Source organism: Talpa europaea, assembly GCF_964194135.1.
Source record: "Talpa europaea genome assembly, chromosome: 10".
Classification (NCBI taxonomy): domain Eukaryota; kingdom Metazoa; phylum Chordata; class Mammalia; order Eulipotyphla; family Talpidae; genus Talpa; species Talpa europaea.
In genome coordinates, this window is record NC_140077.1 from 72,663,309 (window position 1) to 72,804,480 (window position 141,172).

General features: G+C 50.6%; 4 protein-coding genes across 6 annotated transcripts in view; 2 read left to right on the forward strand and 2 right to left on the reverse strand.

Moving 5' to 3' along the window:
* Window positions 1-24,492: 24,492 nt before the first annotated feature.
* Window positions 24,493-29,318, forward strand: SLC45A3 (solute carrier family 45 member 3; the record flags this gene model as incomplete). Its single annotated transcript, XM_084245693.1, has 4 exons — window positions 24,493-24,667; window positions 25,465-26,250; window positions 26,850-27,115; window positions 28,881-29,318. Exons 1-4 carry the CDS (start codon window positions 24,496-24,498, stop codon window positions 29,316-29,318), a joined length of 1,662 nt encoding a protein of 553 aa, XP_084101819.1. The 5' UTR covers window positions 24,493-24,495.
* A 27,030-nt stretch (window positions 29,319-56,348) lies between these two features.
* Window positions 56,349-62,418, forward strand: ELK4 (ETS transcription factor ELK4; the record flags this gene model as incomplete). Of its 2 annotated transcripts, XM_084245296.1 has the most annotated exons (4): window positions 56,349-56,564; window positions 58,109-58,978; window positions 59,987-60,103; window positions 62,323-62,418. In XM_084245296.1, the coding sequence occupies 4 exons, from the start codon at window positions 56,358-56,360 to the stop codon at window positions 62,416-62,418; spliced, it is 1,290 nt and encodes a 429-aa protein (XP_084101422.1). The 2 variants fall into 2 exon arrangements, with proteins under 2 accessions (XP_084101422.1, XP_084101423.1); XM_084245297.1 differs by lacking the exon at window positions 58,109-58,978 and having other exon boundaries at window positions 56,358-56,564.
* Window positions 62,419-76,174: 13,756 nt separating this feature from the next.
* Window positions 76,175-104,369, reverse strand: MFSD4A (major facilitator superfamily domain containing 4A; the record flags this gene model as incomplete). The annotated part of the gene is made up of 10 exons (XM_084245946.1): window positions 76,175-76,230; window positions 77,504-77,624; window positions 78,827-78,897; window positions 81,890-82,037; window positions 87,645-87,818; window positions 88,785-88,900; window positions 89,265-89,433; window positions 92,221-92,481; window positions 93,155-93,353; window positions 104,140-104,369. 10 exons carry the CDS (start codon window positions 104,367-104,369, stop codon window positions 76,175-76,177), a joined length of 1,545 nt encoding a protein of 514 aa, XP_084102072.1.
* A 34,161-nt stretch (window positions 104,370-138,530) lies between these two features.
* The window catches only part of CDK18 (cyclin dependent kinase 18), a gene marked incomplete at both ends in the record, with an annotated part of 7,412 nt that continues 4,770 nt past the window's right edge, over window positions 138,531-141,172 (reverse strand). For both annotated transcript variants that reach the window (XM_084244468.1, XM_084244467.1), the window contains 6 exons: window positions 138,531-138,565; window positions 139,220-139,297; window positions 139,587-139,677; window positions 140,642-140,684; window positions 140,795-140,900; window positions 141,099-141,172. The exon at window positions 141,099-141,172 is cut by the window's right edge and continues 24 nt beyond it. In XM_084244468.1, the coding sequence (XP_084100594.1) occupies window positions 138,531-138,565; window positions 139,220-139,297; window positions 139,587-139,677; window positions 140,642-140,684; window positions 140,795-140,900; window positions 141,099-141,172 (427 nt within the window). The remainder of the gene's footprint in view (window positions 138,566-139,219; window positions 139,298-139,586; window positions 139,678-140,641; window positions 140,685-140,794; window positions 140,901-141,098) is intronic.

Here is a 141,172-nt window from a genome sequence, read left to right on the forward strand (position 1 = left end):
AAGGGATAGTAAAGGGGGAAGGATATTGGAGCAGGGCTAATCTGGGCCTCAGCAGTTTCATTCAAAGGAAGTTCAAATAGAGTGTGGGATCACGAGGGGCAACTGAGCAAAGGCAGGGAGGCTGGACAAGCCATGACCCGGATGAGACCCACTCTGCAGCACCAGCAATGCACCAGAGCACAGCGGGAAGGGGCCCCTAGGGCTTGGCCCCAAGGGGTCTTCGGTTCCACTTCCACTCGGCTGCATCCGCCATGCTGTATTTTCTAACTTCACGTTGAGCTGCCCCTTGCTTTATTTATTTTTATTATTATTATTTTAGATTTATTTATTTATGCATAGAAGAGCTGGGGTGGGGGGGTGAGAGGATTCACCAGAGACAAGTGGGGAGCGGAACAGGTGGATCCACTGAAATACACAGCTGAAGGGAGCAGTGGTTGAGACAGGAGAGGTCTGCTGCGCCATGTGGGTCAGCTCCCTGGCCAGGGATTGAACTCAGACCCAGGCAGTAGGGGTGATAGTGCTGAGACTTAACCCCTAAGCCACCAGGGAGGCCCTGCTCCTTGCTTTATTAAAGGCCTGAGTCTTCAGAATGGCTCCTAGGGTATGACAGATGCTTCCCCAAAGTGCATGCAAACTGTCCACCAATCCACACCTCCCTTTAAACCACAAACAGCCCATGTCCTCGGTGTAGCCAATGCCTTCCAGAAACTGCCTGGTTCTGCACAGCCCTCCTCCCCGTCGTGACTTTGATCTGATCAAGATGTTTAATCTTCTGATTCCATCACGGAACTGTGCTTAGCCCTCGGTCACGGGGAGGAGAGCCCTCCTTTCCTTGTTCCCTCTCTTGCCTCTTTTGAACAAGGCTTAGTTTCCTTTTGGGTCTCTCTTCTGGATGACATCCTGGAACATCTCCTCATCCTGCCTCTGGCACCTCCAAGTGCAGACTTCCTCCAGGGCCAGGTTGGGGCCAGACCCTTGGCTGGGAAGAGCCTTGCTCTCTGCAGCCGCGGCAGAGGGGGAGGAGGACAACAGGGCGCTGCCCTGCCAAAGCCTGGGCCTCCTCACTCTGTCAGTTCTCACTCCCATGCCCTTTGGCCTCTCAGAGGGCTGAGTCCTCAAGTGTGGGGGTACAGATAGAGAGGTCAGAAGGCATGACCACAGAGTTCCCCTTGAGTCAGAGGGAGCCCCCCACCATGGCCTCAGGTTCCTCTATGCCACCCCAGCAGTGACAGCAGATGTCCTGTTCTGTTCTACACTTCTTTATGCCCATCATCACGTTTTCACTGGATTTATTGATACCTTTCCCCACCTTCTCAAAGTGATTCAAAAAACATAAATTAGATCATGACACTCTTCTGCTTCTTTCCTTGTAATTTCTTCCTAGTGCACGAGGATGAAATTCACACATTCTGCTTTCTGCTTGTTGATCAGACCCCTATCTTCTATTTGGGGTTTTAACCCGGTCCAGCCTCAGGGCCTTTGCACTTGCTGTTCCAATTTTCCTAGTGCTTTCCTCTCCGATCCTCTTGGGGTGGGATTCTCCTTAACTTGCAGGATCTAGTTCAAACACCACCTCTTCAGGGAGCCCATTCTTCCTTGACCTCCCTCCTGAACCCCTCCCCACAGGCCCTTTCATTCATTACAGCCATTGAAATGACTTAGTCAGGAGCCTGCAGTTGCCTGCTGGAGGAGGGACCTTGGCTGTCCTGCTTTCTAGTGTGTCCCTGGCATCAGGAAGGGCTGCACCGACATTTTGTTGGATTATAAATGAATCCTCCTGGGGTTGAGTAAGGCTGAGAAAGGCCCATGATGTGGCAGGGTGCCAGCCTCGGAGACTCTAGTCTTCAAGAATACGTTTGCATCTCAGTTTCACCATATATTAACTATGCAGCCCCAGACAAGTCACTTTGCCACTTTGCATTTAATTTTTCTCATATGCAAAATAGATGTGCTGCACTTGGCTTCACAGTACGTGCTGAGGAGGAGAGAATGACATGAGAACACACAGCAGACATGGAACAAGCACTGCTTTAAGACAGCCACACGGTTATTCAACCAGAACGAAACAGCCCAGGGCTGCACCTGCCACTCTCCCTCCACACCTCCTATCCATTCCACAGACGCAGGTGCCCCAGCAGAGCAGAGCACCAGAAAACCAGCACTGGCAGGCCAAGCCCAGGCCAGTGGGTCTTGTATTGCCCACAGATGATGAATGGTGCTCACATGGGATGGAAAAAAAAATTTTTTTAATGGAAACTCTTTGTGATGGAAGCATTGAATGTTCAAGTTCAAATATTCAAATTTCAGGGCCTCCCTAATGGCGCAAGGAGTTAAGTCTCAGCACTATGAAGCTATCCTCAGCCACTGCAGCACAAGTTCCATCCCCGGCCAGGAAGCTGACCCACATGGCACAGCAGACCTCTCCTGTCTCGCCCGCTGCTCCCCTCAGCAGTGTGTTTCAGTAGATCTGCCTGTTCTGTTCCCCACTCTGTCTCTAGTGAATCCTCTCACACACCCCCAACCTCACCTCTGGCCTATACCCCAGCCCTTGTATGCATAAATAAAATAAACCTTTAAAAAAAATTTTCAATGTCCAAAAATAGTTATTAAATACAGCCACCGCCATTCCTTTATGGGACGTCTGTGCTTTTGTGAAACAAAAGGACAGAGTGGAACACTGGTCCCTAAAACATTGACTGTTTCGCCTTTCACTGTGAAAGTGTGCAGACTCCTGGCTGATCCTGAAAAGTAACAAGACTTGTCTGCGGGGCTGCTTGGCCCAGTAGAAGGCCAGCACGGGCCCTGGGAACCGTCCTTCCTGCAGGGCCCTCCGCTGCAGGTTCTGAGAGGGCCTGCTCCAACCTGGCCTTGGAGGCTGTGCCAGGCTCCTGGAGTCAAAGGGAGATGCTCATCTGCTGAGGCTTTTGGGTGAGAGACCCGCAGAGTGATAACTTCTCAGGAGCCCCTTTTTCCCTTTTCTCTGGACTTAGCTTTTTCTAGAAGGTGGGTAGGTGGGGTCGTTAAAGTAGCTTAAATTCTGGACTATCACCTCTCAAAGATAAAGGTGACTGACCCAAGGTGGAGCTCCAGCTCCCTCTGTCTTCCCAGAGACTGTTCCATGCTGGACCCACATAAGAGGGCGGCCCGCTAAGCCGGCTACATTCTTCTTAGAAAAAGCCCAGAGAGCTGGCTGCTTCAAGGAGGCAGAATGTCTGCTCCTAATGACAGGCCTGTCTCCCTGGGGAGCTTGTAATCACTTTGGGAGGCTCCATTTGCGTGGCATAGACACCTGCCAGCTACGGAGCCCATGAGTTTACTGGAGGCTGCTGCGTGGCCTTGGGGGTGGGGTGGCCGGGCGTGTGTGCTCACTGGCAGGGTAAGGTGGGAAGCAAAAAGAATGGAAATGCAATGCTAAGGCTCTGCTCTTGCAAAACTAGGTGCTGCGATGAGCAGGAAGCGAGAGCATGAGTGGCCAGTGCTTGACCTCCTCAGTGCAGGCAAGGGCACAGGTGGAAGTGGCCATTCCTGTGTCTCATCCTCCTTGAGTCCTTCTCACCATTTCTGGAAGTCTGGAGGGCCAGGCCGAGACCCCACCGCCCTTGCTCACTTCCTTAACGAAGAAAAGGCTTACCAGAGACCTCACAGGGAGCAGAGGTGGAACGCCGTCCTGTCTCCCTGTCCCCAGGCCTAGACACCTAGTGGCCTCTGCCCCCTAAGGAAGGGCCACTTTGTGGCTTCGGGGCTCTGGCAAGTCACTCACTCCTCTCAGTTCACCTTTCCCTCCTTCCACAACACCTATCTCCCAGAGTCATTATGAGGACTAAGTGACCCGCCTCATGTGAGAACCACGAGGCCCAGGCCTTATGTTCATGAGAAGAAACACCCATCTTTGCACCCACCTCTGCCCAAAGGACAGAGTGAGCCTGTCCATTTTATGAGCAGAGAAACAGGCCCAAAGCAGCTGGACAACTTTGAAGGAACCACAGGTTGGCGTGTCCCAAGCAGAGTTCCCGGGACTGAGGCCTCTGTCACGGAGATGTTCTCCACAGTGATGGAGGGAGAGGGAGAGAGGGAGAAGTCCTGACCTTGAAGGGGAGGCCTAGGAGATGCTATCAAGGCTCACATCCAGGGCTGACTGCTCATGGTCTGATCTCGGCGTCTCTGCTAGGAGGGGCCTGTGCTGGGCCAGCAGTTAGACTGAGATAGGGTTCTGCTTCCGGTCCTGTTTACGGCACCCTCTTCCTGGGCCTCAGCTCGCCCCTGTTCCTCCGCTCAGGACAAGGCAGTGGAGGATAGGGCTTGAATGCCTGGGTTTCAGCTGGTACTAGCCTCTCCCCTGTTTTATCCTTAGGAGGACTTTGAAAAAAAAAAACAACAAGAGGGATCTCTCCGGTGGCGCAGAGGTTAAAGACATAGTGCTATCAGGCTATCTCTGGCCACTGCAGTACAAGTTTGATCCTTTGTCAGGGAGTTGACCTGCACGGCACAGCAGACCTCTCCTGTCTCTCCCCTTGCTCCCCTCAGCAGTGTATTTCAGTAGATCCTCCTGTTCTGCTCCCCACTCTGTCTCTGATGAGTCCTCACCCCCCACACCTCTGGCCTATACCTCAGTTCTTGTGTGCATGATTATTTATTTATTTTTGCATAGAAGAACTGGGTGTAGGCCAGAGGTATGGGGGGGGGGAGAGTGAGAGGATTCACCAGAGACAGAGTGGGGAGCAGATCAGGAGGATCTACTGAAATACACTGCTGAGGGGAGCAGCGGGTAAGATAGGAGAGGTCTGCTGCGCCATGCGGGTCAGCTCCTTGGCCGGGATCCAATTCAGGCCATACCATAGCGCTGAAGACTCAACCCCTAGGCCACCAGGGAGGCCCTATTCTTAGGAGGTATTGGTGAAGCTCCAGAAACCGCTATGAAGCTCAATACAAAGGGCAGGAGGCCTCAGGTTCTAGTCCTGCTCAGCCACCCTGCAGCTGCATAACCCTTCCTAAGTCACCTTCCCTGCAGTGCTGAAGCCTCACCCTATAAGAACTGATGCCTCTCCTGGCACCACTCACAGGGTGAGGACCCAATAGGAAGTGTCTGTGCAAGTGCCCTTTGCACCCCAGGGGCTGCTGCTTGTGTGGAGTTGGGGGCAGACTGGCCGCTGGGGGTGAGGGTAAGAAATGAGGTAGGCGGTTATTTCGTACTCTGTATGAGCACTGAACCAAGTGGTCTCTGAACCTGGACAGCGAGGAGGAGGGTTTATGATCCCACTTTTCAGAGGGCAATCAGGTTCAGCAAAGTTAAGTCATCTGCCCTAAGTTTATCACTAGGGAGGGCAGAGCTGGCTAGCAAGCTCGGTCTGACTCCAGAGGCCATTTCTGTGCACCCCAAGTGTCTAGAGAGCCTAGTCTGGGCTTAAGAGTAAAAAGCAGGCAGAGGGAATAGCAGAGTGGAAGAAGGGAGAGGCAGGGGCCTCCCCGGTGGCTCAGCGGTTGAGCGCTGGGTTGCGAAGCTGCCCGCAGCCTCTGCAGCGCCGGTTCCATCCCCGGCTGCTCCCCGGCCACCAGCGAGGGTCCCACATGGCGCACAGACCTCTCCTGCCGCCCGCTGCTCCCCTCAGCAGTGTACTTCGGTCCTTCTGCCTGTTCTGCTCCCCACTCTGGCTCTGGTGAATTCTCTCACCCTCCCGCGCTTCTGACTGTACCCAGTGCTTGTATAAATAAATAAATCTTAAAAAAAAAAAAAAAAAAAAGGAAGAAGGGAGAGGCAGGAGCGCCCGCAGGCCCTGCCCGGCAGCCCATCCAAGGCCAACTAGGAAAAGTGAGTAATTCAGAATTAGACTGTGAGCCTTCCTAACTGTGCTCGCCAGGGGAAGGACAAGTCCAAGTGCGCATGGCATTAATCAACAAAAAGAAAAACAGGCATAATCTAGGAAACAATGGAGTTGAACAAAAGAGGAACTGAGGATGGGGAAGAAGAAGAAAAACTGTGGACACAGACATGTCAGTGGGAGACGTGCCGAAGCCGGCAAGGGTGCAGGGAGAACTTGCCTTCTCTACCTCCAGACCGGGAAGCTTCCGAGTCCTCTGGTCTCAGTGCCTTCCGGCCACCCTCCAGCCCACCTTCCAGCCCACCCTCTGGTCCACCCTCAAAGTGCACCTGCTGTTTCACCCTCTGGACCTTCAGGCAGGGCTGGGTGCTCGAGACTCTAGCTCTTTCCCTAACATAAGGCATCCTTTGGCCAATGTGCTGGATGGTTCTGGGTCACTACTGGTGGCCATTCCCTCCTTTCCTTGAAGCCCAGCAGGGGGGCCCTCCCACCTATTCCTTCTGTTCTCCAGAGTTCCAAAGTCTAGAGGTGGATGGCCAGGCCCTGACACCAGGAACTGGGCCTCCCCTTCCTGCAGGCCGGGATTGTGCAAAAGTGGTACCATACCCTGAGGCAGAAGGTTAGTTCACGTTCTAATTATTAATTACTCACTTGCTTATTATCTCAAGCATTGCATCAGGACCGTGAGAATGACTTTATAGCCACTTAAATCGGTATCAGATCCCCTCACTCCCCAAATACACACGGATCCTGGTACAGCAATAAATCCTGCCAAAAGTCAATGCCAGCCTAGCCAGAAAACTCCTGGCACACTGGGGCCATCCCTTCCACAATGGGGAAAGCATTCCAGCCAGCAGACTCGCCAACATCATCAGATTCCCAAAATGGGGCCTGTCATGGGTCATCTCACCCATCCTGTATGTTTGCTGGCAATGCAGTGACTTAGTTGGGGTGGGGGGTACACTTAGGGAAGGACTTACCCCTTGCCTCAATGCCAGGGAAGTCCCTGTTGCTGTTGGACTCCCATCCCACTTGCTGCAGCTTGCATATTTCCCCTTTGGTATGTAGCTCTCCTTGCCTTTGATTCTGTGAGAAGAGAACACTTAATGGTGGGGAGAGCAGACTCCCCCTCCTTCCACTCCTGCCTTATGGGTAAAAAATCAACACTTCAGGAAGTATAGGAGCCAGACTTGGGGTCTTTCCCTGGCACCCTCCTGCCCCTAGCTTGACCCCTTTACTTTCCCCATTTTGAGACTATGGAGTCACAGTCTAAACTAAATCCCCTTGAGCTCCAGCTTCTGATCTGGGCTCTGTCTGGGCCTGCTGCTGCCGAAGCAGGACACCACCGAGGTGCGGATGATTTAGTGAGACTGAGCAGCTGAGAGGCGCATGCTCAGGTGAGGGGGCCTCAGTTTCTCCCTTACTTCTGCCACCTTGGGCAGGTTACCGGATCTCAGCTTTCCCATCTGTAAGAGGGGGTGGCCCCTCCGAGTAACTTCTATATCACTCACCATCACCGGCACGCAGCTGCAAACCCTAGTTAAGAACTTCCTGCTCTGCCCGCTCCCTGAATTGGATCCTACTCACCTAGATTTGTGCACTTGCTGACATGTTGTCTAATCAAGCTTTTGTACCATTTTCTGTTTCCCAGAGAAGACAGTAACCTCCAGAAGAGCAGATTGTATCTTGAATGTTCTTCTCCATCTTCATATAGCATCACATTTAGGATTTTGCTCCTAAGACACAATGAATAAACTCGCTTCAAGATTCTCCTGCAAGTCCATTATTTATGCAGTAGCCTGAATTCTTCCCATTTTTCTGCATGAAAAAATGGACAACTGGTGAATCCTGTCACCAGTAGTCGCCTCCCCCTCCCCACATACCTCTGGCCTGCACTCCAGTTCTTCTATATATAAATAAATATATAAATTTTAAGAAATAGGACTACATGAGATTAAATGACTCCCTCACGGGCATAAAGTCACTACACCCTAGCACCCAGCTGGATTCATAATTGTTATTTAATAAATGTTTGTTGAATGAGGAATGAATGACTGGGTGCCTAATGGTGGCACTGGTCTGATTCCTGGGCATAGCCCCCACTTTTCCACTCTAACACTTAACCTCTCCGTGACTATTTAGTAAAGGATCGCAGTGGGTGGATCTCAGTGGGGGTGTGGAGTTGGCCTTGGCAGAGTTCTGTAGTCTCTGGCTGTCCTACCCCATTCTTGAACCCCACCCTGGTAGTTCGCCCCTCAGGCAGTCTGAGCACGAGTTGAATGGCTGGTATTCACAGGGAAGGAAGCGCCTCCTTGCTCCAGGCATTTCATAAGAGGGCCCAGTGGAGTGTCTTTCCCTTTCAGGGACTTACAGGGAGGTTGTCTGGTTCGCTCCTGAAACCCCCAAGGGGAAGGAGATTGCATTACCTTTTTGTCTGTGCCTCGCCCTGAATGAGTTGCATCAAGCATCTAATCCCAACTCCATTGCATCCTGTGACTTCTGTTTCTCAAAAGGAGCCCTCTACTGATGCCCTAAAATCAGGGAGGCCGAGGGACTCAGTTCTGGCCCTGGTGAGGAGAATGGGATGGAGCTCATCGGTCCTCCGCACTGGATAGGACTGCAGTGTTCACAGGCTCACCCTACCTGGTGCCCGGAACCCAGCAACATCTCACCTTGCTTAACCTGCTGAAAGCTGCTTGGCCCCGCCCCCAGTGAACTCACTGAGATGGGGCGCCCGCCTTCTAGCAGTGACAGGCAGGGCAGAGCACAAGCAACCCCAGGAACTAGAGGCCACAGTCATTCCCAGGCTCGAGGGGTGACAGGGAAAATGCTGCTCTCTGTTTTAATGGTGTCAACGTCCTTTTGTGTATGCAGAGTGTTTGGTTATGGTGGAAATAGGCCCAGTTGTGTGGGCATAACCCCTCCAGGTTGTCTCTTTACTCTTCTCAAACTTTGCCATCTTATTTCTTCACCTAAGCCTTTCTAAAGCGCTCAGGTAAGGGGGCCACACGGGTTGGTTCTGCTCAGGTTCCACCCTATTGCCCCCTCACCTGGTAGCCCGTCCCTTGAACAGAAACTGGGGCGGGCCAGGGTGATTTCTCATGTGTTTCTGTCTGCTTCCTTCCTGTTATTCTATCATTTCCCCTTTTAAAATGTGATGGTTTTTTTTTTTAAATATTTATTTATTTATGCATACAAGAGCTGGGGTACAGGCCAGAGGTGTGGGGGGTGAGAGGATTTACCAGAGACAGAGTGGGGAACAGAACAGGCAGATTAACCAAAGTACACTGCTGAGGGGAGCAGTGGGTGAGGCAGGAGAGGTCTGCTGCACTGTGTGGGTAGCTCCCTGGCCAGGAATCGAACTTGTGCTGCAGTGGCTGCGGATTGCTTCATAGGTTGCTTCTTAACCCCTTGCACCACCAGGGAGGCCCTAAAATGTGATTCTTTTCATTCCATTTACAAAAAACAATTTCTGATCCATACAGAAAATGTGGAGATGGGCCTCCTTGGTGGCGCAAGGGGTTAAGTCTCAGCACTATGAAGCTATTGCCAGCCACTGCAGCACGAGTTCGATCCCCGGCCAGGGAACTGACCCACATGGCACAGCAGACCTCTTCTGTCTCGCAGTGTATTTCAGACTATCCACCTGTTCTGCTCCCCACTGTCTCTGGTGAATCCTCTCACATGCCCCAACCCCTGCACCTCTGGCCTATACCCCAGCTCTTGTATGCATAAATAAATAAATCTTTAAAAAAAACAAACTGAGAAATCAGTCCCCATGGAGCACTATTTACAAACTGCAGACTTGATTTGTGTTCCACCAATGTTATTTTTCTGTTCCAGGATCCAATTCAGCATGCCATGTTGCAATAGCATAATACCTAATTTTAAAAACATGTATTGATATATCCCAGTGTGCATGCCATTTTGTAGTTGGCTGTTCTCACTGGTACTATATAATAAACATTTCCCCAACCAAAGCTCTTATAATTTTTAATGGCAGCATAATGTTCCATTGTATGGATTTACCATAATTTGCTTAGCCAACAGCTTATTATTCCACATTTAAACTGTTTTTAATTTTTCACGAGTATAAAGAGTGGTGACATGAACATTGTGTACCTGCTTCTGGTTTATGTGTCTCTGATTATTCGACCACAGGAGAAACCCCAGATGTGGGTTATTGTGTCCGGGAGACCCATCCCTACCGTTTCCAATTCCACAGCTAGTCCTGTTGGTGGCCTTTCTATTTAAGGAGACCGCTCAGCCCTCATCCTGAGGCAAGCAGGATGAGACTTCAAAGGGGACCATGGTCTTCAGATGGTAGAGAAGGCAAGAGAGTGGGGACATCGAGGGAACTCCCGTCCTTCGTGGCTTCTCAGGCTTCTCAGGTTTCTCCAGGCTAACCAGCTGCACCTGGAAATCTTAACGCTCTAGAAAGAGGATGGTGCTTGTACTGAGCCCCTGATAATGGGAAGGGGCTGTGGGTGGGGGGGTGGAGCAGAGGCTGCTAATGCATTTTTGCCACCATCTTTGGTTTCTCCAATATTGAGGCAGACTATTAGCAGTTCCCCAAGGATGCCCTTGCTCCTAACGTCATCCCCCATTTCCTATAAATGGGAAGTAGCCAGGGAGAAGGGTGTGTGTGCATCTGGTGGGGGAGGGAAAGGGAGGAAGAGCAAGGGATATGGTGGTTTTTCTCTAGCTCACTTAGTGGGGGACTGAGATCCAGAGAAGCCATTACTTGCCAGGAACAGCCCAACATGGGGGCAGTAGTATGGGTGTAAAGACTTTCTCTAAGGCTCTAAAGTCACTGCCAGTCTGGATGATGATTGCTGCCTCTGCGTGTGTCTGGAACGTGGAGATGAGTGGGAGGGGGAGGGCAGGGAAGGGGTTGTGACTGGACTGAGGAACTGCCTCAGTTTCTCCATCTGAAAATGATACCATGAAGTTGTCAGAAAGGCTGAGTTAATACAGGAAATCACTTAGACTAGTGCCTGAATCAGCCTGTAACAGTTACCTAGTAGTATTGTTATTGTTATTGATACAGGAGGCTATATCACCAGAAAAAGGGGGGTGGGCATTTTGACAGCAAAGCAGCAGCCTGTTAAAAATGACCACCTGCATGGTGGGGGGGATGTGACTTGGCAGGCACATACTCTGGTGGCCACGATGCTGGGTGGAGTCCAGAATCTCACATCACGCTGTCTGCTCACTCCCCCCTTCCCTCCCATGCACTTCCCATGTCACAAGGCATAAGGTATGAAGGCCCTGGCAAAAAATCAGGAGGAGAGGGGACTCCCCCTCTTCTAAGGTGGGACAACTCCCTCTGGCTCTGTGCTCTTTCCCCAAGCCTGGAAAATACCATGGGCCATTCTCCCCCGGCTCTGTAAATTTCCAGCTGACCTGGAATTCCCTTTGACTCCTGCCCTCTTCTCTGGGGTCCAGGGGACACAGGCTCAGGAACCCAGGAGTCTCTGCTAACCACAAATGTGTATGCAGAGGGCTCGGGCAAGTTGTCAGGCTCCTGGGGGGTGACCTGCTCCTGAGACAATGCTGAGACAGTTTTCAAGTGAAACCTGTTTACTCAGAAGTCAGATTCTTGATTTTCCTCTTCTCTGCACCCACCCTCTTCCCCAGGACCTCCAGGCGCCCTCCTCCTTCTCTGTTTTCATTACTTCTTTGCCTCCCAGCTTGGCAATTATCTGGGGAGCCCCTATTTTTACAGAGGCCCAGAACATGGAAGGGGCTCGCCCCTCAGCACCCTGGCTGGTGGCAGTGCGTCCACACTAATCTTCCTTTCCAAAGGCTTCTTCCTGGGTCTTCCTGGCATTCAAGCTCACAATCCCATGGTGGGGTTTCCCTGCACCCAAACACAACTCCCAGGAGGAAAACAGACACAAGGGCCCCAGCCCAAGGCCAGCCATGCCTCCCACCTGCATGATCCACTCTTCTCAAGGGCTTTTTGGAAATCTTGTTGGGACCTTGCTCAAGGGCTCACAAAGGGCACATTTTATTGCCAAGGTATCATCCCTTCTTCCCCATACACACCTAATAGAGAAAAAAAAATTGGAATTTGCTTTTAACTTCAGGAGGAGGGACTGAGTTAGCTATCAGGGAGATGTTTCTGCCTCGGGAAAGAGTAACTCGGGAGAACGCGCCGTCGCCTCTCAAGGGCCAGCCCTGGCAGGGTGGGGTGCAGCTCCGCCTGGGACAGGGGGTGGCCAGAACAGCACGCGGGCAATGGTCGCCCGCAGGCTCCGGGGCGGGGAGGTGCCCGCGGGCCCGGGGAGGTTTTACCTAAATGTTTTGGCGGCGCGGAGGGGGCGGTGCACGGCCTAGGTAATGACAGGGCCGTCCGGGGGCCACGCGGGGGCTGCCCGCCGCGGCCAGCCACAAAGCCAGCTCCGAGCCCTCCGGCTTCCCTCCCTCGGGTACCAGCCCCACCCCGGCAGACCCCCTCCCGGCACCCCCCACCTCCGTCCCGCTCGCCCCGCCCCCTCCTGGCCGCCCCAGCGCGCATGCTCTCTCCCCCCGGCGAGCAACCTGGAGATTTAAAAGCCGCCGGCTGGCGCGCGTGGGGTGCGGGGGGACGAGCCCGCACGCGCCGGCCCGGAGTGACAGCCGCTCGCCTCGGCCAGGTGGGCTCGCGCCCTTTCTTCTCCCGGGGAAGAGGGTCGGGCGCGGGGAAGGGAGGGGCGCTGCGCGGTGGGACTCCGCGGGGTCGCGGGTTGGCGCCCCGCGGGAGGGGGCCGCGCCGTGGCGGCCGGAGCCCCGGGGGGAGCTGGGCGGGCGCCCCGGGGCGCCCTCTCCCCAGAGCTCCGCGGCGGTCCGGCTGCGGAGTGTCGGGCGCCGCTAGGGTCCCCGCCGAGCTGTGCTTTCTTCCGCGGAGGGCGGGCTGGGCTCGAGGCGCCCGGGTCCAGGCGTCCCAGGCCGGGCGGCGGGGTGGGCGGGAGCGGCCCCTGCGCTGAGCCCCGGGCCGGGCCGGCGGCGGCCCAGCAGCCGCTCGCTCCTGTTGCAACCTCCCGCGGCAGAGTTTTCTTTGGAAAGTTGCATTTATTTTCTTCCCTTGTCTGGGCTTCACCGGAAAAGAGCTGGATGAGTCACCGCGGCGCGCACTTGGGAGCCGGGAAAGGGGCTGGCGGCCGAGACGCCCAGGGGTCCTCGGGCTTGGGCCGCATTGCTCAGGAAGGGGGGCTGGGGTGCTGCTCTAGGAGGGAAAGATGACTGACCCCTTTGGGACTTTACTCTTGGGGCGAGGCTCTGAGTGTTACGCCCAGCGTGCGAAGGCTGGAGTGCGAATGTGCGTGCGCGTGCCTGCGCTCCACTGCCCCCTTCTCAGCCTGTAACCCCTCAGAGCGGGAGGAAGAAGAGAGGCCGAGTTTGCGCCTGGTTTCCCAGGGCTCAGGTAGGTCTAGTGATATTTGTTGAGAGGAGCAAACAGGTGTGATGAGGTGGTACCTGGGCGCCCGGTACAGCTTGCCGGGGACCTGCTGGAGAAGCTCCAGGGACCTGCAGGGTCAGTGCTCCCCTGACCCCTCAGGCTCTGCAGCCCTGTGAGTCGCTCTTGCCCTTGACCTCTGAATCAGCTTCCATCTTCCTGGCAGACACTGCTGACCTGCTCAGTTTTTCCCCCTCCGGAGAGCCACCCCCATTGTTGCTTCCTCTTTCACCAGGAACCAGAGCTGGGAGTAGGGAAGGGTTTGGCTCCGTGGGCCCCTGGTGAGGATTTGCCGTTGCCTATTACACAGACCAAGCTCAATGGACAGGGGACTAGGAATAGGCCAACCGCTGTGTTGCTGCCCTGGAGTCCCGGGCAGGGCATGTCCAGTGGACCAGGGCCCAAGTGACCCTAGTTTAGTTCCTGAAAGTGTGGCTTGGGGTGAGGCCCTGGGGCCTTGGGCTGCCATCCTGATGCAGGCTGGAGCAGGTCTCCTTCAGCGCGGGGCAGCCTGCTGTGGACTCACCTGCCCAAGACCCAGGAAACATGTTGGCATGTAGGGGTGGGGAGAAGAGGGCCCAGAGCTGCAGGTTGGATGGCAGCCCCAGGAAACCGGTAGAGGTTCTCCCAGGGAGTGAGTGGGATGTGATTTGAGGTCACAGCCCCTTTTGTTGGATGGCTCCCACCCCCTCATTCCTCCCTTATCTCCTCCCCCTGGCCTGTCCTAGAGCCAGGACAATGTTCTAAAAGTGCTCAGAAAATGAAGCTTGAGTCAGCAGGGTGAGTCTGGAGACAAAAATACAGCTGTGGACTTAGAGGCCCCAATTTGGTGGGGTGGAGTGTGTGGGGGGAAGTTTTCCCATGTGCTCATGTGGTGTCTAGTGAATGCCCCCATGTTTCTTCCCCCCCAACCCCCAGTTGTCCCCGAGGCAGAGGAAGAGGAGCAGGGGCTAAACAGGAGTCCTGGCTGCTCACAAAGGTCTTTCCAGGCTGCTGGGTGGCAGAGGCATGGGCCAGGCCCTGGAGGGAAAAGGCAGAGGCTGCCGTGACCTGAGGACTCAGACAGTGAAGTTGAAGCACTATCCTCTGTTCCTTATCTCCTAGTAACACAACACTGTGGATGAAAACCCAGTCTGTCAGAACGGCAGGGTTTCTATCTTGGCTGCTCCACTAGCTGTTTTTTAGCCTCAGTTTCACTGGTTGCAAATGGGGGTGATGGTGATAATGGTAATACCTACTCCCTAGCTTTGTTATTTATTAAGTCATAAATATAACAGCTATAAATATTTATGGCTATATAATTATATATAACATAAAGTAAAAATTAGCTTTATTAAATCATGTATACAGCACCAGACTGTGCCCAAAACATAGTAAGCGCTCAATAAATATTAGCTGGCATTGACTGTATCTACTGGACCTGTGACCTGTGGCCCAGGGACAGGAGCACCCAGTCCAGGATTCTCTTCCACTCTGAAAAAGAAAAGCCTTTGCTATAGACCTTGTTTCTCTGGAAGCAAGGTTTCCTGCTGCTGGGGAGTCAGTAGAAGGGCTGGGCTAGTAGCATCCCGTTGCTGGGATTGAGTGCCATTTCCTCTTGGCAGAAATCACCCCACTTCTCGGTGCTTTGACTTCCCTGTAAAATGAGGACACCGTACCACCTCGAAGCACTGTGAGGATTAAACGCGCCGCTGTAGGTGAAGCGCAGCACAGCAGCTGTATGTAAAGAGAGCTTGATAAGTGTCAGCTGCTGTGATTGGTGACAATGGAGACAGTCACTGTAGTTCACATCAGAAACCAGAGTTTCTTTGCCAGGGGATTCAACCACATATAACTATGTAAACCATGAACGACACATTAGCAGTGGAACTCGTGGTCCAGTGAGAAGAACTGGATCTCTCCCCTATCAATACTGTGATGACTGCTTTTAATCAGTCCAGAAACCCCGCTTGCCTTCCTCCGCTGGTGGTACCTTGAGGGAACAGAGGTGAAGGTACACCCTGAAAGGTTACGTGTAAGTGCCTCCTATTAAGAAAGGCTGTTGTTACTTTTAGGGAAACCACATGAAAGAGTGCTCTGAATTTGGGGTTCTGCCCTGTGCTCCCTCTTCAGTCCTTGGGATCCCTCACGCTGCTTTCTGGCCTCCACAAGAAAACCCCATCTTGCCTTTCACTGGACAGTCAGCGGCCCTGTGTGCACACAGCGAGGGTAGAAGCTGGACCAGTTGGTACCAGGCCCAGTGCCTCGACGCTGATGCCACTTGACTCCCAGCAATAGAGCCGAGTGTAGAGCTTTTGTCCAGTGTATTAAGTGTCCCTGCTTGGGGGCGGGGCTGGTGACAGAGTCGTCACGGGATGGTCTTGATATCTGGCCAGAGCATCCTACTGAGTCCTCTTTTCTACTACGTGGTCTGTGTTTCTGTCTCCTGGGGAGAAGCCCACAGTTTGCTACTGACCTTAGATGATGTGTGGGGCTTCTTTGCTTCTGATGTTAGAGACAGGCCTGCCTTACCTGTTGGCCTTGGTGTCCGTGTCTGTAAAATGGAGATAATGTTCACCTTGCAAGGTGACAAGAGGGTTAAATGAGCAGGTATGTTAACAAAGTGCCTGCACTTGCTGCACAGAGAGCAGCACCAGCTGCTCAGTGTGTTTATGTCCTTCCCCTCCTGGTGAATCCTGCGCTCACTCTCCTTGGGGCCCTGGGGGACTCACCGCCCGTCGTCTCCCAGGGACCAGATGCAGGCCAGACTGAATGGTGCCCATCTGAATGGTGCCCAGCCAGATGAGTGCCCTAAGGAGCAGCCAACCCAACAGCAGGCCCTTTCCGGGGTGCTCCCCACACACCTTCGCCCCGCTTATCTTCAGTGTACTTTGGGCTAGGGATGTGGAAATCTAATGTTCCACTCCTGGCTCCCACCACCAGAGAGCTGAGCACCCAGATACCCTGAGGAGGCCCTACCTGAGTCCCAGGCATGCTGGTCAAATGACGGAGCACACACCGAATCCTGACTCGCACTCAGTGAGGCCTTCTGTTGTGCACCCACTTTTCAGCCTCTGCTTTCCAGGAGCTGAAGGGCAAGTGGTGTGGTATGGGGCTAGGGAAGGACTGTCAGCTAGAGGCCAGGGGGATCAGGGCCATCACCAACTTTGAAGGCTGTCAGGTGAGCACCAGGAGCACACTAGGATCCCAGGTAGCCCTGAAGGACAGTTGGGCTTGGGAGGGGAAGGGAGAGCTGTTAGGGGTGTGGGTACCCAGAGCACGAACTGCTTTAGGAGCAAAAACAATCCTGGTGCTGATGAATTCCCCATCTTGGGCCCAGATATTCCATCAGAACCAATGCCACCATTTTGAGTCTTCTTTCCACCACACTTCACTGCGGGGTAGCGGTGAGGGGTGGGGGTGGCACTGAAGAAGTGGATGTGTGTGGCTGTGTCTTGCAGACATTTATCTTTCTTTGCATAGTGCCTACCTGCTCATCTTTCCCTGCTCAGCAACATGGCCACCTCTTCCAGAAGCCCCAAAAGAACTGGACGTGCTTCACCCCTTGGGCCCCCACTCTAGAGGTGTGTGTCTCACCTGTACCACCTTATGGCCTTTGATTGCACTTTTTCCCTTTTGCTGAAGGCACTGCAGTCACTAGTTTCTGCTCCCCAGCACCTTCACTGTGGATGCATATAATTGGGGCTCAGTGAGAGCTGGCTGGCTGGCTGGCTGGGTGGGTTTTAGTGCACTTTAACATTCCCTTGGGGGAGGTTAGGTTGCACGCACTGAGGCATGCTTCCTCCGAGGAGGCCAGCAGGCTGGGGATCTTGAATAAAGAGTCTCTTTTGGAGCCCTCCTGCACCTTGCTCACATTTCTACTGGATGGAGTTGGACCCAGAGCCCTCTCCTGATAGATGGGGCTGGTTACAGGCCCAGGGACTGAAAGTGTCTTGGAGACCACAGAATTTGAGGTCCTAGAGGCAGGACCTGGTTGAGTTGGGCCAGCACTCTGGCTGACTCCCAGTGCAGGGCTCTGTTCCTTGTCTCTGCCCAGGTCACTCTGACCTTTTTCCTGCCTACTTCACCTCCTGAGAGGCCTGGCTGCAGGGAAGGGACAAGGGTTGGCTGGACATGGATGGGGAGAGCTCACTCGCAAAGTTCAAGTTCACCAGCTGGGAGGAGGTCAGATTTCACTTTGCAGGGACTATAGCAAGGCAGGGGAGGAGGGGAGGGGAATTTCCCTGTGGCCTGGATATATTGTCTCCTCCAGGGGTCCTCTCCCCCTGTTCTGGACCAAGGTCTTTCTTGGTACTGCTCCCTTACCTTGAAGGGAAGCGTCTGTTGTGCCCAAGTAGAGAAAGAATTTAGTTACTAATTTCTTCCAGGAGGACTCTGACTCTGGGAGGGAGTAGGGAAGAAGACAGTTCTGCCCCCAGATGTCTTGGCCACTTGGCTCAGTTTCAGGTGGCAGCTTGGACAGTATTTGGGCAGGTGAAGGCTGGGGCCAGGCAGCTGGGAGCCCCTCTCCAGCTGGTTGCCTGGGCTCATTGGTGGAGGCTGTGAAAACCCCCACACCCACCCTCAACCCATCCATAGGACCTGTTAGTGAGCCCCCTGTGGGCACCTGTCCCTGGTGTGTGCCCTACCTGGGGCAACTGGGAGGGCGTGAGATCACACAACACAGGTTGTAAAGACATCGCTGAGATAACCTCTCATCCCCTCCCCTCCCCCCAGTAGAAACCAAGCTCCAGAGAGGTGGGTGCCGTGTCCAGGCTGCAGAGTGACAAGTCGCCTGAACTGAATCCACAATTTTCTGGCATTTAGTTCAGAGTACTTTCTAGAATTTTTGAATGGTTTGAATTTTCCATTCAGCCCTTTTTACCTGTGCTACTTGGGCATGTTAATGAATTTCTCAAAGACTTGATTTTCTTCCTTGTGAGATCATGGTATTAATTACCTCCTTTGTGGGATCGTGCCAGTGGCATGACTTAGAGAGGTCTGCCAGGCACTCAGCAAATGCCAGACACCTGCGGACAGTCGGTAGGTGTCAGCCAGTATGAGGGGGTCTCTGTGGATGGGACCGCCCGCCTCCTGACTGCAGGATGTTTATCCCACCCTCCTTGTCCCTTTGCATCTTTGCATCGCAGACGCTGATGCTGACGCTGGCAGGTCTGTTGTGGTGACCTCTCCTCACCTGTTGGGGCCAGCACCTGGGGCTCAGGCGGCATTTGCATTCTTGGCATTCCTCTGGCTTTGGGGGCTGACCCAGGGCTGGTGCCAGTGTGGGAGGCTTGTGGGTGAGAGGGGAATGGAAGCAGAGGAGAAAGGCAGAAAGGCCTGGTCATCTGTGGTCTCTGCTGCTCCTGGGTCCTGGAATGGGTTCTGATCTCCCCTTCCCTCTGGTGGAGTGACAGGGCCGCTGGGGCTGGCCTGACCCTCACCTTGGCCAGGGCAGCCTAAGCTGAGGTGCCCTTCCCCAGGTTTCTCTGCTGAGGAGGCCCAGATAACAGAGGAAGGGACCATGGGGATTCCTATACACTTCCTCTCAAACATACAACCTGCCTGTGAAGGTGGCATTACTAATCTGTTTCCTTGCCTAACAAGCAGGTGGAGATGAAAATGCTTGGAAGGGTGCCTGGCGTGCAGTGACCCACAGTGTTAGCTGCTGTTATTAATAGCATATGAGGAAACTGAGGCTGGGGAGGTCAGTAACAGTAACACAGTAACAGCAAGGGGTGCAGTTGGCATGCACATCCAGCTGCCAAACCCAGGTCACCCTGCAGAATCTGGGGCTTAGGGATGTCCAAGGGCTCAGGGACTTGGAGGCTGTGGCCCCTGGGGTGGCGGGTGGGGGTTGTCTGAAGAGTACTCATTGTCTTGGTTTGGAGGGCACTTGGTCGAGATGACCCAGTGAGTTCTTGGGTCACTGCTGTTCTCTGAGAGGAGGTCCTGTTGGAAGGTCCAGGTACCTAGCGTCAGATGTGCGTCTGTGATGACTGTCCCTATGGGATTGCCAGGGACCCTGAGGAGGGTGTCTCAGCTTAGGCTGGCCAAGGTGAGGGTCAGGCCAGCCTTGAGCCGCTGTCGCTGGATTGGAGAGGGGAGGGAAGAGCTCAGCCCCTTCCAGGGATTGTCGCTGGCCCCCTCCCCCAACTGCCTCGCATTTGTTTCCATTCAGAAGCTGGGCTGGGGCTCTCAGACAGGGCAACAAAAGCCACTCTCCTCCAGGCCACTGCCACCTGTTGGGTTTTCACACATTGGGGGCCAGTTGCAGGGGGAGCTGTTGCCCTTTTCCCTGTGTCTGTGGTGTGCCCCCTCTGCCCCCCCAGGGCCTGGGATTCTCTTTGCTGCCCGATGTGACAGGACTCAGGAGCTGGGAGGGGGTGGGGGGCGTAGCAGCTGGAAGGGGAATTGAGTGGGAAGGGGCCAGTGCTGGCAGCAGGAGAGAGTTTGATGGATTACTCTGCAGGCCGAGAGGTTTCTCCCTAATCCCCCTTTGTGTCCCGGCCTGCAGCCCCCTCACTCTCTCTGACAAGCTGCTAAGCAGAAGGCTTCCAGTCCAAGGGAAGAAAAGGCGGCCCAGCAGGGCGAACTCTAAATCCCTGGCCTCTGGGCCCTAAGAGGCGGGAGCTGGGAGCATGCCTGGGGCTGGGTGGGGTCCTTGTTCTTGGGATTTCCAGGAGGTGCAGAGGCTGCCTTCTGAGCATGTTCTCAGGTATCTATGGGCGCTGGTGAGGTCTGGGCCTCGACCCTTTGTGCCAAGCACTGTTGTCTCTATAGGGTGGGAGCAGGCAAAACAGACCCTTGGGAGTATGTGAGCCCAGAACATCAAAGCCGGATGTCTTTGGAAGGCCCAGTAGGCTGGTCCCAGGTTCCCTTCCTGGCAGCCCCTGTGGGCTTCACTGCTCCCGAGGGCCTCAGTCCTGAGGAGCACTCCCTGCCTCACAGAAGTGCTCCCTGGCAGGTCTCTGGCTGACCAGGGCAGCCTCTTCCTGGGGAGTCCAGTCCTGTGGAATTCCATGAAGCCAGAACTCACGTGGGGTTTTACTAGGTAAGGCCAAGGACATGGGTCCTGGGACTGAGGCATGGCAGTGAGTGGCTGGGATGCTAAGCTGGTGAACCCCAGACCTTTTCTCTGCCTAGAGGACCTGGAAGAGTTCAACTTGGAATGAGATTCTGGGGTACATTCTTATAGGCAGTCCCTGTGGGTTGCTCCCCACCCGTAGCCCTGGCCTCTGTGGGGTGTATTTTGGGGAGATTGGCCTGGAGTGACCCCACCCCCTTTCTGCAGCTGAGTCATTATTCCTCGTGGTGAGCTGCCCTGTCCCCAGTTTCCTTCTCCTTGCGGGCGGGAGGGGGAGGGCAGGTGGGAGGGGCTGCCGTGGCAGTGAAGAGCGGAGGAGTGTGCTGGGCTCCCGAGGAGAGGAGCGTGTGAGAAAGCAGCCGCCTTTGTGAGTGTGGAGGGGGGACAGCGGGGTCGCTCTGCCGGCTGGGTCAGAATGGGGGCTGCGCCGTTTGATGTGCCTGGGCGGGGTGTGGGGACGCTGGCCCGCATAAAGAGGCCATAGAATTGCTGCCTGACACTGGCCGGCGGGGCTGCCCCCAGCCCGGCTCCCTCTGGCCTCTGTCTGTCAGCAGAGGGAGTCTGCTCCCCCCCCCCCCCAGCTCCACCTCAGCCATGCGGGGTGGCAGGAGCCCCTTTGAAAGCCCTCAAAGGCCTCTTTATCCGTCTAGCTGACCCTCCCTTCCCGGAGGGAGCTACCGGGAGTGGGCCCGTGGCCTTTCCTCGCCTCCGCCACTCTGTCTTTTGAATTTTGGAGAAAGTTCAGGCCAAGTTTGTTTCTGTTACTGTTTCATTTCCCTGCACCCGCTGCCTGCTTGGGACCTAACCTGGAATGGGGCAAGGTAGCCAGCGGTGGGCACTCCAGCCCAGAGGGTTTGTGGGGTCCACTCACCTCACGTGGTCTGCTGGATTTTCTCGGTGGGCACACTTGGGTCTTTCCTGTGTCTTATACCCATCACCCCCACTCTGCTTTGGATAAACACCTCCTAGGTCCCCTTTCAAGCTAGAGCAGCATGCTCCGGGAGTGCCGTGTGTGGCCCTGGTGTCGGGAGCTGGGCAGGCAGAGGGCAGGGTCTCAGACTTGCCCAGGCCCTTGTCCTCTCCGGGCCTGGGTTCTGCTCCCCTAGGCAGGAGAGGGGCTTAGACTGAGCTGCAGGAGGCCTTGGAGGGCTTGGGTTTCCTCCAGCTTTGTGTGGTCCCTCAGAGGCCCAGAGAGGAGGGGAGATAATTGGAACGTGAGAGGGACCTGTCCTTCTAGAAGGCAGCCCTTCCTTGCCCTTTTCTGTACCCCTAATTCCCTCCTCCTCCTCCTGCCATCTCCCCAACAGGTGAGGCTGCCTCTGGTTGATTTTCTGTTTTCCAGACAGGGAGCAGTGGGGCAGGGGCATTTGGGTCAGAAGTACTCAGGGACTGGAGGGGATAGGAGAGAATTAGACCCCGTTTTCTTGCATCCCTATGGAGCACAGGGGAGCTGCCCAAACTGGCAGCTGGCAAGCAGGCTCTGACAAGCTGTGTGGCCTGGGGTTCAGATGGGAGCAGCAGCTGAACCCCTTCTTGCTCCCCCACCTCTCTGAGCCTGAGGACCACAGGGCCTGGGTGTCTCTGGGTGAGAAGGCCCTGGGGCTGGGGGTGGCTGGGGTGCATGCTGTGGAGTCCACAGTTGTCTCCTTCACTCTTGGTACCTGGGGTAGGGATAGGGAGGGGGAGAGGGGAAGGTGTAAGGAGACACTCTTCCTGCGAACTTGTATTGCCTTAGCAATTTTGGGCTGGAAGAATATGTCTGGGGTGGCAAGAGTGCCCTGCACCCCTGGTGCAGGAGAAGTCTGAAGAGGGCGGATGGGCTCAGCAACCTAAGAACAGAGGGAGTGCAGAGCTGGGCTGGAGGCTGCCTACTTCATACCCTGCTCTTTCCAGTGAATTCTTCCCCTTCCCGGCCCTGACTACTTGGTGAAGGAGGATGGGAGGAATTCTTCTTTGCTCCCTTTTTTGTCTTTCTCCCTTGTGGACTGAGGAGGGTCGTACTCATCCTGGGAGCGAGGAGCTAGAGTAAGGGAGGCAGGTGGGGTGGTTTAGTGGTTGCTGGAAAACTGCAATTCTTTTAAACTGGGTGGACCAGAGCTGGGGCGTGGGGCAGATGTGGGTGAGGCTGAGGCAGATAAAGTCTCTGTTTGCTCAGGGAGGACCTGGTCCCTTACAGAGCAGGTGAGTGGCCAAGGCCTCCCAGGCTGAGGAGCGAAATAAATCGGAAGCTTCTTGACTGAGAACCACCACCCCACCCCACCCATCTCCAGGCTGCATAGCACAATCCCTTGGTCCATGCGACCCCTGACCCCTGCTTTCCTTCCATAGCCACTGGGGAGGAGTCGGCTCAAAGTGAACCCACAGCTGCCCAGCTAAGCAGTGTGGGCTCTTGTTTTATACTCTCCCCTTTAAGCCCCGATAGGAGTCTGTGCCCCTTTGCAAAATGGATTGTTTGAATCTGAGCAGAAATTTGGGGAGGAGGCTGTTGGTTGCCCAGTTTTTCTGCAGTCCTTTCCTGGGGTACCATGTGAAGCCCTAGAAGTCATTTTATGTGGACAGCTCCTACCCAGGATTGGTGGCTGTCCGGCTTCTCCATGGCGCAGCTCAGAGCACCTGCACGTGCTTGGTAACACACCGGCCCTGGGGATAAATGAGGCTGAAGTACCAGATTGAGGTGCTGAGCTTGGAATTGTGAATGAGCGAGGCTGGGTGTGCCAGGAACGCTTTTGGGTAGGGAAGAGACCGGAGCCAGGCCCCAGGCCCAGGGGTGCCTGCTCTTCCCCAACATTGTGGGGTAAAATAAAGTGGGGTGAGGGAGGCACACCAGCCACGAGAAGGTCTGTCCCTTGCCTGCTTCTTTGGCGTCGATGGCAGGTGAGGAAACCTCTCCTTTTCTCCCCAAGGCACACCTGTTTTACCTCCTCTTCCTCGTTACTTGCCTTTCCCGCTTTTGCGGTCACTTCTAAACAGCAGAGTGCGGTGGGTGCAGTTGTCAGGAAGCCTGCGGAGCCACCTGCCTGGGGGTGGGGCTCAGGGCCGAGCTCCCTCAGTGTGGTCTCTGCGCACAGGACAAGCAGGAAAGGCTGTGGGGACATCTCTGCTGGGAACGGAGCCCTCTGAGGGGCTGAGGGGGGCTGCCTGGAAAGGCTGCCTGAGAAGTGAAGTGGAGAGGGGGGCTTCCTGCCAGCTCCAGGGGTCACTGTCAGAATCACCAAGCTGCCAGGTGGTGTGGTTTGGTGCCTGTGAGGCTGGGACCTGGGGAGACCTGCTGTGCCGGGAAGGTGTGTCAGCCCCAGGTGGGCCCGGGGTGGGGATGTTTCTCCCCGTGAGTTTGAGCGTTGACACAGGGAGAAGCTCAAGGGAGAGGTTTTCGGGCACAGGTTCTTTGGGACCTCTCCGTTCAAGTGGTTTCAGTGACAGGTTAAAACCCAACCCAACAAGCCACAGCCGCTCCCTTCCCCTTGTCCTCATCCTGGGGGTGGGAGTTGCGGTGCAGGTGGCGCCTGGCCAGGCCTGCAGAATAGGAAGTGTTACTCTTAACAAAGGGGAATTGAACTGCTGGGCTTGGAAGGGGAGAGAAGAAAGGCAAACAAACCAGGCTGGAAAAGGCTCCAGGGGGCACCTTGATAACAGGACCTGGGGAACTGAGGACTCAGTTGGCTTGATTTTTTTTTTTTCTTCTCCCCACAAGAACAATTAGAGATATTTTAAAACAGAATAACCAACATCAGTTAGGTTCTGGAGTGTGCTGAGGCTTAAAACTCATATTTACCTTATTAATTATGTCAGCCTTAGGCTAATATTAACATGCATTTCCTGATTGGGCAGTAGCCGTGGCACCTTGGAGGCTGCGCCGCACCGACAGCCTGGGAGTGAACAGGATTCAGAGAATTCAGAGCAAATCCTGGAGCCCTTCCCAGGACTTAACACTGTTTGATTGTCCCCACCCTTTCAGGAGCCGAGTGATATGTCCCCGCCGAGGCGCCCCGTGGCAGCCGTGTGTAGCATGGGCTGAGCAGCCGCACCTGCAGGCCGGGCTGGCGGAAATGGGCTCCTGGCTGCGTCCCAGGCAGACAGTGGCAGCGAGAAGAGGCCCGGGCGTCGGGACCAGGGCTGGGACGAAACGATTCTGGAGTTCCTGAACGGGCCGAGCCCTGCCCTCCTGGCCCGCCATGGTCCAGAGGCTGTGGGGGAGCCACCTGCTGCGGCATCGGAAAGCTCAGCTCCTGCTGGTCAACCTGCTGACCTTCGGCCTGGAGGTGTGCCTGGCTGCAGGCATCACCTATGTGCCGCCCCTGCTGCTGGAAGTGGGGGTGGAGGAGAAGTTCATGACCATGGTACTGGGTGAGTCACCACATCCTCCTTCCCTCCTGCTCCAAATATATGCCGCCCGGGAAGTGGAGTGACCCGCCTTGCCCAAGAGCAGTGGGAGGGAGAGGTGCTCTCTGCTGCTCCTGAGCCTGGCAGGTCCGCACTGCTTGGGACGGGGCGACCCTGGCTGAGGGGCCCGGGAGCCAAGGAAGAACACCGGGACAGACCCTCATCACCCCTGTACCCCCAGCACCCACACAGTGCCCGGTGCATAGTAAGCGCTGGAGAAATCGCTCTTCACCTTTGCCCAGCCCTTAGTAACTTCTGCCCGTCATCTCAGGTCATCTTGCAACAGTCTTCCTTTACAGGGAAGAAAACAGAGGCTTGAAGTTAGGGGACTTAGCCAAAGCTATACAGCTGCTGAGAAGTAGAAGTGGGACCCCCCAGCAGGGCTCTTTCTGACCCCCGGTGGGGGCTGGGCTCCTGACCGCAGGTGTGCCTGCAAAAGCCACAGAAGGCAAGTGGTCACCATCATGTGCCTCCTGGGAGAGGGGGCCCTGTCGGGGGGCTCGGGTCAGAGTCTCATAAAACCCTCCTATGCACAAATGTCACCAGTTGCTCCATGCCTCAGTTTCCCCATCTTAATTGGGTATTAGTGGGCCTGCTCTGAGGAGTGCATGCGAGCCCCGTGGAGCACTCAGCTGATGTCTGGTACAGAGCTGCCCTTCGCGTGATCTCACAGTCATTGCCATCCTCCTCACGGAGAAGGCGCTTGCCCTCCGCTCCGTGGGCCCCAGCCTCTGGCTCATGCCGCTCGCCTTTTTTTGCAGGCATCGGTCCAGTGCTGGGCCTGGTCTCGGTTCCACTCCTGGGCTCAGCCAGTGACCACTGGCGTGGGCGCTATGGTCGCCGGAGGCCCTTCATCTGGGCCCTGTCTCTGGGCGTCCTGCTGAGCCTCTTCCTCATTCCCAGAGCCGGCTGGCTAGCGGGGCTGCTGTGTTCAGACACCAGGCCCCTGGAGCTGGCACTGCTGATCCTGGGCGTGGGGCTGCTGGACTTCTGCGGCCAAGTGTGCTTCACGCCGCTGGAAGCCCTGCTCTCCGACCTCTTCCGGGACCCAGATCACTGCCGCCAGGCCTTCTCTGTCTACGCCTTCATGATCAGCCTTGGGGGCTGCCTGGGCTACCTCCTGCCTGCCATTGACTGGGATGCCAGTGCCCTAGCCCCCTACCTGGGCACCCAGGAGGAGTGCCTCTTCGGCCTGCTCACACTCATCTTCCTTGTGTGCATGGCAGCCACGCTGTTTGTCACTGAGGAGGCAGCGCTGGGCCCGGCCGAGCCGGTGGAAGGGCTGTCGGGCCCCTCCTCGCTGTCCCACTGCTGCCCGTGCCGGGCCCGCCTGGCTTTCCGGAACCTGGGTGCCCTGTTACCCCGGCTGCACCAGCTCTGCTGCCGCGTACCTCGGACCCTGCGCAGACTCTTTGTGGCCGAGCTATGCAGCTGGATGGCCTTCATGACCTTCACACTGTTCTACACGGACTTCGTGGGCGAGGGGCTGTACAAGGGTGTGCCCAGAGCTGAGCCTGGCACTGAGGCCCGGAGACACTATGATGAAGGTAAGGCCTCAGCAGCCTGGGCAGGCCTGGTGGGGAGGGGCTGTTGAGTCCAGGCAGAGGGAGAGGCCCACAGCACGTGCCTGGGCTGGTATCTGGGCATCATTTCTCCAGCAAGAGGAGGGGCCCACTTTGCCCCTGCACATGCTGCTCCTCAGGGGTGCAGCTCTATGGTCTCAATTGCGAGAGTTGGATCAGTGTTGCTGGCAGAAGAGGCTGACAGCTTGTTTAAGGTTGAGGGGACGGACGGAGTGGAGGCTCGCCTCAAGGCTGCCTGGTCCCAGCCTCAGTCTCTCTGCTCTGCTGACTTTCCAAGCCTCCTGGAGGCAGTGGCTGAACAATCTGTGTTCCCTCCTACCCTCCTGGCCCCAGAGCTGAGGTTCCCAGGCAGCCCCTAGAACATCCTCCCCTGCCCTAAACCTGCAGCTTTGGACACAGGCCCAGTGTCAGTGGAAGAGCCTCAGCTCCTCTTGCCCCAGGCAGGGTGGCAAGTGTCCCAGGATGGTCTGGCCTGCAGCATGTCCTGGCAGCAGGTGCCTGGTCCTGACTATGCTGCCAGATGCTGTTGCCCTCCAGCCTGACACCCTGCCCTCCCTTTCCAGGCGTCCGGATGGGCAGCCTGGGGCTGTTCCTGCAATGCACCATCTCCCTGCTCTTCTCCCTGGTCATGGACCGGCTGGTGCAGCGATTCGGCACTCGGGCAGTCTATCTGGCCAGCGTGGTGGCCTTCCCTGTGGCTGCTGGCGCCACATGCCTGTCCCGCAGCGTGGCCGTGGTGACAGCCTCTGCCGCCCTCACTGGCTTCACGTTCTCAGCCCTGCAGATCCTGCCCTACACACTGGCCTCCCTCTACCACCGTGAGAAACAGGTACTCCGCTGGCCACTGGGTGGAGCACGGGTGGGCTGGCTCAGCCTTGATGGGGAGGAAGCCTGTGCTGTCGCCCCAGGGCTGCGGGAGAAGGGTGTAGGTTAGGCTCTGGGGATGGCTTCCTGGTGTCCAGACTGTCTGGAGCTCGAGTGGATGGTGCCGGAAGTGCTTGCCCCTCTCTGGGGGTCCTGAAGCACCTGCTCCTGAGGCCCTCGGTCTGGACAGGGCCCCTGGCCGCAGCAGAGGGTGAGGTCGCGGTCTGTCCTTAGCTGCAACCAGCAGAGAGGCTTGGGGACGCCACCCCCTTCCTCTGGCCTCGGACATGGGGAGGCTCCTCTGACCCCCTCCCTTTCTGGGTGATCTTCCTTTTCTGTCTAATTCTCTCTTTTCCTGCCTCCTCACACCTCCACCTCCCCTGCCCCATGGCGGATCCCTGAGCCCCCCTGCACCTGACACCGCTCACCTGGGCACTGTGAGAGTCGGGGGGCCACCTCCTTTCTCGGGACATTCGCCAGCCCCTCAACGGGGCCCCTTCTGTGGGAAGCCTTTCACCCAGGCTGTGTGGGCTGCCTTGGTCTTGTCCACTGGCCTCACCCAGCTGCAGCCCTAGGGCACAGTTTTGGCCAGAGGGCAAGGAGTTGGGGTGTCAAGAAAGGAGGTGCTGGCCTACCTTCAGAGCTTCCAGACTGTGGGGAGGTGTGTCTGCCTCTGGGTGGGCATGAGTGGGGTAGTGGAGGAAATTTGGGCTGGGAAGCTGGTTAGCTGCAGAGGTGGCTACGGGAATGGGCAGGGTGTGAAGGGAGAGGCCAGGGTTTGGGTCCCCGAGATGCTGTCCATGCCCTGATGGCCTCGCCAGCTTCCACTCTGCTGCCCTGCGGAGTCCTGGGGTGCTATCCCCAGGCCTGGCTTGGGCGCATGCAGTTGTGCCCAGGGAGCATGCCCAGCTAGCCCTCTTCCTTGCCCAGATAAGGAGCGGAGGCGTCTGGCCCTGCCCGTGTCTGCTTTGCCCACTTCCTGTGCCCACGGTGAGCCGGTGCTTCCGCGTTGTCGGGTTCGTGCCTCGTATGGCTGTTCTGTCACACAGTAGTGGGAGGAGGGACGACCGCGAAGTCCTTGTCCTTAAAGAGGGGTGGTATCACCAGCAAGGCAGGGCCAGGTCACTGGATCTCAGGCACACGGGGAGGACGAAGCCAGGACTTCGGCATTAGCACAGCTGGCAGGGGCAGCTGGCAGCTGTGATGCTGCTGCGGCTCCGCCTCTGGCTGTTCGCTGAACCCTCTGCCTCAAAGCAGCAGCTCTGCCTGGGCCTCGATGGGAGCAGAGCAGGGCTCTGCAGAGAGTGAGGGTTTCCCAGCATGAAGTGCTGGCAAGAGGGGCAGGGTGTTGTTTGGGCCTCCGGGACCCCCTTTGCATTTGGTCTTTGCTCACGTTTCTCTTCTTGCCTGTTTTAGTTCTTCCTGTGTCTTCACCTTGGGGTTCTGCTCTCTGCCCAGCCTACAGTACTGAGTTTGTCTGTCTCCTGCTGTTCTAGGACAGAATAGAGCAGACCCCGACTTCTGTGCTCCCATGCCCCCTCTGACCCTCCTGTTCCTGAGAAGTGTCCCCACTACCCCATACCAGCCAGGTCTGCTGTTGCTCACCTGCCGCCTGACTCTGTTTCTTCCAGCCCCTGGGATGAAGGCCAGGGCCCGTTCTCAGCCGGGGGCCCATGCTTGGTTGGGTACACTCCTATCCTCACCCCACTTCCCTCCTCCTTCCCCCCCAGGTGTTCCTGCCCAAATACCGAGGAGACAGTGGCAGTGGCTCCATTGAGGACAGCCCGATGACCAGCTTCTCCCCTGGCCCCAAGGCCGGGTCCTCCTTTCCCAATGGACACATGAGTGCCGGAGGCGGCGGCCTGCTCCCCGCTCCCCCTGCGCTCTGCGGGGCCTCTGCCTGTGACGTCTCCATGCGTGTGGTGATGGGCGAGCCGCTTGAGGCCAGGGTTGTTCCAGGCCGGGGCATCTGCCTGGACCTCGCCATCCTGGACAGTGCCTTCCTGCTGTCCCAGGTGGCTCCGTCCCTGTTCATGGGCTCCATTGTTCAGCTTAGCCAGTCGGTCACTGCTTACATGGTGTCGGCTGCAGGCCTGGGGCTGGTTGCCATTTACTTTGCTACGCAGGTAGTATTTGACAAAAGTGACTTGACCAAATACTCAGTGTAGAGCGCTTCCTGCTGCCTGAGGGAGGGCCTGCCTCATGGGGTCCCAGCCCCCCTCCCCAGGTCCCTGGCCTTCCAGTTTCTTTTGCTGCCAAAGTGTTGTGTCTCTCTGCTGCCACCCTGTGGTGGTGGGGTGTACAGCTGCGTGGATGGGGAACTGGGGTTGCCCTCTTCCCTGTGCCCAGCCTTAAAGGCTGGCTGGCCAGTGGCTCTCCAGGTGAGCTTCAGCGTGGACTTCCCTCCAGTGGGGTCAGAAGGCATGGCAATGGCGAGCTCCACGCCCTGGAGTGCAGGACTCAATTGGAGCTTTACCCATGCTCAGGGTTACAGCGAGTGTGCTGGTCAGGGCAGACCCAGAAGGGAATTGGGTAGCTGAGTAAACTTGGCCATCTGGTCTCCCACCTCTAAACATTCCCCCAATGTTGCTCTTGTGTGGGAGTTTCCAGTGTGAAATTTCTCTAAGGGATTTGAAAGTGTGAAAGTTATTTGGGGGTGTTGCCCTAAGGGAAGAGGGGCAGCTGCCTTGCCCCCCCCAGCACTGCCTCTCTGCTGATCCCCCCGCCTTTTTGTTCAATCAGGACTTGGCTTGTTGGCTACTGTGTTGCCATCAGAGGGACACAAGCCTTTAAATATTTAACTTATTTATTTAAGTAGAGGGAAATCAATTCCCAGCTTTGCTGTGCTGGTGCCAAGGAGTAGGGTAGGGCCCCCACAGCTGGGCCCTGAGATAGGCAGTTACTGTACTGGGCACTGCCAGAGCTGCAGTAATGGTCTGGCTGTCTAACCCAGGAGGCGCTCACCCGACAGACATCCCGCGTCCTGTGGCAGACTGGGGACGGATGGAAGGTGGGGCACCCAGTCTCAGCAGCTTCCCTGGCTCCCCTCCCCTCGGCCCAGCCCAACCTCCCTCTGCTCCCTTCAGCACCCACCCCGACCTTTCCCGCTGGTTTCACAGCCCTCTCCTGGGGCTGTCACAGGGCAGAAGCAGAGTGTGACTCTCCAAGCCTGTGTCTCAGCCCCCAGGGCTTCTCTGTGCTTGGGGAATCTCACAGAAAACTCAGGAGCACCCCCTGCCTGGGCTAAGGAGGTCTTATCTCTGGGGGGGTTTAAGTGCCGTTTGCAATAATGTTATGTCTTATTTATTTAGCGGAGTAAATATTTTATACTGTATGTGAGCAATCAGAGTATAATGTTTATGGTGATGAAATTAAAGGCTACTTATATGTTTAATTGGCCTGTGTTTGGTTTTCTGGAGGATAGGACCAGCTCAGCTTCGGTTTCCAGCACCACCCACAGAGGGCGCCACAGACCACAGACTGCCTGTTGGGTGCTGGGGTACGGCTGTGCCTCCCTGAATTGGGACGTGCTTTTAGTTGAGAAGAGTCCAGCACGCTGGTCTTCACAAAGGGCCGCAATGCAGACCAGGTGGAGCAAGCACCTGTGATCAACCACAGCCATGCGAGGGCACCTGGCAAGCGCCTGACCTACCAGGCTCATGCCAAATTCAGACCCTTCCTGCTTTGCCTTTTCCCTGACCCCTCCAACCCTGACTGTACTTTCCCTTAAGTCCCAGAGTGGTCAGAACCATTAACACCCTGTGTAAGGACAAGCTTTATTTTTAATGTTCTGTATTTTGCTTAACTTTTTTTGTGGTTTATTAATTTTAGTTCTTATTTTTAATGATGTATTAATTGGAATCCCCCACCAGGTATTGTTTCCATAGTGCACCCTCCATCAAATCACCCTGGTCTACCACCAGTGTTTAACTTTTTATTATGAAAAATTTCAAACATAACGAGTGATAATCCTGGTGTAATGACTCTGATGTTAACAATTATTGACATTCTACCATTTTTATATCATCTACTATCACTTGTCTACCTTTTTTTTTCCCCCTGAAGCTTTTTTTTAAAGATTTATAAGAGCATATAAGAGCTGGGGTACAGGTCAGTGGTACAGGGGGTGAGAGGATTCACCAGAGACAGAGTGGGGAACAGAACAGGCAGATATACTGAAACACACTGCTGAGGGGAGCAGCGGGCGAGACAGGAGAAGTCTGCTGCACCATGTGGGTAGCTCGCTGGCTGGCCGGGTGGGTTTGCTTCATAGTGCAGTGCTTAACCCCTTGCGCCACCAGGGAGGCCCCCTCCCCTGAGACATTATAAAAGCATATGGCAGACAATTCTGTTTCACTTGTATGTATTTCAGAGTGTGTCTCTGCGGCACAGGACTTTGTAACAAGGTCAAACCTTGATCATATCCAAGATTCTTTACTGCCGATTTCCCGGCCCATACGCAGCTTTTCCCAATCGTCTCAAAAGTGCCTTTTTATACTTTGCCTGTTCAAATCAAGATCAAACTAAGATACATTGCATGTGCTGAGTCTGTCTCTTAGGTTTCTCTCAATCCCTAACATTTCCCCTCTTTTTTTTTTTAAGATTTTATTTTTTAAGATTTTTTTTTTTTTTTATTGATACAAACACTGGGTACAGTCAGAAGTGCGGGAGGGTGAGAGAATTTACCAGACCCAGAGCGGGGAGCAGAGCAGGCAGACTGAAGTACACTGCTGAGTGGAGCAGCGGGTGGCAGGAGAGGTCCGCGCGCCATGCATGACCCTCCTCCGGTGGCTGGGGAGCAGCTGGGGATCGAACTGGTGCTGCAGAGGCTGTGAGCAGCATTGCAACCCAGCGCTCAACTGCTGTGCTACCGGGGAGGCCCAACCCCTCTTTTTCTTTTAATGCCATTCATTTGTGAAGAAATAGTCATTTTTTTCCTGCTGAATCACCATTCTTATTGGCTGACCGTATCCTCAGTGACTTTTAAGACATTCCTTCTTAACCCCTTCCCTCCTTCACAAGCTTGGTTTGATTTAGGTTTCATTGCACCATCATAGGGATACAGGCCTTTAAATGTATAACTTATTTAGTAATACCCTGGTATGTGACTCCTACATAATTTTAAAGCAAATGTCAAGCATATTTTATTCCTAATATATTTTTTTTACCCTTTTTTTTTAATATAGAGGCATGTTTTTATTTGTTTGTTTGTTTGTTTGTTTATACATGCACTGGGTACAGTCAGAAGCACGGGAGGGTGAGAGAATTCACCAGAGCCAGAGCAGGGAGCAGAGCAGGCAGAAGGACCGAAGTACACTGCTGAGGGGAGCAGCGGGCGGCAGGAGAGGTCTGCACGCCATGTGGGACCCTCCTCTGATGGCTGGGGAACAGCCGGGAATCGAACCGATGCTGCAGAGGCCGTGGGCAGCTTCGCAACCCAGTGCTCAACCGCTGCGCCACTGGGGAGGCCCCCTAATATATTTCTAAAAGATAAAGGACTTACTGAAATATAAAGCCACATACCCAGTTTACTATTATAGACCAAAAAAGAATTATTTAATACAAGCAAAATCCATCCAGTATTGACATTTCTCTGTCTCAGATTTTTTTTTTTATTTATTTATTTGTTTATTTATTTATTTATTTTTACAAGCACTGGGCACAGTCAGAAGCACGGGAGGGTGAGAGAATTCACCAGAGCCAGAGTGGGGTGCAGAGCAGGCAGAAGGACCGAAGTACACTGCTGAGGGGAGCAGCGGGCGGCAGGAGAGGTCTGCGCGCCATGTGGGACCCTCCTCCGGTGGCCGGGGAGCAGCCGGGGAATTGAACCGGCGCCACAGAGGCTGCGGGCAGCTTCGCAACCCAGCGCTCAACCGCTGCGCCACCGGGGAGGCCCCTGTCTCAGATTTTTTGTGTAGTTTTTTTTTTGTTCAAATCAGAGTCTAATAAGTTGCATACATAGCAATTGATTGTGTCTTCTCAATCTCTTGTAACCCAAAGATACTTCCGCAAATTTTCCCCTTGTAATTCGTTTATTAAAGAAACCGGTGACTTGTCTTAGAGAGCACCTGGGTTTTGCTGATGGCATTTCCATGGTGATGGTCACATGCTTTTATTGCTCCCGTATTTTCTGTAAATTGGTCAAGTCAGAGACCAGGTCATATTTAGCTTTGCTTTTGCACGAATATTTAGTAGATGTGTGTGCTTCCATGGAAGAGACTGTCAATTGTCTGGTTGTCTTTCTTTTTGGATATTAGTAGTCCATGACAGCTTTACCTACATTCATGTTTTTCATTGATCTTGGAAAATGCCATTTTATTTCTTCAAGTGCCTAGCTCCTTCCTTGTATTTACCAGTTTTTAAAACAATGACTTGACTCCCGGCATTACTAGTGAGGACAGGGGTTTTCCCCTCTTGTTACTTGTTCATGGATGTGTTTCAGTGCTTTGAAGTTACTATTCAGTCCAAAGGTTCTCATCTGTGGCCCCTGGGAGCCTCATCAAGTTGATTTCTGGGTCCTTTTGAGACAAGTCTAAGTGGTCTTTGGAAGCTGTTTTGCTGCTGCATGACTGGGTGTCCAGCTGTGTCTTCTGCTTCCTGACACACACCTGGGTCTCTGATTGCATCTTGTGAGAAAAGGTACTTACAGGCCATAATACCAGCATCAGGAGTGTGTATTACTGGGTTGACTTGAGGTCTTTTGGGGGAACAAAGCTAGGGAAATGCCATTTGCAGAAACATGGATGGAGCTGGAAGGGATTATGCTCAGTGAAATAAACCAGAAAGAGAAGGAAAACTACTGGATGGTTTCACTTCTAGGTGGAATATAGGGAAACCGAACAAAGGGTCAGGAGAAAGACAACACTTGCAGTGGATCATAGATCTGAGATGCACAGCAGGGGAGGGAGAGGGGGTCAGAGTGGGAGGGAAGAGCACAAGGGTCTGTGGTGATGGGTCACGGGTGCTGTGGTCATGGGAGAACTACGGGGACTTCACTTTAAATATTGTACAAAAATGAACAATGATATAAGAAAATAAATTAGAAAAAATAAGAAAAAAAGCAAAGCTGGGGGAAATATCGCTATGCAAATACATTATGAGTTTATATTGATACGTAACCATCCTGAATTGGAAGTATGTGCATTTTTTTTTAAAGATGTTATTTATTCATGCATACAAGAACCGGGGTACAGGCCAGATGTGAAAGGATTCACCAGAGACAGAGCGGGGAACAGAATAGGCAGACTGACTGAGATACACTGCTGAGGGGAGCAGCGGACGAGACGAGAGGTCTGCTGCGCCATGTGGGAGTCTTGCTGGCCGGCCAGGATTGAACCCATGCTGCAGAGGCTGAGGACAGCTTCACAGTGCGGCGCTCAACCACCTGCACCACCAGGGAGGCCCAGTATGTGCATTTTACTTCCTTAATTTCCCTCACTGAAACCACTGAAGGTCTGGCCCAGAGACTTAATCACATGTGCATGACAGGTGAGAGAAGCAAAGAGGACCACCTGTCAGCCATCACTGCCCACCTGCCTGTGCCCCCAGAACAGAGAGCCTGGCCCACAGGTGTGTTCTGGAACATCACCCCCTCCCGCTTGCTGGCTCAGAGTGCACAGGCTTGGGGGGCAGGAAGCTCGGGCTCAGAGGCACTTTCTAGCACAAGTTTTCAATATTTGGGATCAAATTGTCCCCATCTCACAAGCAGTGGGAAACTTGTGCTGGTTGTTCCTCGGGTTTTTAACTACATTCCCCATAGAAATATCAGCTTGCTGAGAAGGGCAGAGGGTAGAGAAAAGCAGGAGGAAAGGGGACCTTGGCAAGGAGGTAGGAGGCTGTAAAAGGCGTCAAAGACATCACGGCTGGCGTGGGGTCCCAGACAAGTGCGCTCTGCCCGCGCCCCAGGACCGATTTGTTCAGGTGAAAATGAAGCAAACACAGAGAGGAGTCAGGCAGTATGGAGGTGGAAAACGCAGAGTGTAAACCAGGTACTGATAGACTTTAGAGAAGGGAAAAGTGTTTTAGTGTGGTGGGGGAAGGGGTTAGGCAATTCCACTGCTCTCCCCCCACCTTCATGCTGGATCCTGCCCATGTCTGGGGGTGCGTGGGTCCTGGGTCCTGAGGAGCAAGGGGGTTGGGGTGGAACAGGATGGGTGGGGTCCCCTCCTTCGTACATCCCCAGCTCTTTCTTTCAGGCCTGGGGTGCTCCTCCCTTCAGGATCAGTTACAGAGAGATGTGGGAGCAGGAAGAGCAGGGGTGGGGAGTCTGGTGGGACAGTTTGGTTCTCAGATGACATCTTGTATGCTGGGGAAGAACCCTCGGTTTCCAGGGTCAGATTTGATGACAGCAGCTGGCCGCTTGTCACCGTTGGCTGGAGGCATGTTCAGAGCTGGAACTTTCTGACACCCAGCACTGTCACTAGATCTCTCCACACATTAGGAGATAGCCCTGGTGCTGGGGTCACTGGACAACCCCCCCCAGTCTGCCCTTGACTAGCATTCGACCTTTGAGGAGCCATCTGCCGGGTGTGCAGCGACAGGGTTAGTTAGATCATCTCTACACATCCAGTCCGTGACTCCACGACTTCAGGGTTCTGTGTGCCGCTGTTTAGCATTGTCCAGTCCCCACTTTTTATTTATTACATCGTTGTTCATTTTTGTGCAATATTGGATCTTTCCCCTCAGGTGTAGTCCCCATAGTCCCCACCACCACAGCACCTGCGATCCATCAGCACAGCCCCTTGTGCTCTCCCTCCCATTATGACCCCTCTCCCTCCTCCTCCCCTGCTGTGTGCCTGAGATCAATGGTCAGCTTGCAGGTTTTGTCTTTTTCCCTGACCCTTTGTTTTTCCTATATTCCAAGTATAGGTGAGACCATCATTTTTCTTCTGACTTATTTTGCTTAGCATAATCCCTTCTAGTTCCATCCATCTTGCCACAAATGGCACAATTTCATCATTTTTGATTGCTGAGTAGTATTCCAATGTATACACCACATCTTCTTAATCCTCTCATCTGTTTGGGACATTTAGGTTGTCTCCATATCTTGGCTATTGTAAACAGTGCTACAATAAACATAAGTGTGCAGGTTTCCTTTTGAATTGTGTTTCTGTGTCCTGTGTGTAGATTCTTAGGAGTGGGGTTGCTGGGTCATATGGCAGATCCATTTTTAGTGTTTTTGTTTTGTTTTTTTTTAAGATTTATTTATTTATTTATACAAGCACTGGATATAGTCAGAAGCACGGGAGGGTGAGAGAATTCACCAGAGCCAGAGCAGGGAACAGAACAGGTAGACTGACGAAATATACTGTTGAGGGGAGCAGCGGGCGGCAGGAGAGGTCTGCGCGCCATGTGGAACCCTCGCTGGTGGCCGGGGATCGAACTGGTGCTGCAAGGCTGCAGGCAGCTCTGCAGCCCAGGGCTCAACTGCTGTGCTACCAGGGGAGGCCCCATTTTTAGTGTTTTGAGGAACCTCCACACAGCTTCCATGGTGGCCCAACCAGTGGTTGCATCTCACCAGCAGTGTAAGAGGCTCCTTTTTTTCTCTAAATCTTTACCAGCATTTGTTGTTTCCAATTTTTAAAAAAAGATTTATTTATGCATACAAGAACTGGGGTACAGGCCAGAGGTGCAGGGGGGTGAGAGGATTCACCAGAGACAGAGTGGGGAACAGAACAGTGGATGGACAGAAATACACTGCTGAGGGGAGCAGCAGGCTTGACTGAATCTATCTGGAGCCACTGCAGCCTGAGTTCAATCCCCAGCCAACCAGGGAGCTGACCCACATGGCACAGCAAACCTCTCCTGTCTTGCCCACTGCTCCCCTCAACAGTGTATTTCAGTAGATTTGCCTGTTCTGCTCCACACTCTGTCTCTGGTGAATCCTCTCACCACCACTCTGCACCTCTGGCCTGCACCCAGGCTCTTGTATGCATAAATAAATGAATCTTAAAAAAAAAAAGGGGGGGGGCTTTTGACTTGTCTCATCACCTGATACGCTGCTGTGCATGGACCAGTCAGCCATCACATTTGCCAAATGCATCACAGGGATTAGGCAGGTGGGACAGACCCTGTGGGGTGTGAAGAGGTCTAAGACCAGTCCTTACTGAGTTCTCAGACTTTCCCTTGAGAAAAGAAGATTATTCAAGTGAGAAGTACAAGGCATTTTGACAAGTGACAATAATATGTAGGAGTACAAAAGAGTGGGGGAGAAACCACTACCAGGAGAATGTTTTTAAATAGGGAACAAGGTTATTTCCTTCCATGAAACAAATTCAGAGTGTTTTTGACTTAATGAACACTTTCGAAATACATAAGTGCTTCAATCGATCATACATTCATTTTCTCAGTCTCCAAACACTACTCATAAAGGAAACCACCATGTCTTACTGATTCTGCATCCTAAATACCCGTCACGTTGATTGCCCCATGGCCATCCTCACTGCCTCTCGTGTTCTCTCTCCCTTGGCTAATACATTCACTGTGCCCCCCTTTTCTCTGGACTCCACTCACCACCTGGACTGCATCCTGAGTTACCCTGCAGTGCCCTGAGCCCACCACCCTAGGCTTCTGCCCACTCACCTGTGCTCCTTCAAGTGTGGCTCTACCTATCTTTATTCCCTTCACCTGACACCCCCTGGTCCCTAGCCCCCAAACTCAGCCACAGGGAGCTTCTTCCTACTCTTTTACCATAGTTTGTTCCTTTGCGCCTCAGTGCCTTTGCACTTGCTGCACTCGCCTTACATAGAGCCCTCTGCCTCTTCTTTGTCCACTGAAATTGTATTTATTTTGCAGCCCTCAGCTTAAACATGTTCTGTATTTCTCTGGTTAATTACTTCCTCCTCAGCCCTCCTCAGCCAACTTTCATAGTAAACCTAAGCTACTAAGGTACTCTTGTATATAGGGCAAAACCTTTTTCACAAGCAGACCTCCCCTATTTTTCCCCCTGCAAAAGAAATTACAGGGTACTTCAATAAATCTGCCTTTTCTGTTCTCCACTGCCTCTGGTGAATTCTTTCACCCCCCTGTACCTCCAGCTTCACCCCAGTATTCAACCCACTATATTTTGGTGACCCATATGAGGTAAAATCAGGTACAAGGACCCCTAGTTTTTTCTCTCCATTTCTTGTTCTCCAGTGGACTGCAAGGAAACCTCGGAACACTGACAGTATCATGTTGGGGTATACCCCGATATTTACTGAAAAGTTCCAGGTATCCTCAAAGACCACTGAGGCCCCATTGGGTTTCCTTCAAAACCCTGTGAGGCTGTTTGGCTCATGGACAATAACTGAAGGGATCCAACTTGGGCACCCCCAAGTGTCCTCAAAAGGTCTCCATGAGGACCACCCTGGTGGCGCAGGCAATTGAGCGCAACGCTGTGGAGCTGTCCGCAGCCTCTGTAGTACCGTTAGACCCTGGTCGGCCTGCAAGAAACCCACATGGTGCCGCAGACCTCTCCTGCCTCCCCCGCTGCTCACCTCAGCAGTGTACTTTGGTCAATCTGCCTGTTCTGTTCACCCTCTCGCACATCTGGCCTATACCCCGGTTCTTGTATGCATGAATAAATAAATCTTCAAAAAAAAAAACCAAACAAACGTATACCCAAAAAAAAAAAAATTCCCCATGAGCTCAGCAGTCCGTCATAGCTGGGAAGGTGGGTGGTTTCACTTTCCTCCTCTCTCTTTCCCTCTGTGCTCATGTCTGTCTGCCAGTTCTGCGCGGCAACCCCAGTTCCTGACCCTCTGCTCAGCAATAGCTGATGGATTCAGGGTGGCATCTAAAGCAACGTGGGCGAGTTTCGTGGTTGTACTGGGTCTCTCCTATGTATACAGAAAGTATATGTGACCCTCAAACTACAGCTTCTGGTCATGGAGTATCGGCACCATGGAGTACCATCACAGAGACTGGGAGGCAGAAATGGCTGCAGGAAATATGAACCTGGATGCTTGGGCAGCCGTTTTTAACAACCGGCACCACCTGTGCCCCTCAGAACAACACATAGCAGCTAAAATTGACGCTGTCTGAAAGACCAAAGTGCAGCTCCTTCCCGTCCACACCCCACTCCCCACTGTCCCCAGACGGCAATAACCTAGGGCCAGTGCTACGCCCCAAAATTCAGCTTAACGTGGCTACAGAGGCCAAATCTCTGGCCCATCCCCAAAGACTTGTCATTGTCTTCTCAGGAAAGGGGGAAATGTCAGGGTATCATTACTAAGTTTAAAACTGAGCCCCTACTCCTTGCCCTGTAGGAAGTTTGGGGAGCTTGAATAGATAAAGGGAGTGAAAGGGTTTCACTGGAAACCGGCCATAAGACCATCACCTTGACCATGAATTCAGCAGCAGGACACATTCTTGTCAAATGTCAATGCCCAACACCAGACACCCCGGCAGATGCGAGAGTAACCAAGAGAGCCTTAAGCCTTACTTGGTGCACAGACCTCCCCCTTCTCACCCCTGCTCTCTTTCAGGGTATTCTAATCTATCTTTTTTGTTCTCAAAAAAACATACAAACAAAATATTTTTCACGTATTCATCTACTCATTCTTCCCACAAACATTTATTACCGCATGCCAGGGCTGTGACAGGGTGAAAATTCAGGAGCGGCCCCTCGTCCCTCGAGGTCCCTGGCCAGTGACAGGTCCGGCCACCTGCAGAAGCCGGTATAGAACGTGCGGCCTGAGGAGAGCACAGGCTGGGAGAGTTCGCAGAGGCCCAGCCCCAGTGGAAGGGGACCCAGAGTGGGTCCCTCGGGCATGAGTGGCTGGAGCTGGGCAGGCCTGCAGGCATTTTCTGAAAATACAAACTACTAAGAGTAATGTTTACATCTTTTTAAAAATAACTTTTTTAGCGCATGCTGTCTGCCTTCCCGATATGTCTGGATGTACTGCAGGTAGAGTGGTTGGCCCAGTGTTTGGAGCAGTGAGGAAACCAGCTTTCTATTTTCAAACCTCACATGTAACTTTATAACCTTTTACTTGTATGAAACTTATGACTGGGTTTTCTATTTGGGTCAGAAGCTTGAAAGAGAAAGCCAATCTGGCAGTTAATTGTTCTTCATATTTAGAGCACGGACAATGGCCGGATGGTGAAGATGCTTTGAATCCCATCGTGTGAGGAAGGGGTGAAGGCAGCGGCGATATATTTAGTTTGGCAGAGACTTCTCAGGAGATGAGAGAACAGTCTTCAGCTTTCAAAGGGCTGTTCTGTGGAGGGAAGGGGTGGAGCAGTTCTGTGTTCTCTGGAGGGGGACTAAAGGGAGCTTGTAGAAATACAGATTTTGAGAGTCACAGGGTAAATGGGCTGCTTCTGGAGGTGGGGGGTTCTTTGCATTGAAGGTATTGAGTATGTGCCAACCAGTGTGCAGTGCAGGGTCACGAAGGAGATTCAAGCATTAGGATGGTTTATGCTTTTTTTACAAAAAAAAATTTATTTATTTATTTTGCATAGAACAACTGGGGTGTAGGCCAGAGGTGCAGGAGATGAGCGAATTCACCAGAGACAGAGTGGGGAACAGAACAGGCAGATCTACTAAAATACACTGCTGAGGGGAGCAGCAGGGCGAGGTAAGAGAGGTTTCTCACTCCCCTCCCCCTTGTAGTGATAGCACTGAGACTCAACCCCTAGGCCACCAGGGAGGCCCAAGGTCTACGCTTTTTTAAAGCATCTCCTAACCTTAAGATTCTCTGACGTAGGCTGTGCACAGTGGTTAGTTGCCCAGGAGAGTGGGCCTGAAGAGGCTGAAGTATGAATATTTAGCCAACCCAGCATGTCATCTGTTTTGCATAAAGCTCTCTATTCAGCTAGAGAAACCAAGGTCCTGTCCCAAGTACACGAGTGACTGTAAAGCCCAAGGTTAAGGGGCTGTGAAGAAGTGTACATGTCCTCCTCTCCTGTTAGATTCAGGCTAGGGTGAAGTGAGGCGGCAGAGTTTGGCTAAAACGTTGGACATTGTTTTAAGACAACTGAGGCGACTGTCAGCAGAAGGGATATGGTCAGTAAGAAACCTGAGGGGGACCAGACGAAGTAGCTGGAGTGTCTGGCCCGTGTTCCACAGAAAGGGGCTCTCGGCCCTGTTGTACAGCAGGAACATCTCGTTATCATGTGTCTTAATGTCTGTGTCCCCCCATCCCCCAAGTCTTATGTTGAAACCCTAAACCCCAAAGATAATGGTATCAGGAGCCAGGACCTTTGGTAAGTACTTGGGTCATGAGGTGAGGCCCTGGTGAATGACTCCTCCTGAAAAAGGAGACCCCCAGAGCTCGCTCCCCTCCCACATGTGAGCACAGCCTGAGCTTGGTCAAGGCTGCTGCCTCCCAGACGTGGGCTTGCTGGCACCATGGTCTTCGGCTTCCTAGCCTTGAGAACTGTGAGAATTAAATCTTTGTTATTTATAAACTTCCCAGTCTGTGGTGTTTTGTTATAGCAGCCTGAACAGACTAAGACATCATGGAACATTTGACTCACCCAGGCCACTCCCTCTGCCCAGACACCATGCTCACCAGTTAGCACAGTAGCCATGGTTTCCCTTTCCACGTTCATTTTTCTGCAGGAAAGTGTAGACACCAAGGACCCCATCGTGGCCCTTAACTTGGTGTCACAACTGTCTGCGCATGAGTTTATTACCCTAGGCTCTTAGCACAGCTCCTGGTACTCAGCAGGAACTCATGAATTATCAGCTGGGTGAGTAGAGCTGGAAGGAACACCACTTCCAAATTGAATTGGGGTGGAAGTGAACGGTGGTCAAGAGAAGCAGAGAAGGAGTTTGTGTGAGAGCGGGGCCTTCCTTGAAGCGGGAATTCTTGACTCAGTATTCTCTGAACCCTATTACAGGCCAGGCCTGGCTAGACAAAAAGGTAACTGACAAAATATTTGCTTTCAAGAAATTCCATGGGATGGAGGTGACTTTCCAGGCTAAGGGAGCTACAGAAACAAAAGGCTGGACCCCTGGGAGTGCTTGATGTGTTTGAGGGGCTATAGTTTGCGAGGCTGGAGATTTAGCCAAAAGGGTTAGACTCTATAGGGTCAAAACAGGGAACACAAGGGCAGTGAGCTTTAAGCTTCGCTTTTCACAGCTCTGTCAGGCTAGAGTTTGAACTTTTCCTGGAAGCAGCAGAGAAATCAATCATTGGACACTCTGAAACAGATGCGTAATGTAATCAAATGTGTGTTCCAGGAAATTTCCTTGGGGTAATGTGGAAGAAGGGCTGGAACGCAACAGAGGAGTTAGACCTACTGTCATTGTCCTGACAACAGTGGTGAGTGTTGGGGACAGCAAGAGGCAGATGTGAGATCTCCCAGAGATGACATACAACTGGCCACGGCGACCAGTTGTCTGTGAAGGCGGAGAAAGGACTCGGTAGAGAGGACCGAGAGGTCTGGGCAATATTTTCCACTGAAATCGGGGGCATTTGGATTGGGTGGCAGCACGGACAGTGAGTTCAGGCTGTGAGATGGGCAGCTCACGAGAACATCCAAGCAGGAATATGTCGGAACCTGCAGGAACATGTAGACACAGGTCCTGTGCTGGGGTAGAAGAAATGATCAGAGATAAAGATTAGGCGCCATTAGCATTTGGATGTTGAACAAAGCTTTGGAGAGTGAGGTCCCTCCTCAATGGGAGTATTAAGGAGCCAGGATAGCACCCTTAATAGACAGAACTCATTCTTCAGACCTCATGGAACAGAAGCCCAAAAAGGGACCCCCTCCTTGACGCCAGGTTAAGTTTGTGCTTTGAGCTTGGCTGTGCCGTGCCCTTCACTTCCACAATCTAGCCATTCCAGAAACTTGCACGGGGCAGTCTTGGGGTGGGGACTGCACTGGACCCAGGGCTTCAGAGATGAACAAAGCTAGGTTTTGGTCCCAAGGATAGAGCCCAGAAAGTTGAAGAGACAAATACATATCAGTGTGGAAAGAGCTACAAATAGGTCAGAACTGGACATGATGGGGACACGGGAGGTTTGGGGGCAGGAGGACTTTCTGAGCAGGTAACATCCAAGCTGAGACCTCAAGGAGGAGACAGCCAGGGCTGGCAGGGGAGGGGGAAGCATTCTAGGCAAATCTCCTCTCCAGCTTTCTCTAAATCCTGGCTACCTGGAGAGCCCAGTGTGTTCTCCGGGGAGAACATGAGGTCCCCGTGGACATGCCCTGTCCTGGCACATAGTTTCCAACACTCCTCCCTGTATTGGGGGTGTTTTACACACTGGTCCATAAGAAAAGAGACTGACCTTAGCCATTTGCAGTGCTCAGGACATGGTTACTGCTTCAAAAACACTTTTTTGGATATGAAATGTTCTCTGGCATAAGGCCCACTCTTATGGCTAATACATGTTCATCTGGCAGGGTTCAAATATAGAGGCAGAAGGGAAAAGAAAAAGCAGGCATGAGATGACGAAGCTGAAAGAGAATGCTGGGGTGGGGCGATGGAGAGGAAGCAAGAACGTGGAAAAACTGCACACACTGTGGGAAGGGTTACTGTTCCAAAAGAGATCCAGCCAGACGCCTCCCGCTCCATGAATCCTTGTCTCTGGATCTTTTCCATCCTAGAGAGAACCCCCAGTTCTGCCTCTACTTTAGGGCCCTCTGATTGGAATATAATTTTCAATATTCCATAGCTACATGCATCACAGCCGCATTTTTCTGAGAAGCAGGGAGAAGCTGAGAGAAAGGGAGGGAGGAAAAGCCTTATAGAGCCCTAAATCTTTACCCACTTTGCAGGGTGAGCCTTAACAGAATTCAGATTTCCTTCCTTGGAGAGTGTGAAGGAGGGGCTCGGGGTGGGGGGGGGCGGCGGCTGTCACATTTCTGAATGAAGCATACAACTCCCAAACTAAGTTCTCCAGCATAACAAAATGAACCATGTTCTGCAGCTGGATAAATAAAGGAATAAAAAGCTGGCATTACACATTTTTGAATGAGCACCAAGTCTTGCAAACTCCACCTCTTTCAGGAAATGTTCCTTCGTGCAGTGGTGGGAGGTGGTCATGCCCTCTCCCAGTCCCTCTCACCAAAACACAAAACCCAGCTTATAGCTGCCCTCCTCCCATCACCCCTTAGCCTGACTTCTCCTTCCCGCCATCTCTGGATCCTCAGCTGAATTCTGAATGGGTGTCAACTAGAACTTAAGAGGAGTCCAGGATCTTAAACACGGAAGCTGTGGGCAGTAACTCTTGCTGCGGGTGTGTCACTGCTCCAAGTCAGAATTCCTAGGACAGAGAACAGAGCCTCTGAGTTTCTTCTATTGCAGACAGCTTGGTATCATACATTGGGGGCTCCTGAATTCATTTTAATTGAAAAACAAATGTTTTCTAGTTATAAAATACACCAGAGGAAACAACTTTTTCTGGCTTAAAATTCACAGCAATATGTATCCTACAAGGACTTGGCCAAGCCATCCTGTTATACAGTTACAACATGGTGGATTTTATGAGGTTGTATCAACTAAGTTACCTTTTCTCGAAGAGCAATTAGAGGGATCAGTTCACATATTAATTTTTTTTCATCAGCACAAAGCCAGTTTATTAAGGAAAGGAAAAAAAGGGAAAAGACACCTGCATAGACACAGACGGGCAAGATCTGCCTCCCACATAATTTTTATAAGGCCCCCTGAAGTACATTTATCAACAGAATGATTTTTGAGTAAAAATATTAATGGAGGAGGAAAGTAGTAGGCTGGGTGTACATTCCAAAGATGAGGATTACAAGATGTTATTCCTGAGGGGGTGTGTGTGTGTGTGTGTGTGTGTGTGTGTGAGAGAGAGAGAGAGAGAGAGAGAGAGAGAGAGAGAGAAAGAGAGAGAGACAGGTGATTAAGTGGATCAGATCCTTGCTGTGCCCCAGGCTCATAACTGCAGTAACTCAAGTCTTGTCATGTCCTCCCCGGGGAAGGCTGTGTTGTGTGAAGATTATAGCAAGGGCTCAAAGCCTTAAGCTTTCCTTAGAGTCTGGAAGCAACAAGAACCTTTTCATGTGCTTTTCTCTGAACCTTGAATACCCTCTGATTATATTATTGAGGAGGAAATTCCTTAGTTCAGAATAATAGTCTGGGTGTAAAGATAGTTTTTACTATCATTTCACTGCTTATATTTGGTGAATTTTAGAAGCTTGATGGGTGGTGGGGTTTGCAAAAGCTGCCAAATCAATATACAATTTACCCAGGGCTCAAAGTAGTTTGACCATCTTTTCCTTTTACTGTATCTAGCAGTGAAAAGTATGGGTCTTCAACATATTTTCAAAGATGCTGAAAGTGAGGCGCAGAGAGGTTGTTTTAAGTTAGATTTTCTCAGGAGGATCAAGCTTAGAGTTTAGGAAGATCCAAACAATAGATTCCAGAAATCCTCAATTTGTACTCTTTCATCTCAGTCCTACTGCAATTTTCTTCATTCCTGTCCCTCCTGGGCTTGTGTTCCCTTTGATGTAAGGGCTACTTTATTTCAGTGCTGCAAGGCATTGCCTGAAAGACAAGGAAATGGCTCCAGGCTTGTCAGAGTCCAAGAATGAAAGAGTTCTTTAGGAAAAGGGGGTACTAGTATGGGGGGAATGGTGAGGCAGTGAAACAGAAGAGAGGGAAGGGGGAGTTGCCTTGAGAAGCAATGATAACTAGGTGTTATTGGGATAGGAGATGTAATTAAATTAGGGGTGTAGGAGTGGCAGGGCTGGAATAACTGTAAGGTGTTTTTTTTTTTTAAAGATTTTATTTATTTATTTATTTATTTATACAAGCACTGGGTACAGTGAGAAGCGCAGGAGGGTGAGAGAATTCACCAGAGCCAGAGCGGGGAGCAGAACAGGCAGAAGGACCAAAGTACACTGCTGAGGGGAGCAGCGGGCGGCAGGAGAGGTCTGCGTGCCATGTGGGACCCTCCTCCGGTGGCCGGGGAGCAGCCGGGGAATTGAACCGGCGCCACAGAGGCCGTGGGCAGCTTCGCAACCCAGCGCTCAACCGCTGCGCCACCGGGGAGGCCCTGGAATAACTGTAATGGTTTAAAAAAAAAAAAATCTAATTTCAGGAGGGCAAGCACGTCCCAGTGTTTTTGTTGTTGTTTAGGCTCTGATTCACCTCTCCTCTGGTCCTGATTACTGCACTCACAGATCTAGATGATGACTTGGACATGAATAAATGCAGCTTTGTATTTAAAAATAAAAACCAAAACACACAACCTGGGGAAGGTCAAGCAGAAAACATTTAAACACAAAACCTGCAGATTTTGAGATCATCCTCACTAGCTCTGGGGATCCACCTATCTGATGGGAAAATGGCCAAAGAAGATAACAAAGCAGCAGTCTTTGTGGTGACCAACATAACTACCATGGAGTTTGCAAAAACAGAACCATCTGTTATGTGAGGACCCAAGGAGATATTCTGTATTTATAGAATCCTGAGTGGGAAAATCAGGCACATTAATACCACCCTCCCCCCAGATCACTAATCTGAAATCCACTTTGCTAGTTTCTCTGCTGTCAACATGTACTGTTCCAAAAAAAAAAAAAAAAAAAGTCAATTTAAAAGGAGACAGACTTGCTATGACTAATTTAAGAACTCCCAAGGTAGGCTCTTCCAAAAATACCCTGCCATTGACAACGCTGTCAGCTCAATGTAAAGGGGAGATGATACAGCTACAAATCCTGAAGCTGAGTCAGAAGTTGACCCCTAGGTTGGGCAGAGCAGGGTGGGTCCTTACCTGTTCTTATTTTGGGGCTTTAAAATAAAGTCTTTCTACAAAGAAATGTGTCCAAGGGGTATATTAACATCCTACCTTATTTTTTTTTTCCCTTTTGGTTTCTAAAATGGAAATTGTTGCAGGGAAAACCACTTATAGTGCATGTTCCCCTTAAAACATGTTTTAGTGAAAATGTTTATATTCTTTATTTTAGAAAAGCTACCACCTCTGTGTATTAGAATTACTCTATATTATGGTGGAGGAGGTTGAAAATCAAAGGAAGTGATGATTCTTTCCCCAAAGCCTACAAAAAAATGCTAGGGTCATATTTCACTCAACGAGTTTAATTAAATTTACCATGAATTCAACAGGGGGGGTGAGAGGCACGCCAAAATAAATTATATCATCCATTTACTGGGTCTCTGAACATATTATTGGCTTTATCTCATGCAATGCTGCCCATTATTTTTCATCTTTACATGAGGAAACTGAGGTTCGGAGAGGTTAAGCAGCTCCCTGCGGACACAGCTAGTAAGTGATCAGCAACAACCAGGCACCCCGACACTCACTCCTCTTTGGTTTCCTGTTAGACCGAATCTATTTCTCGGAGGTTTTGTCCAGCAGACACCGTTTCTTAGAGACCTTCTTTTCTGCTGCTAAATTGTTCTATTAGCCTCTTGTACCAAGTGTGACTTGTTTCCTGAAGAATTTTACTCAACAATAAGCGATGGGCTAGACACTCAGCCGTGATTTCTGCCCCTCATCTCCTTTTGTTGTCACAACCCTACGAGACCAGGTCTTTCACTTCATTTTACAGATGAAAATGTCTGGGGAGGTGTAGGGTAAATGATTTTCAGGCTTTTCTGTCCTCCTGCCATTAGGATTGCCCTGCCTGAGGGGGCACCTGCATTTCGTTACTTTGTTATTAAGTTATGTCCTTTACTTCCGTGGGCCACGGCAGCAGATAGTCACCACGAGAAGCAGACGCAGAGGTGGGAACTGGAGAGAAGAGTTCGAGAAAGAAGCCAGAGAAACCCAGAGTGAAGACTTGCTGGGGGCCTGGAGGCCTGCCAGCTTCCTGGCCGCCCCCGCCCCCCTCCCCTCCATGCCGTGTGCGTGTACCTGGTTACTGCACTACATGTGAAAGCTCAACAAAAGCCTGAGACAGCCACCCAGGGCTCCAGGGCTCTCCTTTACCCGGTATGCCCAATCATAGACAACCTGCTCTGTGCCCTTCCTGGCACTACAGGAGGTCAGGAAAATTGCCTAAGATTGCTGAGGTAGTGAGAGGCAGAGCGAGGGCTAGACGCCCGGCGTGACCCCGAAGCCGGCGTTCCCCCGCGACACGGGTGCGTCCGCGGGCGCACACCTAAAACTCGGCTCGCGGCGTCGCCTCTCCCTCCACTCGGCCGGGGGAGGCGGGACGGGGGCCCAGGAGGAGCCGACACAGTCGGTGTGGCCACCCCAAAGGGTCCCTCGGACACGGGCAGAGGGGGGCCCCGGGCGGCCCGAGGTCCCAACGCAGGTGGCAGCTTTGGGGCGGCGGCTTCCGGCCGGGCGCCGCCGCCAAGGCCAAGCAGCGGGCCCGAGGACGGCCACGCGGGGTCCCGGGGCGGCCGCGCCCCGACCCTCTGCACCCAGCTCCAGCGCTCGGGCTACGCTCCCCGCGGGCGGCGCCCCTCCCTTCCCGCCACCGGAAGTGACGCGAGGCGGCTGCGGCGTCTGGGAGGGGCCCCGCCGCCGCCGGGGGGGCTCGAGAGTGGCGGCGGCCGCGCGGCGAGTGGCAGCCGGCCGGCGAGGCACGCCCCGAGCGCGCGCCCGGCGGGTAGCGGCCCGACGACCCGACGACCCGCGCCGTCGTCGCCGCCCCGTGCAGGGGCGGGAAGGCGGGACGCGAGGAGTCGCGGCGGGAGATGCGGGCGGCGGCGGGCGCCCCGCGGGCTCGGCTCGGCCGCCGCCGCCTTCTCCGGCTCCACCGCGGGGGTCGCAGCGGCCGGCGCGCCGCCCTCGAGTGCCCGGCGTGAGGAGGCGGCGGGCGGAGAGGAGCACCGCGTTCGAGGCGGACACTCACCGGGAGCCCCGGCGCGGCCTCGGTGAGCGGCCACCCCCCGCGCCCCGTCGGGGTCCCTCGGGCGGGGGCGGGGGGCCGGCGGCCCGACAGGAAGTGCGCGCGCGGCCGCGGGGGCGGCGGGCGCGCGCCTCCCCGGGGACCCGCCCCCGGCGCGCCCGCCCGGGTGCCCGCGGGAGCCCCCTGCCCCCTCGCACCCCGCTCCGTTGGGTCCCGCGAGGGCCTTCGGGCCGGAGGCGGCAGGTTTTGGTGTTTCGGGGGGATCGGGGTGGGGCAGAGGGGAGCAGTTCTGACTTTTGAAGCGACAGGAAGTTGGAAAATGAAAGTACAGTAATGCAGCGCCGCCGGGGCCGGGCGAGCTGCGGCTCTTCCCCTGAACTTTGATCTCCCCCGGGGCACACGGTCACCGCGCGTCTTCCTCTCCCCGCGCTCGCGCTCCATCCGGTGTCGAGTTTCATTTTTTCTCCTCTCCGGCACCGGCCTCCCCCTTCCTTTCCGCCTAATGTGCAGCCGCGGCTCGGCCGGTCGCGGCTTCATCCCTAGGAGGACCCACTGGAAGCATCTTTTGGGGCGGAATATTAAACCGGCCTGAGCAGAAAATAAGAGGTATTATTGAAGTTTAGGGGATTTAAATAAAGACACTAGGGTTTCATTCCGCCTCAGACTCTTTCCCCCATCTCTGGCTGCTGGATCCGAGCCTCTCCTCTCCTTTTCCTGCACCCACTCGCCACCCTGCCGCATGGAAAACTTGTTGCTTCAGTATTTAGCGCCGTCGGTGCTTTCCTTAAAATGTGGTATGATTCAGTCCCCCCCCTCTTTGATTTTTCTTTAAACATGAAAACTGCCTAAGTGGCACCCGTTACACTTAAGGCTTATCGTAACGAAACTGTTATTTATCATGCCCTTCGTATGGGATGCTGGACAGTTAGATACATCTGGTTACTTTTTGACAGCAAATTTGGTTTTGTTCTATTTAAGCACACTCATAATGGAGACATTTCTAAACTTGAGTCTTAGCTGCTGTTTCTGAAAAATAGTTGGACTATCGGTCACCACAGCAACTGGTCTGTGTGTATTATAAACATGTTTAGGGTGGAAAAGATCTCATTTAATAAAGACTTCCTTTCCCTAGTATGTAATCTCAACTTGCTCCCGCTTTCAGTTTAGCACAGGGATTAATTTAGCATTTTTGAAGTGTTAAGGTAGAATCAGTGATGTTTTCTAGCATTTAACGTCTCAAAAATCAGATTCTTCATTTGGTTCAGTTAAGTGTTTCCCTCCCTCATTATACTTATAAAAGTTTTTTTGAAATTGGAATGTAGGAAATTTGAGATTTTCCACAAGAAAGAAAATGGAGGTTTTTTTTTGACTGATAGGTAACAAGATACATATTTTTTGGCTCTTCATTTCACCTTTGTTTTTTAATAACTGTAGTAGTTTTTAATAACTCTTATAGAACTTTCCCACTTGTCTTTTATGACTGAGAAAATCATTGAAATTCACATTAATAGATTAATAGCTCACTTTTAGGAACTAAAATAGTCGTGATACAAATCCTCCACTTAACTATAAACCCAGAAGTTCACCAACTTTTCAAAGAACCTGATATCAAAATTGAATGAATAAAAATACTCTCTTAAAGTACTTATTGAAAATGACTATTTTATGTCTTTGTTAGTTTTTAAAAAATAAAAATTATTTTTCAGTACTTCAGCCCAAAACCGCAGTACCATTTTCCTTCCAAACGCCACGAGCTCCTGTCATAGAGGCACTGGGATGTGCTAAAGCTGCCCTGGGGTTTGCCACCTACGCAGGCTCTGCCCTGAGCATCCAGCGGCTCACCAGTGTCTGATGCCACACACACACCGCTTTCCCAAAAGCAAGGCTGAGGACAAACCTGCTCCACCTCAGGGAACACCCATATTTTGGGAAAACTCCCCTTCTCTCTGGGTGGCACTTGTGTGATGATGGTGGACACATCAGCGGTTGTTTCTGCCTCTTGGATGTGTAGCGTGGGCATCAGTCTCTAGGGCTGGAGCGTTCTCCACATGACAGCGAGACAGACTCTAAGGTTGGCTTTGGGGAATTTTTCCAAAATCAAATGGAATCGGAGGCACCAAGCTTGTAATGGTCTTGAGATTATAGGTCTTTCCCCCTCCCCTCCCCCACCCTACCTCTTCTGGCGTTATTTGTTCTCTGTCCCCCCCCCCCCCCCATCTGTTTTTCTCTTGCTTGCCCTCACATACACACCCTTGTCCTCTGGGCATTCTGTTGTCTGGAAATGTGGAGATTGAGTTGTTTGGTTAAACTAAAACTTCCTTGGGAGTAATTTTAGCAGGTTTAGATTGTCAAGTAATGATCACATTATTTGATTTTTCAAATCCTTTGATTTTTTTAAACCCTCAGGTGAAAGGAGAAACTTGTATGTAGATCCTTCCCTTTCCCTTTGCCTTTCACTGTTCCTTCTCTTCAATGGAAACTCTCACCTAAACACATACCATAATATTTACACTGGAAACATAGTAGTTAAAGGGTAACTTGCCATGAATAGGTCATTATCAGAAGAAAGGTGTCTGATAAATTCAGAGAAATGACAGGGAGCCCCTCCCCCATACTTCATGACTATAAAATGATGGTTTTAATTCTGTTCTATGGGGCTATGGGAAACTGATTTCTAGTGGGCTTTGTATTTAGAGCTAAGGTGACCCTTGATATTTGTAAATTAGTATCACTAGTATCTAATATGTAATACTTTACAACCAATTGTGATATGGATGCTTTTATCCTTCTAGGAAGTGGTTTCCAGAATGAACAGAGTAGGTAACCTGATGAGAGAGCCTTGGATTCCTGGCTTCTCTGTTAACTCTGTGGGAGGCATCTCCCCAGTGCTAGCCCTTATTAGCTTCCCTTCTCTACTTTTGGACGACTCCTCTTCACATGACCCCCTTCAAGTGATAACTGTGAGGATTATTGGGGGACATTTTGAGTGTCTCAAAAAAGTGATAGAAACCCAGCTAATTTCCGCGGCTTCTCTTTATACCTGCCCTGTTTGGAAGCTGATATAGTTGGTCCTTAAGGACCCCTCCTTTGTGAGTTATTTGGTGTTAGAATAGGGCTCATCAGGCCTGACTTGTAATGTTTGTAGGTTTAGGTTGGTATGTTTTTTTTTTAAGGTTTTTTAATACATGTAAGAACTAGGGTACAGGTGAGAGCGCAGGGGGTGAGAGGATTCACCAGAGACAGAGTGGGGAACAGAACAGGCAGACTGACTGAAATACACTGCTGAGAGAAGCAGCAGGCGAGACAGGAAAGGTCTGCTATGCCATGTGGGGAGCTCCCTGGCCAGCTGGGAATTGAACTTGTGCTGCAGAGGCTGAGGATAGCTTCACAGTGCTGTGTTTAACCCCTTGCACCACCAGAGAGGCCTGGTTGGTATGTTTTGTTTTGTTTTTTTTTAAATAATAAATTTTATTTTTATATTCCCCATACAATTGCAACCCGCCCATTCTGACCCCAATCCCTCCCCTCCCGCACCCCCACCCCCCAAAAAGTGTCTCTGGTTCATAGTTTTTTGTTGGTTTTGATTTTCACTTTCTTATAGTTATTCATTTTCCTGGTCCCATATTTAAGTTTTCTAGATTCCTGCTATGAGTGAGACCATCCGGTATTTTTCTTTTTCTTTTTGGCTTATTTCGCTGAGCATGATCCCTTCCAGCGCCATCCATGTTGCTGCAAATTGCATGTGTTTATCTTTTTTGAATGCTGAGTAATATTCCATGGTTTATATGTACCACATCTTCTTGATCCAGTCATCTATTTTTGGGCATTTGGGTTGTTTCCAAAGCTTAGCTATTGTAAACAGTGCTGCTATAAACATAGGGGTGCAGGTGCTCTTTGGAATTGATGTTTCTGTGTCCTTTGGGTAAATACCTAGGAGTGGAATTGCTGGATCATATGGAAGCTCTATGTTTAGTAGGTCCAGAAATCTCCACACAGCTCTCCACAGTGGTTGGACCAGTTTGCACTCCCACCCTGGTTGGTATGTTTTTAACATCTTTATCTTGAGGTATAAATTCATGTACCATAAAATTTACTGAAAGAGTTCAGTTAAGGGTTTTTAGCGTATTCACAGAGTTGTGAAACCACTACCACAATCTAACTTTATAATATTTTCATCACCTGGTTAGCAGGCGCTCCCCCCTTCCTCCCCCCCCCCCCCCCAGCACTGATCTACTTTCCCTGTATAACGGATCAGCCCACTCTGGACACTTCTTATAAATGGGGTCATACAGCATGTGGTCTTTTGTGTGCGGCTTCTTTCATGTAGCATAATGTTTCCCAGGCTCATCCCTGTTCTATCGGTACTTTGTTCCTTTTTTTCCTGTCTGAATGATAGTCCACTGTATGGTCATGTCACATTTTGGTTTTCTGTTTATCAGTTGATAGACATTAGGTTGTCTCTACTTTTTGGATTTTATAAATAATGCTGCTGTGAACATTCTTACATAAGGATGTACAGACATGTTTTCATTTCTCGGGCTTCTATACCTTGGAGTGGAATTATTGGTCATATGAAAACCCTCTGTTTAGCATTTTGAGGAACTGGCAAACTGTTGTCCAAAGTGGCTGTCATTTTACATTCCCACCAGCAGGGTGTGAAGGTTTCAATTTTCAACATCCTAAGCCAACACTAGTGATTGTCTTTTTTATTATAGCCATCTTAGGCGGTGTGAAGTTGTATTTTTTTTTTATAATTTTTTTAATTTTTAAAAAAGATTTATTTACTTATGCATACAAGAACTGGGGTACAGGCCAGAGATGTGGGGGGGGGGTGAGAGGATTCACCAGAGACAGAGTGGGGAACGGAACAGGCAGACTGACTGAGATACACTGCTGAGGGGAGCAGCTGGCGAGTCAGAAGATGTGGGATGCTCCCTGGCCAGCCAAGGATTGAACGCATGCTGCAGTGGCTGTGAATAGCTTCATAGGTTGTGTCTTAACACCTTGCGCCACCAGGGAGGCCCTGAAGTTGTATTTTAATGCGGTTTTGATTTTCATTCCGTAACAGTTAATGATGTTGAGCATTAGTTCATGTGCTTATTGGCCATTTGTGTATCTTCTTTGGAGAAATAACTTTTAAATCCTTTTCCTAATTTTTTTTAAAGATTTATTTATTTTATGTATACAAGAGCTGGAGTACAGGCCAGAGATGCGGGGTGGGGTGGTGGTGAGAGTATTCAGCAGAGACAGAGTGGGGAACACAACAGGCAGGCTGACTGAGATACACTGATACACTGCTGAGGGAAGCAGCAGGGAGACAGGAGAGGTCTGCTTGGCCATGTGGGTTGCTCCCTGGCTGGCTGGGGATGAACTCTGGGGATCAGAGCTGCAGAGACTGCGGATTGCTTCACAGTGCGGTGCTTAACCCTTTGCGCCACTAGGGATGCACCGCTTTTCCTAATTTTTAACTAAGTTCTTTATATAATTTTGATAGAAGCCCATTATGACTCGAAAATATTTTTCTTCTAATTATTGTTTTCTCACTCAATAGTATTGTTTGCAGCACACATTTTAAATTTTTGATACGGTCTAATGTACCTATTTTTGTAGTATTTTAATGGAATTGATGTAATTTGTTTTCAAGTCCTATTCTCATGGACAAGAGATCTCATTCTCAGATAAAGAGGAAGTTTGTTATGTGTAAAATTCTTTAATTGGCTTCTTGGTACTTACGAGTGTTTGCCCAGAGTTTCTCCCCTAAAGAATCCTTCCTAATAAATGGGGTGTTTTGAAGTTTTATGAGGCAAATAACTTGGCAAGAGCATTTTGCCTAAACCAGTGGTTATGATCTGGGATGATTTGTCTCCTGGGAGAACATTTGGCAATGGCTGGAGATGTTTTTGATTGGCGGGGGTGGCGCTACTGGCATCTAGTGGGAAGGGGCTAGGGATGTTGCTAAATTACTGCAATGTTTAGGGGACAGCCTCCAGGAATAAAGAATTATTTGGTCCTAAATTATCAAAAGAACAAGTTGAGAAACTTTAACCTAAACAGAGATCCTAAAACTTGAGATATTGAAAGATTTTTCAGTTTATGCCTTGATAATCAAATTAAGGTTGCTAATCAGATACAGGAAGATCTATGCAGATGGAATCCCTGTGGACAGAATGGTGACAGAACTTGTAAATTAGAGAACATTTTGCTGAATTTTCAGTGCTGCCAATTCATATGTAAATTATATTTATGATAATGGAAATTATCTGGAGGAGAAATACCAGTGGAGCAAAGTAGATTATTCCCTACACCTCTGGATAACTCTGAGACACACATATACATCCTAGCAAATAAACCAACTTGGGCCGATTTAGATGCTGTAGTGGTGGTCTCCTTGGAGAATATGGCAGAGTCGGTTTTTTTTATGAAGGATTTTTTTTTTTAAGATTTATTTATTTATACAAGAGCTGGGGTATAGGTCAGAGAGGCGGGAAAGTGAGAGGATTTACCAGAGACAGAGCGGGGAGTAGAACAGGCAGATGGACCGAAAGCACTGCTGAGACAGGAGAGGTCTGCCGTGCCATGTAGGTATCTCCCTGGCCAGCTGGGAATCAAACCTGTGCTGCAGAGGCTGCGGAACAGCTTCATAGCACTGCGTTCAACCTGCTGCACAACCAGGGAGGCCCTATGGCAGTGAGTTTTTAAGATAAAAGTTAACAGCAGTGATACTTGAATGACTGGAAATTATCAATTGGCTCCCATAATTTATGGAGCTAGTTTTCTTTCAGCAAAACTTTTCTTTTCTTTTTTTTTTTTTTTATGTTTTAGCCCATTGAATTTATTTATTTATTTATTTATTTAAAGAGGCATGTATTTATTTATTTGTTTGTTTGTTTGTACATGCACTGGGTACAGTCAGAAGCGCGGGAGGGTGAGAGAATTCACCAGAGCCAGAGCAGGGAGCAGAGCAGGCAGAAGGACCAAAGTACACTGCTGAGGGGAGCAGCGGGCGGCCATGTGGGACCCTCCTCCTGTGGCCGGGGAGAAGCCGGGAATCGAACCTGCGCCGCAGAGGCCACGGGCAGCTTCGCAACCCAGCGCTCAACCGCTGCGCCACCGGGGAGGCCCTCAGCAAAACTTTTCTTAAGCAGTGTGGCAAGCTTGAGTTTGGACTCTGAATCCAGATTGCCTGGGTAAATCTCTGCTCCACCAGTTTCTTATGTGGCCTTAGATATTTTAGTTAACTCTTTGGAGTCAGTTAGTTTTTCATTTCATTTGTTTTCAAGTCCTATTCTGATCCACTGAGATCTCATTTCTAGATAAAGAAAAGGAAGTTTTTTTCTGATAGCATCTGTCATGTAGGACTGCCGTGGGGATGAGATGAATGACCATAGTGAGAGCACTTGGAACCATGTTTGACATGTGTGCTGTGAACACGTTGGTTGTTCGTGTAATCTTGTGTCTTATCTGTGCTTCTTCAGCTCATTGCTATGGACAGCGCCATCACCCTGTGGCAGTTCCTCCTGCAGCTCCTTCAGGAGCCTCAGCACAAGAACATGATTTGCTGGACCTCTAACAATGGGGAATTCAAGCTTCTGCAAGCAGAAGAGGTGGCTCGTCTCTGGGGGATTCGAAAGAACAAGCCTAACATGAATTATGATAAACTCAGCCGGGCCCTCAGATACTATTATGTGAAGGTAATACACATCCCGGTCTTGTATTATATAGAGAACCTCAAACCCAGAATTGTTCCTTCTTTTCAATTGAGTGTATCAGAATTAGTGTCCTGGTTTACTTTAACCCAGTTTATTTTCTAGCTCCAGCAGTTTGGAATGAGAACGAAAGGTATAAATGTTTCAGCTGTATTGCTGTAAATTCTTAGGCAGTATCCTTTCTCATTATACATATTTTATTCCTAATTGCAATAGTCTTTAAAGAAAAAGTGAGGATAGGGTTGGAATAAGAAAAAAGAAAAGCGAGTTTTTTTTAAAAGATTTATTTTTATACAAGAACTGGGGTACAGGCCAGATGCACGGGAGGGTGAGAGGATTCACTGGAGATAGAGTGGGGAACGGAACAGGCAGACTGAAGAAATACACTGCTGAGGGGAGCAGCGGGCGAGACAGGAGAGGTCTGCTTTGCCATGTGGGATTCTCGAACCCGTGCTGCAGAGGCTGCGGACAGCTTCATAGTATGGCATTCAACTGCCTGTGCCACCAGGGAGACCCCTTTTTTTTTTTTTAAAGATTTATTTATTTATGCATACAAGAGCTGGGGTACAGGCCAGAGGTGTGGGAGGTGAGGGGATTCACCAGAGACAGAATGGAGAATAGAACAGGCAGATTGACCGAAGTACACTGCTGAGGGGAGCAGCAGGTGAGTCAGGAGAGGTCTGCTGCGCCATGCCGGTAGCTCCCTGGCCGGCCGGGGATAGAACTTGTGCTGCAGAGGCTGTGGATTGCTTCATAGTGTGGTGCTTAACCCCTTGTGCCACCAGGGAGAGGCCCAAAAGTGAGATTCTTGAGGATAAAGTCTTGGGTGTATCATAACTTACTTTAAAAATTGTCATTAGTACTTATTTTTTTAGCTTTACTTGATTTTTGCTTTCTAGTTTAACTAAGTATATAAATTAGTACCTAAAAGAATAGCTGTTAGTATACAGTTTTGAATTCTTAGTTAAAATTTTATTTATTTGTTTAATTTGTATTTATTTTGAATGCTTTCTTGGGACTAAATGGGTAAAATAAATGACTCAAAAGGATAGAATTAGAAAAAAAAAGCTGAGATCTTAATTTCTTTCATCTTTAAGTGGTTGATCTTATCAGCTTTCCTTTATGAAGATAGGGGGTAAGAAGCAACTGGAATTTCTGAAGGCAGGAGGAACTTTAGCAGATAATGTTCTAAATTCCTTTCTGCTTATTCAGCTTGTACCTTGGAGTTATTTGAAATTGCAGTTTAACATTTTTGACTTAAAACAGATATTTGGTTGAGAACATTAAGCAATAAAAATCTTTCAGCATTTATGTAACATATTCGTTCAGTTGTTAATAAGACATTTAAATGTTCTAATTGTACGTTGCGTAATAGTAGGGACTATTTGGTATCGACAGATAAATTTAGATTTTGAAGCTCTTAAGTAAATTTCTTGTCAAATAGAGAACCTTATTAAGTCAGCCTTTTTATGAGCTGTGGGAGGTAAGTTTCTAAGAATACATATGAATGCTTATTTTATTTATTACAGAATATCATAAAAAAAGTGAATGGTCAGAAGTTTGTGTACAAGTTTGTATCTTACCCAGAGATTTTGAACATGGATCCAATGACAGTGGGCAGGATTGAGGGAGACTGCAAAGCCTTCAGTTTTAGTGATGTCTGCAGCAGTTCCAAAGATGTGGAGAGTGGAGGGAGAGAGAAACCACCGCAGCCTGGTGCCAAGAGCTCGAGCCGCAATGACTACATACACTCCGGCTTGTACTCTTCATTTACTCTCAACTCTCTGAACTCCTCCAATCCGAAGCCTTTCAGATCTATAAAGATTGAGAATCCAGCTGAGAAACTGGCAGAGAAAAAATCTCAGGAGCCAGCACCATCTGTCATCAAATTTGTAACAACACCTTCCAAAAAGCCACCCGTTGAACCTGTTGCTGCCACCATTTCAACTGGCCCAAATATCCCTCCATCTTCAGAGGAAGCTATCCAAGCTTTGGAGACTCTGGCTTCATCCAAACTGCCATCCCTGGAAGCCCCAGCCTCAGCAGCCGGTGTAACGGCGGCTTTTCCCACCCCACCTCCTGTTGCATCCGTGTCCCCTTTGCAGGAGCTGCCAGGGACTCCATCACCGCCACTGAGTTCCAACCCCGACATCGACACAGACATTGATTCAGTGACTTCTCAGCCAATGGAACTTCCAGAGAACCTGTCTCTGGAGCCTAAACACCAGGATTCAGTTTTGCCAGAAAAGGACAAAACAAATAATTCATCAAGATCCAAAAAACCCAAAGGGCTAGAGCTGGCGCCCACCCTCGTGATCACTGGCAGCGATCCAAGCCCGCTGGGAATATTAAGCCCATCCCTCCCTACCGCTTCTCTTACGCCAGCACTTTTTTCCCAGGTAACTCTTTTTTTTCCATTTAGTGTTGCCATTGTTTGCATTTCTTATCTTTCTAAACAGGTCCAGAATTTATAATCTCAAGGTCTCATTCTGCTGTGTAGGCTTATGTGCTGTGTGGGATTATGTGACCCTGTGAAAGTCACCCCATCCCCCGACTTGGGATTGTCAAAATGAAGGGGTTGGAGCATTTTGTTTAAAAATTCATTGTTCTATAAGTGAATACATGTTTTCATTTTTCTACTTTTTCCTAATGAAAATAATTCTCTTTTAAAAAAGTATTTAATGGGGCCTCCCCGGTGGCGCAGCGGTTGAGCGCTGGGTTGCGAAGCTGCCTGCAGCCTCTGCAGCGCCAGTTCGATCCCTGGCCGTCGGGCGAAGGTCCCACATGGTGCGCAGACCTCTCCTGCCACCCGCTGCTCCCCTCAGCAGTGTACTTCGTCAGTCTGCCTGTTCTGCTCCCCGCTCTGGCTCTGGTGAATTCTCTGACCCTCCCACACTTCTGACTGTACCCAGTGCTTGTATAAATAAATAAAATAAATCTTAAAAAAAAAAAAATCTTTAAAATAAAAATAAAAAGTATTTAATGTACTTCTTATAAACTGATTGGTATCTTTAGAAATCAGTGATAATCTAAGGTCAGAAAATAATAGATCCTGAGAACTCAAGAAAAAGACTGGTGTGATGTTGAGTAACATGTTTGTACATAGATATTTCTTAACTTGCTCATCTCGTATAACATTTTATTAGATAGATTACTCCCAGATCTGCTCATTATCAAGGAAAAAACCTGTTTGTGATTCAGTTACCCATTATTTCTTCATACCTGAATTCTTCAGACAGATTAGAAAATACTTCAACTCTTTCTTAGGTCATAATTTCTAGTTTTTTCCTCATTATAAAATTTCAGACTTGGTGGTAAAATGGGCTGTATTTGGGTTCAGGGCTTCTGGTGTATTGTGACAGTCCTGCTAATTCAGATGAGTGAGTATTTCATCTTGTGTGTTGCAGACGCCCATCTTACTGACGCCGAGCCCCCTGCTCTCCAGCATCCACTTCTGGAGCACTCTCAGTCCCGTTGCGCCCCTGAGTCCAGCCAGACTGCAAGGTGCTAGCACGCTCTTCCAGGTAAGTGACATTAAAAAAGCCTCATGTAATTGGTGCATGGTAATGAAGAAAGAGGCAAGAAGGATACTTCCTACTTTTTAGCTATTTTAAAACTTCTCTCTAGTAGTTTTTAGATTTATGTTTGAAGTTCTAAGTGTTCATTTTTCAGCAAGCAAGCAGCTAAGTTAAATATTCTTAGCAGTTTCCTTTTTATTATTTACTATTACATACATTTGAGTTAAACCAAGAATTGTTTAATACTGTAGTAAATTTTGAGGGCCTCCCCAGGTGGTACGGACGGTTGAGTGCTGCACTATGAAGCTGTCTGCAGCCTCTACAGCACTGGTTTGATCCCAGCTGGCCGGCTGGCCGGCTAGGGTCCCACATGGTGCAGCAGACCTCTCCTGCCTCGCCTGCTGCTCCCCTCAGCAGTGTATTTCGTCAGTCTGCCTGTTCTGTTCCCCGCTCTGTCTCACCCTCCCACGCATCTGGCCTGTACCCCGGTTCTTGTATAAATAAATAAATAAATAAATATTTAAAAAAAAAATACTGTAGTAAATTTTGAGCCTGCCCTATTTGTCATTTTAAACATGAGAAATCTTCTATTTCTAGAAACACACATACATGTATATGTGTATATATTTGGGGAATGGGGGTAAGGATCTACATGTAAGTTTCTCCTTTCACCTGAGGATTTAAAGAAAAATAGAGACGCGCCTTAAGAATAGTATATCAAATACTCCCATTTCCCCCTCAGAAATGATCATCAACATTTTTTTTAAGATTTATTTATTTATGCATACAAGGACTGGGGTACAAGCCAGAGACGTGGGAGGATTCACCAGAGACAGAGTGGAGAGCAGAATAGGTGGAGTGATTGAAATACACTGCTGAGGGGTGCAGCAGGCAAGACAGGAGAGCTCTGCTGCGCTATGTGGGTAGCTCCTTGGACAGGGCTCAAACTCATGCTGCAGTGGCTGTGGATAGCTTCATAGGTTGCGTCTTAACCCCTTGCGCCACCACGGAGGCTCTGATCATCAACATTTGAAAATATTTTTAAAATGAATATTATATATTAGCCAAGATACTAGGAAATATTTTATGGTTATAACTATTTTTTGCTTAAAACATCACCTAGACTTTATAATTTGTAGACTCTCTTGTGGTCAATTCATTTACTTACTCAGCAATGACTTCCCGAGAGATTTTCTTATATATTGTAAGTAAACTTTTTTTTGTTTTTTGGAAATGAAATAGGGAAAAGAAAAAAATTAAGAATTTCTGCATGTTGTGGTTTGTTTTTACTTTTTTGGCAGAAATTTTTAAATTTTTGAATAGAAAGTATTGAGAATCTTCCTTACTTAATTTTTACATTTTCTTTGCCTTTTACTGGCAGGTAACTGAGTTAGCATGATCTGAGATAGTGAAGTCATATGCATGTGTAGCTTCAGCTGGAATCTCTCTACAGAGAGAAAGAATTTCAAAATAGGGGCCTCTGTGGTGGCCTAGGGATTGAGTCTCAGCGCTATCACCATTACAGCCTGAGTTCGATTCCCAGTCAGGGAGGTGACCCACATGGCGCAGCAGACCTCTCCTGCCTCACCTGCTGCTCCCCTCAGCAGTGTATTTCAGTAGATCCACCTGTTCTGCTCCGCATTCTGTCTCTGGTGAATCCTCTGCACCCCCCGTCAACCCTCCCACACCTCTGGCCTACACCCCAGTTCTTCTACGTGGGAAACAAAAATTCTTTAAAAATAAAAGAATCTCAGAATATATGATGGGGAGCCCTTTTCCTATGATGAGCACCCCGTAACTATTTGCACCAGTTATAAGTAAGTTAATAAATGGGCATGACTATCTGGACCTCTTTTGGACCGTCAGGTCTGCTTTGTAAGTGAATCACCCTCCATAGGGCATGTTGTCATCACTGAACTTTCTGAAACCTTCATTTGAGGTTACATGCAAACTATAAACCTCAGGTTATAAGGGAAGCTGTAGCCTTTTTCTTTCCATTACATCAGGATAGGTTGGAGAGTTAATATTTAACATGTAGGACAAACAACTTTTTCTTTAAACTTTTTAATGACATAGTCTTCTGTGATAAACACTCACTACCTTTGTCCCGTGAGCCACTGCCAGCGTCTGCTATTTTCTGCCTCATGGAATAGAATAGGGACAAAAAGTGAAAGTTGGAGTTTTGAGTAACAGGATGATGATAATGTGTTTTATTTTCTTCTCAGTTTCCTGCACTGGGCAGTCATGGGCCATTTACTCTGTCTGGCCTGGATGGACCTTCTACCCCTGGCCCATTTTCCCCAGATCTGCAGAAAACATAACCTATGACTGTGGAATGAGAGAACCGAGGAATCAAAAAACAGTGACAGTCAACATGATTACCTTTGAAGTAAGCAATTGGTAATTCCTCAAAGCCAACAAGAGACTGCTGTGAGTGCTCCGCTTCCCTCTGAAGTGCCGTTTAGGACTCCCTGTGAATATAGACTCAAGATGGACTGTGTATAAAAAATGCCTTAATTGGGGTCCAAACTTCACCTCCCCCTTTTTTCTTTTTTTAAAAAACATCTTGAGCTATGTTGTAAAGGAAATTTTGGTGGGGGTTAGCAGCTTTTGTTTTGCAAGAGCAATTAAGAACAAAGTTACTCTTTCTACCTTTTTGGGACCCTTTGGCCAGGAAAAAAAATTATACTTTGATTATATTGTTTAGAGAAATATTAGTTAAATGAAATTGGTCATGTATTTAGAACTAAGTGTACTCTGCTGAATAACTAAAAGTAAGCTGGGCAAAAGCAGTGGAGGCAAAAGAATGATTCCTATTTATGCAAAGTAAAATGGGTCAGCACTACCAGGGAGAGTCTATTTTGCTGTCAACTGTAACATGTAAGTAACACCACAGAAAGACATTTACATTCATTCATGTTGGGTCCCTTCGCCTTATGTGCGATCGTGTCTGAACCCGCTAACGGTGCGTGGAGCTCATCTCTAGGGTTTAAGACAGTGTTTGGGACAGCCAGTGAGAACATGGGATCCATGTCTAGCATGTGGTCTGCTTCTGGGTGGTCTGACCACACAGCATAGCGCGGTAGATGGTGATGTGTTAGGAGGACGCACCTCGCTTTTGAAAATTTGAGGCATCTCTGAGTGAAGAATCGTGTAATTTGAAACAACATGTGGGGCTTTTCCCAGTTAGAAGTTATGCAGCACGAAGGATCCTTTCTCTTTTCTGTTAATTTTACCCTATTTTATAGGTTTATTTGTCTTTAAAAATGTAAGGTTGTTAGAGGTTGAGATACATTTAAAGATGTCTTTAGGAAGATGAAAGGCAAAGTCTCCATATCTGTAGTGAGGTAAAGATGTGCTTATTTCTTTGATTTTTTTTTTTTTTTTTTTTTTTTAATTAGGAGCAGGGTTCCTTTGGAAATGCTCAGACATAGGGATTGGATTATTTATATTGGTGATGGTGAAAATTTCTAAAGTGTAACAATCAATGTCAGGTACCAGAAGATTGGCTGGTCCCCCAAACTGGATAGCAGCATCGTAGCAGAGTCTTTTGAAAAACTCAGCTTTAAAGTCTGGGTTTAGATTATGTGCTGCTGCAGCCACCCCCACCCCCTGCCCATTAAATTAGTCTAATCCTAGAAATAGTTCTTGTAATTAAGTCACATGAGCTAAATAGAATGAAGGAGTAAGGACTTGAGGATTCAAAATGACACTGATACCGATCAATGTCTTCCAGATGTTTCGTGTTTGTTTTGAATTTGTTTCTATACAGTGTGGAGAAGCTCTCATAGGAGACGTCTTCGCTAGTTCATTAGCAGTGCAGGGACAATATTCAGGGAGCTGCCTTCATGCCTGTAGTATTGGAGACCTGTTACTGGTTCATTTGTGGTTAGGAGCTCAAAGTTCTGTTCCTAAGATGTGCAATAGTAGGATTGAAAGGTAGTGTTCAGGAGTGATGGGGAACAGACATATTGGATTTTTTTCCTGTATTGAGTTATTTAGTTCGCATGCCTGTTTGAAATTAGAGCTCTCTGCAGCACTTTTGAATAGTTAGGTTAATTAACAATTTTTACATTAAATAAATAATATTGATGGCTTGATTTAACTAGATATTTAAAATTTTGAAAGCACAGAAGGTGTTTTATCTTTTTAAATTAATGGAGAAAAGCCATTGGTTTTATTTTCACAGATGATTTTTTTTTGTAATTGTCTCAGCACAGGGGTGCCTTGGGAACCAAGGGCACCATTAAAACTTGGTCAGAGCAACTTCCTAGGAACCAATTTTACTGAGTCCTACATCTGTAAACCTATCCCTGCAGGTTTTGAGTGGGTTGAGTCCTCAGGGGGTTAATGATGATCTGCTTTCTCCTTGCGGTCAACTCATCTAGGGAAGCCTGTGTATTTGTCCCCTTTTAAAGGAAAGTACCACCTTAGCTGAAATGCATGAGGCAGACCATTCTATTTGTAAACTACCTCCTTCCTGGAAAACTCTGTTTCATGTTGTTTTGAACATCAACAGAGTTCTTACCATCAAGAGATGACACCCCACTTAAGATCAGCACTCACTGGCGAGGCTTATGTTCAGTAACTGGATGGTGTCCATCACTAGTCACTTTGCCAGGTTGAGTAGGTATTGGGCAGAGCAGCCTACGTGAAAATAGTAGAGCAGGTTAAATGAGATTTGAGACCCTCTGCTGTGATTGTCTTAGCTCATCATCTTTTCTGGCCCCTGGCTACTTAGTGGTGTGCTGGAAATACTTCACCAGGCTCTGTGAAGGAGGAGAAAAAAATCCCTTAATCTGAAGCCTTTGTTGATTTCGCCATGTAAATTACCCTCCCAGTGACTGATTTTAAGCCGTCACCTTGGGCTGGAGAAGGGATGTGCACTGTTACTGGCTCAGAGCCCCACACTCAGCCAGCAGACTACTCTTATCTGGTCCGCCTTGTTGGGTTTGCACATAATTTTGAAAATAATTTTTCTTATCCATATGCTAATTTAAAAAAAATCAAAGTAAAATCATGTTTGACTTCAGTAATCTTTTTTTTTAGTGCTCTGTCATAGTGCTACTGTAGCATCTTTTGTGCATTTAAAGATAGAAACTTCTGTTGATTTTTTTTAAAAAATTTATACATAATGGAAGAATCAGGAAACCCTCAAAAGGTCAGTGTTAAGCTTTTTAGAGTTTAAATATAGGCTTATTCTCCCCCCCCCCCACATTTTGGTGGGTAAAATATAGGTATTATTTTTTCTTCCAATTTTGATGGGGAAAGTAAGTTATAAGCCTGTATAGTAAAAGGGTACTGGATTTTTTTTTTTAAACTGGAAAACTCCTGGAAGATTTACATATCATGTTAGAGATCAAAAAAAGGCCAGACTGACTTTAGAATCTACTTTCCTGGCATAGTATCCCATCTTCTCTATACTGTATGTCACTTAGGCTGTGAGGAGAAATGACTCAGAAGCTTGGATTCTTGAGCTGTAACTGCGGGCTCTCTGTGGTACTCCTCAGCATCACTCCCACCTGGCATTGCATGATAATGAGCAGATGACATGGTCTCATCCTTATCTCAGAATTTGTGTTACGATTTCCAAACTCTGACTTCTGAAAGGCAGATTTATATGTTTGCAATGAATTTAAGCACCTACAAGGCCCTGGTGAGCATTTCAGAAAAGCAGTCTTCATTTCAGCCTTTTTTTTTTTTTTTTGTGGGACCCTTGCTGGCGGCGCTGCAGAGGCTGCAGGCAGCCTCTCAGCCCAGCGCTCAACCGCTGTACCACCAGGGGAGGCCCCATTTCAGCCTTTTTTGAAGATACCTCTTGATCAGTGAAAGGTTCTGAGCACAAATTCCCTGTTGTGGGGTCTGTGTATGTATGTTGAGTCACATATGCAGCAGTAATAGCTACATGGTAAGTGAATCGGACATGAGAAGACATACACAAAAATAGGAATTAAGGATGGCACACAAAACAAATCTTGAGTAAAGTTCTAGCATTTTCTTTCAGCACCCAGTAGATTGCCTTGTGCACCCTCTCACAGCCCACTCTCCCCCAGGATATTACTTCAGTCTAATCTTGGGGCTACAGGGGATATGGATACTTTTGTTGTGATATATGAAGAACTAGTTTACATATTTGGTCTGATTTTTATGTAAAATCCCTAGAAGAGATTTGGAACTTTTCAAGAGAGCTTGTTACCAACCTTCTGGAATTTCATTTTAATTCTTTTTTTGTAAGTCACCAACTAACCCATTTCACCAGTGTTTCCCAGGGCTTCATGCATACTAGTTTTGATAGCCTGTTATCTCTTTCCTATTAGGTATGACTCCATAATTATTTTTATCTTACTCGTCTAGTTAGATTTATTTTGGACTTTATTACCATCAAACTCAGATTTTTTCAAGTTGCTTTATGTTAAAATATTTAATGACCTCCATTTTCTTTCCTTATTAATTTTTTATTTTTAAAATTTGTAACATTTCAGCATCTGAACAAATATTTTCCTGAGTGGGCCTGTTCTGTTTATCACTTACTATATATACTTTTTATTACCCACGCCAGGAATCTAGAACTGTGCTGAGGTGCCATTCTTAGGTGTGTCAGTGAGAGTGGGGAGGTGCACAGGGGGTGAGTACAGGTCTCTCTGCAGACACCTGCTCTCTGAATGAATCACCAAACCACAGGGAAGATAAAAAGAGTATTCATGATGAAGTCTGTCATTGGAGGGCATGACAGAATAGATCATTTCTAAAATGGAATTGAGGAGTTAATTGTTCAACCCATAGTAATGTAAGTCAGCCATAATTATCTTTCTTAACCAGGTATTCTGACCAGAAAATGGGGAAGGCATTTGTTAAAATTATCTTCTTGGTTTGGGGTCAAGAAATAAATGTTTTGTGATTGTTTTTAATGTTGCTGGCATTGCCTGAAATAAGGTGCCCTCTTACTTCTCTTATGTCATCAGAACTCTGCTTATGGAAGTGTTAATCTTAGAATCTGGAATTCTTGTGGTGGTATTGTATTAAGCAAGGAAAGCAAGGTGGTTTGATTTCCTTTCTTGTACTTGGTGGAACGTGTTAGTATAAAAGTCACGTTTTGACCTGCAAACAGCAAATCTGAACGGTGAGTTGTTAATATAGTGTAAATGTTGCATTTGAAGCTGCCAGATTCTTCTAGCTACTTTTGGGAAGAAATGAAAAAAAAAAAAAAATGTGATAGGTTGACGACCTGCCAGAAAATAGCACTTTGAGGGTCCTGTCTGTCACAGCTTAGCTGTTGTGAGAGCGGAAGCCCAGCGTGGCTGTGTGAGGGGAATGTCAGCCCTCGCTTTCTCTAGAAACCAGAAGATTCAAGCTGTTGCTGACGTCATTTTAAATGAAACCTTTAACGAGAAAATTCATGAGGGATACAGTCAAACGTAGTAAGTCTCTTGAACTCTAATCTTTTGAGTGTAATAATACACACCAGGAAGTTTTATGAGATTAAAATTTTTATCTTCTAATGTTTAATTGGGAGGCCAGAGCTTTTCTTTCCAAGTCATTCAGATTTATTGACTGAGCATGTGTATATACTGATGAACTGATGAGTGTATGTTTTTGTATGTCTAAGTAAATCTGTTTTCAAAGGGAACATATATTATTCATCCTCCAGGATGGCTCCAAGGCTATTTTATACTAAAACTTAAGAAATTGGCTGCACTTTGCAGTTGCCACTTTTTAAAAATTAATGTCTTGCATATTTGTTTTTTTTTTAAATACATAGACTCATAGGCCTTAAAAAGAAACTGCTTGCCAACATTTTAAAAATAAAGTGCTCCATGTGACATTATCTAAACAAAATCATCTTAAACTGTTTTCTTATGTTCTTCAGGTATTATTGAGCAAATAGGATGTCCTTTCTTGAAATTTCTACATTTGCTTTTGTGTAAAATCCTCATTTTGTTGGGCTCTGAGTTTCTCAGAGAAGAGGTTTATAGAAGCAGCATTTCTAAAATAGAGTTCACCACAGATAGATAGACTAGAAGAACTCTGGCATTGTGGCCTACTTTATCCTTTTAAAGTGACTGTACATACGGCGCGTTAGTGGAAACTGCAGTCTCGGGCTGGATAGTTCTGTCCACTTTTCCTTGTTTTCCCTCTCATAAGGGTCCATCTGGTTGTTACCCCTTCCAAGGATTAGGAGCCATATGAGGACAGGCCTGGGATCTTCTGGACTAGGGGGATTGGGGGTGCCCTGTGGCTGAGCCTGAGTTCTCGCCAGTGGAGCCATGCAGGTATACCTGGAGGTCAGGGGTAGACATGCCAGATGCTGGTATTAAATCGCTTGGCACTTTTGGGGCACCATTATTAGCACTGTTTTGTTTTTAATAACTGGAAGCACTTAATGATAATGTTTAATTTCTTCTTAAGCATATTGGGGGTCAGGGAAGTAAGGTTAATTTCTTGTTGATGTATTCTGGAACTTAAGGCTGTTTTGGAGAAGGGAAAAATGGGCTGCCTAATGAGCCATTCTTCTGGACTCTGGAAGGTTTGCCCTTTGGGCTAGATTGCTTTTAAACAACTTATAAACAATATTGTGCTTTGTAGAAATGCATCACTTTTTAAATGATTCACAATCAGAGGATCACACACAACTTTGTAAACTATCCATTGTAAGTTTCTTCTTTGTTTAATTGTTGCTGCCTGTCTGTTATGTAGGGGGCATAGGCCCTTCTAAGACATTTCATAGTTTTCGTTTTTGAGGGCAGTATTACCAGTGGCCTTTATATGTGCAGTACATTCATTGTTTATGTGATAAAGTAGCATATTTTATGAACTTCCCTGTCTAGTGAAATGAAGATGCGTATATGTAAAAGTAGGAAAGAAGTGAACACAATTGATTTTTGATACCTGAGGCTCTTCAGTTTTGCCATCCTATGTTTTCTAATTACAATCACCTGTTTCCTCACTTTTGCCTTCTAGCAGTTTCATTTACCTTTGTGCGTAGGGAAGATTAAATATGAAACTCAGTCCAGTCATTTTGCTACTTCGGTTTGAAGTGAATAAAATTTTTAATTAATTGTAATTAACTAATTAATTTTTCAGAAGTATACCCTTAATTCACCAAATATTCAAGTTGGCTTTTTAAAAAAGCATATCATTTTGCATTTTGAAGAACAAATAATTCTCTCTGAGTCCTGCTGGGGGGTCTTCGAGTGTGGATATCACCTGAAAATTAAATGATGTTAAATAATAAAATTGATTTTCATCTCCCCAATCTATTACCCTTATGTAAAGCCTATATCTGCTGTGGGGTTAACACAGGAGAGATGTGTTCTTTATGTCAGTGTCTTCGTTAGGGATCTGTGGTGACATGTCAGGGTGCTTTCCTCAGACCTAGATCAACACCACTGATAAGACAATTGCTTTTTTTCTCATTTCATTGACATCTCTCTCTTAATATGCAGTATCCACCACTTTTGTATTTCTAGAACACTCATCTATAAGGCAAGAACACATCTACCGGAAGGAGTGAATAACTGTTCAAGTGTTATTAACAGTTTATCTTGACTTTATTGTAACTTACATTAGGGAAAACCTGAAAGTATTAAAATCATATTTTTCCTTTTGCCTACAAAAAGCAATTAAAATGATGGTAACTGCTAACATTTATTAAAATCACATTAATTGTTGATGCAACTGGAGAGAAACTACCATTTCTTCCAGCTAAGCAATGTGACTCTTCGGGAAACAAGGGAGTATTTCTAGGATGACGAGCGGGAGTCTTGAATCTGTGTGTGCAGCAGAGAAACTCCCAGAGTCTAGGCAGGTGGGGGAGGAGGTGTGCTGTCACTTTGAGGGTGTTATAATATGCTGCTTTTAAAAGAAAAAGTATAGTTGCAATTCAGTGCATCTCCAGACATAGGAAGGGGTTGCTCTGAATAACCAGTCAGGTAATCTTTTTCTATAGCTTCAAGTTTTATGCAAAAACTTTGTTAAATTCTGCAATGGTGATATGCATCTTCTTAGAAAGATGTTAACATTTAAAAACTTATTTTATGTAAGAACTGACAGAGGAATTTGTATAATTGCAAGCTGACTTTAAGAAAGTACTACAGGAATTTACTAAAGTTCAAAATTACATAGATGTGTTAATGGATATATGTGCAACTAGATATGGACAATTGTATTTTTTTAAATAAATATTTTTAACAAAATGACTTTCTGACTTGATTATTCATTTCCCTGCTCTTGTATCTACTGAAGTAGTCTTTGAGTATCATTTTCATCTATACTTAATGTGGGTAAGAAAAGAGTTCAGTTTTCCTGATGTTTATCATTAAAGCCCGGCCTTCAACTATTTGATGTATATCTGCATTAAATATTTAAAGCTTGGGTTGGGACAGGTGGTGAAAGGGGGAGATTGTAAAATGATTGTTGAGATAAAAAAGACTCAAAATAGAACTGACTGGCTAAAAAAAAAGTATTTGCCATGTGAAATCTTTTTTATCTTACTCTAAATTTTTCCACATTTTAAAAAAGTCTTTAAAATTTTTATCACATTCTTTTTTTCTAGTCTTTATAAGGCACAATTAGTTTATTTCTGCTCTCACTCTTTCCTTATGTTGTTTTTGAGATTAGAAGCTAGAGACCAGTTCATTCAGCAAATGAAATAAGGCCTTTTCAGAACTGGGTTGATCAAATATTCATGGGGGCAAGTGGAGTTAAGAGGTGGCAAAGCAGGCCTCCCTGGTGGCGCAAGGGCTTAAGATGCAGCACTATGAAGTTATCCGCAACCACTGTAGCACAAGTTTGATCCCCAGCCAGGGAGGTGACCCACATGGCGCAGCAAACCTCTCCTGACTCTCCGGCTGCTCCCCTCAGCAGTGTATTTCAGTCAGTCTGCCTGTCCTGTTCCCCACTCTGTCTCTGGTGAATCCTCTCACCCCCCACACCTCTGTATCCCAATTCTTGTATACATAAATAAATCTTTAAAAAAAAAAGTGGCAAAGCCCCACCAGAGGTCTGTTTCGTGTCTCTAGCTACAAATAACAAGATAGAGTGACAAAACGTTGTGCCATGGGGGCAGCTAACCATTCTGGGCGAGATGGCCCTTCACTGTTCAGTAACGTTCAGCACAGTTGGGTGGGAACTGCGTGCGAACGATTCTGGAGTCCCAAGTAAGAGTTCATAAAATGTGTTACCTAGAACAGGAGTCTGTGAGGCCAGATAAGTTTGAGAAATGGTGTCACTTCTTGGGGATTTTAGGTACACTCTTAAGATATTAAAAGCTCTAAGAAGTCCTTTAGGAAAAAAAAAATCCAATGTCTAACTTTCAGTTTTCTGACTTTTATGACTTGACACATTCTCTTTTGAGAGGCATAATGCCTATTTTGCAATCACTTTTTTTTTTTAAAGATTTATTTGTTTATGCATACAAGAGCCTGGGTACAGGCCATAGGCGCAGGGGGTGAGAGGAGTCACCAGAGGCAGAGCGGGGAACAGAAAAGGCAGACTGACTGAAACACACTGCTGAGGGGAGCAACGAGTGAATCAGGAGAGGTCTGCTGTGCCCTGTGGGTAGCTCCCTGGCCGGCCGGGAATCGAACTCGTGCTGCAGAGCCTGCGGATTGCTTCATAGTGCAGTGCTTAACCCTTTGGGCCACCAGGGAGGCCCTGCAATCGCTGTTTTATAGACGTTTCTAACAAAGTAATATCCTAGTAATGAATACTTTTTCCAGGATGGCAGGAGAGACTCAGTCACTGTTGGCAGGTTTTACTCTGGCATCACTACAAAGCACCACACTTACTGGAATACACCCGTGTTAAAGCGCACCCGCGAAGGTGGCTCATTTGGAATAACTGAGAGGTCAGTGTGTAATGAAAATTACACACAAGCGATCGTTTCTAACAGCTGTACAGTCAGGGGGGACGTTCTGCAAGGTTGTCGAGGCTGCCACCACATCAGAGTTGATTCTGTGATTCCCATTTATTTTAACTCAACCATCATTTGCCGCAAGCCCCTCTCATCACGGTCACCTTTCACGGTGCCGAATGCAGTGGCTGATGCTCAGTCCTCACCAAAGTGGAAGCACTGACTTCCTACTCGGGATGCTCTTCAGATGCCGTCTGGGAAACCCCTCTCCTGAACGTCCTGCTGCTTCTCTGGTTTCCTCGCTCATCTCCTCTGCCAGAGCCTATTCTTTTCTCAGAGCTCTAGTGATTGATGGACTCCAGCAGTCTGGACACAATCTGGGTCTCGTCCAGCAGCTTGAATGCTGTATACGACCTCCAACTGTGTATCTTCAGACTTGAGTTTTCTTCTAAGCTCAGGACTTACATCTACCAGCCTTCTTAACATCCAAGATAGCATCATGAATGAACCTGTTCAACTTGAGCCACCATTGTCTGCCAATGTTACGTCTTCTTCCTATACCCAGTTCACGTAAGTTAGATGTGTTGGGGTCACCCCTGATTCCTCTATTTCCGCATAACTTATACCCAGTCTATCAGCAAATCCTGTCAATCTGTCTTTCAAAATACAATTTTAGGGCCTCCCCGGTGGCCTAGGAGTTAAGTCTCAATGATATCACTGTGGCCTGAGTTTGATCCCCGGACAGAGCTGACCCACATGGCGCAGCAGACCTCTCCTGTCTTGCCTGCTGCTCCCCTCAGCAGTGGATTTCAGTAGATCTGTCTGCTCTGCTCCCCGCTCTGTCTTTGGTGAATCCTCTGACCCCTTTCCCCGCACCTCTGGCCTGTACCCCAGTTCTACACATAAATCAATCTTTTTAAAAAAAACTTCAATCTTTTCCACTACCACTGCTGCCAGCATTGTCCAAGGCACCTGCCATCTCTTCCGTAGTCTACTGCGACTGTGTCCTACTGGTGTCCGCAGCTTCACTAGCTCCAGTTTCTTCCCACAATCAGAGCGACACTTTCAAATGTGTCAGTCAGGTATCACTTGCCGGCTCACAATTCTCCTAATGTCACACCACTCAAAAAAAAAAAGCCCTCCTCCTATAGTTCACGCCATGTGACCCCTGGCTACCCCAACCTATTTCCTGCCATCTGCCTCCTCACTGCACCTAAGCCACTGTGGCACTTCACTGAGCTCCCTGCCTGATCAGCTCTCTCCCAGGCCTTTGCGTAGCTGCTCCTGCACGTCATTTAGGTTTCTGCACCAATGGTAGCTCCCCAGCAAGGTGTCAGAGTGTATCTTCATAATTCCCTATTCCCTGCATCATTTCTTGAGGACACTCAATTATCCCTCACCCCATGACACGTTGTACCTGTCTGTCTATACCTTCAATTGCAGGGACCTTAATCTCGTTCTCCCCTGCATCCTGCACCTAGATCGGTGTCTTGGCCATAACAGGTGCTTGATGTCGTTTTTGTAAATGAATTCTCTGTAAAAGACCTCGTGTCACAGTGTTCCTTCCTGTGCGCTGGTGCATTAGGCACCCTGCACCCAAGCAGCAGAGGGAGATCTGGGACCTGGCTGACTATAACACTCTGAAATGCCAGAGCTTTTAAAAAAAGATTGGGGGGAAGCCCTACTTCCTTGAAAGGATTTAACATGTGGTATAAAATCCCATCTGCCTTCCGTATTCTGGGACATGTGAGAGGGAACAGTGCTTCTCAGTCCTGTCAATGAGAATTTTGTCTCTTCTAGAATATCAGCCATGTGAACCTATATTATGGCGGAGGCCTGCCTTTGGGAGAGCAGTGGGTCGTTCGTTTCTGAGCCTATATGAAAGGATCAAATGTCCTTCATAATAGATAACACACTTATAAATTTTAAATTTTTATTCAGGAAAGTTACTCTCAGATTTCTTGTTTTCTATATTCACATATTTACCGTGATCACCTTAGATGCAGCCACTGCTTCTTTCTCAATCTGTATAAAAGAGGTTTTCTTGAAAAAGTACAAGAAAAATACAGCTGCTTTGTTTTTGCACGGGCCCGCCAGTCACTACAGTTAGACTGCACGTCCAATAGAGTTAAAACTATCCCTCCATTCCATTAGCTTTCAAAAGAATTTGGATCTGTTTGACTTACAATAAATATGTACCAAACAACTGAACAGTTTCTAAGCTGCTTATCAGGAGGTTTTGAAAGTAAAAATTGTAACATGTATTAGAGGAGACTTTCTCTCTCAGCCATATTGTAATCACTTATACACATTCATATCATTCTTTCAGAATTCCTTTGAGGTAGGGTAAAGTTCTCTTAGAAATGTCACTTTACAGATGAAAAATGTGAGGTGGCAAGAGCTCAGTGACCTACCCCGGGGTCACGCAAGTGGGGAGGTGAGGCCCATCCTGAACCAGCCGGCTGGATTCTCACCACAGAGCTGGGGTGGGAAGGGGAGAAGGAGGGGGAGGGAGGGGCTGGTTGCGTGACTGCTGACGTGGGCGAAGTACCTGGCTAACCTGTGTGTGTCAGGCACTGACCACAGCACCTGCACGGCTTACTGAGATCCAGGATCCACATGCCTACGTGTGCTTCTGTATGATACCGTCTCTGTGGCGGCCGCTTCTCTGCGTACAGAAGTCTCCCCGTTCCAGGCTTGCATACTCGCTGTGACACCATAGGCCTCGCCTGGGGCAGCCGCCGCAGCTCAACAGACACTACCCAGCTTTTGGGAAAAACCTTGACATGTACAGTTATTTTCTCTATAGAAGATGTAAAATTTAGGGCCTCCCTGTTGGCCTAGGGGTTAAGTCTCAGCACTATCACTGCTACAGCCTGAGTTCCTGAGTTCGATCCCTGGCCAAGGAGCTGACCCACATGGTGTAGCAGACCTCTCCTGTCTCACTCGCTGCTCCCCTCAGCTGTGTATTTCAGTAGATTTGCCTGTTCTGCTCCCCACTCTGTCTCTGGTGAATCTTCTTACCCACCCCCCACCACTGCTGGCCTGCACCCCAGTTCTTATGTGCATAAATAAATAAATAAAAATAAATCTTTAAGAAGATGTAAAACTTAAATGAGCCACTTTTGAAAAATTCTTAGTGCCATTTCTATGACCTTTTCTAAGCTAGTTAATGTCAGTAAAGAAAAATAGAGCATCCGTCCCATCCTCCCAGGCATCTTCTGAGCCAGTGAGCATTTATCACTAGCCGCACTGTGCTGGTGAATGCCCCTCACCGGCTGGGGTGGGGGGGCAGGGGGGATGTCATGGTGTGCAGCTTTGTCACTTTCTGTGGTGTAAATGCTCCCACCCTGGCTGATCTCAGGCCCCACCTTCTCCCCGAGGGTGGGGCCAGGAGGAGAGGCACAGAAGCCCCCCTTACTGCACTGCCCATGCACACAGGATAGACCAAATAGCCTCAAAAGCAGAGATATAAAAAGATTGGGAAGTGATGCGTTTTGAGGATTTATTAGTTTTGTTTTAATGTAATTTAATTATGTTTCTAAAATATAAATTTTAATTATGGCTGCATTTAACAACCAACTCTCAAAATGAAAATTGAAGAATCAGCTTTTATAAACTGGTCGGGGCTAGCTCAGCATACCACTGAATTAGTGTACCGCAGATAACACGATCCAGCTTTTCCTTCTGATGTTTTACAGAGGAACAAATATCAGCAGTAGGAACTGGAGAGACTTTGGATTATTAATAGGTAAAAAGTATATAAATCCTTTCAGCATGCCAGGAAATAGTGTGGGGTTTGTTTTGATCGATTTAAAATATATCTTTGTGTAGCGAATCATCATCAAGCTTTATAATTTCAACCCATTTTTTCAAACTTTAATTACGAGTGATCTCCAAACCCAGGGTGTGGGCCATGCAGGAGGGAGCAGACATGTGTGCTGCCTGCCCGCTGGCCTGGGCACTGGACCGCTCTTCACAAAAGTCTGATCCCTGGAAGACTGGAGATAACTTGAAGAACCAGGTAAACTTCTACTGATTTGCCTGGGGAGGACCCAGTCCCCGAAATCAATGTAATGTCTTCTACCCAACCAGCTATGAGCGGAAACTATCTGAGCCAAGGCATGAAGAGACTGCGTGCACTCCGTCCCCAGCTTTCTTCAACACTCTGGTCTGTGTTGCTGCTCCAGAGGCTGGACGTCTTGGCTTGCCTCCTTCCCCCAGTTTTACCTCTGGTAGCACTCTGAGCCTTCCACACCACCTGGCTTGTCTTGGGTAGGAACTACAAAAGGCAAAATAGTAGCATGTTTCAGCAGCTTGGGGTGGTTCCTGCGATTACTCACGCTGATTGCCTCCCGGGCCTCCTGGGTGTCTGCTCATTAGGGAACAAAGAAAAGTCAGATCTACCAGTTCTAAAAGTGCAGGGTGTCTGTCGAGACTCGTGTCCAGAGCTTAGGGACTCAGGGACGTGTGGCCTTAGCGGAGACTCTGTTCTAAGTGCTGGGACAAAGGGCACTGGACCTGTTGCCTTGGAAGCGGGGTGCTAGCCAGCACTCTTTGGGGACTCCATCGTTCTTTGGACCTATAAGCTGAGTGTTTAGGGCCTCCCTGGTGGCTCAAGGGTTAAGCACAGCACTGTGAAGCTGCTTCTGCAGCACGAGTTCCATCCCTGCCTGGCCAGGGAGCTACCCATATGGCACAGCAGACCTCTCCTGTCTCACCGGCTGCACCCCTCAGCAGTGTATTTAAATCAGTCTGCCTGTTCTGTTCCCCATTCTGTCTCTGGTGAATGCTTTCACACCCCGCACCTCAGGCCTGTACCCCAGTTCTTATATGCATAGATAAATAAATTTTTTAAATAAATAAATAGAGTTTATCAGGGGCACGTGTCTATGTAGGAGAGATAAAGGACCGTGGTTTCTACTGCTGCAGTCCTTGTGTGATTATGTTGCTTTTCATGGAGAGGGCACTGTCTCCTAGGATTGTCCACATGCACAGCTGAGTTAACTGCTGGGCACTCAGAGAGCCCTGGAAGGAAGGGCAGGTGCGGGCTGTGGGAACAGCTTTGGGACTCCCCCTGCCTAGGGTCTCTCTGCTCCCAAGGAACTTTTCTTTGCCACTTGGCCTGCGGGACCTTTTTGAAAAGGAGATTTGGATTAGAGTCAAAATCCTAAACTGTAAAGAGAGGTTAGGCCACTGGGCTGAGTTCCAGCCAAGGAGGCGGTCTCTGACTTCAGTGCCCAACAGGCTGGAAAGATTCTTGGCTCACAGCTCCACAGCATGGTGGGATGCAGGAAGCCGAGTTCACAGCCCATGCCCCTCTCCCGGTGGAGAAGCCATGAGTCAGCTTATCCCTCTTGCCCCAAGAGCCCAGCACAGACAATCACATGGCCACCAGGAAGAGGGCGAAAGGAAGCTGTAGAAAAATAAACATTTCCTTGCATTTATTTGGAACAGAATAGCATTCGTGGCATGCTAGGACCTACACCGTCTCCCACACCCCCAGTCCCCTCTTATTTTCTTCCTCTTGTGTAGAAACAGATATTTTTCCTTACCTGATGAGAGTCCAGGGTGCATCCTGTGGAAAAACAGGAGCAAGATATAAAAGGTAAAAGCCAAGCAACCAAAGATCACACCGCAGACCAGGAAACTATAGCCGCCCCGAGCCTGGAATACCTGCCAAAGGGGAGAACAGACACAGGCCATCAGAGGCTCCCGGGGAAGAGGCTCTTGAGGAAGCAACCTTCAGGGCCCCAGGCAGGTTTTTCAGTCAGGTTCAGGCCCATCACACCAAAAGGGAGACATGGGGGGAGGGAGTCTTGGCCTCATTTCAAGGTTGTTTCTGGACGAGGCAGAAACCGGCTCTGAGGCAGGACCTGGCCTGATGAACCGCCCCTGGTCCCTCTGAGCTCTGTGTCTGGAACCTTCTGAAAAATTTCCATATCTTCATTAAACCCCAATCCTACTAAGTATTTCTCTACCCGCAAGGCCTAACTTTACAGAGAATATTTTTTTTTTTTTTTGGAAATCTTTCATTACGTAAAATGTCAAACATATGCCAAAATAGCATATGGAACAGCCGGTGGTGGCCGCCCTGGCAGCCCCGTTTTCCTAGTGCCCCTCCACCTGTCCCCTGCACCAGCTCACACCAGAGCAAAGTCAGACATCACAGCATTTTGATGATGACAGGATCATAAGAGGGAGCTCTTCTCCCTGTCAGGCAGGACCAAAGAAGAAGAAAGGAAAATCAAGTAATAATTCGGGAGGCTGGGGAGAATGCAAGTTTGAGGTTTGAGCATCGCTGAAGTGTGCCTGCGAGCAAGTCGCTGAATGTATGAGCTCTGGTGTCCTTGAGAGAAGGGGAGTGACTAAACTGTTGCAGTCTTCGGAGAGTGGAGTAGGCACGATATTTAGATTTTCTGGTGATTGGATGGCTGGGTGTATTGGAAGAGAACACGCAGACGTGGCCCTAGCTCAGGGCAGGGGTTGGACAGGAAAGCTGTCCTGGGCAGGGTGGTGCAGTGATGGCAGTGCTGGGATGCGATGAGAAAAGAACTCTGTAGCTTCAGGCCCATCCCGGGCTCTGGACCTGAACAACATTCCCACGGGCCCCTCTGGCCCTGCTCCCAGACATGCTGGTGTTTGCTTTGGACTTGACGGCACATCCCTTCACCTTCATGTCCCACAGGGGAGGCTCAGCTTTTCAGGCCGGCTCGCAAACAGAAGCAGGTCACACAGACAGGGCAGGCCCTGGTTGCTCTGTGGCCACTCAGGGAAGGGACACTTGGGTTCAGAAGGTGGCTGGTTGCCCCTCTCACCCTCTTGGAGGGCTTCTTGACTACTCCCTCCTTCTCCCCCACTTCAGAGTCCCCACATACCGAGCCGACCAGCATCTGCAGGGTCATCTCCCCAATGCCTGCCCCCGTCACCAGCACGGTGGTGGCACAGCCTGACCAAAAAAGAAGGACTTGGTTTAGTGATGGCAAGTTATGGAGTGAGAAGTTAGCTGGCACGGTCTGGGTGGTTTCCAGAAAGCCTCTGAAAAGTGGCATGGCTGCCTACAAGCTCCCCTTTACACCACAATTTCTCAGCCCTTGCCCTAACTTGGTTCCGGTAATGCAAGATCCCCATCATTACAGTTTCCTGACTGAAACCTTTGATTGTTCAGGACCGTCTTCAAGGTAAATTCCCAGTCCCTTGGTCTCCACTCAGAGCCTGTCCTACTCTGACTCCCTTCACCTTTCCAGAAAGATTCCCGAGGCCAATCCCTGGCCAGGCCCTGGGGCTGCACCAGCCAGCCGGGCTCTGATGGGCGTGGCTCCCAGTGGGAGAGCCACTGAGGCTCACTGCCTGCCCCTCCAGCCAAGATCTGGCCTCTCCAGCCTCAGACATGGGTTCCCAGCGCTGTCACCTATAGCTGGGGGAGCTTGGCTCTCTGCTGGCTTCAGGTCTTGGTTTCCTTCTGCAAAACGGCCACCAACATACCTCCCTGTGCAGGCAGCTCAGGTGCAGCACAAGTTAAGTGCTTGGTGCGCTGCCGGCACTAGGAAATCCCCAGAAACCGGCCAGTTTTCTGCTCACACCCTTCACCGCTGCATTCACGAGAAAGCCCTAGTGCTTTCATGTGGTTTGCGGGTCCTTTATAACCTGTCCCTGTGGAGACTCAGTCTCCTCACTCACACGCTGCGCTGCTCAAGCTTCCCCCTCCAGCCAGGATCTGACCTCTCCAGCCTCCTGACCCTTTTCGCCCTCCACCACCACTTTCTCTTCCTCCTGAACATTCCTCCTCCAGTCTTGTCTGCAAACTCATTGTTTAAGTCCCAGTTTAGATTTCCTGCAGCCATCTTCTCCCCCAACCCCCAACCCGGATGAGCTGTTTGTGTGTGCTCTGTCAGCCCCTGCACCCCACTCTCGCACACCCCACTGTCTGTTTACCAGGCAGCCTTCCCCGTGAGGCTGCAAGCGCAGGAGAGAGGACTGCCCCGAGTGTTCTTCCCCTGGCAGGTCTGCGGCTTGCATTGGCACAGTGGCCTGCGTGTGCTTTTTTTAATAAACAGCGGATCATCCTCTTCTGGGCTTCAAGATAGTTCCTCTTTCAGCTCCCTTATGTTTGTACCTGCCCCTGGGCCTCTGCCTGTCCCTGCCCCACCCTTCCCAGGAATGCCTTTCCTTGTTCCTTCTGCCTTCCCAAGTCCAGCTCACGTCCCATCTCCTCCATGAAGCTACTGTTTCAACACTGGTCACTCCCTTCTGTGATTCCAGTAGCACCCACTGTCCACCCCCGTGTTCCTTCAAATGCCTCTCATAACATGTGTGTGCTCGGCTCAGCCCTGAGGGTGCCCCTGCCAGGTATCAGCACCTGAGCCCGCCGTTCCGCCCAGGCATTTTCTCTAACACACAAAACCGCCCGGGGAGGCGGGTAGTATCTGTGCCTCCACTGAGCAGACGAGAAAACTGAGGCTGAGAGAGGGAAGGAAACTGAATCACAGGTGCCACACAGCCCCCACCTGCTCCTGCCCTGGTCTCTGCTGGGGCCACAGGTGGCGCAGGTACAGAAGGCTTGAGAGGGTCAAGCAGGTACAAAGACAGGGGTACACCTTTCCAGTGGAAATCCCAGAAGCTTCCCAGAGGGGGCGTTCCGGCACAGCCTCTCCATGCGCCCAGGTAAGGAGGTGCAGGGCAGTTCTGGTGCCCTCAGAGAAGAGCTAATTCAGCCCGGCTCAAAGTCAGGCTCTAAGGGGAAGGAGGAGGGAGAGCTGGGAAAGAGGGAGGTGAGAGCAAGTGAGGTGATGGGTGTCAGAGTCCGCCCTGCAGGGGTGCAGGTGTGGCCCCAGCCTGGCTTGGGTCAGCGGCAGCCTGCGGGGCCCAGCCCGGCACTGGGTGTCCACGTGCCGCAGATGACTCCGGGGGATCCTGCGTGGGAACCGCGGACTGAGGCAAACCTGAAAGCCAAGAGACAAGCCCAGACCGGCAAGGCCGGGTCGGAGGGACTCGGACTGGGAAGAGCAGGCACCATCACGTTTTCTCAGCAGGCTGTGTGACAACAAAGGCCTGAACTAGGAGCAGGAGCAGCAAGATGAGGACGATGACAGATTTCAGTGACCTCTGGCGGCAGCATCAACCGATACCACTTACTGCTACCTTTTAACTTAAAACTCTGGGGGACACACTTCACTACTTGACCCACTCGCTCAAGTGCTGGTTATTACCCTTAGATTTCAAGGGTCCGGGCCTCCGGTCTCCCCCGGGACAGCTGCTTTGGGTGTAGAGAGCCACATGTTCTGACCCCTCCCCCCCAGCTCCCCCCACCTCCAGGGCTGGCTTTCCAACACTCCAGGGCAGCTCTAGTTACTTCGAAGGGTAACTTTGCATGTTCAAAACACAATTATTTTTAATTAACCTATTAAAGAAAGATCTTTGCTGTATGCACTTGGGAGGCTACAGGAAAGGAATGGAGGTTGGCTGAGAGAATTAGTTTCTGGCATCTAAGAAGCCGTCTAGAAGCCCAAATAAGGTGTGGAGTCATGTTCTAACCCTCTGTGCTCCACAACAACAACAAACTTCCACAACAACTTTCACAACAACAACAAAGCAAGTAGGTACTGTTACTGCTGCTATCAAGTGCCTCTGCTGTGCCACTTCTCACACAGCTCTGCTTTTCTTTGAACTTAGAATTTCCAGCACATGCACGTAATACAAAATGCCAGCTGTGGGCCAGGGGACATTACTAGGGGAAAAAGAAGATGGGACCGAGAAGCTTGCTGCTCTCTGTGAGCTGAAATCACAGGACACAGGTACCGTGTTGGGGGGCGCCCGCAGTGGGACACCCAGTCTGCACCTGCTCCCACCAGCAGGGGGGAGGGGGAGAGCACTCGCTTGAGGAGGGAGGGGGCCCCAGAGGGGAAGGGGCCCCGGCCAGAGGGCCCGCCCTGCGCACTCACCTTTGTACTGCAGGATGTCCTCCGTGTAGGCCAGCATGCTGGGGAAGGTGCTGCTGAGGAACAGGCCCAGGCTGGCTGTCCCCACAAACAGGAAGATAACGTTGTAGGAGAAAACCAGCAGCAGTAAGAAGGTCACCACCACACCAACCTGTCGCAGCAGGGACGAGGCAGTTAGAAATTGGCAGAAATTGCTTCTCGACCTTTTGCTAAGATCAAGTGTAGTAATTGGGAGAACCTCAAGCCTCCTGCCTGGGAAGGTGCCTCTGGCCCCACGAGCAGCGCTGTGGCGAGGGCGCTGCCCTGTGGAGCGTGTGGAAACTGCACCTCCCAGGCGTCTGCACCAGTTCCCTGCCCGGCCGCCAGGGCTGGGGTCCTGGGCTCCGGGAAGTGAGAATTCACAAGCCCTGAGTTCACAGAGGAAGTGGGGTGGCAGGAAAGCAATGGCAGTGCCTGCGAGGCCCCCTCCTCTGCCTGGGAACCCAGGGAGACCTCCCAAGGAGGGGCCAGTGGGTATGGCCACCAGCTTCTCAGATTCCGCTCAGATGCCCGAGGCTGGAGAATGCCTGCGCTGGGCTGAGGGTCACACATCTTTCTGGTCAGTGAGAGTCCGCATCACACAGGCATGTGTTTATTAAAGTAACTTTTTCTAAGTTCTTTGTAAATGTTTTTAAGTCAGTGTTGAATAATTTGTACGCAAAATGTGCAGGAAAGGGGCTTCCCTGGTGGCGCAAGGAGTTAAGCACAGTGCTGTGAAGCTGTCCACAGCCTCTGCAGAACGAGTTTGATCCTCAGCCAGCCAGGGAGCAACCCACATGGCGCAGCAGACTCTCCTGTTTCACCCGCTGCTCCCCTCAGCAGTGTATTTCAGTAGATCAGCCTGTTCTGCTCCCCCCTCTGTCTCCGGTGAATCCTCTCACCCCTTGCACCTCTGTACCCCAGTTCTTGTATGCATAAATACATTTTTTAAAAAACATGCAGGAAAGAAACCCAGGCAGCACAAGACATGGGGGCACAAGATCCCCTGTAGGGCCTGCTCTCAGGCCTTGAGGTGGGTGATCTCTCTGGTTCTGAACTTCCTAATTTGCAAAATGGGGCAGCTGTAAAAGCCACACCGCAGAGTGAAGGGCAAATGGGTGCAGGGAAGGGGCTCTAAGGGGTGAACATTGAGGCAAATGTTAATTCCAGTGTTTGTGTGTGAGCTTCTCTTAATATCTCGGGGGATACAGATCTGTAGAAACCATAGCTTTGAGGTAAAAATCTGTTGGTGAGTTCATCTGTTTCTAGAAAGAAACAGCATGCAATCACGGGAAGTGTGGAACATCACTTCCACTCCAGCCGCCACCCGTTCCCCTCACCTAGGGGAACCTGAGCAAGCAGGAGGGACACAACTCCATACTCTCGGGGGGTCTGGGGGCCTCGCTCCCACTGGAAAAGTAAAGCCAGTGACCGCAAACTGTTAGCTCCTTGCCTGTCATTCTCCTTCACATGCGCCCCAGCATCTGCTGCAAGGCCTGGGGTGTGGGACTCGTGCATCAGGGCACAGAGTCCTTCCTTAGAGACTGGCTGCCCCAAGGGGTTTGCCCACAAAACAGTGGCTGGAGGAGACTCAGCCTCTCCACAGTGGGGACGACATGGAAGTTCTCTTCCAGGTGACCATGCAATGGACTCATCTTTGGTCACATGGAATGCATTTCTTTGGCATGGAAAGTGGTCCTACAGGGATCGAAAAGAGCTCTCCCCCACCGCAGGGGAGCACAGCTGCAGGGCCCATCCTGCAGTCCAGCTGGGCTGTTGCTTTGCTTCAAGGACAAGGTAAATTCTGGCAGGTCTGGAAGGCCTGGGGAGAGTCTTTTAACTACAGTTCCCCCCAGGCTGGGAAAGTGGGATAGGGGCAGTTCCAATCAGTCTGGAATCTGGAGGACCCCTCTCCACGCAGAAAGGAAAAACCCAAAGATCTCACTGCTCACTGCTCAGGCTCAGGGCAACTCCCTTTCTGAAAGCCCGCTGCCCCCAGTGTGTGGCCCTGACGCTGCCGGGGAACCCCGTTGCAGGTTGTGTTGCGGGCTTCATTCTGGGACTTCAAGAATTTCTCCTGAGAGACACCAAGGACACTGGTGCCCCATCCTCAAGCGTCCACAGTTCCACCCGCTCCTTCTTGGTCCCCTGTTTGATGTCTAAGCGCTGGCTTGGCCAGGGCTCGATTCTGCCTCTTTATCTGCACCCCTTTGTCCAGCCCCATGGTCTCGACTCTCTATGCTGGACTCTCCAGCCCCGCCCTACAGCCATGACCCGTGTTCAGACTTACATGCTAAATGTCTCTGGGTGGCTCGTGATGCAGCCAAAACAGAACTCTCCCTCTTCTTCTCCACACTGACCTTTCTCACAGTTACCAGAGTCTCCATCCAGCCAGGGGCTCACCCCTGTTCCTAAAAGCCCTTGGTTCCTCCTTCCCTCACCTACTTCACGGGGCTCCAAGGGCATGTCCTGTCCATTCTACCCCAAAACTGCTGGTGTCTGTGCATCTCTCCAAATCCATGCTGACCACTCAACCGCAAGGCCTATGGCACTGCATGCCCTGCTTAGAACCGAAAGGTGTCAACCCACGTCAAAGAAAACCCCGAACCTGAGCCTCTCAGAATAAAATACAAAACCTACTGGATCTAGTCCAGGTCTGCTTCCCTACCCTCATCTGTTCCCCACCTGATGCTGCCACCTACCCTGGGCCTCTCAGTCAGCAGTGCCAGACGCAGGGCACTGCACTCCTCCCAAGGCTGGCACCGTCAGAGTTAGCTCTCAGCTCACCAGCCTGAGGCAGAACGGACACCAAGACTTTGAAGATGCTGCTTCTGCTCACTGGCTCCTGCTCCCCAACCTCAGCCCCACTTACAGACCACAGTTACTTCCAGGCAAAAGCCTCAAAGAGGCCCTGAATCTCTACCTAGACTTGCAAAAGTTTTTTTGATTATGTTTTTTTACATCATTCTTCATTTTTGTACAATGTTTGCTTTCTCATCTCAGGAATAGTCCCTGCGACATTCCCAACACCAATTCAGCCGTGCACCATCACCATAGTCCCTTGTGCTCGTCCCACCTCTTGCAGCACTATTTACAATAGGTAACCCATGGAAACAACACAAATGCCCCAAAATAGATGACTGGATCAAGAAAATGTGGTACATATACACCATGGAATATTACTCAGGAATCAAAAAAGATAAACTCATCATTCGCAGAAGTATGGATGGAGCTGGAAGAGATCGTGCTCAGAGAAATAAATCCGAAAGAAAAATAAAAATACCGGACGGTTTCACTTATAGGAGGAATGTAGAAGATCCAAGTAAGGGATCAGGGGAGAAAAATAAAAGTAATCATAATAAAGTAAAAATTAAAATCAACAGGCAACAATATCCCAGAGACATCCAGCAGGCAGGGAGGAAGAAGTAGGATCAAAACTTGCGGAAGTTTTAAAAATGCCCGGGGCTCTGTTTTAGACTTAGTGAAAGAAGGCTGAGGTGAATTAGTGACTCCCTTTCCATCTGTGCGGCCTGTCTCCTCAGCCTGATCTGACCTCTCTCCGTGCCAGGCCATGCTCTCCCTTTCTCCTGCAGTTGCCAGAGGCCCTGCACAAAGTGCATCTTCATTAGCCAATAAGTGCTGATGGATGCAGGAGTGGGTGGCGGACAGGGACAGCTGATTTAAAATGACAGGCACCCCTGGAGGTAGCTGCCTTGAACACGAGGCAATCACTTGGCAACCACAGTGTCATGGAGCTTGTGCTGGGCTGTTCAGCTGCAGAGCCAGTAGGGTGCTCACCCAAAGCCCCTGAACAGCTTTGAAAGGACGCCATGCTCCTCTGCACAGCTCCCGAGTCAGTCTCTGTGCTAAGGGCCCAGGAATACAGATTTTCCAAAAGCCTCTCCATTTAGGAACCACTGGCTGTGGGACAATTTGTTCCCCCCAACTAGCTTGATGGCCTGATCCCCTGGGGGTTAGCTGCTGGGCCTCTCCATTGGGCACTCACAAGCCTGGGTTGGGCCTGGGAATCCGACTTTCCTGTTTATTTTTTTTTAAAGACTTATTTATTTAAGCATATAAGTACTGGGGTACAGGCCAGAGGTGTGGGGGCAGGGATAGGAGGATTCACCAGAAACAGAGTGGGGAACAAAACAGGCAAATTGACTGAAATACACTACTGAGGGGAGCAGCAGGAGGGGATGGAACTTGTGCTGCAGTGGCTGCGGATAGCTTCATAGGTTGCATCTTAACCCCTTGTACCACTAGGGAGACCCCCAACTTCCCTGTTTAAATTCCACACTCAGGGGCCTCCCTGGTGGCGCAGGTGGTTGAGCACAGCACTGTGAAGCTGTCCACAGCCTCTGCAGTGCTGGTTTGATCCCGGCTGGCCTCAGAGCAACCCACATGGCGAGCAGACCCCTCCTGTCTCGCCCGCTGCTCCCCTCAGCAGTGTATTTTGTCAGTCTGCCTGTTCTGTTCCCCACTCTGTCTCTGGTGAATCCTCTTACCCTCCCGCGCATCTAGCCTGTACCCCAACTCTTGTATAAATAAAATAAATCTTAAATAAATAAATAAATAAATAAAACCCACACTCAGGGTGAGTCTTAAGGCCAGACCCTCACTCATGTAGGTGTTTGGGACTTTCTTCTCTCAGGCCCAGAGGTCCACCCTGCTCCTCTCTCTGAACAGCTGAGCTCATGTCCTGCAGGGCCTGGTGACCAGCAGTGCCGTGGCCCTAGTTACCTGACCGTGGGTCTTCTTCTTGTTCTGTACCAGTCATCTCAGGTCCACTGCTCAGGGCCTACCCACTGTCCTTAGCACGCTCCACCAGCTGCTCCTCATCCTCTCCCCCCTCTTCTCCCAGTGACTCTCTGACAGCAGCATTTTCACAGACCCCCCTCCTCATGGGCCTCATCCCTTATGTCTTTCTTCTGCCTACAAATTCCTATCAAATAAACTCCTCCTTTCAACTCAGAAATATTTGCAACTCACGCCTCCGCTTCCCATCTGCTTCTTACCCTCAACCTCAAGGCTGCCTTCTACCAAACCTACCTTCTTTATCACTAAGCAGAAATTTCTTTCTTAAAGATCAAATCCAAGGGCATCTCCAAGGCCATAGGGCTCTGACCAGCTCTGACTAAGGTGAACAAGGGAGGACCAAGGCCCGTACCTGCTTCCTCACACCTGTGGCAGGCTCCCTGACACCCCAAAACTAATCACCTCCCACATTCCCTTCTTTTATGGGCACAAGACCAGGGGCTCAGGGCCTCCCTGGTGGTGCAAGGGGTTAAACATAGCACTGTGAAGCCTCTGCAGCACGAGTTTGATGGCTGGCTGGCCAGGGAGCAACCCACATGGCGCAGCAGACCTCTCCTGTCTCACCTGCTGCTCCCCTCAGCAGTGTATTTCAGTCAATCTGCCTGTCCTGTGCCCCACTCTGTCTCTGGTGAATTCTTTCACTCCCCCACACACCTCTGACCTGTACCCCAGTTCTTGTATGCATAAATAAATAAATCTTTAAAAAAAAAAAAAACAGAAATAGGGGTCCCAAGAGGGAAGGGACTTTTACAAGGTCACACAAGTAGGCCTAGCTCCAGGATTCCAACCCACCCCACCAGTATGTCTGCCCTCTCCTCCCTGCTGGCAGAGTCCAGTGCCAAGCAAATGTCCTGGGGCAGTGGTAGGACCAGAAGGAGACAAGTTCTCCTGGGTCTCCAAGAGGAAAAAGGAGGCCACTTACCACATTAACGAAAACCATGGTGGCTGGCTTCACCCTGGAGGAGATGGGGATGGAGATGAGCCGGCCCAGGGTGATGAAGCCCCAGAAGAGGCTGGGGAGGTAACCGGCCACCTTGTGTCCCACAGAGAGTGGCTTCTCCACAGCATAGCTATACACAAAGGCGGAATAGGCCCCCTGTGGAGAGACAGGCCCTGCTGAGTATAGTCCTAGGCAACCACAGGTAACCTGACAAAGGAGGCGAGGCTGGGCAGCGTGTGGTGAGGCCGAGGGAGTGCTGACCCTGCCTAGAAGCTCAAGAAGGGCAGACTGGAGCCAGACACACACACACACCCCACCCGGCTGTGCAGACCCGAGCAGAATGCAGATCCTGGGGTGCCATGGCTTAGACAGTGCAGAGCCACAGGGGTCCAGGGAGGAGTCTCTAGGTCTGCACAGGGGGTTCTGCTGCCACCTGTGAGTCTGAGGTTACCACAGGTGTTTGCGGGAGGGAGCAGCAGTTACAAAAAGGTGTGCACAAGCATCTCATTTTACAGATGAAGGGGCAGAGAAGTGACCTGCCCAAGGTCACGAGCACTTTCCAATGGGTCATTCAGGTTTTAAGGCCTTCTCTCTGGCGGGTCCCTCACATAGCAATCAGTTAATCAATCAACCATTCTAATCCCTGGGTATTTCTGGAAGCAGGTACTAAGCAGTGTGACAGAGGTCACCAGGTGAGTGACAGCTGGGCTCACATACTGCCTGTGGCCTGTTTACCACGTGCTGAGGAGCCAGGTGTGCAGAGCATGCCAGGAAGCAGAGAGCCCCAAGTTCACATAGCACAGCCTCTGGGGGAACAGGGCGCGGCTGCTTTAAAAAATTGTGGGTGGCCTGCACTTCCAACAAGTCAAATAGGCCCCTATCCATAGAGCTGACAAAAATGAAAAGAATTAGCTGGGACAGAAGACCAAGTAGCCAGGGGCTGCGGCCGATTCCGAGACAGTCTTCCCCAGAGCCTGCCTCCAGTTAAAACTTTTGACTCGACTGTACTACAGTTGTGGTGTCTGGAAGTCTTGATGTCCCTCTTTTTCTGGCTATCTGCAGACTTGCGTGTCATGGGATCAGGGCCCTCCAGTAAGGGGCACCCTCTAAGGGCAGGCTCACCGTCATTCCGTCCGTCATGAACAGGACCAGGGCGGCCGTGACATGGATGGCGAAGAAGGAACAAGGGGCTCCCCTCAAGTTCTTCCTCTGGCAACAGCTGAAAAGGTCCTCATGCCCTGTAGGAGGCACAAGATCAGAGTGAGGCTTGGCTTCTCGCCTCTGCACACCGGGGAAGAGGCTGGCAGTCAGGAGAGTGCTGGCAGATTGGGGGACCGCTTGCCACCCCCCACTTTGTCTAGCTTTCAACCATCTCTTAGAAACCTCAGTCTGGTGGAAGAGGTTAAGGGAGTTGCCCAGGGTCTCCCTGGAGGGGTTAGGCAGAAGCCCCACTTCCTCATCCCCTCAGCCAGGCCTCAGAGACCACCGACGGCAGGGGCTTCCAACCACTGTCACCGCTGCTCCACATTCAGCCTCTGCGGGAGGGATGCCCGGCAGGTCTCGCTGGGGGGCTGTGCGTGTGAACGTTCATTAGAGCCCCACCTGGGTGTGGCTGAAAGCGCAAGGACAGCGAGGATGCATCTTCCTTCTCCGGCGGCTGCGTCTCCAGGGCGAGCTCATCTGCAGACAGGAGCAGGGGCCTGCGCTGGGGGCAGCAGGTCAGCAGCCGCTCTTTGGACAGCAGAAACAGCACAGCCATGGGCACCGGGAGCTGGGGGTGGGTGGGGGTCAGCAGAGCCAAGGGCCAGGCTCCCCCTGCCCAGGCCTGGCCCACTCTGATACCTCCGCCTGTGTCCAAGAGTCCTGAGGGGCCCTTTGCCAAGGGCACCCCCACCTGAGAGCAGCACTCGGTGAATATAGCCAGGGGCCTGGACTCAGGACAGGCTGTCATTGCTGTGCACCCTTAACCACGTCTGCTTCTCTGAAAAAAACAGGTCCTGGTCACATGCAAAGCTAGGCCCATGCCGGGTGCTGCTGGCACAGGCTGGCTCCTTTCTGATGTTCTTATCCTGAGCGGCCCTCACATGCCTGCGTACTGGTGGGTCACGTGGTGCTTTACAAAGACATTTTGCTTGGGTTCATCACAGCTCTATAAAACACACTGGGAGGAACTGTCACCCCCAGTTTCCAGATGGGGCAACTGAGGCTCAAATATATCACTGAATCATAGCCTATGACAACTGAAAGAGACCTGGGTAGGAAGCAGGGACCCAAGGAGCCGGGGCTCCGGGGTTGGGGGTGGGGGCTGGCTCTGCCAGGGCTGATGGTGAGCATCCCACCTCAGAGCTGGCTGGGTGATGTCACACCCCAGGGGAGCAGAGGCTGTGCTGGGGGCTATGTGGCTAAAGTGGAAAAAGTGGACCCCTTTTGATCAAAAAATGTCTGCTGACGAGACACACACCCAAGTCCAATGTTATGTTCACTGCTATTTACATTGTCGCTTAGGCTTTACCTGAGCTCCCCAGGGCAATGAGAAATGTCTCCTGCCTCTGAGGTTGCCTGGAGAAGTGTCTGCCACCTCCCTCAGGTGCCACCCCGTGTCTAACTTCCCTTGAAGGTGCAAGAAAGCACCTCTTTAAGTCTAACCTCTGCCCTTCCTGCTGCAGCTCCATCCCAACTCCTGTGCAGGACAGAGAGGAAGCCCAGAGCTGCAGAAGCTGCCTCTGGGCTGGGAGAGGCCAGGCAGATAGAGATGGAAGCCAGCAGCTGCCAGCCCCTGCTTGTTGCTACTTGGGGGAGCCCCCCACCACCTGAGGCAGGCCAGCTCGCACGGGAACTTCCCATTACTGAACACCCCTCCAAGCTGACCTGCTCTCTGCAGGCACCATGGGAACCTCCTTCCACACTCAAAACTGAATGAGACACAGTCCAACAGCACGAATGAGGCCCGAGGGGCAGAGACACGTCCCTGCCATGAGGAGTCCTGGATCTGAGGGGAGACAAAGGCCTCCCTCCCCTCTGATGGGGAAACAGGAAATCCATATACACCAGCCAGGTGGCAGAGTGCCTGGGCCAGGCCAGGAGGAAACAGCTGTAAAAGAGGCTTGACCGGTGGGGCTTTCCCAGGAGTTGGGCAGTGGGAGGGCTTCACAGGGGATGGGCCGGCCTGAAGTAGGGACCCACCTGGTCTTTACAAGAAGCACACTGAGGCCGGGCAGGCTCCACCTGAAAAGCCAATGCCAGGCAGACTGAGCCTGTGCTTGTGTGTGTGTGTGTGTATGTGCACATGCACAACCCTATTCTCTCCTGTGACTATTTATCTTCAGACACAAACCAATGGAAAAGCCCGGAAATCCTGAAGCAAGCAAATGCCTGCAGTCTGCACCTCACAGGGCAAGAGAGAGCAGACGTGGGCTTAAGCTGGACCCAGCTCCCTGGCCCCAATCTCCACCCTGACATTGCACCGACAGTGTGGGGTGTGCGGAGACCCCCTTGGGGGGGCACAGCCAATGCTGCACTGTGTCCAGTAAGTAAAAGGATGTGCGAGAAGGGCCAGAGGGAGAGGGATGCGTTCTGAGAGAGCCTGTGAGGCCTGGTACAAAGGATGGGAAGTCATAAAGGGGAGAAAGGAAAACAGTGGTGGCCTTGGGGCCACACATGGGCTGTTTGTGCTAGGAGTCGGGGTTCTGCCTGGCTCAGACTCCTGCTGGCCCCTCCCCAGCTCACGAGCCAGTGCCAGAATACTGCTCCCTGCCTGGCTGCTCAGTGGGACGGGTGCTGTCAAGAGCCCCCTCCAGTGCTGCGCACAGAGCCTTACTTCTGGTCAGGCAGGCGACGAGCCCACCAGGTGCAGAGGCTATAAGTCCAGGTGAGAGCGTGTGGCATCTCCACCTGCCAGGAAACTGGCCGCCTTTGATGTCTCCAACCCTGGCCCAAACTGGGCCAAGCCAGGCCAGGGTTGCGCCTGGTGTTCTCACAGTCCTGCCCCAGGCTGGGGGTGGGGGTCTCTCCTCCTCTGGCCCCAGCTTGAGCTAATATGAACACCTCTTATGGCGCAGAGCACCAGATAGGACTTGCAGCAGGAGGCCGCAGTGCTGGCAGGTGGGATGGGAGCTGGGTGTGCAGAGGCCTTGCTGTCTGACCCCCCAGGGAGGCTCTTTCTCCTCTGCTCCCACCTCTGGAGGTCATCTGGTCTGTGCCCCGCCTACACCAGGGAGCCCATCGCGAGGAAGGACCCCAGGGGTGAGACATATCCATCGCTTGTCCCAGGGCCACTTCTTCTGGGGAAGACCTGGTTTCCCATGGTGCCTCGGAGGTCTTGAAAGCTGACCTTGGTTTCCATCGTGCTGACCCTGCTCTCTGCTTTACCTCCCTTGAGAATGACAATTGCATTGAAGGACCTTACAGGTCATCTGTGACCTCTTTGCTCAGGTGAATCCCCAGGTTAGTTCTCCTGGCAACCTGCCCCAGCCTACTTTCCAGAGTCAGAGGCTCACACTGGGAGCTGGTGTGGACGGGAGTGCAGGGGCCCCACCAGCCCTTCCCCAGCAACACTTACATTAATCACAGCCATGATCCAGAAGGCGTAGGACACCCGGGTCCCTGCCCCGGCCTGCGGGGGGGTCGGGGGGAGTGTCTGGTTGGCCTGAGGCCGAGCCTCAGCGTGGTGTGGGCCCAGGACCCCGGAGGCGTGGAACAGGCGGCTGCCGGAGGTGACACTGACCGTGCCATTGGCAGGCACGCAGCTGGTCTCAGACAGGAAGGGATCAGCAATGAGGGGGCTCAGCAGAGCTCCAAAGCCCACAAAGAAGTGGAGAACCTGTGGGGGGGGGGAGTAGGATGGCTGGAGGCTGGTTCAGATTTCATCTCCCTCCCCATGTCTCACCTGGGGAGCCCCTGGCTGGTACCCTAGTGGAGAGCAGGCAAGGTGAGGAGGGAAGCTCCTCTAACGATGCCCTTCGCCCGCCTGGACCCAGTGGCCAATTGCCTCCTTCCTTTTCACATATTTCCCAAATCTTAACTCCAGGCAGGAAGCTGTTTCATGTCAGCAGCCACCAGCTAAGGGGCAAAAAAAGCAAGGGCTGGACTGGACACCTGGGTAACTGGGAAGAGAAAGAAGGAGTCAGGACAGAGGACCAAGTTCTCCCAACTCCACTTCCCAGTTTACTGTTTACTCCACTTCCACGAGGACCCTGCCGTGCAGGAGGGCACCTCACCCTTTTCTGAGATGGAGGTAAATGATCAGCAAATCAATAAAATTTGAGAGAAAAACATAGAAACGAGGAGGCCTAAGTCTGGAGTATCTGTCTGCCCGGAGGTGTCCAGTCAGGAGTGGTCTCACTGAGCAGAGACTCTGGCGCTTCCTGTGAGTCACCACATTGGTCTAGGGCAAAGGCACCCTGCCCTGGGAAAGGGGCTGGGAGGGATGGACAGGGCCCAGTGAGCTCCCCAGGGCCCCTGCACCAGGCCCCACCCTCCCCTGCGGAGTTCACCTGGAGGAAGACAGCTGAGTCCTTCTGGTAGATCCTCACCAACTGCATGTTGGCCACCGTGTCGATGCAGCCCATGGCCAAGCCCGCCAGTGCCATGACAGTGGCCAGCACCTTCACATTGTGGCAGAAGGGGATGACAGCAAACACCAGAGAGATGGCCAGAGAGGAGGTGAAGAGGACCCATAATGACTGGGCCAGGCTGCAGGAGTGAAGGGGAGGTCAGAGGAGGCCTCCAGTGAAGGGCCCCCTCCCTGACCTCTATTCCTGGGTGGCCTGGGGGGCCCCACACATTTCCCTGCCCTCTGGTAGAAAGGGGAAGGGAGCCATGGAGAAACCCTGTCATTGGAGTGGTGAGCTGCAGGCAAGATGTTTTCTGTGTCTCTTTCTCCTCAAATAACAATCCCCACCTCCTGGGGAGTTGGGAGAACCCAAGACACCATGTGACAAGCATGCTGGGTATTCCTTTATTTACAAGCAATTTTATATCGTTTTCTTAAACTTTAGATCGCAGAGGTTAAAGACACAGCACTATCAAGCTATCGCCAGCCACTGCAGCATGAGTTCGATCCCCGGCCGGCTGGCCAGGGAGCTACCCACATGGCGCAGCAGACCTCTCCTGTCTCCCCGTTGCTCCCTTCAGCAGTGTATTTCAATCTGCCTGTTCTGCTCCCCACTCTGTCTGGTGAATCCTTTTACCCCCCTCCCCCTCACCTCTGACCTGTACTCCAGTTCTTGTATGCATAAATAAATAAATCTTAAAAAAGAAATCCATTCCTTATATACAGTCATATGCAAAGATGTCTCCATCCCTCTCAGGTACAGTGTTTTGAGCATCACAGGAGAACTGTGCCATATGCAGGAAATGGAACCCAAAAGGCCCTGAGCTAGTTGCTCCTCAAATAGGAATGGAAAAGAGACCAGGCCCTTGCAGGCACAGCTGCCTGGGCTAAAGCTCACAGCAGGGATATTTGGATGATTTGGTGCAGAGATGTTAGGTTCTGTGCCTGGCAGAGAGGCCATGTGGTCTGAGTGGTGACCTCCCCTGAGGAACCCCACAGCAGGTGGGTCAGGTCCTCTTCCCCCGTAAGTAAATGAGTGAGTGAGTGAATGGAGTGTCTGGGTCCTGTCCAGGGTTTTCTGTTACACTCTGCCCGACAGTCAGGCTCTCGAATTAAAGGAAGAAGTCTTGTATTTTCTGGGACCAATCTAAGGCCAATGCAAGTGGAAAGAGATTAGGCAGCAAGGGTAGGGAGAGGCTGGGAGGAATTTTCTCAGTCGGTGAAAGGTTGGTGAGCTTCCAGGCCTCATCTGGAAGCTGGGCCTGGGGAGGTGTGTATATGGGGGTAGGGGAGGATGGGGATATGGGGGTGTTGCGAGAAGACCTGTCTGAGTTTCTAGTATATTAAGAAGAAGAGGGAGATCCCTGAGAGATGCCACTTATTCTCGGAGGTTCTTGCCTCTGACACCCTTTGCTCTCAGCTCATCTTGCCACAACTTTGAGTAAATCCATTATCAGAGAGCATTTCGTTATTTTTTATTTTCTTATTTCCTGGAGGGTCTGCTGGGTATGTCATTAACCATGACCCTTGCCTGTTCTCAGCTCAGACCACATGTGATAGGGTAGAGGGGACCCACATCACGGGCCGCTAGAAAGAACTCAAAGAGGGTCATGTTGTAGGAGACCTGTTCAGGCCCTCTCACCCCTGCTCTGGGGTCCCCAGAACTGACAGCTTGGGCCTCCCATTGAGCTTCACATGTTGCTGCTTCCCAGTACCTCTGTGAGCTGATAGAAACCACCTGGTAACAAGGCTCTCCCTTCCCCTTGCCTTCCCTGAACAAGATAAAAGAAGCAGACTCTTGGGGGGTCCTGATTTCAAGGGGAGCAAGAGTGCCCTCTGGCTCCCTCTCAGATGCCCCGTCTCCATTGACCCAGTGCATGGGGACACAACATTTCCACTACCCCACTCACCACTTTGATGCCCCCAGTCAAGTGCAAATACTCTCTTGGAGAATTAACACGTTATCTTAGAAGCAATTATTATAGCAAAATGCAGGTTACAAAATCAACATATAAAAAACTGCTGCATTTTTATATACAATTAATGAAAGAAAAGAAAAAGAAATTCAGAAAACAACTTCATTCATAGTCAAATTAAAATTATCAAATATGTAGGAATCAATCTAACCAAGGAGGTGAAGGACTTATACAATGAAAACTATAAGATTCCACTAACAGATAAAGGACAAGACATAAAGAGATAGGAAGGCATACCATGCTCATGGATGGGGATATAGTCAAAATGACTACTCTGCCAAAACCAACAGAGATTTAATGATATCCCCATTAAAACACCAATGATATTCTTCAAAGAAATGAAACAAAAATATTAAAATTTATATGGAACTATGAAAGTTCTCAAATAAATCCTGAGGAAAAAAAGGAGAGAAATTGGAGGCAAGATGCTACTTGACTTTATACTCTAAAGCAACAGTAATTAAAATAAAATGCCATTGAAATAAAAGTAGACACATGGATCAGTGGAACAGAATTGAAATCCCAGAAATAAATCCACACATACTAATATTTAGTGCATTATAAAGGAGTCACAACCATGCAATGGGGAAAGGAGATCTAACAACTCCATGCACAAAAATAAACTCTAGATGGATTAAAGAGATAGATATAAGATCCACAACAATAAGATAAATAGGAGAAAATATTGGTGGTAGTGTTCAATGACAGAGATATCTTTTTGGAGACTCTACCCCTATAGCAAAAAAAAAAAAAAAAAAAGGCAAAAACAAACAATTGGGATTATTGTTAAAAAGTGAAAAAAATAGGGCCTCCCCTGGTGGCACAGTGATTGAGCGCTGGGCTGTGAAACTTCCTGCAGCATCTGCAGCGCAGGTTTGATTCCTAGCCGCTGGCGAGGGCCCCACATGGCGCGACAGACCTCTCCTGCCATGCCCGCTGCTCCCCTCAGCAGTGTATTTCGTCAGTCTGCCTGTTCTGCTCCCTCTGGCTCTGGTGAATCCTCTTACCCTCCCGCGCTTCTGACTGTACCCAGTGCTTGTATAAATAAATAAATAAATCTTGAAAAAAAAAAAGTGAAAAAAATAGGGGCCTCCCTGGTGGCACAAGAGGTTAGGACACAGCACTATGAAGCTATCTGCAGCCACTGCAGCATGAGTTCAATCCCCAGCCAGGGAGCTGACCCACATGGCTCAGCAGACCTCTTCTGTCTTGCCCGCTGCTCCCTTCAGTGTATTTCAGCCAATCTTCCTGTTCTGCTCCCCACTCTGTCTCTGCTGAATCCTCTCACCCCCAACACCTCTGGCCTACATCCCAGTTCTACACAAAAATAAAAATAAATTTTAAAAAATCTTTAAAACAACAAATTATCACATATTATTATAGCCCTAAAAAAACCTGGATGAAAACGATTGACAGTCGGTCCTGCAGCAGAGACTAAGGGAATGGACCTGGGTCAGTGAGCTGAGAAAGGAGGGCACTATGGAAGGTTTGGGGTAACAGCATTGCCACTGCCATGACGGCAACTGGTATTTGTTTACAGGGCCCAGGGTTTTTGGTACCAGTGCCTCCACCGTGAGACAGGCCATTGCGCTTGTTTAACCCATGAGTTAAACTACGGCTAAGTGAGATTAAGAATGTTCTGCCAGCCTGGGGCCCAAACCCGGTCTTCTAACTTAACCTTTTTCCTTATGCCATGTGGCCTTCCAGAGGGGTGTGTGCATGTGTGTGTGTGAAGGTATATGTGTGGTGTGTGTTGGGGTGTGGTGTGTGTGATGTGTATAGTGTGTGTGGTCTACGTGTGGTTTGTGTGTGGGTGTATGCTGTGTGTGTATGGGGCGTGTGTGAGGTATATGCATGTGGGGTAGTGTATGTGGGCGGTATGTTGTAGGGGGGCTGTGATGAGTATAGTGTGTGCGGGGGGTTGTTTGTGGGGAGTGTATGATGAGTATAGTGTATGCAGGAGGTGTGCTTGTGGGGGGCGTGTGTGAGAAAAGGCTGGTGCTGGGTCACAGAATAGCCAGGCTGGAGACGGGGCAGCTGGCAGAGTGCACCAGGGCAGCGCCTGAACGGCAGGATTAGGAGCGATGGCTAACAGCCTTAGCCGCTAGAACACGAGCCCCCAGTGGTCCCGCTGGCGGCGCTGCAGGAGCTCTGAGTGCTCCCCATTTTAACTGCCTGCTTCATCACAAGCTCCCCAAGCATCTGCTGCAGCCTGCTTGAGGGACCCCATGTGACTCCCCTTGGCCCTGCTGCGGCGACGATGCCCGGGTGCTGGGGTCTCTAGTGAAAGGGAAGAAAACTACAGTAAGACGGGGCCAGGGGAAAGAAGCAGACACTGTTAGGAGGCCGACGTGGAGTCTTTGGGGGTGACCTAGAGGCAAAGACAGAAACAGAGACCCAGGCAGAGAGCTGAAAAGTCACGGCGGCCAGGTGGCCAGGATGGCACTGCCTGGGCCTGCGGGAGCCTCAGGAGATGGGGAAGGGCTGGAAGGTGGTGGGCTGGGAGTGGGCTGCCCTGTCCAGGTGCCCTCACCTTGTTATTCTTGAGAACACGAAATACCCACAGGGGGCATTGGTTCCCAGGCCTGGTGACAGGCAGGAGGGCGGGTGGAGAACAGGCAGAGAGGCTGGAGGGGGCGGGCTGTGAGTTTCCCTCCCTGCCTCTCCTGCCAACCCTGGGCCCGCCAGCTGGCAGGCGGGGCTGAGCCATACTGGGCCTGGGGCTCCTGGCCTCAGGGGGATGGAGATCTGTGCCCAGAAATGGGGACAGCTACACCCTAGGAAACAGCCTGCTTGAGTCCCAGGCTGCTCACCCTCCCTGATGGCTTCGGCAGGATCTGGCCTGGGCATTCCAAAAACCAGCCTGAACCAATTTCTTTAGAATGCTATGTTGTTGCCAAGAAAAAAGAAATCCCAGATACATCCCAGAGCCAGGCTGAAGTACACTAATTGGCTAGCCACTTAATGGTTTGGTCAACAGCCCTTTCCAGGAATGTGGGTAATTGAAAATTATGGCAGCATAATGTCAAAACAGCGTTGGCAGTGGGAGTGTAGTGCATGTGCATGGGAAGCTGGTCCTAGCCCACCTCTGTCCCTTCCCAGCAGTGCGGCTTGGGGCAAACCACTTACACCCAGCCCCTCCGAGCCTCAGTTTCTCCACTATAAAATGGCACTGAAATTTTGGTTGACCCATCCTCCTCTGCTTGCTTGCTGGGATCTTCCACCGGGACCTAGGAAACTCACCCCTTTCTGTTGGCACCACCAAGCCCAGAGAATCAGAAAGGTACAGAGACTGGGTCAGCTCCTGGCCCCTCAGGCCTGCCTCTGCTCCTGGTACAACCCCCTCTAGGAGGACCCTAGGAGTCTGGTTGAGGAACTGCTGATTGAGGGACCCCCGTTGCCCCTCATCCCCCGCACCCCCCCCTCCCCAGGGGCGACCTAGTTAGAGTGGCAGCCGGCCCTGAGAGCCCTACCCCTCAACTTACAGATCAGGGAGCAGGGGGTGGGGAGCAAGTACTTGACTCCCAACCTAGGCAAAGGCCAGCAGCCTGGCACAGTCTTCCCTCCTCTGGGCCTGGGTTCAGAGGATAGTTCAGGTCAACCAGAAGGACGCCACTTCCCCCAGGCCCAGGGAGACCCAGGAACAACCCAGACGGTCTAGAGAACCCTTCCTCAAGAAGCCTGAGGAATGGCCAGGTTAAGTAGCAAGAGTCCACGTAGAAGATCAAATGGGAGGAGGGCAGGCTGCAGCAGGTCCCCCCAGCCCTGCGGGGCTCTGCTGGAGGTGTCCGCCCTGCCAGTCTGCAGTGTCACCTTGAGCACACTGCGACCTGCTGGCCCCTTGCTCTGCCTTACCTAGAGGGCACATGTGACCACGGACACCCGGCCTTGCCATGGGCACCTGCTCTGCTGCTTCTGGTGCGGTGCCAAGAGCAGAGGCTGATGGATTCCGAAATGGGTGAAAGGTTGGAGCAGTAAGATGTCTCTCCAGACAGTAAGATACCCCTCCCTCTCCCCACTCCCCAGGGCGGGGAAGAATGTGGTGAGGGCCAGCCCCCTGCCTCCTGGGAGTGAGCGACCTCAGCCTGGCAGCACTGACATTCTCCCTACATTTTGCTTTAGGGGATCCATCTGTGTACCCTGGAAGATCTCCTTTCTCAAAGGACCAGGAGAGAGGAGAGGAGTTAGAGGCATCCTCACCTCTTCCCCACCTCTCCCAAAGGGGACAGGCATACCCCCCAGAGACAGGACTGAGGGATAAGAAGCCAGGAAGTTTATAGTTGCTTGTTGATTTTGATTTTTACTTTATTATAATTCGTCTTTTTCCTGGTCCCTTATTTAGGTTTTCTAAATTCCTGCTATGAGTGAGACCATCCGGTATTTTTCTTTTTCTTTCTGGCTTATTTCACTGAGCATGATCCCTTCCAGCGCCATCCATGTTGCTGCAAATTGCATGTGTTTATCTTTTTTGATTGCTGAGTAATAGTCCATTAAAAATCAAAATCAACAAGCAACTATAAACCAGAGACACACTACAGGTCGGGGGGAGAAGGGAGTAGGATCAAAACAAGGGTGATGGGAATTGTACAGGGACTGTAGATAATTGAAATGCATTCCAAGATGAAAATGCATACATTGTACAAAAATGAAAAATGGTGTAAAAAATATATAAAATTAAAAAAAAAGAAGAATCCAGGAGGCAGGGGGCTCCCTGGGAGCAGCTCCAACCAGGGGATACAGGGGATGTGGAAGGGGTGACTAAGGGAGAGAGAGGTCGCTTCAAACAGTATCATGCCTAGTGTTCACGCTGACAGCCCAGTTTATTCAGGGCCCTGTGTTAAGGCTTGGGGCACCCACCCAGAGGTAGGAGTAGGCAAGCCTGTCTTGGGGAGATCCCATCCTAAGGCTGGACATCCCCCTCCCTACGGGGTACTGGGCACGCCTCTGAGATGGGGCTGGCCTTGCAGTCCTGCCCCCATGGAACACTTCTCCCTCAGATCTTTGTGTCCACGGCTCTCTCAAGCGAGCAAACTGCCTGAGTTTATATATTTTCAATTAAAAAGTTGAAATATTATAAAGTTCATCTGTCCATGCAATTCAAGTATCAAAAATGTGCTATTTAACGGCTTTTAGTATTGATACATTCAGAATCTCGAAACCATCACCACAATCTAAGTTTAAAGCTTTCTATCACCCCCAAAAAGAAACCCTGTACCAGTCATCACTCACTCTCGGTTCCCCTCCACACCCATCCCCAATTGCAGATCTAAATTACTTTATGGATCTATAGATTTTCCTATTCTGATCATGAATGGCATCACAGAGGTGCCTTTTGTGCTCCGCCTCACCCAGAGGGCATGCCGACTTCGTCACTTAGCATAATGTTATTTTCAAGATGCCTCCAAGTTCCACATGGACAGTATGTCCTTCCCTTAAAGGGCTGTACAATGTTCTCTTGCCCGGATGGGCCTCTTTTGGTTTGCCCATCCACCCGTCCACGGGCGTGTAACTTGCTTCTATTTTTTGGCTATTATGAATACTGCTGCCATGAGCATTCACCTACAAGTTTGGGGCAGACCTGTTTTAGGTTCTTTGATACCTACACCCAAGAGTGGAGCTGCTGGGTCACGCGGCAACTCCATGTCAAGATGGGTTTTTAAAGCAAGAGCCTTGTCTGGTGCCAGGCCCTGGGTAGGTTTTTGGCCCAGGTCTTGCCAGCTGAAAAGAGGGCAAGATGGAGGGAAAGGCGGAGGCTTCTAGATAAGAGACAACTTTTGTATTGTGTTCCCTCAACCACAAAGGGTCGGCAACTTGGGGAAGCAGGTCTGAGAGGGGCTTTGAGTTTCATGCAAAGGGCAGGAGGGAGCCTGGGGAGGGGGGTGGTCTTGGGCAAGGCAGGATTTGCAGGAATTTGAGAAAAAAAGGAGATAGTGAATAGGGCAAAGAGAGGAAGAACTCAAGGAGCCTTCAGTTAAGAGGGCTCATGTAGGGGACAGGCCAAGGTGAGGCCAGGAGAGGCTGGGTAGGCTTTGGAAGTCATTACTTACCCCGATGCCTTTGAGATAAAGGGGTCTAGACAACTGCCCAGGGAAGTCAGACAGGTCTCCAAGAAACCAGGAAAAAAATTCCTAACCTTTCGTCTGACAAAGCACATACCTATACTCCCTGCCAACCAGGTGGCCTTGTTTTTCCTCTTCTCTGACCAGTTTCCTGCTCTTGATAAGCAAGGTTTTGCTAAGAAAGGTCTAGTCTAGATTCTTCTGGCCCTAATTGCACCCCTCTCTACTCTTGGCTTACATATGATGGCTTCCTTCCAGATCTGTTCTATGCAGAAGCCAGAGAGGGAGTTGCTGCTGCCCTGACAGAGGGCCCCATCCTCCCCTGCACCCACTCTAACATCTAGGCTCCGGACAGGCAGTCCCCACCACGCATCCACAACCCCAGTCTAGCTCTCCCCAGTCTGGGCCAGGCAGTAGGCGGGACTTGATCAAATAAAGAGGGGCTGCCCCACTTCTCTCCCAGCATCCTGCTGTACCCCTCCACACACCCCCGAAACAGCTGGCCCTCTGATTTGTTAAACCAATCCCCTAGTCAAGAGTACTAGCCTAGCAGCACGCTGGTAATCACTTAAGCTGGAAAGTACTTGCAGGGGTATTAGCATTTCAGCTGAGCCCATGTGAGGTCCCCAGGAATCAAGCTTTCGAGGTGGGTGTCAGGGCTGGTGGAGGTGGTTTGTTTTGGGGGAGGGGAGATTATCATAAGCTGCCTAGCCCTAACTAGATGGTGACTCCTGCCTATACACAGGCCTCCATTTCCAATGGAAGTCTGCTTTGCTATTAATCAAAATAAGAACGAAAGAGGGATTTTTATGACATTTTTGCCTTAAGGGTGGGAGGGCTGGGGTTCAGAATTAAGGTCTGAACCACTGATAGGAGCTAGTCTTCCCCACCCCACCCCCAGTCCTGGGATCCCAGCAGGAAGCCCCAGAGGCCCAGTTTCCTTCCCAACAATGTCACTCATGAAAACTCAGGCCATGAATGTCCACAAGGATCCGGGTGCCAAGCCTGTGCCTGATACTAAGACTGTAACTTGTGCCTTGTAGAATGAAGTTGACTGTTCATAAAGCAAGAGGCATTTCCAAATTATCTGGTTCCAGAGACAAATCCCTGGGTTCAAATCCCAGCTAGGCCTCCTATTAGCTGTGGGTCCTGGGGCATGGACAGAATAGTACTACTTTACAGGGCTGTTGTGAAGATTAAATGAGTTGATATATGTGAGGTATTAAGAACCATGTCTGGCACAGAGCAAGTGATCAATAAAGCGATTATTGTTACCATTTCAATTTTCTTTTCTGTGGGCTGCTTTCCCTGGGCCTCCAGTTGTGTAAGGAGCCCAGGGGAGGCACAAGGCAAGTGAGGAAGAGATGGCCCAGCAGGTGTGTGTCTCTGCTGATTTCACAAACCCTGGGGCACCCACCACCATTCAGAACTATCCTCATCCCCTTTCCTGTTGTGCGCACTTCAAGTTTCTGAAATGTTCCAGGGAAGGAAGTTTTTGTAAATCAAAAATATTTATTACCAAAAAATCCTGAGAGATCTTTTATTAAACCTCTAGGCTGAATTCGAGTGGATCTTCAGTTTCTTCCTGAATCCCTGTGACACCCAACTCCACCAAACCCACAGAAACACTAGTGTACACAAGAAGGCTTGCTTCTGAAGAGAATTCTTTGGTTGACAAGAGGATTTTGGTAACACTCCCTAGCTGATAGTGTTTTGTCAATTGGGAGACAAGGTGGGGTCCATCTATGACACCGTGCTCCTCTCCACCAGCTCCCCAGAGACCTGGACAAGCTAGCCTACCCTTGGGACACTGCCAGGAGTGAGCCAAAGAGGGGAGAGTCCTGGGCCCAGGTGGGCCCCCAGAGGCTTCCTTGGGGTGATGGGGAGTGGTTTGTTCCCCTGCCCACTGCTGACTACAGACCCTGCAGTCCAGGAAACTAAGGCAGGGAGCTGGGACTAGGTGATCTCCAGCAGCCTCGGTTTGCAATTCCTCTACTGCCTGCTTTGAGGCTCTGTTTTCGACACACTGGGAGGGTGAATCCCGCTGCCTTTCCAATGGTTGCCTCCGAGGGGACTCTGTCCGGTTTGAGCCGGGACTGTGACGCGCTGCAACGGTGTCCAAGGGACAGCTCTGGGTGCGCGTCAGGCAGAATCCAGAGCCCTGCCTGGGGCACAGGAGGAAGTTGGGGTGGGGGAGGCGGACGGAGCAGGACCCTGGCGCCAGGGATGGAGGGTCACCTTCCCAGCGAGACACCTGCGCTCCCCGACGCGGCCGGAGAGGTGAGGCACTACGCGTCTTAGGGGCCGAAGGGCCCTGCCTCCTGGCGCCATGGCAGGTACCCTGGCTCCCCCGGGACCAGGGCCACACAGACCCACTCGCCCGCGGCCACCCGGGAGAAGGGACAGCCTGTGTCAGCCGATCCGCGCCGGCAGGCTGAGGCGGGCCCGCCCCAGGGCGCTGTCAAGTCACAGCCAGCTCCAGGAACGCGCAGGGCCCCTGAGGTGACACTCCCACTCTCCTCTCTCCGCACTCCAGTCCCGCCCCCGGCAGCCAGGGCCGCCGACCCACCGCACCCCGCAGCGCAGGAGGGGGTCCTCCCGCCTCCGAAGCCCAGCGCCGCTCTCCGCCGGGAGCGGGTGGGGCGGCGGGGAGAGCCGGGTTTCCCCTCGCGGGGGTGAGTGAAGGCGAATAAATAATCCAGAAGTCACCTTCAGTCTCCGGGGAGTTGGCGGGAGCGCGGGGGCTAGGAGGGCAGCCCGGGTCCCGGGCGGGGCGGCGGCGCGGGCCGGGACGCGCGCGGCGGGCGAGGGGGCGGCTGGGGAGGGGCGCGCGGCGCGGGGCGCGGGGGCGCGGGCTGCGGGCCGGGGGCGCGGGCGCGGGCGGCACTCACGTCCTCTTGAAGACGCCCCCGAGGGCGCTGCCCAGCAGGAGGCAGAGCTGCTGCGAGAAGAAGACCCAGGAGATCTGGGGCAGCGAGCTGTGCGTCTGGCAGCGCAGGTCCAGCAGCGTGGGCCCCAGGAAGGCGATGCACAGGCCGAAGCTGAAGAAGACGCTCCAGTAGGTGAGCGTGGGCTGCAGGTTGCGGCGGAGCAGCCCCGACACGCGGCCGTCGCAGCCCATGGCCCCGGCTGGCGGGCTCGCGGCGGCTGGCTGGGAGCGCGCGCCGGTGCCCGAGTGCCGCGCCGCCCGCCCGCCAGTCCGCGGGGGCCGGCGGGGCTGGGGAGGCCGGCGGCCGGGAGGGAGGGGCTGGGCGGGGCGGCCCCCGGCGAGGGGCCCCGCCCTCGGGCCCGCGATGGGGGGCGGGGGCTCGGCGGCCGCCCGGGCCCCGAGTCCTGGCCGAGCCTTCTCGTGCGGGGCCGGGCGCCCGCCGGGACACCGGCTCTCCCGCCCCGGGCATCGGGAGCAGCTCCCCGCTCTCCTCCCCGGCCCCGGGACCGCCAGCCTCCTCTTACCGCCCCCACGGTCCGAGGGGCCTGAGCCCCCGTTTTAGAGTTGGGCATACCAAAACCCGGGAGGCCTGAATGTACCCCGCGGCTGGAAAGCAGGGTCTCCCCGCGCACCCCCTGGCACGGGAGAGCTACAAGCCTCCCCCCATCACCCGAAACCCAGCCAAACTGGGTTTTGGCGATGTAGGAAACCCCCAGCCCTCCCGCTTAAATCTTGGGGCTTCACAAGTGGACGTCGAGGGTCGGACAGCAGCCCCATCTCCCCCGAATAGAAGGCAAAATCCACCCACAGTTTTTCCTGGGAGAGTAGTCGTGGTTTTCATCAGACCGAAGAGAGGGTGAGCCCATTGCGCTTTCCATGGGAAAACTCGGCGCCAGCTCTGCCTTCCTCGGCTTGGCTCTGAGCTCCCGCGCGGGCTGAGAGCCTGTCTTCAACTGCGCATCTGCCTGTGCCCTGAACAGGTGCCGGATGGAGAGAGCTGTACTTGTCCCCTGGTGGCGACCTGCAAGAATCCTAAGAGGAGTTCTGAAATAACCCTCTACAAGAAAAGGAGGATCCTAGGAAAATTACTTTTTTTTTTACCTGGAAAAAGCCGGATGGGTGCCTCCCTGGTGGTGCAAGGGGTTAAGATGCAACCTACTAAGCAATCCGCAGCCACTGCAGCACGGGTTCGATTCCCAGCCAGGGAGGTGACCCACATGGCGCAGCAGACCTTTCCTGTCTCCCTGATATTCCCCTCAGCAGTGTATTTCAGTCAGTCTGCCTGTTCTGCTCCCCACTCTGTCTCTGGTAAATCCTCTCACCCCTGCACCTCTGTCCTGTACACCAGTTCTTGTATGCATAAATAAATAAATCTTTAAAAAAGAAAAAGAAAAAGCCAGATGGGGTGGGCTTGGAGAGTGTTGGCCTCCAGAATGGGAGTCCTTGCCCTTCCCCACAAGTGGCCCTGGGACGGATGGGTCCTGTGTGGTCCTGTTCCTGAGGGAATCCAGACACCATTCCTGCATTGGGCCCTGGAGCAGATCAGGAAGGCATCTCCTCTGTGTCCTAGTGGCTCCAGCCTGCGCTCGGGGTTGGGGGGTGGGGGTTGGGAGGGTGTGGGGATGTTACTCACTCACCAGGTAGACCAGGGCCGGGCTGGCTGAGGAGGTCTGTGGGTGGGTGCCCCCAGGACAAGTTGGTATGAGTTAGGGGCAACCAACTTCTCTTGCCAGCAGTGGTTCTACTCAAAGGGGTGTCCCAGCATCTGCTCCAAGCACACAAGTCTGAGCACCAGAGGGGCACACCTAGGGTGCCTCTGCTCAGGCCATAGGTGACAAGAGTGACTTATTAAATGGTGGTAATGACCAACCTGCATAGCAATTGTGATTAAGAAAAAGTTGTCCTCTAGGGAGCCTCCCTGCTGGCGCAAGGATTAAAGACAGCTATTCTGTTCCCCACTCTGTCTCTGGTATATCCTCTCACCAGCCCCCTGCACCTCTGGCCTATACCCCAGTTCTTGTATGCTTAACTAAATTTTTTAAAAAGTTGTCCTCTGGGGAAAAAATACACACACACATACACACAGATACCAAATCATAATCATTGTCCTCTCTGCCGCTTTCACAGACTCCCAGAACTGTAGAAGCTCAGAGCTGGAAGGAACAATCTCCAATGAGTTCCTGCCCCCCACCCCATCACTGCTGAGAAATGCTTGTCAGTCCTCTTCTTGACTGACACCCCTTCTGATGGGGATCTCATGATTTCCTGGTGGGCTGCTTCCAGTGTGGGTCAGCACTAGGTGTAGGAAGCATTTTATGCTGAACTGAAATGCTCCTTCCTGTAGCTGCTCGTCCCGCCACCACAGGGTAAGCTCCGGGCCTGTGCATGTTCGTTCTTAGCACACCTAATGATCTTGCCCCAGCCTTTAGCTTCGCTGGCCCAAATGCCTGAAATCCTTTATAATTTCCTTAGCTGGGGCTCCCCAGCTGCATCTCCCTGTTGCTTCAGCTCCTCTGCCCACGTCAGCCGTGAGGCCCCCCCACCCCCCAGCTCCGGTCCAGTGAGGCAGCAGTGGCTGCAGTGCCAGGAGCATTCTCAGCTTGATCTGAGAGGTAAATACACATTGGATTGTATGCTTACGATTTGTGCCTTTTACTGTGTGTAAGTTCCATTTCAATAAAATAGAGAAAAAAGCTAAGAAAAAGTAACCAAATGTAAAGTCAGGTCAAGCATGTTTATTTAAAGATTTATTTATTTATGCATACAAGAGCTGGGGTACAGGCCAGAGATGCACGGGGTGAGAGGATCCACCAGAGACAGAGTGGGGAACAGAACAGGCAGACTGACTGAAATACACTGCTGAGGGGAGCAGCGGTCAAGACAGGAGAGGTCTGCCTCACCATGTGGGTTTCTCCCTGGCCAGCTGGGGATTGAACTTGTGCTGCAGAGGCTGAGGATTGCTTCATAGTGAGGTGCTTAACCCCTTGTGCCACCAGGGAGGCCCAGGTCAAGCATATTGATTAGGGAGCTTCACCTGTAGATTCATTCTGCCGATGGCATCCTGGTTCTGTTCTATTGACCAGCCACCTGTCGTGTTGCTGCTCTTTGGAGATAACCCGCATTTCTCCCAGGCCCTCTCTTCTCCAATTTGTCCTCTCCGTCCTCACCACTCATCATCTCTTTTCTCTCTTGCTTTAGATTCCCTGAATTTCTGGCATCTGGAATTTAAGAAACTATGATGCTTGTTTCTTTTCTTTATGTGTATATATATATATATATATATATGTATATATATATTTTTTTAAAGATTGCCCTCCCATTCTGTTCTTTTTTTTTTTTAAGATTTATTTATTTATTTATACAAGCACTGGGTACAGTCAGAAGCGCGGGAGGGTGAGAGAATTCACCAGAGCCAGAGCGGGGAGCAGCGCAGGCAGAAGGACCGAAGTACACTGCTGAGGGGAGCAGCGGGCAGCAGGAGAGGTCTGCGCGCCATATGGGACCTTCCCCCGGTGGCCGGGGAGCAGCTGGGGATCGAACCAGTGCTGCAGAACCTGCGGGCAGCTTTGCAACCCAGCGCTCAACTGCTGCGCCACGGGGGAGGCCCTATGTATATATATTTTTAAAGACTTATTTATTTATGCATACAAGAACTGGGGTACAGGCCAGAGGTGTGGGGTGTGAGAGGATTCACCAGAGACAGAGTGGGGAACAGAACAGGCAGAATGACTGAAATGCACTGCTGAGGGGAGCAGTGGGCAAGACAGGAGAGGTCTGCTGTGCCATGTGGGTAGCTCCCTGGCTGGGGATCAAACTCATGCTGCAGTGGCTGTGGATAGCTTCAGAGGTTGTGTCTTTACCCCTTGTACCACTAGGGAGATCCCTATGATTATTTTTTAATATTGTCCAAAGTTTGAGGCCCAAAAAAAGTAGGGGGGAGTCTTTCCCTTTACTGGAGGGGTTTATGGAAGAGGTGGTCATAGAACTGGCTTTGGGAAGACAAGGGTTGAGAAGGTTTTTGCTTACTCTCTCTTTCTCCAACTCCTTTGTTTTTCAGCACCATCACATTGTCTGCTTTTTCCAGAAACCTTTCACTGGGAAGTTCTGTCCAACCCCAAATTCCAGGGACCCCCTGATCTACTCCCCCCCCCCCCCCGCCCAGTCTTCACAGTGCCAGCTATTGTAGTACTTGTGCTGTTAGCTTCCTCGCCCGCCACCCTGCCTCCTGGCAGCCACTCATTGGCCCACTCACTTGTTAAGCTGTGAGTGCTGAAGGACTAGAGCTGTACTGACCTGTATTTCTAACTCTGCCTGCTCACCTCATAGCATGCCTTGCACTCAGCAAGGAGAAATCGCTTGGGAATTTAATTCTTCACACAATACCTTTACAATTATTACTGCCTCATGGACATATCTTACCTCCCATTGATAACATGTTTCCCAAGGACAGACGCCGTCCTTGCTTCCTCTGTGCTATGTATCAGTGCAAAGCAAATTTGAAAGACAAAGCCTTACATGGTCTCTCAGCCACGCTGAGTCCCCTCCCTATAAATTGGGAGAGATTTATCCCTGTCCCTCATATACTCTGGAAAGCAGTTTGAGACCCCAAAATATGCAAAGACCAAATAGATGGGCAGAAAGGATCTGTAGGAGTAAAGAGTTCGCAAACTCTTAGAGACTGAAATTTGTTCTTTTTGACTCAAGAGTCCCTTTCTCCAGGAATCTTTCTCTGGGCTTTCTAGGGGCTCTCCTTGGGAATACCAACCTAGTCCAGTGCTGACGACCTGTTTCCTGCTGCTCTTCCTGATCCTGTCCTTCCACCTGCAAGTTGATAAGCAGCCAATCATCCAAATGTCGTGCACCATGGACAAGTGAGCTGCACCCTGGACATGCTCAAAAGAAAGTAGATAATTAACTTAGAGTGAAATAAGAGCTAGGTAGTCTTCCAGGTCCTTTTACCTGCATCACAGCTGCCCAGGTTCCTTAGTATATAAACCCCTGATGTACATTTTTTTAAGTTTTAAAAAAATTTTTTTATGCATACAAGAACTGGGGTGTAGGCCAGAGGTGCAGTGGATGGGAAGATTCAGCAGACACAGAATGGGGAACAGAACAACTGGATCCACTGAAATACACTGCTGAGTGGAGCAGCCGGTGAAACAGGAGAGGTCTGCTGCGTCATGTGGATCAAATGCCTGGCCAGGGCTCAAACTCATGCTGCAGTGGCTGGTGAGAGCTTGATAGTGCTGCTGACACTTAACCCCTACACCACCAGGGAGGCCTATGATGCACATTTTTGTTTTTGGTAATGTTTCTGTTAGAATTGAAAACTTTATCAAAAAATGCACAAAGCGAAGTCTGATTATTGCAGCTTAGATGGAAGCCACTGGGACTTGAGCCTGATTTCATGCTTGGCAGTCTCCTTTAAGTGACCATGGGCCTGCCCTTGGTCCCCAGGGCCCTCTGGTCTGCGCTCCCAGATTCTCAGGAGGCCAGGCAGGAGCAGTGCAAAGTGCTGTCATTAAAAAGTGCAGTGCAAGGTCATTAAGCACATCCTGCTATTCCTTTGGCCACTTGCAGCATGAGGCCGCCCCTCCCCCAACTAGATTGTTGTCTTCTCAGACCCCACAAAATTGCTTTGCTGGCCAGAGTGTGTAGAGTGGCTTGGCAGGCTCTGTCTTGTGTTGGCATGGGGCAGTTGCACTCAGCTTCATGCCAGAGAGTGTACCTGGGTGATCCAGCCAACCCATCCCCCTAAACACAAACACGGTAGCAGAGGTTGTTTGTACAATGATCCTCCTTTACCAAATATCCGGATTAATCTAACATTCTGACTACTGGAGCATGAGAGGATGGTCACCTCAGCTGCCAAGAGGCAGAAGACAGAAACAGGTAAGAGAGTCCTGGAGCATCTTGGAAGTTAGACCAGTGACCATATGCAATGTTGCATAGCACCTGCCACTCAGGTGGTGCTGCTATGTGCTTGTGCTTATGGGTACTAGTTGAAGCTAGTTTAACTCTGAAAGTTAGGAGGGCTGGGAGCCTCCCTGGTAGCACAAGGGTTTAAGTCTCAGCACTGTCAAGCTATCACCAGCCACTGTGGCCTGAGTTCGATCCCTGGCCAGGGAGCTGACCCATATGGTGCAGCAGACCTCTCCTGTCTCAGCTGCTGTTCCCCTCAGCAGACCCCTCAGTGGGTCTGCCTGTTCTGCTCCCTACTCTGTCTCTGCTGAATCTCTCACTCCACCCCCTGCACCTCTGGCTTACACCCCAGTTCTTGTATGCATAAATAAATAAAATAAATCTTTAAAAAGAGAAGAGAGTTAGGCGAGCTCTCTGAAATTATCCAATGCAACCAGAAATGGAATTCCATCCACCATATCCCTGCAGCTGGTCACCCAGCCTCAGCTTCGGCTTGCCCAGGCTTGGAGTCAGAGGGCTCTGGTTCAAGCTATGAGACCCATGAGAAACTACGCCTCAATTTCCTCCTCTCTAAAATGGGGACAATATGACATCCCTTACTATGAGGAAACATAGATGGGAGCTGGCACACCAGGTTTCCCAGGACTTATTATTTTGCTAGCACAAAATGCCATCTGGTTTTTTACTCTACAGCGGCACCAACATGTCCTGGGAACTTGTCAGAAATGCAGGTCCTGCCCCAGACCTACCTGCTGAGTTAGAAGCTTGGGGGTGAAGGGCAGGTCTGTGATCTGTTTTAATAAGCCCTCCAGAGGACTCAGATGCTTGAGAATCACTGCTTTAGGCCACAAAGGGAAAATCTAATTCCCAGTCTTCAGGGAGGCTTTCACTATTAGAACACATTCTTGACGTTTTTCTTAAATTTTACTGTTCCCAGTATCATCCTTGCCACTTCCTTCAGCCATTCTTCATTCACCCTGTAATCCTGACCCCTTGCCATCCTTATCTCCATCATGTCATGTTGTGCTTGTCAGTGACCTGCTTGAAATTGGGGGGAGAGGGAGTCCCAGCACTGTGCCAGGGGTCCTGAGGCGTCTAAGCTGTGCACAGTCCAGTAGGTTTGCTGCCTTCTCTTTAGAAACTTTGACATCCATGTATTGTGTGCCTACTCTACTAAGCCTATGATATACAACTTTTTGAAAATAAATTTACTGAGGTTAAACTTAAATACATTAAAGTATACAAGTCTTGAGTAAACAAATTGAATTTTCACATGTGTACATATCCAGGTGACCATACCCAGCTCAAGATATAGAACACTTCCAGTACCCACCTTAGAAACAGTAGTGTGCTTGCTCAATAGTATGTCTAACAGAACAGTTGTTTGTTATTTTTCATTGTTATATAATATTCCACCATACCTATATTATAATTTATCCCACTCACTGTTGATGAACATTCAGGTTGTTCCTATTTTGGAGCTATTATAAATAAAGCTGCTGTGAGCATTCATGTACTTGTCTTTTGGTGGACAGAAGCTGCCATTCCATTGACTATATACCCTGAAGCTAAATTGCTAGGTGTTAGGACTGGTTTAGCTTTCCTAAGTGATGCCATACAGCTATTCAAAGAGACCGAACATTCCTTGTAGAGTTCTACTTGCTCCACATCCTTGTCAACAATTGGCATTGCCAGGCGTGTTAATTTAATTTTATTTTTTTAAAGATTTATTTATTTATTTATACAAGCACTGGGTACAGTCAGAAGTGCAGGAGGGTGAGAGAATTCACCAGAGCCAGAGGGGAGAGCAGAGCAGGCAGACTGACAAAGTACACTGCTGAGGGGAGCAGCCAGAGCGGCAGGAGAGTTCTGCGCGCCGTGTGGGACCCTTGCCTTGTGATTGAACCAGCGCTGCAGAGGCTGCGGGCAGCTTCGCAACCCTAGGCATGTTAATTTTAATCATTGTGTTGGGAGTACACTTGTGCCTTCACACGATTCTTAATGCATGAAGGAAGCGTTCTCTGATGTTTTGGTCATTGACAGGCTGCATGGGTCCCTATGTGTATAGCCGAGGTGTGAAGTAGGCTATGCCATCTAGATTGGTATAATTACACTCTATGACATTTGAACAAACCAAATCACCTAGGGGCCTTCCTGGTGGCCAAAGGGTTGAGTTTCAGCACTATCACTATGGTGGCCTGAGTTCAATCCCAGGCCAGGGAACTGACCCACATGGCGTAGCAGACCTCTCCTGTCTTACCCACTGCTCCCCTTTCATCGGTCTGCCTATTCTGTTCCCCACTCTGTCTCTGGTGAATCCTCTCACCACCACCACCCCTCCCTGCACCTCTGGCCTGTACCCCACTTCTTGTGTGCATAAATAAATAAATCTTTAAAAAAAAACACTTAGGATCTCTTGATATATTTTGAACAGGAATCTTTTGTTGAATTGCATGTAAATATTTTCTCCATGTCTATACAAACATTATTTTTAATATTCACAGCAGTACTTGAGGTAGGCATTTCTGGGTTTTTTATTTTATTTTATTTTTTTAAAGCATTCATTTGTAAATCCATCTGGTCCTGGGCTTTTATTTTGTTTTTAAAGATTTTATTTATTTATACAAGCACCGGGTACAGTCAGAAGCGCGGGAGGGTGAGAGAATTCACCAGAGCCAGAGCGGGGAGCAGAGCAGGCAGAAGGACCGAAGTACACTGCTGAGGGGAGCAGCGGGTGGCAGGAGAGGTCTGCGCACCATGTGGGACCCTCACCCTGTGGCCGGGGATTGAACCGGTGCTGCAGAGGCTGTGGGCAGCTTTGCAACCCAGCACTCGACTGCTGCACCACCGGGGAGGCCCTATTTTTTTTTTTTTTTAAAGATTTATTTATTTATTTATACAAGTACTGGGTACAGTCAGAAGCGCGGGAGGGTGAGAGAATTCACCAGAGCCAGAGCAGGGAGCAGAACAGGCAGAGTGACGAAGTACACTGTTGAGGGGAGCAGCGGGCGGCAGGAGAGGTCTGCGCGCCATGCGGGACCCTCGCCCGGTGGCCAGGGATCCAACCGGCGCTGCAGAGGCTGTGGGCAACTTTGCAGCCCAGCGCTCAACCTCTGCGCCACCAGGGGAGGCCCTCTATCTGTTTTATCAATAAGAAAACTGAGCCTCAGGAAGGCAGACTAACTTGTCCCAAGTCACAAAGCTGAATTCTGAGACTTCTGGATCCTTCCATGGCACCATCTGCCTCTCACATTCTACTCCTACGTACACACCTCAGACTCAGGCTTGGGCTGTTAACATGGCCCCACCCAGGGGCTGCTGTGGCACCTGTCTGGCTCTGCACAGCTGACTTGTGGACTCCAGGTGTAGTGCTTGGCAGGGTGGACCTGAGAGAATGATAGCAGGATCTGAATTAGATTTGGTGCCATACTCAGCTGTGCCAACTCAAGACAACCCCCTCGACATTAATACATCTAATTTTCTTCTTCAACCACAAAATGTCAGCTCCTCACACTGCTGCTGTGGGATTAAATGTGAGCACTTGCAAAGCTCTGCTAGGATGTCCACGGTTGCTGCTAGCCCTGAGCGGCCTTCCCCTCCTCCCTGCAGCGAGCTTCAGATCCTGGGGCAGCAGAAAGCCTGTTTTTGCCATTGATCCAGAGTAAGGGTGACCCCTCACACTCATAAGGTACCATCATCCAATGTACCATTCCCTATATCCCCCTCCCCCCTTTTCCTGACCTCCTTCAGTGCTCAAAGGAGCTACTCACTCCTCTGGAAGGCTCCACCCACCCCCACTGCCCCAGGGTCCCGCCTGTGTTCCCTGCATGTCCTCACTGACCCCCCTTCCTGTGGTCGCCAGCTAGAGTGTGTGTAACTTGCATCAACCCCCAGCTCCTGAGGATGGAGATTGGATCCCACATCAATCCTTGAATCTCAGGGGCATGGACCTCACCTCCCTGGCACATAGTCATTTAGAAAATATTAGCTCCACAAATACTTGTTTAATCACTATAACCCTGAATTTATGAAATAGAGAGGCAAGAAATAATGTTTTTCCAGGGTTTCATGAAGGATGCACAGTTCATTTCTTTGACCAGTAGTGACCTGTACACTAGACTTACCCAAAAGCTCAAAAACGTCAAACTCCAATTGGATGGAGGCCTTGTTGGCATTTTGCAAAATCTCCCCGGGGCTTCCTAATGTGCAGCCACTGCTGGAACCCACAGCTCCAGAGAAACTACATTTTAACACTGAGAATTGCCTGCATAGAATTGTTGGTAGACACATATGTTCCCACTTCTTCTGGCTATTCTAACTGAAGCCCCCGTTAAAGCGCCCTCACCGAATATATACTTGGGCTTTAGGCCTTGTTTCAGTGACCCTAGGACATGTTATTGGAGTTATCAGGGCGTTGCCAATAAACCCTTCTTTATGAAGACACATGGAAGCACTTTCTATTGGGTGTCAACACCATGAAAAGCAGTGAGTCACCTGAGCAAACAGTTCATGTTTATCTTCTTGATGCTGGGACTCATTTAATTAGCACTATTTTCCAAGCTTGTAGTAGTTGCTGGAAAACTCTCTGTCATGGTCCAGCTTTTATCACCTCTATGGAATTTTAAGGTAGATTTGTGTGTACTAATGTGGCTCCTCTTGATTTCTCTGTTCTTTTCACCCTCCCTTCCTCATCTGTCCCATGGTAATCAAGCTCTTTCATTGATATCATTCACATACCCCAAAGTTCATTTGTACAGAGCATACAGTTCCCTGGGGTTTAGTGTCTTCACGAGGCTGTATGACCCTCACAGAGGTTCTGCCTCCATTCTCATCACTCCAGAAGTAAACGCTACACCCACTAGCAGCCCTTCCCAATGCCTCTCCCCTCAGTCTTGGGTAGCTGTTGGCCTACTCTGAGTGTGGATTTGCTGACACTTTACATTTAATATAAATGGAACCATGTGGTCTCTTATGTTTGACTTCATTCACTAACATAGTATTTTCCAGCTTCACCCATGACGCAACATGATCAGTACTTTATTCCTTCTCCTGGCTGGAGATTATTCCCTTGCCCAGCTATGCCACGTTGGGTTTCCATTCATGGGTTGGTAGACACACTTCTTCTGGCTATTCTAAATAATGCTGCTCTGAATATGTGTGACCATATTTGTGTGACCATATTTCAGTTCTCTTGGGTCGAGACCTACAAGTGGATTTATTGGTTCACATGGTAACATTTAACTTTTTGAGATTCATTTCTCATTATTATTTTTTAAATCTTGTATTGAATGTATCTCTGTACACTGCTGCAAATCCTTCTTTCTGGAACGAGGCAGAGTATAAATAAATAAATAAATCACAAAGCATTCCTAAACCATCTGTTTAATAATCTGTGCAAGAATTTTGCCAGGATTCTATATTGAGTCGTATGGTCTGTAGTTTCCAGAAATACCTTCTGTCTCTGTGAAAATCAGAACATTTTCTTATCTCCAAGTCCTCATCCTTTATCTGGGTTGTTTTCAGCCTTACCTGCAAGGAATCTCATAACCCCGGGGATTAATTCATCTGAATTTTGCCCCCGGAACTCACTGCAGCCGTATTATACAAATTAGACATTTTATATCGAAGTAATACATGCACGTGGTTAAAAATAAAGCAGAACAGAAGAGCTTACAGACAATGGTCCTCACCTCATCCCTTCCTACTCTAGTCTGCTCCCCCCGAGGCCACCACTTCTCACTTTTTCAGCTCTTTATTCTGGGAGTAACTCCTTATCTCTAAATAATATACGTATGCTGCTGTTTCTGGATTTCTCAATTTTTAAACATCCTTTCTTGATTTATAACTGTGAAAGATGAGGATTTAGTTGACTAGATCGTGCAAACCACCAGCCCCCTATTCCCAACATGGTAATATAGCTGTTTTTATTTAGTTCCTCTAGGTAAAGTAAAAATAACTTTGTGATTAGCATTGCTACTTTAAGTCACAGATTTACACCCTTCTTAATCCCTCCCTTTTGGGGGGGGAGGTCCTGCACTGCCTGGCTCTGAGGCTGCTTTTCCTTAGGCTTCTCCCACCCCTACTACGCCACCTCCCCACATAGGAGGACTACACCCCACCTGCCGATGTGCAGATGGGACACTGGGCACAGAGCTGGTCTAACTCCGCCCCCATGCTCTGAGCGATGTGGCTGCTGGGTAGGAGACGGAGCAGAGAGGCCATTTTCTGGGGCACTTCTAAAAGGAAGCAAGGCTCTAGCTGCTCTTTGTCGTGGTGTTGTAGAGCAACCCCGATACAAAACGGGGTGCCTGACTGTGGGTCCTCACCCGCGCGCTTAAAAGGACTTATCAATGCTCTACTGCAGGCACACGTGAAAGGTTAATAAAAGGTTTATTTACAAGGGAAGGGGAAATGAGGAAATGTACAGCTCAGGGAGAAAAGTGGGAGACAAAGTTTTAAATGAGTCCTACCCGATCCGCCGATCAGGAATCCCAAAATGGCGCTCTGAGAGCTGGCCGCCAGCCAGGAGCCGTGAAGCCAGGAGGCGAGCGATCACGAGCCAGAGCGCGAGCAAGGCCCACGTGTTTGGTTTTTATATCCAACCTGGCTGCCCAACTCCACCCTCAGGTCCCAGCCACCCTCCCCTTGGTGGTGATGGGATTTGTCTTCCCCAATGTCCTAATGGCTTTAGTCTGGAGTGGGGGTGGAGTCCACAAAGCCTGTATGAGATTATCTCAGGACATCCTTTCCCCCTAACAGTGGGAGGTGCAGGTACCTGTAACTGCAACTCTTCCTGGCACCACAGATCAATAATGAGAACTTCCCCTCTAGATCTGCCCTGTTATTTAAAATAAATTGCCCCCCCCCCTTGCTTTGGCTGCAGCAAAGACACCTTTTGGTTGCATTTTTGGTGGGTGGATGACTGGACCCAGAACCAGTTGAGAGAGGCTCTGATCTGGTGACAGGTTTTAGATCCTTTTCCAGGTTACAGTTTTGACTCATCACTTTGGAGGATGAGGACAGAGCACGCCTACGCCCCCCTGGTGGCTTCCCTTCCCACCTTCTAACACTTACTTTAAATGCTCAATGTTGATAACATTTATATTCCATTTCTTTAACCACAGTTGGGGCTTCATGTTCTCAAAGAGTAAATCCAATAAATAGTACTTATGTTACAGGGCAAACCCCGATATGAAATGGGGTTTCTTGACTGTGGGTCCTCACCTGCATGCTTAAAGGGGACTTGTTAATGCTAAACTGCAGGCACACACAAAAGGTTGATAAAAGGTTTATTTACAAGGGAAGGGGAAATGGGAAATGAATAACTCAGGAAGAAAAAGAGGGAGATAAGTTCATAAATGTGTCCTACCCTTTCTGCTGACCTGGAATCCCATGACCTGCCGACCTGGCAAAAACCTAGCAGGCCTGGTGGCCAAGGGAGTAACCCCCAGCCACATGGCCAGTTAAATACCCAAATCAAGAGCTTAGTTGCTTAACTCTGCCCTCAGGTCCTTTCAATCTTCCCTTTGGTGATCATGGGATTTGTAGTTCCCAGTGTTGTGGGGGGTGGAGTCCACAAAGCCTGTATGGAGTTTGCTCAGGACATCCTTCACCCCTATCACTTACACGTGTGACAACATAAACATTACTTACGCAGAGCCAGCAATGCCCTTATAAGTTTGCTGCAGTTTTTCAGCAGAGTTCCAGGTTGCCTTTCTTCTTTCTTCTTCGCTTTGCTAGTCATTATCACTTCAAGTTCATTGCCAACTTCTCAGTATATTGAGTATTCTATTTATTTATTTATTTATTTTAAAAGATTTATTTATTTATGCATACAAGAACTGGGGTACAGGCCAGAGGTGCAGGGGGTGAGAGGATTCACCAGAGACAGAGTGGGGAACAGAATAGGCAGATCTACTGAAATACACTACTGAGGGTGTAACAGGGTGGTCCCCAGGAAAAGGGGAAGTTTCAGGTTCCCCGCCCCACCCAAAGGAAGGGTGGAGCTAAAGAGAAGAGAAAAAGCTGCAGAGGAGACTGAGGTAGGAAGGAAGCAGGATGGAGAGCCAGAAGGAGACCTGGAGGTGGCACATGGAGCAGAGAGACAGGTGAAGAAACTGTGCTTGCCTTTTGGTCGTGGACTGGGTGACACTGATGTGGGTGAGAGACCTGTGAGGAGAATAACAATGGTAGCTTTTATCTTGATTTTTTTTTTTTTGCTCTTCCTTCCAGACTTGTGTGGTTGTTTCTGATCCTTTTTTGTGGGTCCCCCCTGGAAGATGCTTTAGACTTGTGGCAGGCTTTGGGGACTTGCTGTGGGCCAATCCTGTTTGGGTGGACTTTCACCCATGAATAACTTTGGGTGCTTGATTTAGAAACTATATTCTTTGGCTTTTCTGTATTGTTTACTAATTGTATTCAAGTTCCTTTCCATTAAAGTTTTTTATGTTTTGTGTTGATGCGGTAGATGGCAGAACCTATTTAGAGTGGGCAGGTTTGGGGGCTCTAGGGTGCCCCTCTCCCTGCCCTGTAACAAGGGGAGGAGCGGGGAGACAGGAGAGGTCTGCTGCGCCATGTAGGTCAGCTCCCTGGCCAGGGAGCTGACAGTGGCTGCTGATAGCTTCATAGTGCTGCATCTTAACTACCCTTGCACCATCAGGGAAGCCCCTTGAGTATTTTATTCATGAGGCTCCTTTTTCTTCAGGGACCCTCTGTCCTTCTGTCTTAATTTGGGTCTGTTGCTTCCCTGTCACACAGCAGTGGGCCTAGGTGGTCTTCATTGATGTTTTGGGCTCCAGCCTCCTTCCCTCCCTCCCTCCTCCTCTTTGTTTGCACTATTATTTTGTTGCATCCCATCTCCTAGTAAGAGTACAAGGTCTGTAGATATTCTGCCTCCTTCTAGCTTCAAAGCATCACAGCCCTACCCAAACACTTGAATAGTACTGACCTCAAACAAAAGCAATCAAACAAAATAGGATTTATTTGGAAACAACGCAACAGAAGAAAGGGCAGATTGAGTTCTTGCAGAGGCCCAAGTGTACTTCCCCCAAGCCAAGGCTAGAAACCCCATAGAAACCCTCCCAGTTTCCCAGGGCAGGTCGCATCCTCCGACTGGTAGAGGCCAGACCTGCTGGATTCTGCAGTTCGAGGCGTGCACAGTGTGGCTCGTTCTCTCTCTCTCTAGTCTCCTGACCTCCTTTAAATAGGCTTAAATATTAATGTTCACAGGGCTAATTTGGAAGGATATGGACTCTTTGGTTGAAAATTGCCTTTTTAAAGAATGTTGAAAGCATACTTCTAGACTTTGCTAATGAGAATCCTGAGGCCAATCTGATTCCTGTATTTTCAGATGTAAACTTTTTTTTTCCCACTAAGGGAGATTTTTAGGATCTTGCCTTTGTTACTGCTATTTAAAAATTTCACCATGATGGCTCTTAGATGTGGGTCTCGTATCCACTCATTGGGTGGAGTTCTTGGTGTCCCTTTTATGTTTGAAAATTCTGTCCATTGACTTTGGGAATTATTTTGTTGTTTAATGATTTCTCCCCTTCCATTTTCTCTGTGATTTAAAAAAAAAAACTATTTTTCAGATATCAGATTAATTCTCTAAACTTCCAAGCCTTTTCATGAAGTTTCTATCTCCATAATAATCCTATCTTTAATGTCCCACAGCTCACCCCTTTCCTGGTTACCCCTTTCCTAGCATACTGTCCTGTTCAGGGCGTCACCTTGCTTAGTCTCAGAGGATAGCTGATAGTTATTCAGAGTTTTCCTCTGTCCCCTAAATTCTTTTTTTTTTAAAAAAAAAGACTTATTTATTCATGCATACAAGAACTGGGGTACAGGCCAAAGTTGAGGGGGGAGAGAGGATTCACCAGAGACAATGGGGAGCAGAACAGGCAGATCCACTGAAATACACTGCGGAGGGGAGCAGCAGGCAAGACAGGAGAGGTCTGCTGTGCCATGTGGATAGCCCCCTGGCTGGAGATCGAACTTGTGCTGCAGTGGCTGGTAGTAGCTTGATAGCGGCTGTCTCTAACCCCTGTGCCACCAGGGAGGCCTTGTCCCCTAAATTCTTACTCTTTCTTGCAGAGCTGCCGCCTTCCCTTCATTTATCTTTGTCTCTTTTCCCACTAAAGAATTTTTTCACGTGTCTGGTGATTTTTGTCTGTTCATATTACAGCGCAAGGCTGGGCTGGTTAGCCGGCAGGACTCATTTCATTTCATTTTGCAGGAAGCCTATGTCACCGGGGCAGTCGGAGTTAACAGAGGTGGGAGTCCCCTCTTGGGACTTTCTTCATAATTCTCTTCATTAATTGGGAGAGTTTCGTTTCTTCGTTGCTCTATTATTTTGGGGGACAGGGGAGAGACTAGACATGCAAGGCCACTTGGGGGTCTTTAAAGAGAAATTTAAATTCCCTCAATATGTCTGTTTTATCATTTTCAAAATGAAGGTCATTCTTGTTGGTATAGGAGAAAGAAACAAATCAAGAGTTTCATCATTAGAATCAAGATCTCTACACTTTGGGCAGTGGACTTCCTGAAATAGGGGGCTCCTGCTGTCACAAGCCCTCTGGGCTCTAGCTTTTGCTTGTCTAACTTTCCTGTTGTTGAGCCCCCAGGCTAGCAGGAATTCAGCCAATCGCCAGTGAGACACAGACCTGCGGGGGCTTCCTACTGTTGGGCAGGGGTTCCAGAGCCAGCAGACACCTGGTGGCCCTGCAGGTGGCAGGAGGCTGACTTGAGTGTCACCTGGGGCTCATCAACATACTAAAATGCACACCTCTGGGTGGAGACTGAGATGCCACTGAGACATGCAATAGATGAAGAAGCTTGGACCTGGTCTGCATGCGTCCCAGTGTAGCCCAGCCCCCAGCACAACATGGTGCAGCTTCCCTACCCTGCCCTGGTAACCTACTCATCAACCAGGTCCCCACGTTCTGGTGGGTGTGGCTCAGGGCACTTGTCTCCCCTCTATGGTGTGATCTGCAATAAATGTTCTTTGCTTGAAATCTATGACTGGCTTTTCAAAATTTGTGGGGGAGCCTCCCTGGTGGTGCAAGGGATTAAGTCTGCAGCACGAGTTTGATGCTGGCCTGGGAGCTGACCCACATGGCATGGCAGACCTCTCCTGTCTCAGCCACTGCTCCCCTCAGCAGTGTGTTTCAGTAGATCTACCTGTTCTGCTACCCACTCTCTCTGCTGAATCCCCTCACCCCCCATACCTCTGACCTACACCCCAGTTGTTCTATGCAAAAATAAATAATATAAACCTTTAAAGAAAAAAGGCACCATCTCCACTGCTCTGTGTTGTCTTACTCCCTCCTGTCCTGTCTTCCTTGAGGGCTCTCATGTGAGGGCAAAGGCAGAGGGTGTGAGCACATGGTATAGGAAATTTCCCCTGTTGACCCATGTCACCAGACAAAGGTCACCTTGTACACAAACCCTACAGGAGATAAGGTGTCTGTATGTGACCCGCTTTCTGTTTCCCTGAAGGTATGTTTTTCACAGACCTTCCTAGCTAAAGATAAGGACCAGGAGAAGTTAGCAACAGAGAAAGACATTCCTGAAGACCCGGTCCCACACTACGCATAACGTAACCTAACTGTCCCGGGGTGACCCCAGGGGAAGGGGTGGGGCAGGGCAGGGAGGTGAAGCTAGAGATGACTGGGAAGAAGCAAGAAGGAGCAGAAGAAGAGAAAGAAAGGCAAGAGACAGGAAGGAGACCTGGAAGGGGCACGTGGAACAGAGGGTGAAGAAGCTGTGCTTGCTCCTTGGCCTTGGACTTGTGTTGGGGGGAAAGGATGTCCTGAGCTAATCCCATGAAGGCTTTGTGGACCCCACCCCCACTCCAGATCAAAGCCATCAGGACATTGGGAAAGACAAATCCCGTCACCACCAAAGGGAAGGTGGCTGGGACCTGAGGGTGGGGTTAAGCAGCCAGGTTTGGTATAAAACCAGACAAGTGCCTTGGGTCGCTCTCTTGACTTCACGGCGCTTGGCTCTTCGCCAGCTCTCAGCGTGCCATTGGGATTCAGGGTCAGCGGAACTGGTAGGACGCATTCACGAATTTATCTCCCTCTTTTTCTCCCTGAGATATTAATTTCCCTTTCTTTTGTAAATAAACCCTTTATTAACATTTTGTGTGTGCCTGCAGTTGAGTATTAATAAGTCCCTTGCAAGCTCGCGGGTGAGGACCCACAGTCAGACAACCCATTTCATATCGGGGTTGCCCAGTAACACTTGTACCCAGGACTTGGGGGACATGGAAGGTGACACTTGTAAGAGACCGAGATGTGTGTGAGAGGCCCATGGGGCAGCTGACAGTGGCAGCCTTTATCTTGACTTGTATTTTGATTTTGTTCTTTTCCTTCCAGACTTGCCTGGTCCCTTCTGCCCCTTTCCTGGGGGTCCCCACCCCAAGGTGCCTGAGACTTGCAGCAGGCTTTTGGGCCTCAGTGACCCTGCTTCAGTCCAACCCTGTTTGGCTGGACACTTACCCACAAAGCATTGAGTAACTTTGGGTGTTTTGTGTGGAAACTATTTTAATTATTCTTTCCCTTCTGTTCTCTTTGCAAACTAATTGTATTAAGTTCCTTTCCATTACAGGTTTTACGCATTAGAGTATGTTTTGTCTTGATGTTGTGGGTGGCAGAACCCATCTGAGCAGATAGGTTTGGGGTCCCGGGTGCTGCTCCCCCCTAGGAGACAGTTTTTTTGGGAAAGGCTAGTTTCACTGTCTACCTTTTTTTTTTCCACAAGGAAATAAATAGTTGGTTTTTGTGCCCTCCATCTCTAGAGTGTCTTTTATTTGGCCCAGACACCCACCAAGACAATGAACCCATCAAATTGGGTTACAAAGACACCGCCTTATAGGGGAACAAAACTCTGTCACCCCAAAATATGTCTTTTTTGGCAAAAAGTTTATATAGGAGGGCTGAAGGCAGGTTAGGGGTTGAGCATTTGCAAGAAACACATGCATAGGGCCTCCCTGGTGGTGCCAGGGGTTAAGATGCAACCTATGAAGCTGTCCACAGCCTCTGCAGCATGAGTTCAATCCCCAGCCAGGGAGCTGCCCACATGGTGCAGCAGACCTCTCCTATCTCACCCGCTGCTCCCCTCAGCAGTGTATTTCAGTCAATCTGCCTGTTCTGCTCCCCACTCTGTCTCTGGTGAATCCTCTCACCCTCCACACCTCTGGCCTGTACTCCAGTTCTTATATGCATAAATAAGTCTTTAAAAAATGAACAATGATGTAAAAAAATTTAAAAATTAATTTAAAAAATAAAGAAATTTTTTAAAAGGGAGAAAAAAGTAGTATATAAAAGGAGAGAGAAGAGGAAAATGGTCATTCCTAGTAAAACTCCAAAAATTACCTGTCTCTTGGTGGGCAAACACTCAGCCAAACAGGGTCAGTCCAAAGTAGGGCTGCTGAGGCCCAAAAGCTGGCCACAGGTCCAAAGCACCTTCTGACAAAGAACCGCAAGAAAGGGCAAGTCTCATATGAAAGGAGAGAGAGAAAATGCAAAATCAAAGTATAAATCAATAATGGCTGCCACGTCTCCTCCAAGGACAGCCTCCCACGTGTCTCCACCCAGGTCTCTTCCAAGTGTCTCTACCATATCCCCTCCATGTGTCTCTTTCCATGTCCCTCCTCTGCATCCCTGGGTGCAAGGTAAAGCCCGAGAAGTGAGACAGGGTGGTCCCCAGGAAAAGGGGAGGTTCCAGGTTCCCTGCCTCACCCAAAGGAGAGTAGAGATGAGCAGGGAGGGAAGAAGCTGGAGAGGAGACAGGGGAAGGAAGGAACAAGATGGGGAGCCAGAAGGAGACCTGGAAGAGGCACATGGAGCAGAGACATGTGAAGAAGCCACACTTGCTTCTTGGTCCAGGACTGGGTGAAACAGACGTGGGTGAGAGACCCGTGGGGAGGTTCACAATGGCAGCTTTTATCTTGGTTTTGATTTTGCTCTTTTTCTCCCAGACTTGTTTGGCTGTTTCTGACACTTTTCCATGGGTCCCCCCTGGAAGGTGCCTTGGACTTGTGGCAAGTTTTCAGGCTTGGCTCTGGGCCAACCCTGTTTGGCTGGACATTTGCCCATGAGGGTGTAGGTAACTTTGGGTGCTTGATTTGGAAACTCTATTCTTTGTCTTTTCTGTGTTGCACACAAATTGTATTAAAGTTCCTTTCCATTAAAGGTCTTTTATGTTTTGTCTTAATGCAGCAGATGGCAGAAACTATTTATAGCAGGCAGGTTTGGGGGTTCTGGTGTGCCCCTCCCCTTGTCCTGTAACAAGAGTGCCCACTAGCCTTCCATGTACTACAGGCCCCTGGCTGCTCAGATCTGCCCCTAGTTCCCAGTAGCTCCCCTTCTCAGGAAGTTGGGTTCATGGCACACTGGAACTTGTAATCCAAGGAGGCTGCATGGAAGTGGGGGTGAGGAAAACAGTGACTCACTGTACTGCAATCTCTTCCCTCCTTTCACAGAGGTGCATTTGTAAAAGAAGGGGTGGGACTCTGTGATCGCACCATCCTACTCAAGTCTGCAGATCTGTGAAGAGGCGAGGAACAGACTCTAGGCCTCTGGGAAAGGAGAGGGTGGGCAGCCCTGCTTTAGTCACTCCTCCTGCTGCTGTACCCTCCCTTCTGGCCAGTTTCCCTGCAGATCGGGACAGCAGGGAGACTGGAAGACTGGGGGTGGGTGTTTGTGTGTGTATGCAAGGCCTCAGAGCAGTTGTCCTACTTTCCCTAGTGGACATGACAGAGTCTCTCCCCTCACAGTGGACTTCTGGGGGGGTTAATGACCACTGGTAGGGAGACCCACCAGGAGGGAACAGGGACTGCAGTCACACCAAGCAGGACACCAAGATGGCATCTGACAAACAGAGACACTCAGAAGTCTGCACCTCTGCCAACAGGAACTCTTCTTAGCCCCTCCTCTTGCAGAAGGTGGAGGAAGCTACAGGGATTGCCATTGGGCCCTGCTTTATTGCACCTGCCATGAGTCAGGGCCTAGGCTAGGCCTGGAAGCACAGGGACTCCTAAAGAAGGACATGAAGACTCCAGCTCAGAGGCAGGTAGAGGGTACCTGGCACAAAGGAGGGGGCCCCCAATTCTGCCTGGGAGGGAGGACATTTCAACTGGACAGTGAAGAATGAGTTGGTTTTCTCCAAAGAGTGAAGAACAGGCAAGCATTCTGCCAGGGTAGGGAGTGGGGAGCGATCAAGAAAGGTGGAGATGCAGGCAGGCCCCCCAAAGGCACATGGAGGGGACAAAGCTTTATTCCACCCATGATGGGAGAGGGGAGCACAAGTGGTTTTTTGCTATTAGAAGTAATATATATTCATCATAAAAAGCTGAAGGGAAAACAGAAAAAAGGAAGAAGAAGAAAATGTAAATCACTCATATGTCAACTACCCAAAATAGACACTTAACATTTTGATGTTTTCCTCTCAGATTCTTTTTTTTATAAAAAGACCTTTTAAAAATGTATTTATAATAGATACAATATATAATATGTAGGCATATCAACATAGCAAAATGCACATTTCATTTAAAACATTTTTATGTTAGAACATAGTCTGAATTTAAAGTATAGATAAGCATATTATTTTTACAGTAGTTTAGTATGATGCTTTTAAAAAAACTAAATTGATCAAAGCCATAATGAATTAGCACATCACACCTGTTAGGATGGCACTGCCAAAAAAAACAAGAAACAACAAGTGCTGACAAAGATGAGGCGAAAAGGGAAGCTTGTGGGCTGTTGGTGGGAATATAAATTGTGCAGCCACTGTGGAAAACAATATAGAAATTCCACAAAAAATTAAAAATAGAACCACCTTATGATCCAGCAATTTCACTTCAGGTATTTATCCAAAGAGACTGAAAACACTATGGAAGATGTCTGCACCACCATGTTCACTGTGGCATTGTTTATTTATTTTTTAAAGATTTATTTTTATTTATGCATACAAAAACTGGGGTGTAGGCCAGAGGTGTGGGGGTGAGAAGATCCACCAGAGACAGAGTGGGGAACAGAACAGGCAGATTGACTGAAATACACTGCTGAGGGGAGCGGCAGGGGAGACAGGAGAGGTCTGCTGCGCCGTGTGGATCAGCTCCCTAGCTGGGGACCAAACTCATGCCCCAGTGGCTGGCAATTACCTTGATAGTGCTGAGACTTTAACCCCTGTGCCACCAGTTTGGCATTGTTTACAGCCAGCAAGACAAAGAAGCATGTAAGCATCCATTGACGGACGGAGAAGTGGATAGAGAAGATGTGACAGGCACATGCAATGGAATATTATTCAGCCGTAAAAAGGAAATCTCACCATTTGTGACAAAATTGAGGGCATTATGTCAAGTGAAATAAATTAGCCAGAAAGAGACAAATATATACTCTCACTCATGTAGACTCTAAAAGCAAAAACAAACCCAAAAAAAAAACAACTCATGGGTACTGAGAACAGATGGGTGGTTGTGAGAGGCAGGGGAGGGGGAAGCAAAATGGGTAAAGGGGCTAAAGATATAAGCTTTCAGTTTCAAGATAAATAATTCTGGGGATTTAATGCACAGCAGGGTGACTATAGTTAATAATAGTGTATTGTAGGGCCTCCGTGGTGGCGCAAGGGATTAGGCACTGCACCATGAAGCAATCCACAGCCTCTGCAGCACGAGTTTGATCCCTTGGCTGGTCAGGGAGAAACCCACATGGTGCAGCAGACCTCTCCTGTCTCGCCCACTGCTCCCCTCAGCAGTGTGTTTCAGTCAGTCTGCCTGTTCTGTTCCCCACTCTGTCTCTGGTGGATCCTCTCACCCCCTGCATCTTTGGTCTGTACCCCAGCTCTTGAATGCATAAATAAATAGATCTTTTTTTAAAATAAAGGAAAAAAGAATAGTGTTTTGTAGATGTGCAAGTTGCTAAGATCTTTAAAGTTTCCATCACAAGGCAAAATTTTTTTAACTGTGATGATGGACCTTAACTAGATGTCTTGTAGTCATCATTTTGCAACACGTACAAATATAAAATCAAGATGTTGTACATTCAAAACTAACATATTATGTCAATTATATCTAAATAAATCTGAGATGCTACAAAGGGGAAGTTTTCTTTTTTCTTTTTTTTAGATATTTATTTTTTTATGCATGTAAGAGCTGGGGCCAGAGATGCAGGGGGTGAGAGGATTCACCAGAGGCAGAGTGAGGAGCAGAACAGTCGGATCTACTGAAATACACTGCTGAGGGGAGCAGTGGGCAAGACAGGAGAGGTCTGCTTCACCATGTGGGTTTCTCTCTGGCTGGCCGGGGATTGAACTCGTGCTACAGAGGCTGTGGATTGCTTCATAGTGTGGTGCTTAACCCCTTGCACCACCAGGGAGGCCCCAAAGGGGAAGTTTTAATTTGTGTTGGTTTCTAATATCGAGCACATTCCTGCACTCCAGAATCCGATGATGTGTGAGTGTACATAGTGATGAGCATGTTCATTTCACCCTACACCCCCACCCCCGCTCCCGCCTCAGTGAATGTTGTTATAAACTTCCAGGGATTCTGTGTACAGACAAGAAAATAAATACATATTATTCCCCCTCCCTTCACATAAATGTTGGGCAAGAAGAAGTATTAGTGCCTTTTTAATATCCTTCAGTTTTTACTTAGTACGTCTTAGATTTTATATATATATATGTTTTTTTTTTTATCAATATGTTGCTCCAGAATTACTGGGGCGGGGGATATATTTAAAATGCAGATTCCTGGAGTTCACCTTCCCAGAGATTCTGACAATGGAGGTCTGGGGTGGGGCTCAAGACAGGGAATTCTTAGCAAACCCCAATAATCTCCAAAGCAGAAGGTTCCCAACTCTGAGAAAACTGCTCTACCTGCCAGCTCAGGACCTCAGACGTGTCTGTCCCAAGACTCTCCTCACTGCAAGGACATCAGAAGACGAGCAGGGCCTGTATCCCTAAGGCTGTCCTCTCTGGGAATTTAAAATGTTAGAAAGGCAGCAGGAGATTTTTCTAGGCTGCCGATGGGCCCCCATGGTCTTCTGAGGTTCCAGGCTGCTCTCTGGGGTTCGCTCTATAGGCAAGGGGTGCAGAGGAGAGGGTCACCTCTTGAAGTCTTGGCAGGGCATGAGGCTATGCCCATGTTTTCAGATCAGGACGTGGCTCTCTGGGCTTAAGTCATTAAATAGAACCCAGCTCCCCGCTGGTATTTCTCAAGCTGTGGCCCAAGGGCTTCAGACTCACCTATGAAATCTAGTGAATTAGAACGAGGGAGCAGGAACAGAGCCTAGAAGTCTTCTGTCTTAGCAAGTACCCCAGTCAATTCTTATGCATGTGAGAGTTTGAAAAGTCCTGCTGCTCATCTTGGACTATGGAATGTCACAGACCTGGGTGCCAACCCCAGCTCTGCCATGAAGTAGCTGTGCTACCCGGAACTAATTCCTAATCTCTTTATAGAGCCGCAACCTGGTCTGACTCACTTCCTCTTTGATTGATCTTTCTTCAAGGATTAAGTCCAAGCTTGAGACAGTGATGCCAAGCACCTGGACCCTAGGAAGAGCGCTAAAGGCACCAGTCCAGGAGCAAAGAAAGAGACGCACCCATCACTACCTCCCACGGCAGGAAATTGCTGAGAACCCTGAGCATCACCCACCTCACAGCAACCTCCGTGTCCGCTGAGATGAGCTCAGTGAGGTTTTTAAAGGTGACTAGGGGGCCTTCCCGGTGGCGCAGTGGTTGAGCGCTGTGCTGCGAAGCTGCCCGCAACCTCTGCAGCGCCAGTTCGATCCCCGGCTGCCGGGTGAGGGTCCCACATGGTGCGCAGTCCTCTCCTGCTGCCCACTGCTCCCCTCAGCAGTGTACTCGTCAGTCTGCCTGTTCTGCTCCCCGCTCTGGCTCTGGTGAATTCTCTCACCCTCCCGCGCTTCTGACTGTACCCAGTGCTTGTATAAATCAATCAACCAATCAATCAATCAATCTTTAAAAAATAAATAAATAAAGGTGACTAGGTCCTCTCTCATCCTCAGGTGGGAGCCATCCCAAGTGGGGGTCAGGTGTTACAAGCAACTGCTCAGCCCCTAGCCAAGTCCTCCATTCACCAGCACCCCCACCATGTCTACCCCTCAGGGTACACAGCCAGGCACCCTCCAGACAGCAGGACTGCCAAGGCCCGGAACTTCAGCCTCGCAGGGGGCTGCCAGGAGTGGGGAGTCTCCAAGTCCTTCCTTGCCTTGGCTCCCCAAGTCTGTCTGATCCAAAGAAATGCCAAAGCTTTTGAAAAGCTCCAGCCATTATGATGTTATAACGGGTCAGTGCCCTCCCCTCCGGAAACGTCCCCAGCTCCCCAGCGCTGCTGAAAGCCTGCCAGGCGACTCCCTGACGTCCGCTCTCAGCCCACACAATGGGCACAAACAGAACAATGCAGAGTGGGAAAAACATCCCGCCTGTCCCTGGGCTCACATCCTCCTGGGACCCTCCCCAGCCCCACTACCTGGGCTCCCAGGGGTGGCGGGAGAAGGGGGAGGAGGCTGAGGGGTGCAGAGGGGCACCGATTGGAGAGGGAGGAGTGGCGTGTGCCCCAAGTTCCTGGCTCGGCTGCGTTTTGAACCCACTGGGCCAGTTCAATTAAAAGTGGAATTTGCTTACTCTGGCTCCCCTGCCAGCCCCAGGCTGCTGCTCACAGCCCTGCCACTGGGCTGAATCTAAACCACAGCTGGGGCCTGCCTGGTGGTGCAAGAGTGGGGACACAACCTATGAGGCAATCCGCAGCTACTGCAGCATGAGTTCAATTCCCGGCCAGCCAGGGAGCAACCCACATGGCACAGCAGACCTCTCCTGACTCGCCTGCTGCTCCCCTCAGCAGTGTGCTTCGGTCAGTCTGCCTTTCTGTTCCCTGCTCTGTCTCTGGTGGGTCCTCTCACCCCCACCCCTCTGGCCTGTACCCCAGCTCTTGTATGCATAAATAAATAAACCTTTAAAAAAAAAAGCAAAACAACAAACCACAGCTGGCAGGCAAAGTCATCCAGAGGGCAGTGAGCAGGCAGGCGAGTCTGCTGGGAGGCCTTCCTTTGTCACTTAAGCCTTGCAAAGCACTCAGCCTCTGGGGCCTCAGTTTCCACATCAATTGAATGGTGCCATCACATATGCACTGCCTTATCTCACGGGACAAGGTCAGTGCAGGGTGGGCTACTGTGCAAACCAGTGCCTCCGTGACTAGAAAGGGATTTCTTGGCTATCAATCAGTGTCATTATGTTATAGGGCAACCCCGATATAAAATAAAATGGATTGCCTGGCTGTGGGTACCCCCCTAACAATCACCCTAACAAAGCAATTGGGAGTCAGGGTGGCACCCCTGGAGGAGAGCACACCCCAGAGGGCCTGGCCCTCCTCAGCTGGAGGACCACAGTCTTCTGATTACTCTGGGGTGGGGGTGGGGAGAGTGCAGTTTTGGAAACACCTAGCAGACAGACCAGCTTTTCTGTGTGACTGGGAGCGGGCACTTGTGTTCACAGGGCCCTGTGAGAGTTCCTGGCAGGGGGTCTGGGGCACTCTGCTGCAGGAAGGTGGTGGCAGACTCCGAAAGCTGCTGCTGCATTTTTGTATTAATTCATTTCAGTTTATAACTATGAAGGATCCCAGAGGGTGGAGGGTCAGCTGCAATGGGTGAGGAGAGGAGGGGAGGTGGCTGGAAGAAGCAAATCCCTTGGGCAGCTGCTCACACCCCCTGGGGCTGACGCATGCAGCCTCTGTCAGATGCAGATAACAAAGGCCCACATGGAGCCATTATTGTTATTATTTCTGCAATCGGCTTATCGCTCCCCGAGCAGATTGTGAGTTCTTAAGGAGAGGGTGCTGTTTACTTATTTCTGTCCCCAGTGTTTCACAGAGTGGTTTGGGCCAAGGAAAAGTTAAAATAAATGTCTATGAAATTAAGTCTTAAAAATCTAGATAATATTTGTTAGGATCACAGCATTTGGCCTGACACGTTTCTCTGTTAGGATAAGGAACATGAGAATTCTCAAACTCTGCTGGTGGTTTGGAAGGCTGGGTAGCACCCCAGGTCAGAGGGGTTCATGCCTCTTAGGTCTCGTAAAACCCTCCCCGCAGTGAGTGATGACCACTTCACCTGGGGGACACACGGCATCACTGCCAACACATACGCAGTGCTGTCCGCTACTAACTCATCACTAACCCCATGGTTGCTCCACTTTACAGATGGGGAAACCAAGGCACACAGCAACTACTTGGAGTCAGGATTCCAGGCCAGGCAGCTTGGTACTAGAGCTCCGCTCTTGACCTCTACACTGACCTGCCTCCATTGCTGCGAAGCCACTAAGCAGTCAGTTCCATTGCCAAGACACACACTTGGCCAAAGTGAGGAGTCACAGGTGGTTGAGGGTGACCTTGCCAGGCACCAGCCCACATCCGGAAACAACACTTGGCCCTGAGCCCAGGACCCCACCATTTCCCTTGCAGGCGGTCCTTCTGCCCTTATCAGCTCCAGATTTAGGAATGCCAGATATGTTAATTCCTATACCCCCGTCAGTGCCAAGTCTTGGAGAGGCCAAGATAGTTAGGCCTCAAAGCCAGTGGCTTCATGGGGTGGATGCCCCAGGCATCTTGGAATCCAGGGGATGGGTATGTGCCAGGCCCACACCATGGTTAGCCACACTCCTCTCAGCTTCTTTGGGGAACAGCTCTCACCTGTGGGCCCTAACTGCTGCTCTGCTGGACAAGATGGACACCAAGGAGTCTGCTGAGACCAGAGACATATGGCTGCCCCCACCACAGCCCCTCCCTCTGCAACCAAGGGGGTTACCAGAGGCAGTTAGTGCCCCTTGGGTGCAGGGGAAATTTTCCAACCCCATCTGGCAAGGTTCTTCCAAGGTTGGACCAATTATCAGACAGATAGTAGGAGTTTAAAGGCCAAAACTTAGTAACATACGTATGGAGAATTTACATGGTTGTGATTTCTAAAAAATACTGGAGTGAACCGGGAGCATTTATCCTGTATTTAGGGACAGGGCCTCAAGGAGAGGGGTGGGAGGAAGACAACACGGGTCAGAAAAGGGAGGTGATGTCATCCTTACTCTGAGGATAAAGATGAGATTCTTAGAAAAGACATGATAAAGCTACAGCTGGATGAGACCTTTTTCTGGGTCATAGACGGGGGAGCAGTGATTACTTCTCTGATTAGGCAAAGGGCAGACACTTAGGTTGTGGCTATCTCCTTTGATTTGGGAAGAAAGGTCTTAGGCAAGGACAGAAGCTGCCCCTCATCCTCAAGGGACTTCACTGCTCTTAGTTCAAAATACTCTGCGTACTAGAAAGGGAAATCTTGAGGAGCCAAGAACCTGGGGCAGCCTGATTCAGGCACCTCAGTAAGTGCTTTCCCAGCCTCCCCTCCATGCATGAGATTGTTCACCACGTCAGGAGGCAGCTTTGCACTGAGTGATGCCTGAGGCCTAGTGTTGTTGTTGTTTTTCTTCTTTAAGATTTATTTGCGCATACAAGAACTGGGGTGTAGGCCAGGTGGTGAGAGGATTCACCAGAGACAGAGTGGGAAGCAGAACAGGGAGACTAACTGAAATACACTGCCTAGGGGAGCAGTGGCAAGACAGAAGTCTGCTGTGCCTTGTGGGGCAGCTCCCTGGCCAGGGATCAAACTCATGCTGCAGGGGCTGGTGATAGGGTTGAGACTTTAACCCCTGCACCACCGGGGAGGCCCTGAGGCCTAAGGTTTTTATGGAAAACTCTTTCCAGCTGCTTTAAAAACTCCATGCGACAGAACTCCAAAGTCATCTTCTTAAAGCCTTTCAAAATCTTTTATGTAGAATACACTAACTAAATTCTGATTGAGATTTGATCAAGAGTGGAAAGTGCAAGAAAAGAGTCTGTCCAATTGTAAGGCCACGATGGTTCCTGGCAGGGAGGGTGCGGGGCGTGTGCTCAGCAGGCTTCTCGTGAAAAGGTGTGATCACCATCTCCATTTCACAGAGAAGGAAACCAGGGCACAGAGAGGTTAAGTAACATGCCCATGGTGGCCCAGCTTGCAAGCAGCAGAGCTGGGATTTGAACCCAGGATGTCTACATATTTTGGAGCCCATGTGTTATGTTCCTAACATGCAAGACTCCTTCCCAGGAACCCAAGACCCAACCCGCCCCTCACCTAGAGGAGACATGTATGGCACAAAAATTTGTGTTGTGTTTGGAAAAAAAAAAAGTTGATAAATTTAAAAAAGAATGACTAATGGACAACCCCCCTTCCTGCAAGTAACCAGACCTCATGAGAGGAAGCAGAGACCACATCCTAACTGACTCTGAGACTCTGGGCTCCTGCACGTGAGTTCTAGGTCAGGGTCAGCTCTGGATCTGGGGACTGGAGACAGTCTAGTCAGAACAACAGTGAATAGTGAGGGGCGGGGTGGGGGGGGATGCGCTCTGGAGGAGAAAGGAGATGGGGCAGCCTGAGCAGGAGGGTGGCCACAGAGCTCCTGTGCTCTGACTGAACACCCCAACCCCCACCCAGAGGAGGGGCTGGGGGATGGCAGGGGACTCACTGAAGAGGGGCAGGCTCAGTGACATTTGGTCAACCCTCTGGCTGACCTGAGTTTGTAGGTGACTGCTCCAGTCCCTTGCCCCTGTCCCCCAGCAGACAAGGAGGCGGAGCCTTACCCGAGGAAGCAGGCAGTGTCATGGGGGCAGGGCAACGCACAGGTAGGCAGACTGGGCCCAGATGACTCTCATGTGACCAGCAACATACCTCTCCCAGAGCCTCAGACCGCTCCCCGGAAGTGGATCGGCAGCCCCGTCTCACAGCATCAGGCTGGGAGGAGGCTCTTCGCTGCCCTCTCCCAAGGCACCTTCCTCCTGGAGACTGCCGTGTGCTGTGGGCCTCTCGGTCTTTAGAGACACAGGCAGCACAGCAGCCCCGCTCCTAGGCATCTACCCGAAGAACACGCACTCAGGAGAAGGGAAGCCTGCACCCACGTTCTCTGCAGCCCTGTTTACAACAGCCGGAGAGGAGAAACAACCCAGGTGCCCCAGTACAGAGGACTGGATGAGGAAGACATGGTGCGTGATAGAATACTCCAGCAATCAAAACAGACAAACTCTTGCCATTTGTGTCAGCATAGATGGAGCTGGAGGGGATGATGCTAAGTGACATAAGTCCGGAGAAAGACAAACTCCAGATGGGGTCACACAGATGTGGAACATAGAAAAGCCAAAAGGTGAGATAAGGCCAAACTAACAGCAGACCCTAGAAATCTGACTACAGAACTGAGGCTACCTGAGGGGTGGGGGGTGGGGAGAGAGATGAGGATAAAGTGGGGGAAGGAGCACAAAGGACGGGAGGTGGGGGGCTGGACTGTGAGGCTCTGGTGGTGGGTGTGGGGTCATGACAACACCTGCAGGGGAGAGCCCACACCTCTGGAACAAAAATAATGGTATCACCCAACATTAACTCAAAGAAGGAAGAAAACACCAGCAGGGGCTTCCTCTATCAGAATGGAATCCTGTGCCCCCAGACCCCCAAGACCCCAGTGAGTGGCTCTCAACCCTGGGCACACAGAAGAGTCATCTGGGAGCCTTTAAAAAATCATGGATGCTTGTTCAGGAGCCCTGAGTGAATGGAGCTGAGCTGCAGGGGCATCCATACACCCTAACGCTCCAAGGGGTGTAAGGCAGCCCCCCGGCCCTGAGCAGTCCCGCTGCCTACTGCTTGCCAGGCCCGGCTCTGGAGCAAGCGCCTTCCGGGCCTTTGCTGGAAGTCTCTTCTTGAAAGCCCAAGTGGCTCCCCCTTACAAGTCACAGCTCCTGCTGACCTAATCAGGCCCTGAGCCCCTGCACCAGCCTGGCCACGCTGCCTTATCTGAGTGCCATCTTTCTGAGCACTCAAACAGGGACTTGGCAGTTTCATTCACTGCCCCATCCTCAGTGCCCAGCATGGGGCCTAATACCACTGAAAGGCCACCTCCACCAGCAGCCTGAGATCCTGGCAGTAAGGTCGGAGCCTTGCATTGAGGGGTCCTGGGACCCAGTGCATGGCTGGCTGTGAACAGTTCATGAGCTTACAGAGCTAATGACTTGCTCTGGAGACAGAGGGGCTCATGGGGTGCTGTAGTGAGGCAAGCCTGGAAGCAGGGGTCCCAGCAAAGGTGGAGGTGGAGATGGGCTGAAAGGGGCCGTGCTGCTCCTGGGAGGCAGGAAAGGTCTGGCTGGCCCAGGGGGCAGGCCCAGCAGCAGCCTGTTGGCCATCAGCCTGGATCACTGGAGCCGGATGTTGGGCAGGGCAACTGGGAGGGGAGGATGGGACAGGGCCACGTGGGAGCTGGTGTCACCCCCAACCCCTCATCAAAGACCTGCCCTCAGGGAGCTGCAGGGCCGTTGCAAACCCTCAGTGCCCCTGCCAAGCAGGGAGAAGATGAAGTCTAGGGGAATCCAGACACCCCGACCCATGCCAGGAGCAAATGGAAAAGTGAGGCCAGAGAGAGAACTTGCTCATCTGTGCTTCCGGCCTAGGGACTCCAGCAGAATGGGGCAGGCTCCTGTGTGTCCCGGTTGCCTAGGGGTGCCCTGCAAATGCCCTCCAGGATGGGGCTGTGATTGTGGCTCAGTCTGGTAGTTGAGGAGCCAGGGGGCAGGCCTGGTGGCCCTTCTGTCCTGGCTGCTCATAAGCAGTCATTTGACCTCTCTTTGCAACCCCAGAACCCTTGATTTCCCATTGAGAGCCCTTGAATAGGAACTACGCCCAAGGCTGCAGTGAGCCTGTCTGGCTGAGCCCTAAGATCCTCAGGCAGCTCAGATGTGCCACGTGGACCTCAAAGAGGGCTCCCCACCCTGAGTCCACACAGCACTACAGCTGCAGCAGTGAGCACAGCTGCTCCCCAGAGACTCCTGATGGGCCAGGGCCTGTCACCAGTAGGGGCTATGCACAGGCCATAAGGGCAGGCTTGCAGGGGTTTTAGTAAAGCAAGGTTCCCCAGGATCCTCTGCATGTTTCTAGGGTTCTGCACTGGCTATGCACCCCCTCTGCTCCTCTCCCTTCCCTCCTTGGAGACCAGGGGTTGGGGTGGCAGAGAGACCTTAATTCTCATTTGCAATGTGATCCCTAGGAACCACGCTGTCCTCCCCTGCAAAGTGGGGAGAAATGAGGCCATCCTCAGGACAAAATGAGGGGTTTCCTCAGTGCCTGGCACACAGTAGGGAGCTTAATAAACATTTGGTCCAGTGAAAAAGGTTCCACGCTGACCCTCACCACTGGCATTCCCAAAGCCAGTGACATTCCCACGAGGCGGGGCTAGTTGCAGGGCCAACAATCAAGCCCTTGTCCACCCTTCCTCCTACATCCTTGGGAGACAGCACCCAACCTCCCAACATTAGCTTCCTCCTCCCTCAGGAAGGCAGCCACCCCTCCAGTCGGTCTGCCAACAAATTGGGAGCCCAGTTCTGATGGGCAGACAGGAGGCAGCAGACTGGTAAGTAAGGAGGCATGGAGGTGGGGGGGCCTGGCTTGTCAGAGTGGTGTTGGGTAGAACCAAGCTGGAGAGTGAATTGGAAAAGAGCTGCACTGTGAGAATACCGGGAGGTATACAAAGGACTGGGAAGAAGGGGTCTGGCAGATGGGGGTGGCGTCTCAGTAGGTACTGCTGGGCCAGAATTCCAGGGAGGCTCATACCCCAGTTCTGTGGCTCTCGTCTTGACCATGCCCCGTGTCAATCCTCTCTTGAACCTCCTTCCCAAGAAGTCAGGGAGTCATTCGGTTGAGGGAGCACAGGGGTCCCTCCCCGTCCCTCCCCATGACTTCCTCTTGGCTCCCCTGGCCCCAGCTCTCTACAGTCAACTTGGGTGAAGGCTGAGAGGCAAGGCACCAAGAGGCGCGGGCCTCCCCCGGCAATCCTATATTCCCCAGCATTGACTTCCGGACATGGACACAGTGGCTGCAGCGGTGGCGCCTAGAATTCAGCAGGAAGTGGGCAGCGCAACCCAACCCCAGCCCAGGGCTCAGCTCTCTCCACTTTACATCCACAGCCTCCCACTCTAGACCCGCAGGGCCAGCGGGCCTCCACCTTGGGTGTCAGTCTGTGAATACCAGCTTTTCTGCACGAGAAGGCGCGCTCCTTTCTGTTCAACATGAATTAAATATATTATCTTTGTGCTGAGTCACAGGACATTCACAGTACAGTGGGGGAGGCAAGGAGAGGCTGGGGGAAGGCTGAGACCCTCCAGGACTGCTCCTCCAGTTGAGGGGACTGGGCTGGGCAGGTCTGGCCTCCCCTTGGCCTTTGTCATTCAAGATTCAGCCCAAGTTGCAGACACCTTGGAAACACATCAGGGGTGCTGGGGTGGAGGGCTATGCGAGGGCCCCTGTGGCCCTGCATCCACCCAGCACCCCAGGACAGGCTCTCAGGATAGAGGCCTGCCCTCCTGTCCCACCTCCTGCCCTTGACACCCTCTCCCCTGACCACACTCTGTGGGGGCCAGAGCTAGGGTGGGGTGGAGCAAGGATCAGGCCCCAAGGGCCACCTCCAAGGAGCCCAAGCCTGCCTGGCACCACATCAGCATGCCCCATACATCTGGGTGCTGGCCCCGAGCCCGGCCCAGGGCGGCTTATTGGCGCTCAGCGGGGACAAGCAAGAGCAGCGCGGGATGGGGGCAGGTAGGAGCACACCAAGGGGGCGACACTCTTCCTGCTGACTTAAGGCAATGCCAGCCAGGCTGGGGAGGGTGGAGGCACAGATGTGCAGCTCTGTGCCAGCCACCCCGGGCCCAGCAGGGCACCCAGCTGATACCTGGCATCTGGTAAGGAGGGAGCATAGGGACAGACTGGGCGTGATAAGAAAGGGGCTGGGCTCCTCCTCTCTCTGTTGCTCCGGGACAGGCATCCCTCAGGTGGGAGGTGGGCCTTGGCACACACATTGGCACCCAGGATTCCCGGGACCCAGACAGGGGCCATGTTGCTTCCTGCTCTGAGGGGAAGAAAGTAAAGGAAGTGTGGGCTTCAAGGGGCCCAAAGGGGCTCTGCACACAGCTGAGCAGGCAGACCCTGGGGACGCCTGGTGGCACCCGTCCTAGCACAGTGCTCAGCCCGGCACTGGGTTCTCCTGTCCTTGCGGATCCCACCAGGGCGGCCAAGCACTGTAGGGTGGGAAAGGGTCTGAGGCCCCTCCGGCCCTGCATCTTTTCCTGGAGAAGCAGCTCCTGCCTAGCCCCAGGCTGGGCGGCCAGGGGTAGGTATCCAGGCCGAGGGGAGGCAAGTGGGAAGCAGGGAGAGGAAACAGCCGTGACCAGCAGGGCTGCAAGAGGTCTTCTGGGCCGGCCGTTAGCCCTCGCTCCTCAGTCCTTCCAGGACCATACAGGCCCTGTCCTACCCACAGCTGCGTTCAGTGTGACCTCCTGTCCCTGGGCCACAGCAGGGTGGGCCTGGCTCAGAAGATGCTCTGTCGCCGGTTCTTCCCTCGTCCTAGAAAAGGAGGGGAAGAGGTGGGGCTGCAGGCAGGAGGCTGGGCCCAAGGCGCCCACAGCCAACAGAGGAGGCCTACTCCAGCCTCTCTAACCCAACGAGCAAGCATGTGCAGAGAGCAGGTTGGTCCTGGGCTCCAGTGCAGCCACCCCTACTTAAAAGCCACATGAAGTTGTGACTTTGCCGCCAGAGCCTCAGTTCCACCATCTGTGAAATGTGGGCATCAGCAGTACAGTCTTCAAGGAGTGTTTTAGGAATTAAATGAGATGAGGCATGGAAAGTGCTGTCATTTCCAGGCCATTGGCTGTTGTGCAACAGGGTGTGTCTGTCTGGGTGGGGGAGCTGGAGCTCAGTCTTTACAGGGAACACCCCAGAACGTGCCTACCCCCCACCAGGGTTGCTTCAGATACAGAGATCTGTCTGAGGAGGGGGTTGAGGCAGCAGACACTAGAGGGAGGAAGCCTGGGCAGGAGATAGGGAAACCAAGCCTTCCCTGCTCCCCAAGGGCGCCCATGAAGGCAGACCAATGTCAGGGAGTCTGGGCTGACCACATGTCACAGGAGGGTGTGCTGGGCCCCTGTCTGTTCCTTGAGAGGGAGGAGCCACCTGTCCTGGCTTAATAAGGCGAGGGTGTGGGGGGACACAAGCCCCTACCTGGCTGCTGAAAGGCCAGGCCCCGGTAGCCTGGGTCCTTCTGGAGCTGAATCTCCTTCAGGGAGAATACGGAGGCAGCTGGGATGAGAGAGGAGAGAGCTGGGGAGAGCTGGGAGGAGCTCCCACACCCACCCAGTGTGTGAGGCAGGAACCTCGCTCTGGCTGGTGAACCCCTTCAGTTGAGATGGCCCAAGTGCATCTAAGTGGACCTTTAGGCCGCGGTTTTGATCCACAGAGTTTGGCCCTTTAGTTACAAGCAACCCATGGAGTGGAACCACGGGCTCCAGTTCTTCTACTGGCACTCGCTGCCCCTTTCCTTGGCTCTGCAGTGGTCCTGCCTCCCTCCTGACCTCCCCCAGATACTCACTGTCTTCAAGCTGGTGCACGCGCTCTCCCAGAGACCGGAAGTATGGGTGGCTCAGGGCCGCCTCTGCTGACACACGGCTCTTGGATTCGTACTGAAAGGCACGGAGTGGGCTACTGGGCTGGCTGGGGTGGGACCCCGCATCTTATGCTAAGTTAGATTACCAAGATGGGAGGGGCCTGAGTGAAGTGGAGAAGCCCTTGGGGCAACTGTCAACCCCCATCTCCAGCTCAACCCAAGGGTCCGCGGGTGAGACTTCCAGGCCTCCAGCCACCAGGAGGAAACAAAAGCGGACTTCTGAGCGCAACCTCCCCTCCTGGGATGGAGATACAGACACTAAAGCGATCACGGCCATAACATAAATAACAGCAATGTTCAGACGCAGTAAACTACCCTTTACTGTGCTTATCCGAGACAAGCACCACACCAAGTGTGCTCCATAATCTCAATTATCCTCACCACCTTATAAAATATGGATTATTGGGCCTCCCTGGTGGTGCAAGGGGTTGGGTCTCAGCACTATGAAGCTATCCACAGCCACTGCAGCATGGCTTCGGTCACTGGCAGGGAGGTGACCCACATGGCACAGCAGACCTCTCCTGTCTTCCTGCTGCTCCCCTCAGCAGTGTGTTTCAGTTGATCAGCCTGTTCTGTTCCCCACTCTGTCTCTGGTGAGTCCTCTCACCCCCCGCACCTCTGACCTATACCCCAGCTCTTGTATGCATGGAGAAATAAATCTTTAAAAAATAATAAAGTAAAATAAAATATGGATTATTAATTCCACTTTGCAGTTGAGGAAACTGAGGCACAGAGAAGTCTTGTAGCTTGCCTGGGGCTACACAGCTGGTAAGTGGGGCTAACTGGGCTGGCATTCAGAGGACACCCACTCTGAAGAGGTCTGTGTGGAAACCAGCCCCTGTAGGGCCCTAAGGGTGGACAGCCTAGGGGAGACACCATTCACACTGAGCGTAGGGGTGGGAGAGAGGAGCGAAGGGGTGGGGGCAGAGGAGTGGGGAGGGTGTTTGGAACCTGCCCTGGGCCCTGCCGGGGACACTCACCAGGAGGAGGCTGCTCAGGAGGTTGATGCCATCAGGGTCCAACCTGTGGGAGGAAGAAGTTGACACAGGCCTAGCATGGGGGTGGGGAGCAGGGCGTGTGGCCACCTCCAGGACAGTGGAGACCACAAGCAGGACTGGAGGTGGAAGGGCTACCTGGGAGCTTGGCTGATGAGAGGCTGGGGGAGGTACCGGGGAAAGTTGTAGGCTCGGAACTCTGACAGGGCTGTCACCCCGGGCCAAGTCTCTTCCGTGGGGGTCCCTGGAGCGACAGAGGGGATAGGGAGGGCAGGGTGAGGAGCTGGGCCAAGGGGGACGCGGAGGGGGCATGCGGGAGGTGGTCAGAGGGTGGTACAGGCCACGCAGCTCCCGCCCCCATTGGGCACAGGCCCTGCTGCTCCCCAGCCCTCCGTAGCCAGGACTGGACAGAGCTCTGGCGCCCCATGGTGGCGAGACTGACCGAGGAGTCGGAAGATGAGGTGCAGCTCCTCCTTGACCGTGGAGCCAGGGAAGAGGGGCCTGCCAGTGGCCATC